Source organism: Scyliorhinus canicula, chromosome 12 (genome assembly GCF_902713615.1).
Source record: "Scyliorhinus canicula chromosome 12, sScyCan1.1, whole genome shotgun sequence".
NCBI classification, from domain to species: domain Eukaryota; kingdom Metazoa; phylum Chordata; class Chondrichthyes; order Carcharhiniformes; family Scyliorhinidae; genus Scyliorhinus; species Scyliorhinus canicula.
Window position 1 is genome coordinate 103911330 of NC_052157.1, and position 144179 is coordinate 104055508.

Sequence of the window (144179 nt, forward strand, 5' to 3'; positions counted from 1 at the left end):
GTCAGATTCACGAAAACCAAAATGATACTGCATGAGAAATGGGTGTTGACAATCCCAGACCAGACCCCAACAGTGGCTTGGATACTGGACAGAAACCCCAATATTTTATTTTAGTTTTGTAAGACTGTGAGGAAAGGATACCTCGCTCCAGGACTGATGTCACGAAGAAATAGGGATATGGTATAATAAAGCAAACTTTATTACCAACACAGTATTAAAATATCTTTAACATCACACCAGAAAATAACTTACGATTACGCTCGAGTTTATGAAGGATGAAAGATAGGGCAGCACGTTGGCGCAGCGGTTAGCATTGCTGCCTCACGGTGCCGAGATCTCAGGTTCGATCCTGGCTCTGGGTCATTGTCCGTGTGGAGTTTGCACATTCTCCCCGTGTTTGTGTGGGTTTCGCCCCCACAACCCAAAAGATGTGCAGGGCAGGTGGATTGGCCATGCTAAATTGTCCCTTAATTGGAAAAGATGAATTGGGTATTCTACATTTATTTTAAAAAATGAAGGGCGAAAGATAATTAGGGGCGGGCAGAGGGGGGATGGAGGGGGGGCGACGGACGGAGGGGGGCGGACGGAGGGGGGGGGTCGGAAGGGGCCGCCGTGGGGGAGGGCGGCCACCGCGCATGCGCTGGTTGGCACCGGCCCAACTGCGCATGCGCGGGACCCGAGTCTCTGGCGCCCCCTAGCACATGGCGCCCCGGGCGACTGCCCGAGTTGCCGGTACCTTGGGCCGGCCCTGCAGACTCCGCACAGACAGTGACCCAGCCGGGAATCGAACCTGGGACCCTGGAGCTGTGAAGCATTTATGCTAACCACCATGCTACCGTGCTGCCCCTAATCTGGTCGTTTAGTCAATTTAGAAGCACTGGCCAAATTGGTGAAGGGGAAGGGACACAAAACTATCTGATCTCCCTTGAGTGAACATGCTATTTTGTTTACTTTGGTCAGGTTTTGTGTAACTTGCGTACCTCTAACTATTCCGGAATTTGAAACAAATAATTTTTAAGCAAACATGACTGTGTTCCCTCTTGCATAACCACCAGGAGGGTCTGTCAATCATTCTCATGATGTTCCTCTTCAGCATCAAGTGCAACCACAGGAAGTCCCACAGCATGCCACAGCCAATGAAATATGTTTTAAGTGCAGTCGACATTGCAATGTAGCAAAACAGGGCAGCCAATTTGCAGATGGCAAGATTCCACAAACAGTTCATAAGGTCATAAGAAACAGGAGTAGGTCATTCAAGCCTGCTCTGTCATCCAATAAGATCATGGTTGATCCTCTACCTTCCGGAGGAAACCCACACAGACACGGGGAGAATGTGCAGACTCAGCACAGAGAGTGACCCAGCAGGGAATCAAACCTGGGACCCTGGCGCTGTGAAGCTACAGTGCTAACCTCTATGTTACCGTGCTGGCCACTGGAATATACACCATGATTGAGCATCCAGTTTCCTGGGATAGAGAATTTTAATTATCCATAACCCAAGAAATGTCCCCTCATCTCGTGAGAGTGACTCATGTGTTTTAGTGATGTTGGCCAACAGATAAATATTGGCCAAGGGACTGGAATGAACTCCCCAGCTCTATTTCAAAATAGTTCCATGAGATCTTTTACAGCCACCTGACAAGGGCTCATCCTTGCCATTCAAAAATGCTTCCCACACTCTAGTTTAAGCCTAGAATTTGTGATTAGTTTTATGCAGTGGAACTTGAACCCAGAACCTGCTGACGCTTCCATTGAGCCATGGATGCCTTGTAACACAAAAAATGGTTTTATTGGGGGGGAAAAACAATTTTATTTCCAGCTCCATTCTTAATGAGTAAATGTACCATTTAGTGCTTTGGTAGGTTGGGGAAGAAGGTGGCATGGTGGCACAGTAGTTGGCACTGCTGCCCCATGATTGTGTGGGTTTCCTCCGGGTGCTCTGATTTCCTCCCACAGTACAAAGATGTGCAGGTACAGTGGATTGGCCATGCTAAATTACCCCTTAGTTTCTAAAGGTTAGGTGACATTATGGGGAATGGGCCAAGGTAGAGTGCCTTTTCAGAGGGTCAGCGCAGACTTTATGGACCAAATGGCCCCCCTCTGCACCGGAGGGATTCCATGATTCGAAGGCTTTATTGATTAGCGCTTCAAAAGTGAAGCTTCCTCATTTGTACAGGATTTTATTTTTAACCTTATGGTATTGTTCTGTAGCAGCAAATAGAAGCTAAAACCAAGATCATAAACCCATGATAACATAGGGGCAGCACGGCAACACCGTGGTTAGCACTGCAGCCTCACGGTGCTGAGGACCCGGGTTCAATCCCAGCTCCGGATCACTGTCCGTGTGGAGTTTGCCCATTCTCCCCATGTCTGCATGGGTTTCACCCTCATAACCCAAAGATGTGCAGGGTAGATGGATTGGCCATGCTAAATTGCCCCTTAATTGGAAAGAAATAATTGGGTACTCTAAATGTATTTTAAAAACGTAAATTGCAATCAGCAGTGATTTCTGCACTGATCCTCACCCTTTGACACTCTCAATAGCTACCCTTTATTCCCACTCTCTGCATTCTCTCCTGAAGCCAGTTAGCAATCCATTGTCACTTGTCCTCTTGACACCATTTTCTAACCTTATTTATTAGTCAATTATGAGGCACCTTATCAAAGGACTTTTAAAAATCCAGATAAATTACATCTATTATTCACACCCATTGTTTATTCTTGGTTACCCCCTCGAAAAGTATTTTATTATTGGATGACAAACGCTGATAAGGCGCTGGGATGGTGTGGGGATCTTGAGGTTGTATGGGTGCACATGGAGTCGGGTTCATGTAGGGGGTCAGAGTTAAGGGATTTGTTGGTGGTCTACTACCTTCTACACCAGGAAAGTACTCAGGGAATCCGGTGGTGGCCTCCACACTTAAGATATGGAGACAATTTTGGCAGCTCTTCATATTGGGGGTGATATCAAAGTTGGTGCCGGTCTGTGTGAATCACATGCTTGAACCGGCGAGGCTGGACGCTAGATTCTGGGGATGGGGGTTGAGGTGTTGAAGGATTTGTTTTTGGAGGGTCGGTTTGCGAGCTTTGCGAGCGGAGAAATTTGGACTTTCATGGGCCGATATATTTCGATATTTGTAGGTGCACGACTTCACGAAGATCTTTCCAATGTTCCCAGTGGTGCTGCCTTCCTCGTTTCCAGAGAGGGTCTTGTCATTGGCGGGGATGGATGAGGGTAGTACTTCGGAGATTTATGGGAGGCTTAGAGTGGAGGAGGCGGTTTCCTTGGAAGGGGTAAAGGCCAAGTGGGAGGAATTGAAGTTCAACCTGGAGGAGGTGGTGTGGTGTGAGATTCTGCAAAGGGTGAACACATCATGATGGGACGTTAGGACTGATACAATTGATGGTAGTGCAAAGGGCCCATATGGCCAAATCCAGAATGAGCAGGTTATTTGTGGGTGTGGAGGATGTGTGAGAGCACTGTGGGTGGGGCCTGGCCAACCACGTAAATATGTTCTGGTTGTGTCCTAAGCTCACAGGGTTCTGGGTCTCCTTCTTTAGCACTGCGTCAGTGATCTTACAAATTGAACTGAAGTCTTGTCCCCTCGGAGCCATATTCGGACCTGCCAGAGCTGCAGAATGGGGCGGGGCTGATGTTTTGGCCTTCACTTTGCTGATTGCTGAAAGGCGGGTGAATGATGGGCTAGAAGTCAGCTTTGCTACCCAGTGCCTCAATATGGCTGGAGGAATCTTTTTTAAAAATAAATTTAGAGTTCCCAGTTTATTCTTTCCAATTAAGGGGCAATTTAGCGTGGCCAATCCACCCACCCTGCACATCTTTGGGTTATGGGGGTAAAACCCACATGGACAGTGACCCAGAGCCGGGGTCGAACTTGGGATCTCGGCGGTGTGAGGCAGCAGTGCTAACCACTGCACCACCATGCTGCCAGATAGCGGAGGGATCTTCTGGAGTTTTTGTATTGCGAGAAATTGAAGTGCACCATAAGGGGCAATCAAAAGGTTTTACTGAAGAAGGCAGTCATTTATTTTGTTCTTTAAAGAACTAGTCAGTTAGTTGCTAGGAAGGGTGGGCACTGGGGATAGTTCTGTTTGGTTTTCCTGCGTGGGGGAAGGTCTGAGTCCATTATTACTTTTATGTATAAAATTGAAGAAGTTGAATAAAACTATTCTTTTTTTAAATTCAATGAGGTTGGTAAAGCAATATATTCCCTTTTGAAATCTATGTTCATTATTGTATTTCTCATTTTGAGAAGCTCTTCTATTCTCTCCTTTAGTAAGGACTGCATTATTGTTTCCTACTACCAATGTTAAGCTGGTCTATAATTCCTGGACATGTTCTGTCCCCCTTCTTAAATACAGATAATATTCAGAACAAAGGTTAGAATCTTGGGGATACCAGAGGCAACAATGTGGGGGTAGGCAGTAAAGGGCAAAAGGCCTTGATCAACAAGTCCACATTCTGTCAAAAAGCAGAAATTTCTCATTCCGGCAAAAAATGGAATAAGGCAAAAGCAGTTCCAACCAGCTGGATGATGGAGAGCTTTTGGAGGAGGATGGTATGGTCAGTGGTGTTGAAGGCTGCAGACAGATTAAGAATGAGGGATACGCTGCCTTTGTCACAGTCATATAGGATATGATGTGACTTTGATAACCATCAGGCAACGTAAGTCAGGTTTGTCGCGTTATCATAGAACATAGAACATAGAACAGTACAGCACAGAACAGGCCCTTCGGCCCTCGATGTTGTGCCGAGCAATGATCACCCTACTTAAACCCACGTAACCCGTATACCCGTAACCCAACAATCCCCCCATTAACCTTACACTATGGGCAATTTAGCATGGCCAATCCACCTAACCCGCACATCTTTGGACTGTGGGAGGAAACCGGAGCACCCGGAGGAAACCCACGCACACACGGGGAGGACGTGCAGACTCCACACAGACAATGACCCAGCCGGGAATCGAACCTGGGACCCTGGAGCTGTGAAGCATTGATGCTAACCACCATGCTACCTTAAAGTCCCAAATTTGCTTGAAAAACTGGAATGTATAAGGATTGCACCAGGGTGTACAGGAAACACTTTAGGAATGTATTACCTACACACCAGGAATGCATCAGTATACCAGGAATGCATTGGGAATGTGTTAGTAACACACTAGGAATACACCAGGAAGGATATCTTTATTATTCTAACAACAGGGTCATCACTTGCAATACCATAATTTGCTTTCTACCCTTATTGACCATGAGAAAGTATCAGTGGCCTTCTTGAACTGCTGCAGTCCAGTATGTCATACAGGGATTTCGACCCAGTGCTGCTAAAACAATGATGATATTTGATCAAATTAAGGCCGAAAAAGGGAACTTGGAGCTAATAGTTTCCAGGAACCTGCTGCATATATTCTTCAAGGTGGAGGGGGTTAGAGTGTGGCAGTGACTGATGGAAGAGCCTTGGAGAGTTGATGCAGTGCATCCTGTAGGTGATAACATACTGCAGCCATGGTACACTACGGATGGATACTTTGTTCAGGTGGATAAAGTACCAAATGCTTAACCCTAGATGATGCAGGGAACTCTCAAGAAAAGCACCAGGAATAAACTATACAAATGTGAATGGAGCAGAGAATTAGACACAGATTCGCCAACCTGTGCCCGAACCCTTGCTTGTACCCTTATTCTTCTAGAAATTCAAATTACATTCATGTAGCCTCCCTCCATAATTTAAATCTGGAAGCATTCTGGTGCATGTGCAGTGCCCAAAAATGAATGTAGTAATCCAGATGGTATTTTTACAATATCTTAATCAATTAATAATTGAATTATAATAATCTAGTTCATTAAATATTTCTGTTTTGCTTTTTAAGGATTGAAAATGTAACACTTTGCTTCTGGACAAAATCTCATTAACAGGAGCACCAATTGGAGAACTGGGCACAGACAGCAGCACCTGACCAGCAAGCCAGAAGTGCCTGATCAAGAGGTAATTATTTTCGGCTTATTAATATCATAAAATTTCCATTGCAGGAAGCCATTCAGCCCATCGAGTCTGCACTGGCCCTTGGAAAGAGCACCCTACCTAAGCCCACACCTCCACCCTATCCCCACAACCCTACCCACCTTTTTTTGGACATGAAGGACAATTTAGCTTGGCCAATGCACGTAACCCGCACATCTTTGAACTGTGGGAGGAAACCAGAGCACCTGGAGGAAACCCATGCAGACACGGGAAGAGCATGCAGATTCCGCACAGACAGTGACCCAAGCCAGGAATCGAATCTGGGACCCTGGAGCTGCAAAGCAACAGTACTAACCACTGTGCTACCGTGCTGTCCAATAAGCAAACATGAGCTAAACCATGGATCAGGGCAATGAATGCCTCACTCAACACTCATTGAGCAAAGTAATTTAAGATGGCAAAATAATTTCTCAAAATTGGATTATTTATTCACCATTACCTGCGAACGCATGCAAACCAGTATCCAGTGACACTAATAGTCAACCAACAGCCAGGCTGAAGTATTGGCAGTTCTACTATGTTATGTGATAATCAGTTATTTCAAAAATGTCACGTTTTATTACCAAAAAAAGGTTGAAAGTTTCCTGTTTAATAGAAGACAAAAGCTGAAATATCACAGAATGTTGTGCATCCATTTTTAGATACCTATTGAAAATAAACTACTTTTCACTTCTTGTGGTGGCACATTCGATAGCTCCCACCTGAAACGGACTTTTGGACCTTTTCCCCCCAGAAATAAATCGGTGGAGGTGGTATCAGTAAGGAGGATTCCCCCCCCCCTCCCCCGGGTGTATAGATAGCTGGACCAGAAGTGGCCGTGTGAAATGAGTTAGTCCCGATACAGGGAAGCGTGTGGAGTTGGTAGTGCAGCGAAGCATGGCAGACGGCAAGGACCAGGAAGCGGCGGCTCACTGGCCGAAGGAGCAATAGATGGACTTTTTCAAGAGTTGAAATGAAATGAAATGAAAATCGCTTATTGTCACGAGTAGGCTTCAAAGAAGTTACTGTGAAAAGCCCCTAGTCGTCACATTCCGGTGCCTGTTCGGGAAGGCTGTTACGGGAATTGAACCGTGCTGCTGGCCTGCCTTGGTTTGCTTTCAAAGCCAGCGATTTAGCCCAGTGTGCTAAACGCTTGACCTGATGAAAGCATCGATCGACCAAATGGTCGTGACTCAGGCGGCCCAGGGGAAAGTGATCCAGGAGGTAGAGTTAAAACTTTCCAACCAAGAGGACAAGATAACTGTACTGGAGTACAAGGCGGAGGTGCCAGAAGACTGCCACAAGAGGATGCAGGAGAAGCTGGAGAGCAGGACCAGTAGGCAAAATTTAAGAATTGTTGGCCTTCCTGAAGGCATTGTGGGACCAGTTGCTCGAGCATATGTGTCAGGTATGCCTGAGTTATTGATGGGAGAGGGGACTTTCCCTCGACCCCTGGAGCTGGACGGAGCGCACAGAGCTCTCGCAAGGAAGACAAGGCGAATGACTCGCCGAGGGCCATGGTGGTTCATGTTCACTGCTTTTCAGATCAGGAGCGCGTCTTGCGGTGGGCCAAGGAGGAACGGAGCAGCAAGTGGGAGAACAGTGAGGTGCGCATCTATCAGGACCTGCGACCCTCTTTAAGGGGGTGAAGTTTGGGGTACTATACCCAGCGGGACTGTGGGTAATGCATGAAGATCGACACTACTATTTTGAGTCGCCAGATGATGTTTGGACATTTATTAAAGAGAAGCTGGACTTGAGTTAAAAGACACTTAAGCTTCGAAGATGGGACGTGGCAGTGGTTTGTAATTGTGCTCTGTTTTAAACAAGATTGTATTTAGTCTTGGGCGAGAGAGTCGGCTGGAGGGATGGTAGGAGGGCACTTTGTTTAGCAGGGAGTTGATACGGGGCTGGGGGAAGAGGGGGCCCCTGAAATTAGCATTATCCTTCGGGAGACTGGGTTTTGTTTGTGTGTCTCTTCTGCTTTATGGTTATGTTAATGTCTTCTTGAGAGCTGTTGTTTACTTACTGGGGAATGTGATCCTGTAAATAGGGTTTTTTTCTATGTGGGGAGAGGGGTTTGAACAATAAGGTGATAGTCTGATCGGCGCCACGGGCGGGAGTTGTCAGGGTCAGCTGACTCTTGGAAGTGTAGTGGGGGGTGAGCTAGTGTTGAGTTGGCGTCTGACTTGGGAGATTAGGTTTCTGGTGCTATGGTGGGGAATAAATGGGAGATCGTGGGCAACTGCTGCTTAAGGGGGTGCTCAGGGAAGCCGGGGGGGGGGGGGGGGGGGTGCAGGCTCAGGGCTGGCCTAAAAAGGGTGATGGCTAGTCGGTGGGTGGTAGCCCCCCTCCCCGTCCAGGCTGATTACATGGAACATGAGAGGTCTGAATGGGCCAGCTAAGAGAGCACACGTGTTCGCACATTTAAAGGGACTAAAGGCAGACGTGGCAATGCTTCAGGAGACACATCTAAAGGTCACAGACCAGATGAGATTAAGGAAGGGTTGGGTTAGTCAGGTGTTCCACTCAGGGCTGGACTCGAAGACCGGGGGGGGGGGGGGGGGGGGGGGGTATTTTGATCAGTAAGCGAGTGGCATTTGAGGCTGGGAGAATTGTGGCTGATAAAGGGGGTAGGTACATAATGGTGAATGGGAAGCTGGAGGGGGGGGTCCGGATGGTGCTCGTGAACGTCTACGCACCAAACTGGACGACATGGACTTTATGAGACGCGTGTTAGGCAAAACCACGGACCGCGAGTCACACAACTTGATCATGGGGGGGGGGGGGCTTCTATACGGTTATTGAACCTGAATTGGATCGCTCAAAATCCAGGACAGGGAAGAGACCAGCAGCGGCAAAGGGCTTTATGGGGCAGGGGGTTCACACGGCTGAGAGTAAAGGAGTTTTCCTTTTTCTCCCATGTCCACAAAGTTTATTCCCGTATTGACTTTTTTGTTCTAGGCAGGGCGCTGATCCCGAAGATGGTGGGGACGGAATACTCGGCGATTAGTCTCGGACCATGCCCCGCACTGGGTGGATTTGCAACCCAGGGAGGAGAGAGGGCAGCGTCCGCTGTGGAGACTGGATGTGGGGTTGTTAGCAGACGAGGTGGTTTGCGGGTGGGTAAATAAGAGTATCCAGAACTACCTGGAAACAAACGACATGGGAGAGGTATCGGCAACGACGGTCTGGGAAGCCCTGAAGGCAGTTGTTAGAGGGGAATTAATATTGATCCGGTCTCGTAGAGAAAAGAGGAAAGGGTTGAGAGGGAGAGATTAGTGGAGCAGATACTTCGGGTGGATAGGAGTTATGCCGAGGCCCCTGAAGGAGCGGCGTAAGCTCCGGACGGAGTTTGAATTGTTGACCACAAGGAAAGCAGTAGAACAGCTGAGAAAGGCTAAGGGGCCGGTCTACGAGTATGGGGAGAAGGCGATCGGGATGGTAGCACACCAGCTTAGGAAGAGAGAGGCGGCTAGGGAGATCGGTGGGGTAAAGAATAAGGAGGGTAACTTGGTCTTGGACCCAGAGGGGGTGAATGAAGTTTTTAAGGAATTCTACAGCAAATTATATGAGTTAGAACCCCGACGGGAGCGGAAGGGATGCGGCAATTTCTGGATCAGTTGAGGTTCCCGAGGGTGGAGGAGGGCCTGGGGTCCCCGATCGAGATAGAAGAAATCATTAAGGGGCAAGTCGGGCAAGGCTCCGGAGCTGGATGGCTATTTTTAAAGAAATGGAATTTTAAAAGAAATTTTCAGAGACATTGTGCCCACTGCTGCTGAGGACCTTTAATGAGGCGAGAGAGAAGGGAATCCTCCTCCCTACAATGTCACCGGCCTCGATCTCACTCATTCTGTAACAGGATAAGGACCCTGAACAGTGTGGGTCTTACAGGCCAATCTCGCTTCTAAATGTGGAAGCCAAGCTATTGGCTAAGATCTTGGCCACAAGGATAGAGGATTGTGCCCCGGGGGTGATAGGGGAAGACTAGACTGGATTTGTTAAGGGCTGGTAACTTAATGTCAATGTGTGGAGGCTTTTAAATATTGTTATGATGCCCTCGGAAAGAGATGATGTGGAGCTCGTGTTTGAAACAAACCTGTTGGACTTTAACCTGGTGTTGTAAGACTTCTTACTCGGAAAAAGAGGAAGCAGAGGTTGTGGCAGCGATGGATGCAGAGAAACTTTTGATCGGGTGGAGTGGGAGTACCTGTGGGAGGCGCTGGGTGGGTTTGGGGAGGACTTTATTCGGTGAGTGAGATTGCTGTACCAGGCGCCTGTGACAAACGTGCGTACAAAAACCGGCTTAGGTCGGGGTATTTTAAATTGCACCGGGGGACGAGGCAAGGGTGTCCCCTCTCCCCGTTATTATTTGCTCTAGTCATCGAGCCACTGGCCATGGCGTCGAGAGCCTCAAGGCAGGGGCTGGTCCGGGGGCGGGGGTGGAGTGGAGCACCGGGTCTCGCTCTATGCAGATTATCTTCTCCTGTATATTTCACACCCACTGGAGAGGATGGGGGAGGTTATGTGGATCTTGATGGAATTTGGCAGTTTTTCGGGGCATAAATTGAACGTGGGGAAAAGCGAGTTGTTTGTGATCCAGGCTAAAGGGCAGGAGAAGAGACCGAGTGAGCTTCTGCTTAGGAGGGAAGAGAAGAGCTTTCGCTACCTGGCAATACAGGTGGCTCGGAAGTGGGATTCGTTGCATAAGCTTAATTTGACCCGGCTGGTGGAACAATGGAAGGGGACCTTAAAAGATGGGACATCCAAGAATCAGGGGGAAATGGTCGGGAGAAGGTAGCGTGGAGGGGAGAGATGAACTGGGAGGGAGGGGAACGGCTAAACCTGAGGAGGGAGGGGCAAACCATGGCGGGGGGGGGGGGGGGAAGACAGCTAAACCTGGGGAGAGGGAGATGGAGTGTGGAGAGACGGGAGAGGAGGGCCGGCAGGGGGCAGGGAAGCGGGTGCCGGAAGGAGGACACGGGATGCCAAAACATGCATGACATCTCCAGGAGCGCGGAACGAGGAAACTGGAGATGGAGGACGGGAGGAGCGGCAGAAGCGGGGGCGAGCGTGGGACGGCAGCGAGACCCGTCCGGGAAGGGCGGGCGACAGCAACACACAAATATCACACTGTGATTTGCTCCCTGGCACCCAAAGGTGTGCTTGCCCCCCCAGTCCCCACCTCACCCCACAGGCAGTCGCCTACTTACGTGGTGTGGGTAATTTTGCCAGATGTAGAGATGCCGCTGTCGAGCTGGTGCACAATACCCCACCAGTTATTCCATTTCATATGTTATTGTATTTTTTTTAATGTTGGGGTGTGCCCTTCTCCTCTAAATGTTTAAATATATATATATATATGTGTTTATTATTCAGTGTACATAACGGTAATTATACCTTGTTCAAGAAAACCCCAATAAAAACATTTATTAAAAAAAAGATGGGACATGCTACCTCTGGCGGGGAGCGTACAGACCGTGAAAATGATGGTCCTCCACAGATTTCTATTTGTATTTCAGTGCCTTCCCATCTTCATCCCTAAGGTCTTTTTCAAGCGGGTGAATAAGACCATCTTGGGATTTGTGGGGGAATAAGACCCCGCGAGTAGAGTGCTGCTGGAACGCAGTTGGGGGGGGGGCTGACCGTGCCGAACTTTTGCAACTACTACTGGGCGGCCAACATAGCCATGATTAGGAAGTGGGTATTGGGGGAGGGGTCGGCGTGGGAGCGATTGGAGGTGGCGTCATGTAAAGGCACCAGCATGGGAGCGCTGGTAACAGAACCTCTGCCGTTCTCTCCGGCCTGTTACTCCACAAATCGGGTGGTGGTGGCGGCACTGAGGATCTGGGGGCAGTGGAGGAGACACAAGAGGGTGGAAGGCGCGTCGGTCTGGACCCCAATATGTAATAACCACAGGTTTCTACCGGGCAGGATGGATGGCGGGTTCCAGAGCTGGCAGAGGGCAGGTATCAAAAGGATAGGTGACCTGTTTATAAATGGGAGCTTTCCCAGCCTGCAGGCACTGGTGGACAAATTTAAACTGCCGCTAGGGAATGGCTTTATTCACAATTGCGGGCCTTCCTGAGGAAACAGGTGGTGGCCTTCCCACTTCTGCCGCCACGGGGGCTACAGGATAGAGTTCCGGTACTTGGGTGGGGGAGGGAAAGGTGTCAGACATCTACCAAGAACTGCTGAAAGCGGAGGAAACCCCAGTGGAGGAACTGAAGGGCAAATGGGAGGAGTTAGGAGGAGAGTTAGAGCCGGGTCTGTGGGCGGAAGCCCGAAGTAGGGTCAATTCCTCCTCATCATGCGCTAGGCTGTTTAATCCAGTTTAAAGTGTGCACCGGGCCCACATAATGGCGGCGAGGATGAGCAAGTTTTTTGGGGTAGAAGACAGATGCGCAAGGTGTGCAGGAAGCACAGTAAACCATGTCCATATGTTTTGGGCATGCCCAAAACTTGGGAGGGTTCTGGCAGGGGTTTGCCAAGGCAATGTCCACGGTGCTAGGTACGCGGATGGTGCCGAGGCCAGTAATAGCGATCTTTGGAGTGTCAGAAGACCCAGGAGTTCAGGGAGTGAAAGAGGCCGTGGTTTTGGCCTTTGCCTCCCTGGTAGCCCGGAGACGGATCCTTGGAAGGACTCAAAGAAAGCCCCCCCGTGTAGAGACTTGGGTCAATGACATGGCTGGGTTTCTCAGCCTCGAGAAAATAAAGTTTGCCTTAAGAGGATCAATGCTAGGGTTCGCCCGAAGGTGGCAATCGTTCGTCGACTTTCTTGGAGAAATTGAAAATGTTGGCAGTAGCAGCTTTCCGGGGTGGGGGGGGGGCTGTTTCATGTTATTTAATGTGGTCTGTGAACATAGAGCCGATTGCGGAAATGTCTATTTTTTGACCATGTTAATGTTTACTGTTCTTTTTCTGTTATAGTTATAAAATTTTACAAATACTTCAATAAAAATATTTTAAAAAAAGAAAAACTACTTTTAAAGAGGTTAAAGTAGCTCTTGTGAACAGTTTTCTTTCCAAAAAGAAAAAAAAAAGAGGAAACCAGTCAAACAAACCGAGGCAAGGATGATGGGATGAGTTTGTGCTCACTGTCCCTCACACAGCAAGTCCTAAATTTCTACCGAACACATTTGCAAAATGTCAGGTTTTTCCCTAAAGACAAGTACAACTGGAGGGCACGACCCAGTGGGTGACTGAAACAAGAACAGCAGGAGGCCCAGGAGTCAGAATTCTTGCCTTTCCTCAGTTAAAGGGACCCAAAAGAAAAAACACAATATTTAACATGCCTGAAAAGAAAATTTACAATGCTTTGCTTCATAAATAAATTCTATTGGCAAAATAAATGGAAATGCTTTTTTTTAAATACAAAGTTTCATTATCCAATGAGACTGTAGCTTGCCCCTGTTGATTGTAGAGCTGAGGTGCATTTCTACAGAGTAATAATGTAGAAGAGAACAAAAATCATTCATTGCCCCACGAGTGTTGCACGTAGAACAACGTCCCAACCTTTTCCATAGTGATGTTTTCTTCTTTTGGGCTATTTTCAACATCCAGAACTCCTCCATTCCAAACACAATTTCTAAATAAATCAATGTAACCATATCTACATTATCAAGTTCCTCTATTCTTGCCCTATCCTCATCAGCAGGTAGAGGAGGCTGTAGGACCACATTATACCTTCAGGTGACTGGGGTCAGTCTTCGTATCAATTTTTTTGGGGCATGATGCCCCCTCCAAACACTTTAGAAGTGGCAGTTTCGTAACATTCTGAAACTGGCACCTCTGACCTGTGTACAAGGGACAACAATGATAAGATTTCTCATCACAGGCACTGATCACCACTGACTGCTAGATGCAGTATAACTTCTGTTGTATCATATGTAAAGGTGGGAATTAACTTCTGTTATACCATATGTAAAGGCTGGAGTTAGAAATTAAAGTAGCAGACAATTTCATTTCACTGCTTCTTGGGAAAAATTGTTTTCAGTCAACAGTTTCAGCTTTATTGTTGGAACAAATTAAGTATAGACTTCAAACCACAAGGATCATATTTTGTCACTGCACGCAATCTGGTTCAGTTCTGTTTGAACGATCCCTTGGTTTTTCTTGTACATACTAATACATATTAGTAACATTCCTTCTCACAGGACTCAGGATTTTTGCTGAGAATTTCATTCCTGTTGTTGATTTAGTTCCTCTGCCTTCCTACATCTTTACAAGGTAGGAGTGGTTCATTTTGTTATTATTGACTGGAGTTTGCTCTTTCAGTAGAGATTGCATTTAAATAGCACCCCAAAAAGCTGGAAATGACTCTTTCCAGATGTGCAGACACCAAGCCAAAGGAAGGAGACCAGGAGAGTTGACACAGTGGGTTATTGAAGGGAATGTTTTCTAGTAAAGCGATGAAATTCCAGACTTTCTGACCTGTATGGTTTAAGGTACTGCTGCCAGTAATGGGGCAAAGAGATTTCAGAAGGAATAAGGCAGCGTTGGGAATTAGTCAGCATTCCTCGAGATTGGCAGGACTTCTGGAGGTTACAGAGATAGGGAGGGGTGAAACTAGTGGATGGATTTGAACACAAGGCTGAGAAGTTCAAATTGAAGGCACGGGGGGGGGGGGGGGGGGGGCAGGGAGCCAAATGTTATGGAGACTGATGAATGGGAGGTTGAACAGAGTTAGAATGGTCGATTCTGGGGGACAAAAGCAGAAATATTAGAGGTTCATCAGGGAAGGAAGAGAAAATATTTGAAGTGAGAGAAAGAAATACATGGCATAATACAGCATATTGGATGGACTTGCTCAACTGGTCAAACTGATTACTCCCGACAGAATGTAAGCAATTCCATTTGAGTGAGCAGCTTTTAAAGTAAATATGTTAGTTTTTGCGATAGAGAATGCAGGATTGTAATCAACTCAGGTGAAACATTGAGCGTGTGAACAGTCTTGTTAAACACGCAACATCTGGGGCAGGCAGCTGAATGTAATACAAATCAGTGAAAACTTGTAGCAGAGGCTGAAGGTGTTGACTTTGGCTGTCCTAATGTTTAAACTGGAAGTGTAGCTCCAGGCCTAGATAATGGTGAACGGAGTCTTGCAATCAGAGAGTGGAATAGCTAATGATGGGGAGATAGGATTGAGCTTCATCATTGTAGATATGGAATCTGAACATCTTCAAATCTTCTACCTGCTGCTGCCCCTTGAGGATGGATTGGGGGGGGGGGGGGGGGGGGGGGGCGTGCAGGGAACGATAGGTGAGCAATTTGGAAAACGGTGGAACCATAAGCCATTACTGGAGATCCATTTCCTCCATAGTTTGTGGATAGCCTCAGTGTAACCGCAAAATCCTGGAAGAAAACCGAGTATATTTACCGAGAAAGCAGCATCCTCAAACAGAATTGCTTAATTTCTGTGCGAGTGATCAGTTGGTTAAATCTATCCAATATTCAGTATTGTACCATGTATTTTTTCCCCCTTTCTAAATGATTTGTCATAGCATAGCTTGAATGTGATGAGCTGGCTGCTGTGTGGCTTAGCTTCTTTCTCTTTGATAAGTATACCAAGATTATCAAGTATCAAGCATTTTGGATTAGATTGCCCATTAACCATTTCAGTTAATTATATACCAAATAAGATAATAGGGAACTGGTGAATTATGCCAGTTACTGGGATCTCCATGACCAGAATAGGAAAGCACCCTTTCAAATGAAGAGTTCAAAGCAAGTCTGGGTTCACTGGGTGTTGGTGGCAATGGTAAACGGCCACATTTCAACACAAAAAATGATGTACTGTAGCACATTTGACACAATGAGAATGCTAAACAAAATGATCAATGTTAATTCATTCAGGTGACATCCCAGCCAAATCATTTTAATTGTGCCAACTGCTGAACTTTTAAAAAATAAATTTAGAGTACCTAATTATTTTTTCCAATTAAGGGGCAATTTAGCATGGCCAATCCACCTAGCCTGCACATCTTTGGGTTGTGGGGCTGAAACCCACGCAGATGCTGGGAGAACATGCAAACTCCACACGGACATTGACCCAGGGCCGGGATTCGAACCCAGGTCCTCTGCACCGTAGGCAGTTCTAACCACTATGCCACGTGCCGCCCCTTACTACTGAACATTAACAAACTAGCTCGTTGTTTCATAAGAAATGAATGGGGTTGCATTAAAATACCAAAGCACTGCATGCAGCTGAGATTATACAAGTGGTAATGTCTCTCGGCCACATCATTAACTTAGCTGATCAGCAATATGATGTGCGTGTGCATAATTTCACTGCAACATGGACATAATTCCACATCATGAATTGATTTGGCAATAACGATTTCTGCAATAATTAAAAAGCAAAGGAATTAGGTTCACACTTCCTCTAAGAAATAACTGATGCAGCAGCAGCATCATGGTGCAACCCTGCTCCACAATCTACATGCTGGCCATTGGGAACGCAAGCCTTATATTTACAGTATCAATAATTCAGTACCTATGTACCATTGGGGACCACCTTCTAATGCAGTTCAAAAGTCTTACCTATATGAGACTGCGTTTTACAAATTTTCTCCCTTCCTTCTGCCACGCCACCCTGCGCTGCCCGCACTAGTGCTCAATTGGAAAAGCTAGTTGATTGCTGAGCCATAAACCACTGGAACCAACTGTCCTGGAATGCAGTCAATAGAGGCTGTCAGAAGAGATCTGGATTATTAGTGGAAGAGAAAAGATTTGCAGGCCAGTTGTGGGAATGGCAAAGTTGCTCTTATGGTGAACCAGCAGGGACACATGTCAAATGGGTGGCCAGTCAATGATTATTTGCTTTGGAAAAACAGCCATGGCAACCCTGCAGCAGTGGAATTGTCTGGAGATCGGATGACAATAGGATTGAACTCAACGAGATTCTCCCAGGATGACTGGCCTGTCATTGTCCAGACTAGCACATGATCAGTTATCAATTGTTGTGTACCAGAGGGCAGCCAGCTTTATATGCAGTACTCAGCAAGGAGTCTCATCTTAAATTATACCTTTCTAAAAATAAATTTAGAGTACCCAATTCTTTTTTCCAATTAAGAGGCAATTTAGTGTGGTCAATCCGCCTATCCTGCACATCTTTGGATTGTGGGGCGAGACCCACGCAGACACTGTGAGAATGTGCAAACTCCACACGGACAGTGATCCAGGGCCGGGATCGAACCTGGATCCTCAGTGCCGTGAGGCAGCAGTGCTAACCATTGCTCCATCGTACTTCCCTACCTTGAAATATACTCATGGATGGATAAAACTCAAGAGCAAGCCACAGACACCGACGACTACAGAGCAAAAGTAACTGCAGTGCCCTGCTCCACTCGAGTAAAGTGAAACTAAACCTCCATATTATCCCTCTTTGAGATGCCTTCTTGCTTAATCACCCCTATTATTTGAGTAGCCCATGCTCCAATTCTGCATAAAGAAATTCCTTCTGAAAGTTTTAAACTTGACAATTGCTAGTCATTTAATAATAATCTTTATTATAATAGTCTTTAGTGTCACAACTAAACTTACATTAACACTGCAATGAAGTTACTGTGAAAATCCCCTAGCATGTTCAGGTACACTGAGGGTGAATTCGGTGGGGGGAGGAGGGAGAAAGAGAGAGAGAGGAGGATGATGAGAGAAGAGCTTAACTGGAAGGTATCAATCCAAGATAGTCACCAGGAAATTAAATACGGAATTCAGAAAAAGCTTTCTCATCTGAAGGGTAACTGAGCGATGAAATTAAGGGTGAAGCTAGAAGTACATTTGAGGGAGAAAGGAATGGATGACTATAATGATAAACTTAGGTGAGAGAAGGCAATTGAAGCATAACCAGCATGGACTGGTTGGGCTGAATAGTCTGTTTTTGCACCATGTATAAACTTCTCCCGACCCCTGCATCATTACCATTTTTCTCCCAAGGGTCTATTCATGGCCCCTCCTTTTACTCATCTAATTCTCAATATGCCCCTCAGCAACATCTTTAGAAATCTGTTTCCACATATTCTCACAAAGAAACACTATATTGAACAATGATTTTCAATCCACTAGTTGGAAACATGAATAGAAATTAAAAATAGACTTTCTAAAAACTGGGACTAAGAGATCTGAACTCGCAGTCTGGATGTCTACCTAATTTGCACTACAGTTCTGAGAATAAGGCAGCAATTCTGCAAACCTGACCAAAGACAACAATTCCCTGGGGAATGTGAAAGGTCTGAAATGTATTTGTTTCAATGCCAGAAGTATAGCAGATAATGCAGATGAACTTAAGAGCACTGATTGGTAATTGGAACTACGGTATTGTGGCTATCACAGAAGCGTGGTTAAAGGAAGGGCAGGATTAGCAGTTGAACGTTGGAGGATATAGATGCTTCAGGAGTGATAGCAGGGGATCATAGAATCATTGAATTTACAGTGCAGAAGGAGGCCATTTGGCCCATCAAGTCTGCGCCAGCCCTTGGAAAGAGCACCCCACTTAAGCCCACTCCATCCCAGTAACCCCACCTAACCTAACCAGAGCACCCGGAGGAAGCCCACGCAGACACGGGGAGAACATGCACACTCCGCACAGACAGTGAACCAAGCCGGGAATCGAACCTGGGACCCTGGAGCTGTGAAGCAACCGTGCTAACCACTGTGCTACCCCAACCAAAGACAACAATTGCAAAAGGGGCGTGGGAGTAGTATTACTGTTAAGGAAAATATAGCCACAGCAGGACCACACCTCTGGGGCTCATACAACGAGGCAATCACAATGTTTATTACAGACCCCCCCAATGTCAGCGAGAGTTAGAGAATAAGATAGGTAGAGAGATTTTGGATACATGCAAAAGTAATAGGGTTGTTATGGTAGGGGATATTAACTTCCCCTATATTGACTGGGACTCACTTAATGCTAGGAGCTTGGATGGGATAAAGTTTGTACAGTGTATCCAGGAAGGCTTCTTGATACAATATGTATAGAGGGAAGGGGTAGTACTGGACCTGGTATAGGGAATGAGCCTGAACAAGTGGTTGAGGTTTCAGTAGGGGAATATTTTGAGAGGAGACCACAATTCCGTAAGTTTTAGGGTACGTTTGGATAGGGATGAGGGTAACCCTCAGGTGCTAACCTGGGGAAAGGCAAAAAGGCAATAATTTTCGACAGGAATTTAAGAATTGGAGAGTAAATCAACATTGGACATGTAGGAGTCTTTCAGGCGACAGTTGATTAGGATTCAGGAAAGTCACATTCCTGAGAGAATATAGGATACGTATGGGGAGTTTAGGGAGCTTTGGACAACGAAGGAGATTATGAACTTCGTCAAAAAGAAAAAGGAGGCTTTTGTACGGTCTAGAAGGGTACAGTTAAAACCCTTGAAGAGTATAAAGAAAGTAGGACAGTACTTAAGCAGGAAATTAGGAGGGCTAGGAGGAGGTCATGAAAAGTCCCTGGCAAGTAGGATTATGGTGAATCTCAAAGCTTTTTATTCATATGTAAAAAATAAGAACGTGGCCAGGGAAAGGATTTGGCCAATTAAGGACAGTGAGGGGAATATATATGTTGAGCCAGAGAAAATGGGCGAGGTACTAAATGAGCACTTTGCATCAGTGTTCACCAAAGAAAAGGACTTTGTGGAAGATGATTCTTGGGTAGGGTGTGAGGATAGTCTGTGTCATGTTGACATCAAAAAGGATGTACTGGGTGTTTTCAAAAACATTTAAGGTGTACAAGTCTCCTGGGCCGGATGGGATTTACGCCAGAATACTGAGAGAAGCAAAGGAGGAAATTGCTGGGGCCTTGACTGTCATCTTTGTATCCTTTTTGGCTACAGGTGAGATCCCAGAGGACTGGAGAATAGCTAATGTGGCACTGCTGTTTAAGAAAGGTAGCAGGGATAATCCAGGAAACTAGGCCGGTGAGCCTCAGGTCAGTAGCAGGTAAATTATTGGAGAATTCTCAGATGGGATTTATACCCATTTGGAAACAAATAGCGAAAGACAGCATGATTTTGTGAAGGGGAGGTTGTGCCTCACTAACTTGACCGAATTTTTTGAGGAAGTGACAAAGATGATTGTTGAGGGGAGGGTGATGGATGTTGTTTACATGGACTTCAGTAAGGCTTTGACAAGTGGCACATGGCAGACTGATACAAAATGTGACGTCACACAGGATCAGAGGTGAGGTGGCAAGATAGAGACAGAACTGGCTCGTTCACAGAAGGTAGTGGATAGAAGTAAAAGGGTGCTTTTTCTGAATGGAAGGTTGTGACTAGTTGAGTTCCACAGGGATCTGTGCTGGAATCTCTGTTGTTTGTAGTATATATAAACGATTTGAAGGAAAATGTAGTTGTTCTGATTAGTAAGTTCACGGATGACACCAAGGTTGTTGGAATGGCAGATAATGTTGAGAATTGTCAGAGGATACAGCAAGACATAGATAGATTGGAGACTTGGGCACCGAAATGGCAAATGGGAGTTTAATCTGGACAAATGTGAGGTAATGCATTTAGGTAGGTCTAACAGAGGGAAATATACAGTAAATGGCAAAACTCTTAGGAATATAGAAAATCAGAGAGATCTAGGCATAAAGGTCCACAGATCTTTGAAAGTGGCAACACAAATGGACAAGGTAGTCAAGGAAACATATAGAATGCTTTCCTTCATTGGATGGGGCATAGAGTATAAAAACCGGCAAGTCATGCTACAGTTGTACAGAAGCTTGGCAAGGCCGCACTTGGGATATTGCGCACAATTCTGGTCATCACACTACCAGAAGGACGTGGAGGCTTTGGAGAGGGTGCGCAGCAGGTTAACCAGGATGTTGCCTGGTCGAGAGTATTAGCTATGCCGAGAGGCTGAATGTACTCGAACTGTTTTCATTAGAACGACGGAGGTTGAGGGGCGATATGTTATAGGTCTACAAGATTATGAGGGGCATGGATAGAGTGGATGGGCATGCACTCTTTCCCAGGGTGTAAGGGTCAGTCACCAGGGGGCACAGATTTAAGGTCCATGTGGCAAAGCTTAGAGGAGATGTGCGAGGCAGTTTGTTTGTTTGTTTTTACACAGAGGGTGGAGTGTGCCTGGAACGCTCTGCCTGGGGAGGTTGTGGAAGCAGATACATTAACGGCGTTCAAAAGACATCTCAAAAAAATACATGGATAGGATGGGTATAGACTGGATACGGCACTAGGAAGTGCGGTGGGTTTTGGCCAAGGATGGTATCATGATCGGTACAGGCTTGGGAAGACCGAAGAGACTTTTCCGTATTGTTCTTTGTACTCCACCTCCGGTTTCATTAGCAGGGTATCTATGGTAATCCCCTGAAGTATTTAACTGTTGGAGACAGAAAATTAAGACTACAATGGGACCCTGAGCTAATCAAGTTACAATTGGAATACATGATCATTTTTGAGCAACTGGTCAGGTGGGAAAGCCAATACATGTCATGCTCTCTCTGCAGAACTGATCAAGCAGCTGAGAGATTCTTCCTCTCTCCCCATCCAACTTGCAAGCTTTTGGGCCCTATCTGCTATTAACTGGCTCTCTTTCCATGTGCAGAGAATCAACTCTACAGTTTCTAGAAGAACAAATTCATCCACCTACAGTTTTAAACCACCTTGCCACAGAAATCAGAAAACCACTGGATTCAGCCTAAAGCCAGCTGAGTCACCAAAGTATAGATTGTATATTTTTTCTTTTTACAGGCTCTAATTTAGCCAACTCATCATTCCCCATTGCGTACACTCAAGAGAGGAGGTTGGTGTCTATATTATTTTCCTTGGGTCGGTTTAAGTATAATAAAGCTAACTTTTGTTAAACCCAAGAATATCTGGCTGAATGGTTCTTTTATGACCACTGCATGTAAACAAGTATAATAAAGCTAACTTTTGTTAAACCCAAGAATATCTGGCTGAATGGTTCTTTTATGACCACTGCATGTAAACAGTTACAGTAAGAAGTCTTACAATACCAGGTTAAAAGTCCAACATGTTTGTTTTAAACACTAGCTTTCGGAGCTAGTGTTTGAAACAAACATGTTGGACTTTAACCTGGTGTTGTAAGACTTCTTACTGTGCTTACCCCAGTCCAACGCCGGCATCTCCACATTATGTAAACAGTTAAGCACTCATTGAATTGCCAAGTATGATCTTTCAAACCAAAACAATTTGCAGTCAAATGAGGGGGACAAGATGGAGCCATTCGGCCCCATCTCACCTGATTATAACAATAGTGACAACACGCAGTTCCACCTCACCTCCAGGGCACTGACAACACCCAGTTCCACCTCAGAGTCCGGTACTATCTCTAAAATATCAAACTGCTTATCCAACAGCCAGGCATGGACGAGAAGAAATTTTCTCAAATTAAATATTGGAAGGCAGAAGCCACTGTCTTTGTTTCCCATCATACGGTTCATTCCCTTGCCATATCAACTGAAACCAGTGTTTGCAACTTTGGTGCTATATTTGATTAATGTGAGCTTCCTATCACATCTGCCTTAGTCTGCCCTTTTCAACATTCGTAGCATTGTCCAACTCAGCACTTTCTACAGCTCATCTGCTGAAAACCTCATACACATTTTGTTATCTCTACTTTATACTATTCAAATGCATTTCTGGCTGATGCCCCAAGATGTATCCTCTGCAATCTTGGAAGTCATTCAAAAACTCTGCTTACCCATCTCTGTGCTTGTTGACCTGCATTGTATCCTGGTTAAGCAATGTTTCCATTTTAAGATTCTTATCCTTGTTTTCAAATCCCTCCCTCCATGCCTTCACCCCTCTATATAGGAACATAAGAGCCAAATGTTCTCCAGCCTTGACCCCCTTCCGTCCCAATGTGTGACTGAACAACAAATTTTGTTTGATAATGCTTCTGAAGTTGTTGATGTGCTGCAAACTGTTTATACCACGGCAACTAGCGAAACAACCTACTATGTCTGGGGTGGCTGATCATTAAGTTGTCAGTCATTGCTGTATGTCCACATTAAGAAGTAACAAAGTTGGCCAACAATATTAGCACAAAAATGCTATTGTGGTTTCTAGAATGGAGTAACGTTACATCTTAGTAAACTTCTTACAATAAAAAAAAGTAAATATCAGCAGTAAATTTTGCAGCAAAAGTTTTTAATATACACTTTCCACAGGCACAGTTGCACTTAACGCATAATGGCTGACAACATAGGAATGGCATATTCCTGGCTCAGATAAGATGTCTTGATGTCTCGGATCACTTGAAACATGCACTTTCATTTCACTAAATATGAAATTATGAATTGGCTCTCAAAGCTACTTCACAAAGTGACGCAATAGCATTGGAAACTGTAGGCCTGATTAGTCGCTATAGTCAGCATTGAGCTACTCATCTTGGAGCTTCAAAACTTGATCTTTAGCAGCAACACGAGCTGCACAGATACAGAACCCAGAAAGATCAGACCATTCAGTGCAAAGAGTTTGTACTATTCGTTCATTAGCAAGGACAACTATCTCGCCACCCATTTTGTGGTTTATTTTTCATATCCCCCAGTATTCCTTTGTCAAACACCTCAGTACATTTTGTGGTTTTTAATTCCCATAGTCTCAGCATCAATTTTTCTTGGGTACAAACTTGTTTAGCTCAAATTATCAGGGTTATTATCCCTATTGTAGATTTCCCAGACAGAAGAGTTAACCTCAATACCATTATTTTGAATCGCTGAAAAAAATCAGTTCACCTCTTAATATCCAAGGGAATAAAACTGATGGTTACCATCCAAAGTTCAATTCTATACCTTAAGGTTTAGTCTTTGCTTTGATAATATTGATGAGTTATGTACATACAGCCCAAAAATCCTTTTCTCCAACCTTGCATTTCATTAGATTATACGCTGTTCATGTATTATCTTTACCTCATTGCATTTGTAATTATTCTGCTCATTTAGGATGATTCTTGAAATTGTGATTTGCAAAATGCCACCTCAGAGCATTCATATGCAAACCGAAAAGCTGCAGTTCTGGCATTCACCCTCAGGGGCACTATAGTCACTGGCTACCAATTCAAGAGTCTCTTAACCCAACACTGTCTCCTACATTCCAGTTTCTAACCAGCCATGCCACAAATGGGAGAATAAAGTCAGTTTAAAAATCCAGTAAATTTTTCTACCAGTTTCAAGAGGCTTTAGCTCAAGTCTGCAGTTTTAGAGCATATTTAATTCAAGGTTATTGTGCATTCCGATATCAGCACTAACAGCCCAGTGCATCTCCATTCGATACTGCACTAGATTCCACAAAACATCTTATCAAGATTATAATTAAGCAATGCAACAAAGAGATGAAGGGGTCCCTAATGAATTGCAAGAATTGACCCCTCCCCATTCCTTCCCCATATACCAATTTATTCTGGCCACTGCACAAAGTTCAAAGAAAATCAGGTTTAAAAATAAAATCAAAATGTGCATCAATGTGTTTAAAAATACTAGTGTTCATGAGAGCTCATCAGTCTTAAGATTGCATTAAGTGCACTGTAAGCAGAACCTACAAAATACTATGGTGAAGATCTAGAGTATAGTTTTTTTGCATAGAGTTTGATCCGTTTGCATCTACATCTTGTGCAGGTGTTCAAATCTCAACAATTTAAGTGCAATTGGGAGGTTTTACACAATTGAAACTGACAACTCATACTGGAAAACAATTATATTTTGGAAGAACTTTCACTACAGGTGACAGAATTCCAAAAATCAAATTACATGAAAATATACATCACCATTTGTCTTTGTACATCAGGCAGAAAATCTGCAGTATAGCTAGAAAGAATAACACACACACACAAAACAGCTTTTTAATATCAAAAGTCCTCAAACTCCCACTTAGAAGGGTGAAAGCCTACACCTAAACACTGTGAAGCCTACTTCAGACACTCCCCACAAAGTCAAGCTCAAGAAAACAATTGCTTCATCAGTTGGGCAGTGAAGACTAATGAGGTCACCGTGGCTAATTTCAAATTCAGGTATAAACTTTAACCCCTTGCTGTAGAACCAAAAGTATGTGCATATTAAATTTGAACATCTGCAAAGTAGTAGCATTTACGCCCAAAATATTTTCGGCCATCGAGTGTTAATGCAGCATCAGAATATCTGGTAAAACATTCTCACTATGGAATCAATCTTAAAAATTAATAAATGCTACTTTTAGTTTTACAGTGCAAGATGACTTGTTTTTTTTTTTAAAAAGAAAATTGAATGCACAAAGCCCCCTTGCTAAAATCTCTCAGAATTTACACGATTCTCTAACTACAAGCAAGCTTTAATTTGGTACAATGCATATTGTGGGTGTCTACAGTATATAGAATATCCAGATAATGTTGTGCTATGTACAGGTCTTTACAATTCCTCCTGAAGATCAAAGCAGTTCACAGGAATCCTGATGCATCATTTTGTTTCCCCCCTCCCCAAGTTGGCACGATAGGCTTTACTCCACAATGAGGATGGCACAATTCACTCACGCTCCATAATGCCAATCCAGGATTACCAACTTGTTACAGTTTGAAGAGGTCCAACAGTTGGTGGGTTGAGTGCAGAAAGTCAACAGTGCCATGTTGGTCTTAATTGGAGACCTGTAACTCAGAAATTTTCCATTAGTTACTGTTACAATTTAATTCAAATACATAAAACCTCCAAAACCTTTTCTGTACACCGTGGCAGAAGGAAAAATAGAAACTGCCCTCTAACCACACCAGGCACAACCAAGCCACATCTCTCACCAAGAAATCTTCACAGAAATTTAGGTCATGGCTATCCATATTCAGATACTTTTTATTGGTAAGGAACAACAAGCCATGAAAATCTGCAATCCCAGTGCAAAAAAAAAATCAATGATTTTGAACATTGGAACTGATGCATGTGATCCAAAGGACTTAAATTTTTGACTCCAAAGAATCCAAGTGGCTCCAACTTTCCTGAATTTCAGACTGACTGGAAAGGCAGAATAAAAAAGGTACCACATTTACTGTTGGGAACTTCAACAGGACAACTTCGAACTTCCATACCCGAACATATTAATGAGGCACTTACCAATGCTTCCCTGATAGAAGATATCCAAACACGTTTTATTCAAATTTGTTCAATTGGCGATCAGGATTACATCCCATCACCAACTCCAAATATTACTCTTCTACCCCTCCCACTGATCATCTAAGCAGCTTTCAATATGATTAAACAGTCGTGCTGGAACAAACATGAAGTCAATGCAGAAAAATGGTCTTAAAAAGCAATTTGGGTTTGAACATTAGTTCATGAACCTTAAACCTTTAACAGAACATTTTGTGGATCGTCTCCCTACTTTCATTGCCCAGTGCCTCCTAGTTATATCACTCTGAAGAACTAAAGAAGCATTCGGGATGTTGCAGTGCCAGAACATGTGCTGCAAACTACTTGGATTAATTCACAGGACTGCGAACTATGGGTGGAAAAGTTAAAGGTGCCTCTAATCGCTTGCTCTCAACATCCAGACATTACACGGGTCAGGTAACTCACATTAGTTTTAAAGAAAAAGTGGCCATTACTTCAATGGTTCTTGCCTTAAATTAGCATTATGGTAACCTAAAAGTGAAACATTAATCAAAAGTTTTTTTGTTTTTTTAAAGATGCCAAAACTAATGTAATGACTATTCACGTTCAACAGGAATTAAGTAAAAAAAAAAAAAGTTAATCCACCAAAAAAGGCCTAGAGTACATTTGAGACCGAATATGCACAAGTCAGAATTCATTCTCTTTTGCTCTTTAAACTCTCCTCCCTTCCAACAAGTCTTGGAAAGTACACATTTCACATGTTGAGATTCCACAGGATTTCGGTCAAGAATAAATGGAAATGTGAAATTTTCAATGTGCACACCACCTGGGAAAAATATCCAGAAGTTGAACCTCAAGACTGTCCTTCCAAATTTGGGCTGTAACTAAAAGATCTTATGCATTATACTAAAATATTAATAGAGTTATACAGAAATGTACCCTACAGTATCACAGTAATGACTTACGTGCTATTTTTTTTTATAGCATACTGATGTCAGTCAGTATGCTGCAAAGATCAGAAGCACAGTAAAGCAAACTTGGTGTTATAATAATAATCTTTATTGTCAAGTAGGCTTACATTAACACTGCAATGAATTTACTGTGAAAAGCCCCTCGTCGCCACATTCCGGCGCCTGTTCGGGTACAGAGGGAGAATTCAAAACGTCCAAATTACCCAACAGCACGTCTTTCTGGACTTGTGGGAGGAAACCGGAGCACCCGGAGGAAACCCACGCAGACACGAGGAGAACGTGCAGACTCCGCACAGACAGTGCCCTAAGCCGGGAATCAAACTTGGGACCCTGGTGCTGTGAAGCCTTGTGCTAACCACTATGCCACCGTGCTGCCCACAATGTTTAATACAGATATAAATAACGACACAGCACTTTGGTTGGCCTGTAGTCTGCAGAAAAGCACTTTTAAAGTTTTACATATAACGTTACAACTATAGGACAAACTTCACGTACTGGAATATATTTCAATCCATGCTAGACCGGGCTACTGTCTCATCCTGCAAATCAATGTTGAATAGAAGTTTAAATATGTTTATATGGTTAAATACCACACCAGCAAATTGTACTTTGACAATCTACTGCTAAAGCCAAAACAAAAGATTAAGTAACAATATTTAATGCGAAGATTCTCTGTTTCATTACCCTTCAACATACTTGCTGTATAACAGAAGGATCGTAACGAGAGGTCAATGAGGGAGGGCTGTCATTCTCGCTCTGCATTTTGCAGCTTATAAATCACTAAAAGAAACTAAAGTAATTTGCAATATCAAGGGACTGTAACTGCTGTTGAACTCACTCCAGTCACTCAACATGACACAAACCAGCCGGCTGATGGTAGAAAGATCCCATTTAATCAACATTGTGCTAGATTTACAGTTTTCTATTGTGCTTACCCAGAAAGTGAAGCTTCCTGGTAAATGAAGTATCACTCGAATGCTGTCTCTTGACTTTTTCTTACACAGCGTGCAACTTTCCTTTTGAATTCACCATTACGGTCTTCCCTCCATTCTTTCTACAAATTGCAAGTCAGAACAAAGTAATGAACAATTCAGCAAATGTGCTTCTGCCTCCAAAATTGAAGCTGGTGAGCTGCTGTATGAAGAATGCAAATCACAAAGCAAAGTAGCAAGATGGCCCTCAGCCTTATCCTTTAACGCTGGAACTTCTATTGATCAATTTCTTTTTTAAAAATAAATTTAGAGTACCCAATTATTTTTTCCAATTAAGGGTCAATTTAACGTGGCCAATCCACCTACCCTGCACATCTTTGGGTTGTGGGGGCGAAACCCACGCAGGCATGGGGAGAATGTGCAAACTCCTCACAGACAGTGACCCAGGGCCGGGATTCGAACCCGGGTCCTCAGCGCCGTAGGCAGCAATGCTAACCACTGTGCCACCATGCTGCCCTTATTGATCAATTTCCATTTGCACGACACGTTTCCAAATACACTTTAAACAGTATTTCATTTTAGCTACAATCAGTGTAGATAAACAATTGATATACAGCAAAGTCCCACAAACTACAGTGAAATGAATGATTAGATAATCAGTGATGCCCTTATCCCGTGTATAAAGTTCAAAGACAGATATTCTAGTGTAGTTTGGTTTTCCTAGGTGTTATTGGTCACAGAGCTGCGTGGGGGACATTAGAGATGTTGCAGCATATGGACCAAGAATTCTCCTATTGTCATTTAGGAAATGTTGGGAGGGTAACTAGGTCATTGGCACGGGCATTCCTAGGTACAAGGGAACTGAGGAACACATAAATTTTACCTTTTGAATGATGGAATAGCTGATTCCTAATCCTGTATTATGTCGTAGCGGATTTGTAGACAGCAATACCCAATAATACCCTATAATAGCTGGCGAAATGGCCATTTAACTTCTTATAATTGTTAACAACCACCTGTGATCTCAAATGATTTTTTATTAAGGGGCAATTTAGCGTGGCCAATCCAGCTACCCTGCACATCTTTGGGTTGTGGAGGTGAGACACATACAGACATGGGGAGAATGTATAAACTCCACACAGACAGTGACCCAGAGCCGGATTGAACCTGCGTCCTCGTACCGTGAGGCAGCAGCGCTAACCATTGCACCACCATGCCACCCTACCCAAGACTTCAATTAAAATATGCCAATTTTAAAACTTCTAAATATCTTGGAAATATTCATGTTTGGAAAAATAGAATTCAACCTTGCTAAATAGTAATGCTGCTAAATGACATTCAAACAAACATTACTCAACCAAGGTGCACAACCATATGCAAAGCAGTTCACTTCAGCCCCCTTATTTTTCATTTCAGGTTTTTAAACTGTTCTTGGTTGATTTTCTCTGGTATTTGAAAATTTAGCCACTTGTTGGTTTATTTTTACATCTAAGTAGGCTCTACTACCAGCAGTCTTGGTTTTGCTGCTACTTATATTTTTTTTCACAAATTTAAAATGACCAATTATTTTTTTTCCAATTAAGTGCCAATTTAACATGGCCAATGCACCTACCCTACACATCTTTGGGTTGTGGGGGTGAGATCCACGTAGACTCGGGGAACATGTGCAAACTCCACACGAGCAGTGACCAGGGGCCAAATCCTCGGTGCCATGAGGCAGCAGTGCTAACCACTGCGCCGCCCGTTGCTGCTACTTTTGGGAAAGCCAACGTTAGCAAATTGCCATTAGACTCAGATTCATTCTTTAGTCTGAAAAGGTTTTTAAAAAAAAAAATCTTAGAAAATGGAAATTAAATTGCTTCTCGTGACCAAATTGCGCAATGGTATGACGTTGGAGCCAAAGTTCTGACTTCAAACAAAAAGTCCTTACCGCTGCATCTACATTGGCCGGTGAGTCTCCATTTGGATCTGCCAACATTGAAATCACACTAATAAGGATAGTTTCTACAGTGTGGATTGGCAGCCAGCGTTCTTCGGGCTTTTCATATCCATATTTATCCTCTCCAGGTTCGTGAAGGATAGAGATGCACACTTCACCATTCTTATCAACTATAACAGAACAAAGACAGTTTCTTAATTCAAGTTAGAGTATTTCATTACTGCCAATTAGATTGGCACACAAAGCATCTTTACTATGTGTTCAAATTAGTCAAATTCAGCCACCCACTAAACCACCAAAATTTCACCAATGCATTTTCCTATTAAACAAACTTTAGAAATAAAGCATGATCTATTAAGGAATCAAAGTAGAAGCAAATAACACTATGAACATACAATCCTTACAGCCAAGTCAGATTATAGTATTGCATTCATAGGCTTTGCTTCATGAACAGCTGAAGAGATACTACTGTGCTGGTCAAATGTATATAGGAAGCAATTCCAGCTATTTTGTGTCGATGGTGAAGGGGTGAGCAATTTAAAAAAATGATCTAACATTTCCATACTGGTTGAGTGTTGAATCAGTGTGCAGTTAGCTCGTCTGGGAGGACAATGAACCAACCCACATGACAACAGTACTCCGGTCACCCAAGTCAATTTGAAAAGCTCTGGTTTGTACAACTTGTTTTTTTGTTTTGTTGCAGGCTTGAGCCAGGGACCCGAATTGACAAGCGCTGTAAATGCTAGTGAGCATTTAGGACAAGCACTCAATATTGCAAATATTGCCATAATCTCCCATCTGGCAGTGAAGTAGTAATACATCAAGATAGATTTCAATTACACAGAAGCAAAGTCTATAATTCCACTCATGCAGTGACAATGTGGCCACTGTGTAGAGCAAACGTGCCAATAGTATTAAACATGTTCACAGCAATATAGAAAACCTGAGCCAGTTGGGCTCGTCTCCAGGAAGAACTGCTCTAAAGGCCAATCAAGTCACCAGTTGCATCATCTTACCAGTTTCACAGTCACAAGAAACAGAGTTGGCTGGGGGAATCAGGAAACAAAAACACAAGGCACACAAAACCAGAAGACCATTGAGACAAGCATTGTGCTCTACTCCATATATGGCCCAAATGGCTTTGCCAATGTAAAACATAGCATTTAAAGCTGGACAATTATTTGAGTATGCTCGTGCCCCGCAATGCAAATTCCCCGGTTTCTTGTGTTCTGGTGCTCAATTACAAACATAGCTACAAAACTGGTCAGATTACATCCAACAGCCACCCAATTTTGCACAGCTCATGTGGATATCTACTATGCAACAGCCTTTAATTCCACTATATTCCTATTCCAGGTTCAAGAGACCGGACAGCCAAATGCAATTGCTGTGCAAACCAAATGAAGGTTATGGCTACCATTACCATTGCAGCATATCTTAACAAGAGAACCCATGAAAACAGCCCTTCATTAACCAAGGACTGGAGGAGCATTTCTGTACAGATGAAACACAATATTAGTTACAATAAATCAATCAACCTGAACTGTTGTGCTGTTATGTGAATTTAAGAAAAAATGTATTTTCTTACAAACATGTATCAAAACAGGTTACAGCAAGTAAACACCCCGAGAAACATACTTCCCAACAATCAACTATACAGTTTGTACAGATTTTTCCCCTTTTTCACACCCCCCACATAACCCACCTCCCCACGATGAATAGCTCCTCAAACACGGTGCCAAACATCCCCCACCTTTTCTCAAACTCCCCTGCTGAGCCCCTTAACTTATACTTTATCTTCTCGAACACAGGAAGTAGCAGAGGTCACTCAACCATGCCACTATCCCCGGTGGCGATGCTGCCCGCCATGCCAGCAAAATTTGCCGCCGTGAAGTCAGAAAGGCAAAAGCCACAACATCGGCCTTCCTCCTCTCCATCAGCTCCAGCTTCTCTCAAACCCCAAATATCGCCACCAATGGGTCAGGTCGATCACCTCCTCCACTACCCTGGCTAAGACCGCGAACACACCCGCCCAGAATCTTCCCAAACTTTCGCAGCCCCGAAACATGTGCACGTGATTCGCTGGCCCACACCCATCTGCTACCCCTTGAAAGAACCCACTCATTTTCGCCCGAGTCATATGCACCCTGTGCACCTTAAACTGCATCAGGCTCATCCTCACACAATAGGAGGTCCTGTTTACCCTTCGCAGTGCCTCACCCCATACTCCCCAATTGATCTCCATTCCCAACTCCGCTTCCCATTTCTCCTTGATGTTCACCACCCGCACGCCTCCCTGCTCCCCCAGCCACTTGTATATATCCCCAATATTTCCCTCCCCTTCCACATTCAGAAGCAGCAGTCGCTCCAGCAGGGTGAATCCCAGCGACCTAGGGAACCTCCTCCAGACCTTTGTGTAAAGTCCCTAACCTGCACATACCTGAACTCACTACCCCTCGGCAGCTCTACTCTCTTCCTTCGCTCCTCTAGACTGGTGAACCCATCCCTCACCTTGACCAGCCCCACTTCTCTCCACCACCTATATACATTATCCATCCATCCACCCCCCCCCCCCCCGGGGCTCAAACCCATGCTTCTCGCACAGTAGCGTTAGCACTGACATCCCTTCCATCGTTAAATGCCTCCTCAGCTCATTCCATGTCTTCACCATGGACTGCAACACTGGGCTCCCTGAATACCTACTCTGAACCATTGGCAATGTTGCTGTCACCATAGCCCTCAAACTAGACCCCTTTCCAGATTCTTCCTAACTCACTCTACCCCTTCTCCTTCCCACCACCGCTGCATCTTGTCCACATTCGCCACCCAATAAGAATGAAGCAAATTTGCAAGATCAACCCCCCCCCCCCCCTGCCTTTCTCTGCCTCTGTAGCAGAGTTCGCCCCACCCTCAGCACCTTTCCTGCCCATACAAAGTCAGAGATGATCATGTCCACTTTCTGAAAAAAGGCTTTGGGTATAAAGATTGGGAGAGACTGAAAGATAAACAAGAACCTCAGCAGAATGTTCATTTTCGCCACTTGGATCCTCCCCGCCAACGTTAAGTGCAGTGTATGCCACCTCTTTCTGGCCTCATCTACCAGCTTTGTTAAGTTCCACTTATGGAGCCCCGTCCATTCCCTTGCTACCCGAATCCCCAAATGCCTAAACCCATCCCTTGCTACCGTAAACGGCATCCCCCCACTAAATTAACCCACTGTGCCAGCTCATTCACCGGGAATACCTCGCCTTTCCCTACATTCAGCTTGTATCCCGAGAACCCTCCAAACCTCCCCAACGTGCCCATAATCTTCCACTAATCCAAAACATACAGTAAGAGATCATCAGTATAGAGCGACACCGGACACTCCCTTTGTCCCCTCATTACTGTTATGTGAAGTTGACATCACATCTCAATATGGGAAGACAATAGACTGTATTGATCTTTATCTTTATTGTTAGTGTCTCAAGTAGGCTTTCATTAACACTGCAATGAAGTTACTGTGAAAATCCCCTAGTCGCCACATTCCGGTGCCTGTTCGGGTACAGAGGGCGAATTCAGAATGTCCAATTCACCTAACAGCACATCGTTTAGGACTTGTGGGAGGAAACCGGAGGACCTGGAGGAAATCCACGCAGACACCGGGAGAATGTGCACACTCCGCACAGACAGTGACCCAAGCCGGGAATCGAACGCGGGTCCCTGGCGCTCTGTTACTGTATATGAATGTGACAGATTTAGGATGTAGGATCAGTAGTCACTGGCTTAGGAAAGTGATTGGTCAAAATTGACCACGATAGGTCAATACCCAAGATAACTGGCAAACCTGGCACCAGGTAGCAATTTAAAAAAAGCAATTGGGCTATGCAATAGCAGACTGTTAAACAGAATCAAAAATCTAAAACAACCTCAATTTTGATATGGATACTAAACATGCAAAAGGGCAAACTCCAAAAGACAATTTCAGTTAAGCCACCTGAGATTTGACTTTGTTGTCCTCAGCAGCTTTTGTGCCCATAATGTCTGGAGGAAATCAATAGCAGGGTAATCAATAATGGAATGGATCTGCCTTTACTCCCCATCAATAAACGACCGTGTTTCCCAGGGTTGGCGGTCCCTGGGGAGCTTGCAATGGTAAAGACTGAAAGAGACGGAGCGAAAGGTGGAAAAGCAATATGTCGCTGCTGCTTGGGGTGAGCTGGTAGGGTAGTCTACGATCAATGTTGACCCGCAGAGTTTACTCAGCCAGTTTTCTTGCTTCCATTCCCATCTGCCTTACTACAACAGCTTTTCACACATCTTTTGCCTGCAAATGTCTTAGCTCAATTATTTTACCGCCCATCATCTCATGCCAGATCTATTCAATCCTTTAACGAACGGTCTCATTCTCCATATAAACATTTCATAGGCCACATTATTTCCTCTTGCATATCCATGCACATTTCACCTATTGTCTGATTGACAGACAGAGGAAGCCTTACTCCTTGCCAAAAATGGAAATGTCTTCCAGAGGGCCAAGTAGAAAGCAGTTATCTTTGCTACAATGGTAGTGAAATGTCCACCTTCAACTCATAAGCTACTAAATATATTCAGAATGGAAATCAGCCATTATCATTTTAAGTTTTGTTTTGTTTCTCCCAGTGCTTCAAGGTAAAAACATTTAAATGAAGGACTTCAAAACTCAAGACTATATTCCACCTCCACCTCCTTTGAGTTAGGAAACAGCAGTGTTAGAGGAGGAAGGAGTTTCATTGGCACCAACATCCAGATCAGACAGCTCAACGTTTGGGACTGAAGATTTATCTGCCCAGGCTTAACAAGGTGTTTGAGGAGTTTTACAGAGACCTGTACAAGTCAGAACCACCAGAGGACAAGCTGGAGATAAGGGAGGTTTTGGGGAGGTTAGAGTGCCCGAAGGTGGATGAAGTAGAGAGGGGGGGGCCTGGAGGAATCGGCGGGGGTAGAAGAGAGGTGAAGGTGGCGACTAGGAAAGACAGCGGGGCCGGATGGTTTCCCAGTGGACTTCTAGAAGAATAATCTGGCAGGGCGGTATGTGGCGCAGTGGATAGCACTGGGACTGCGGGAGTTTGCACATTCTCCCCGTGTCTGTGTGGGTTTCACCCCCACAACCCAAAGATGTGCAGGTTAGGTGGATTGACCACGTGTGTGTGTGTGTGTGTGTGCGTGCGTGCGCGCGCTGGGGTTGCCGAAACGACGGGACAGGTGTCCATCTCGTTGCTGCGAAAAAAGGATAAGGACCCAGTGGAGTGGGAGCGGCAGCACGGTAGCATGGTGGTTAGCATAAATGCTTCACGGCTCCAGGGTCCCAGGTTCGGTTCCCGGCTGGGTCACTGTCTGTGCGGAGTCTGCACGTCCTCCCAGTGTGTGCGTGGGTTTCCTCCGGGTGCTCCGGTTTCCTCCCACAGTCCAAAGATGTGCGGGTTAGGTGGATTGGCCATGCTAAATTGCCCGTAGTGTCCTAAAAGTAAGGTTAAAGGGGAGTTGTTGGGTTACGGGTATAGGGTGGATACGTGGGTTTGAGTAGGGTGATCATTGCTCGGCACAACATCGAGGGCCGAAGGGCCTGTTCTGTGCTGTACTGTTCTATTCTATGTTCTATCTCTACTGAATTTAGACGCTAAGATATCGGCAAAGGTGCTGGCACTAAGTTTGGAGCTGTACCTACTGTGGGTGCTTGGGGAGGATCAGGCGAAGTTCATTAAGGCCAGGCAGCTGTCGTTGAATGTGCAGCGACTGCAGATATTGGTGCTTTCTCCGGCAGAAGGGAGTTGGAGGTGGCGTTGGATGCGGAGAAGGCGTTTGATCGGGTGGAGTGGAGCTATCTTATTAAGGTGTTGGAGCGCAGTTACCTGATTACGGAGAAGTTTGGGATTGCGCCTAAGTTTGTGGCATGGATGAAATTACCGTGTAAGGAACCAATGGCATGTGTGCACACGAATGACATGAATATTTTTTGTTGCATTGGTGGACAAGGCAGGGATGCCCCAAGTCCACCTTCTGTTTGCGTTGCCGATTGAGCCCTTGGGAAGGGGATAGTGGGTGGGGGAGAAGAGGAGCATAGGATGTTCTTGTATGTGGATGATTGGTTTGTTATACTTTTCTGAGCCAGGCTCCTTGATGAGGACATAATGGGTTTGCTTAATAGATTTGGATGTTTCCAGGTTATATGCCGAATTTAGGGAATGAGTATTTTGTGATGTCCGCTCCAGGGGCGGGGGTTGGGAGATTGCCATATTGTGTGGCAGCTTCTCATTTTAGGTATCTGGGGATGCAGGTTTAGGTATCTGGGATTGGGTAGGCCTTCAGAAATGGACTTTTGAGAGCTTGGTGGGGAGGGTGAAATGGATTTATTGAAGCGGGTGGTCTTGCCCTGTCGTTGGCAGGCTGGGTGAAGATGAACAGTTTGCTGTGGTTTTTGTTTCAATGCCTGCCAGTCTCTTTACCATAGACGTTTTCTATGGGAGGTTTCTGAAGGAGGATAAGTTGTTCATGGAGGGGATTACGGCCACGTGGGAAGAGGAGTTGGGGACGGCATTAGAAGAGGGATTGTGGTGTGAGGTGTTGCGGAGGGTGAATGCCTCAACCTTCGGTGTGAGGCTGGAGTTGGTACAGCTGAAGGTGGTGCACAGGGCACATTTGATAAAGTCAAGGATGAGCCGGTTGTTTGAGGGAATAAAGTACAGTAGAAGCTGGAAGGAGGTTTTTTGAGCACCATGTCAGCGGTTTTATATGTGGACATGGACCCAGTCCCTTGGGGGCCATATTCTGGGTGTCTGCCGGATTGCAGACAGGTGCGGGGACGGATGTATTAGCCTTCGCCTCGCTGATTGCTTGCAGGTGGGTTCTGTTGGGATGGTCAGTTTCTCCACCCTGTCCCTCGACATGGCTGGGGGACCTAATGAGAGTTCTCATTGGGGGGGGGGGGGGGGTACAGAGGTCTTGTGGTGGGGGCTTAATATGTTAGGTATGCTATTGTAAAATGTTGACAATTGGAATAAAAATACTGCCCAGGCTCTCTATCTTTATGGTTGCTGGGGAAAAAAGCAGGTATAACGAACATGGACTGTAGCACTGCATGATATCGCCATCGAACACAAAACTAGTTTTGACAGCCACGAGCACTAAATCTCCAGCCAGTGATTAGCTGCAGAAAACAGTGAAGTGCTCCATGATTCTATAAAACAATGGTGAAACACAATGCACTCAAGGGAACCAAAGCCCAGTGGTATGTACAAAATTGCAGCCATCACAGGGAATTTAACAAATAAAGCAAGTCACTAAAGGAGGTTTGCCATTTAACATTTTCTACCTTCCACCCTATTGACAGACCCTTTTGTCCTTCTCATCATGCCACCTTTCCTGCCACTTGCTTAAAATCACTTACATTAAACTTCAAGTCCAGATGAAAGGTTCACCTGAAACATTAACTTTTTCTCCACAGATGCTGCCTGACCTGCTGAGCATTCCCAGTTTCAGAATTCCTGCATCTCCAGAAATTTCCTTTTGTATAATGATGTGCGCATACCACGGAATTGTATGCTTCACTTCAATCTCAGCTTGTTATTTTTCCTGATTTGGGAGCATTTTTTGTTCATTGAACAGTAGTGTGCTGCAGGGCATAACATACCTGACATATTCAACACTGCCAACCTCAACGCAAAGTACAAACATTACAGGAGATTTATACGGGCAGATTTTATCAAAATGCAGGACTATGCTTTCCCCTCGTTCTCCTCCAGTTTCTTTTCCACCTATGCCCCAATCTAAGGCCAAGCATTGCCAACGACTACTTTACTCTCACCATTTGGATGCCAGATTTCGGTGATGAATTTCATCTTGGGCGGCCTGAGGGGATAGTCTTTGGGGAAGGTAAGATGAGCTTTGAACACTCCGCCTTCACTGTGAATAAAGATGCAACAGTTATTTTCCATAGCAATACAACAGTCACATTTACTGAACAGAAAATATATCATTCTGCACAAGTCTGAAATTAAGCAGTGCTGACGGAAAACAGGTCAAACCCATTAACAAAACTTTTCACACAAGTACAAACATAAACCAAGAGCTGAGCAACACAATTTGTGCAACACAACAGGAATTTCACTCCCACACTGTAGAACAACCTCAATACTGATCAGTTGCAGTTTTGGAAATAGTCTACAAACTATGATTCCAAACTTCCATTTTATGGTAGAAACAAAGAAAAGATCAAAATATACAAGCAGCTGAATCAACAGTAAAATATGAGTACATTGTTGGCTAGTCTGTGGTCAGAACAGTGTCGTTTTGGGTGTGTTAATTTGTAAAGCATGTCAAACTCTTTCCACGAGTAGGGAAGAATTTGAGAGACCAAGAACGAGAGGTTTTAGTTAGGAGAGAAGAATAATGAAAAACTGAACCATTTCTTGTCTAGTCGGGACTGCCACGAGTTCAAATTTGAGTGCAAGAGGGTTGCAAAAATAGAAAAAACAGCTTTGATTAGCCAGCCAGCAACTAGAGAGAAAGGATTTGGCTGTGAACTGTGGCTTAGCGGAGGGCAGCACGGTGGTGCAGTGGATTAGCCCTGCTGCCTCACAGCGCCTCGATCCAGGTTCGATCCCGGCTCTGGGTCACTGTGTGTGGAATTTGCACATTCTCCCAGTGTACGTGTGGATTTTGCACTACAACCCAAAGATGTACAAGGTAGGTGAGTTGAACACGCTAAATTGCCCCTTAATTGGAAAAAAATTAATTGGGTACACTAAATTTATATTAAAGAAAAGAATATTGTGGGCTCAACTCAGACGACAGTTATTTATTTAAAAATTTTTTTTTTTTTTTTTTTTTTAAGAGTACCCAATTCATTTTTTCCAATTAAGGGGCAATTTAGCGTATTCAATCCACCTATCCTGCACATCTTTGGGTTGTGGGGGTGAAACCCATGCAAACACGGGGAGAATGTGCAAACTCCACACGGACAGTGACCCAGAGCCGGGATCGAACCTGGGACCTCGGCGCCGTGAGACTGCAGTGGTACCACTGCGCCACCGTGCTGCCGTAGACTACAGTTATGACCACATAACCTATGCAGACATGAATACAGCATTCACTGAAGGTGCGCTTGCATTGTTGAAGATTCTGGGCCAGATTATCCCAACAGGAGTCTAAGTGCTGACACCGGAGTAAAAACCAGAGTGTTTTACTCTGGCGTCAGCACCCGTTCCCAGACCCCCATTCTGGGGCCTCCGTGGGGCTGGCAGGGGCGTGGCGTGATTTGCGGGGGCGGGGTCTCGGCGTACCTCAGAGAATCGCGCGCCGGGGCATCGTGGCGCGGCTGCTCCGATTCTCCGGCGCGGGGCTCGGGGAATCACCCCTTCTATCTTTTGACTAATAAGGTGTTCTGCCTCCAGAGGATGGAAAGATCCCGCAACACCAAGGAGAGCCTCTCCCAATATCCGAGCCATCATCTATTGCTCAACCAACACACCGAGTTCCAAATATTGGACTCCCAAATGTCAACTTTCTCTCTCCACAAATGCTGCCAGACCTGATGAATATTTCCAGCACTTTTGCTTTAAGTTTCAAACCAGACTGTCTGGTCGCAATCCCATTGCTGTGCATAAATTGGCTGTTGCTTTTTCCTTTAGCAGTAGCCACACCTCAAAGTACTTCATGGCAGCAAAGCTATTTGGGAGTTGCAGTTGTGAAAAGGGTGCCATAAATGAAATCTTTAGTTTAAGACCAAAAAAAGAGGGGGAACGAAATATGTTAAATTGCAGTTTAAGTTAGAAACAAAAGAGGATGGGGAAGGGATTATGGTAATTGTTTGAAGAGTTGGTGCAGATGCAGTAGACTGAGTGGCTTGCCTTTAACATCATAAAATTCAACGAGATAGCGAGTTACAAGTTCATGGCATTGGGGTAATATTAAAATGGTTAATTAAGACAAACAGGATAAAAGGGTAATTTTCAGGAAGGCAAGTTGTAACTAGTAGGGAGGCACAAGGTTCAATGCGGAAGCCTCAACTGTTTACAATCTATATTAATAACTTGGATGAAGGGACCAGGTGTACCACAACCAAATTAAAGATAGGTGGAAAGAAGTTATGAGGAGGATACAAAGTCTGCAAAAAAAGACTTAGATAGGTTAAACAAGTGGGTAGACATTTAGTAGATGGGAGTATAACATAGAACATTACAGTGCGGTACAGGCCCTTCGGCCCTCGATGTTGCACCGACCTGTGAAACCCCTCTAACGCCCATCTGCACTATTCCCTTATCGTCCATATGCCTATCCAATGACCATTTGAATGCCCTTAGTGTTGGCAAGTCCACTACTGTTGCAGGCAGGGCATTCCACGCCCTTACTACTCTCTGAGTAAAGAAACTACCTCTGACATCTGTCCTATATCTATCGCCCCTCAATTTAAAGCTATGTCCCCTCATGCTGGACATCACCATCCGAGGTAAAAGGCTCTCAATGTCCACCCTATCTAATCCTCTGATCATCTTGTATGCCTCAATTAAGTCACCTCTTAACCTTCTTCTCTCTAACGAAAACAGCCTCAAGTCCTTCAGCCTTTCCTCGCAAGATCTTCCCTCCATACCAGGCAACATCCTTGTAAATCTGCTCTGTACCCTTTCCAATGCTTCCACATCCTTCCTATAATGTGGTGACCAATACTCCAAATGCGGCCGCACCAGAGTTTTATACAATTGCAACATGACCTCATGGCTCCGAAACTCAATTCCTCTACCAATAAAAGCTAACACACCGTACGCCTTCTTAACAACCCTCTCAACCTGGGTGGCAACTTTCAGGGATCTATGGACATGGACACCGAGATCTCTCTGCTCGTCCACACTACCAAGAATCTTACCATTAGCCCAGTACTCTGTCTTCCTGTTATTCCTTCCAAAATTAATCACCTCACTTTTCTGCATTAAACTCCATTTGCCACCTGTCAGCCCAGCTCTGCAGCTTATCTATGTCCCTCTGTAACTTGTAACATCCTTCTGCAGTGTCCACAACTCCACCGACATTAGTGCCATCCGCAAATTTACTCACCCATCCTTCCACGCCCTCCTCCAGGTCATTTATAAAAACGACAAACAGCAGCGGCCCCAAAACAGATCCTTGTGGTACACCACTAGTAACTGGACACCAGTCTGAACATTTCCCATCAACCACCACCCTTTGTCTTCTATCAGCCAGCCAATTTCTGATCCAAACTGCTAAATCACCCTGAATCCCATGCCTCTGTATTTTCTGCAATAGCCTACCGTGGGGAACCATATCAAACGCTTTACTGAAATCCATATACACCAACTGCTTTACCCTCATCCATCTGTTTGGTCACCTTCTCGAAGAACTCAATAAGGTTGTGAGGCACGACCTACCCTTCACAAAACCATGTTGACTATCTCTAATCAAATTATTCCTTTCCAGATGATTATACATCCTATCTCTTATAAACCTTTCCAAGACTTTTCCCACAACAGAAGTAAGGCTCACTGGTCTATAGTTACTGCGGTTATCTCTACTCCCCTTCTTGAACAAGGGGACAACATTTGCTATCCTCCAGTCTTCTGGCACTATTCCTGTAGACAAAGATGACTTAAAGATCAAAGCCAAAGGTGCAGCAATCTCCTCCCTAGCTTCCCAGAGAATCCTAGGATAAATCCCATCCGGCCCAGGGGACGTATCTATTTTCACACTTATCCAGAATCGCTAACACCTCCTCCTTATGAACCTCAAGCCCTTCTAGTCTAGTAGCCTGTATCTCAGTATTCTGACGAAAAATACTAATTTAGCACCTCTCCTATCTCCTCGGACTCCGCGTACAACTTCCCACTACTGTCCTTGACTGGCCCTACTCTTACCCTAGTCATTCTTTTATTCCTGACATATCTATAGAAAGCTTTAGGGTTATCCTTGATCCTGCCTGCCAAAGACTTCTCATGTCCTCTCCCGGCTCTTCTTAGCTCTCTCTTTAGAGCCTTCCTAGCTAACTTGTAACTCTCAAGCCCCCTAACTGAACCATCACGTCTCATCTTTACATAAGCCTCCTTCTTCCGCTTGACAAGTGTTTCAACTGCTTTAGTAAACCATGGTTCTCTCGCTTGACCACTTCCTCCCTGCCTAACAGGTACCTACTTATCAAGGACACGCAGTAGCTGTTCCTTGAACATGCTCCACATTTCCATTGTGCCCATCCCCTGCAGTTTTCCTCTCCAGCCGATGCATCCCAAGTCTTGCCTCATCGCATCATATAATGCAGATTGTCTGCAATAGCCTACCGTGGGGACCCTTATCAAATGCTTTACTGAAATCCATATACACCACATCAACTGCTTTACCCTCATCCACCTGTTTGGTCACCTTCTCGAATAACTCAATAACGCTTATAATGCGGAAAGATGTACGGTTTTGGTAGGAACAATAGAAAAGCCTCAGAATGCTGCGATACAGGGGTATCCTGATCTGCTTGTTCTGCAGCTAGTAAGTACATCAAGTCTTAGCAAATAGAATATTGGCCTCTAATGCAAGGGGAATGATACATAAAAGTAGGTTGGCATTGTTACAAGGCATTACGAGATCGCACCTGGTGTACTGCATGGTTTGGGTGTGCTCATTTGAGAGATAAACTTGCATTGGACGCATTTCGGAGGAGGTTGGCTATTATTAGATTAATTTTTGGATTGAAAGGGTTGTTGTTGGGCAGTACCGTGATGTAATGGTTAGCACTGCTGCCTCACGGCACCGAGGATCCGGGTTCGATCCCAACCCCGGGTCATGTCCGTGTGGAGTTTGCACATTCTCCCGATGTTTGCGTGGGTCTCACCCCCACAACCCAAAAAGATGTGTAGGGTAGATGAATTGGCCACGCTAAATTGCCCCATAATGGTTAAAAAAAATAATTGGGTACTCTAAATTTATCTTAAAGAAAAGGTTGTTGTTAGAGAGAAGATTGAGCAGATTGGGCCTGTGCCACTGGAGTTAAGAATAAGAGGTGATCTTAGGGCAGCACGGCGGTGCAGTGGTTAGCACTGGCATGACAGCGCTGCGCTACCAGGAGAAGGGTTTTGGAGCTTTAATCACAGGTAGTATCCACCCGTCAAAGTGTGCGCACACAATTTTGCTGATCGTTTACAAATGTTGTCTAGAAATTCAAACTGTTTGAAATACTAACTCTAAGTGGGCTTTCAGAAATAAAATGTTTTACAGTTCATATATTAATTTTATGAATGTACCTCCAACGTCACATTGCCAATAGAAATGGAGTAGGCCATTTGGCCCATCAAATCTATTCTTTAAAAAGATCATGGCTGATCTCAGCCAGCCTTTGCCCCATATTCTCAAATATCTTTGTCTCACACAAATCTATAAATCTCAAAGTTTTGAAATTAACATTCGATCAATTGCTGTTCTCTCGAGGAGTATTCCAACGGTCGGTCCTCTAGTTTTAATTTTTGGGATTAAATGGGCAAACATTTAATGCTCCTCAACTGGAAACAGTTTCCCTTAATAGCTGGAATACTTCAATCAAGCCATTCTATGATCTTCAAAATTCTACAGAATACAACCAGAACTAGTCAACTTCCTCTGGACTCCATGGAAGTCTAAATTTCCTCAAAGGCCAATAGACCATTTTTAAATTGGGGAGCTTAGGAATTCAGACATCTGCAATGTTCGCACCTATAACTTTTAAAACCCTGGGATAGGAACTCTATCCTGGGGATTTGTCACAATGCCATTAATTTTGCCACTACTGTTATCTTACTTTAATTTTGCGCTGTTGCTGTCCCAATAATAGTTTCCTCAAGATAGCTGGCATACTCACCTCAGTATTTACAATGGAGGAAAAGTGAGCCCACTTTGCTTCTGATGATCCTCTTTCTGCTAATCATTGTAAAAGAAGTGTTGATCCACACCTCTTGCATGTTTCTCCTCATTCTCCCTGTTGTAGATCTTACCATGCACTCTGTCACCCTTTCATATTTTTCCTATTGACCAGGATCTCTGCTATTTTTTGGATGATTTTCATATTAATTTCACATTGTCTCTTAGCTCTTATTGTGACTACGTCTTCTGCAAAGTAGAACTAGAACGTTTGTCCTTTAGGGGTATACATTGGTTCTCCATCACATTCATAGAACATTACAGCGCAGTACAGGCCCTTCGGCCCTCAATGTTGTACCAACCTGTGAAACCACTCTAAAGCCCATCTACATTATTTCCCTTATCATCCATATGTTTATCCAATGACCATTTAAATGCCCTTAATGTTGGCGAGTCCACTACTGTTGCAGGCAGGGCATTCCACGCCCTTACTACTCTGAGTAAAGAACATACCTCTGACATCTGTCCTATATCTATCTCCCCTCAATTTAAAGCTATGTCCCCTCGTGCTAGACATCACCATCCGAGGAAAAAGGATCTCACTGTCCACCCTATCTAATCCACTGATCATCTTGTATGCCTCAATTAAGTCACCTCTTAACCTTCTTCTCGCTAACGAAAACAGCCTCTCTTCTCTCTAACGAAAACAGCCTCAAGTCCCTCAGCCTTCCCTCATAAGATCTTCCCTCCATACCAGGCAACATCCTGGTAAATCTCCTCTGCATCCTTTCCAATGCTTCCACATCCTTCCTATATTCCGACCAGAATCCCGGATGCTCCTGGCGTTGAAGTAGACACACTTTAAACCACCTTCCTGCCTGCCGGTACATTCCTGCAACCGTGAAACCTTACTCATGACCTCACTAATCTCAACTTCTTGTGTACTGGAGCTACAATTCAGGTTGCCAATCCCCTGCTGAATTAGTTTAAACCATCCCGAAGAGCATCAGCAAATTTCCCCCCCCAGGATATTGGTACCCCTCTGGTCCAGATGTAGACCATCCCGTTTGTAGCGGTCCCACCTACCCCAGAATGAGCCCCAATTATCCAGGTATCTGAAACCCTCCCTTCTGCACCATCCCTGTACCCACGTGTTCAACTGCTCTCTCTCCCTATTCCTCATCTCGCTAGCACGTGGCACGGGTAACAACCCAGAGATAATAACTCTGTTCTAGCTCTAAGTTTCCACGCTAGCTCCGTGAATTCCTGCCTTACATCCCTATCCCTTTTCCTACCTATGTCGTTGGTGCCTTATGTGGACCACGACTTGGGGCTGCTCCCCCTCCCCCTTAAGGATCCCGAAAACACGATCTGAGACATCACGGACCCTGGCACCTGGGAGGCAATATACCAATCGCAAGTCTCTCTCGTTCCCACAGAATCTCCGATCTATCCCCCTAACTATGGAGTCTCCAATGACTAATGCTCTACTCTCCCCCCTTCCCTTCTGAGCAACAGGGACAGACTCTGTGCCAGAGACCTGTACACTATGGCTTACCCCTGGTAAGTCGTCGTCCCCACCAGTATCCAAAGTGGTATACTTGTTACTAAGGGGAACGACCACAGGGGATTCCTGTACTGACTGCTTCCTCCCAGCCCCTCTCACCAACACCCATCTATCTTCATTCTTCAGAGTAACTACATCCCTAGCTTCTAACTATTCAATTCTTCAAAAGCCACCCACAAGCCCCTTCATATTTTTATCCATTAAATAGATTTGTTCAGTTTACTGTGTACAGTCTGTCTCATCCCATTAAAGTAATCCTTACCCACATCTAGAATCTTAGTACCTTTTCAAATGTTTTTTTCATTTCAAACAGTGCTTTCACTGCAATGATACTATGATTGCTATTAAAAAGGTCATTGCATCATTAGGCTGTTGACTAAATCTGACTCATGCCCTCACAATGCAACTGGCTAAACTGGCATAACACAAATTCTTACAGCGCCAAAACAGCAAATCCCATTTTGCTTCAGAAAGTTAGTTGTTGCATTCCAAATTAGAACACTTTTCCAAGCAGGACTGGTGTCACTGTAGAAAGTATCAGCGATTATATCAGAGTTAAGATTGTGAATGAAACAATCAGATCTCCTGCTCCTTGCTTGACATTCCCATTCCCAAAACACAGTCAGAAGCAAGTAACTTGCCAAACCCCATGCCAGTTCTAAGCTTTTTCTGCAGATATCAGATTACAAAGCAGCAAGACCCGCTGGTTCTCTAAATTGGGAAATGAGTAGGTTGTAACACTTAAATAAAATCCAATTACAGCTTAATTAGAAGAGAACAGCCTTTTAAGCGATTGTCATTGTGGCAGGATGTGACATAATTGCTAAATGGTACCTCAAGGAAAATCAAAAGGGTTTTGGATCTCAAAGCCACGGTTTACCAAGCAACAATCCCCATGTTCCTATATACTTTGAAGGAGATAACCTACAGCAGGCACCTCGGAGAAGTATCACTGGCGAAGCAACTGTTCAGATCTTAGAACTCTTTGTGTTAAGAGATTCCCAAGTGGGAATTCCCAGGCTTTAGGAATGTCCTCAAAAGCATCCCTGAATAGGTCAAACATTCCCACAAACCAATGGGAGTTCCTGGCTTGAGGCTGACCAAAATGGGGACTGCTAATTTAGGAAGGCACCAAACCCATTGATAGACTTCTTTGGGAACACAGAGGAAAGGTTGATGCATGCGCACACCTCCCAGACTCTGCATGAGCACACCTCCTCGACCCTCCAAGAACCACCTGCCTCAGGTGACAGTCTTGGATTTATCAGCCATCTCAGAACCCATTGGTCAGGAGTGGAAGCAAGTCATACTCAATCCCAAGGGACTGCCCAAGAAGAAATGCTACCTACAAAAAGGCAGGCAATCACTCATATTTTTAAAGAATTGAACTAGAAATGAATATAAAGTTTAGAGTATCCAATTTTTTTTCCAATTAAGGGGCAATTTAGTGTAGCAAATCCACCTACGCTACACATCTTTGGGTTGTGGGGGTGAGACCCATGCAGACATGGGGAGAATGTACAAACTCTACACGGACAGTGACCTGGGGCTGGGGTCGAACCTGGATCTGAGGTCGAATCAGGATTCTCAGTGCCATAAGGCAGCAGCGCTAACCACTGTACCACCGTGTTGCCCTCAAGCTCAATTTTTAAACCAAAATCAATGATACCCGAGCAAATCCACCCAAAACAATAAAATTCAGAGAATGGTAATTGCTCAATGCTGAAATGCAGCAAATTGCACAGCACCAACACAGCATTAATCACACAATGCAAGGGTCATCGCCATGCATCATAAGCTTAACACCATGCTTAACTCAAAAATTCCTCTGCTGCACCATCACAAGATATTATAGATATTTCCCTCAAACCCAGCAGTTTGCACATTCTCCCCGTGTCTGCGTGGGTCTCACCCTCACAACCCAAAGATGTGCAGCGTAGGTGGATTCGCCACACTAAATTGCCTGCACCTCTCCAAACAGATTTCCACCCTTGTCAAAGGCCCTAATCAAATAAATGACTGTGATTGATCGAGATGCACTAGCCTTCACCTTTCTTCTCTGCTCTGCAGCTCTCAAAGGAATCACTAACACCTTTCTTCATCAATACATCTCAACGAGTGGGACTGTCCTTATCTGGTTCCTTTCTTACCCATCTAATCACAGTAAGAATATTCCACAATAACTGCTAGTCTCACTCCCTGGCTAAGTCCCAAGACATTTCACACTTGTGCTTATGGCACTCCACTGCAGATCATCAGGGGCTGATTTAGCACAGGGCTAAATCGCTGACTTTGAAAGCAGACCCAGGCAGGCCAGCAGCACGGTTCAATTCCCGTACCAGCCTCCCCGAACAGGCGCCGGAATGTGGCGACTAGGGGCTTTTCACAGTAACTTCATTTGAAGCCTACTTGTGACAAATGATTTTAATTTCATTAACACCTCTCTAAACTCCTTCAATACTACATAAAATAACCACTTCTGGATAAGCCACACTTCCCTGCAACTAAAGAAAACCCAGTGCTCTTGGTTCAGTCAAACGTTGTGCTCGATTTGTGAGGTAATGCATTTTGCAAATTGAGGTAATGCATTTTGGAACACACACACACACACACACAATTAATATAACTTCAGCTTGTATTTCCACTCCTTGGGATTGGAAAAGTTCAACAGTAAGACAGCATTCTATACATATGGCCCATCACTCTGACATAAAGTGCTTCACTGCTAATTAATTATTTTTAAGTGCAACCATGCCTGTTCATAAAAACACAGCAGTGAATGATAAAAGTAATCTGCTTTTGGTGGAGTGTGCCAAGTGACGAGTAATGGTAGGGACACACCATGGCCAACTGGGCTCCTGCAAATTCATGATAGCTGGTTTGTAAACTGCTTAGTCAGTCCCAACGGCTTTATTTTGTCCAATTTGTTGAGCAAGCTCCTTGACTGCAACAATGGAATTCCATATTTATAAAACAATGGAGGCAAGAAGAAATGCTCGGTGTCATTTTCAATATGTATTAATAGACCAATGGCGTTGCTAATAGTGAAGGTTTAGAACACAAGTCACGCAAAATATCAAAGATCTCAGTCGAATTGCACAGCATTTGAGGGATGAACTTTCATACATTCTGCAATTCAGTCAGGGGTTTCAGCAGTGTTCTTTACATGCTCCTTTATCTAGGTGTTCAAATTTTTTCCAACTTTTAAAGCCTTGGTAAGCAAGATGTGCCACCTTAAAATGACATGTTTTTGGAAGTTGTCAGTATGGAAACAAAGAGAAACCGTATCCAAATAAAGTGAGAATCAATAGCAGAAAAGCATGAAGATACATGATGCCAATCGCCTGCAAACAAAAGGGGAAAAATTAAATCAAGCATTTTCCAAAAATAATTTTGGCTGCCATCTTGGTTTCTCCAAACAGTTGTAGTTTAGAATTGACACGTTATGCTGGACAAAAGGCCATCCTTGATAATATTACTTGTGCTTCAAGCATACATTTTCTGTGCCTGCGAGAATCAGCAGAGTGCAAAAACTCTGACGTGCAATAAATAGCAGTGTAATTTTAATCCCTGGACTGGGTGAGGTCACGCGAGAAGTTAAAACCAAAATAAAAAATGTATCTGACCACTTCAGGTTTAAACAGACAGAATGTCAGGCAATCAATCCACACTTGGGAAGTGCAAGCCTAATTTTTACAGGCCTTTTCCTCTATCTCTCAAAATGTATTTTTGCGGAGATTTCCTAGGCCTTGGGAAACGAGACAGGTAAATGGAGGTTAGGATTGATACGCCTTTACAACATGCTTGCCGGTCAGCAGGAATAGCAATGTTTCCTCTAGGTTCAACAAGCTTTCCTCTCTGCACTTTAAAAAAAATAAATTTAGAATATCCAATTCATTTTTTCCAATTAAGGGGCAATTTAACGTGGCCAATCCACCTAACCTGCACATCTTTGGGTTGCGGGGGTGAAACCCACGCAGACACGGGGACAATGTGCAAACTCCTCACAGACAGTGACCCAGGGCCGGGATTCGAACCCGGGTCCTCAGCGCCGTAGGCAGCAATGCTAACCACTGTGCCACCGTGCCGCCCCTTCCTCTCTGCACTGAGCTGATCCCCACAACCACAATCTCCCTCTCGACAATAATACACAACCCCATCCCTGATCTCTTGTTCTCAGTCATATAAATCACAGGAGGTGGCCATTCAGCCATTAATCAAACCATGCTTGCTCTCTGCTGGTCAAATCAGAAGGTCCCATTCCCCTGCTTTCTCACAGTGACCTGGCAAGTTTATTTCCTTCAAGTGCCCTCCAACTTCCTTTTGAAATTATAGACTGCTCTTAAACTGCACCCTTGTCACAAGTTTCCCAACCAGGCAAGAGAAATGCTGGTATTTTCTGATCCATTCCGTCACAGCACAAGTGAACTCTTGAATGATCAGCCTGTGATTACTATTTTGTTTGCTCATTAAGGGTGCAACTGGATCGCAAGCTCAATGTTTGAAGTAATTCCTGGATTCAATCCAACTAGAGAGAAACTGTAGGGAGATGGCAACCTCACCAATCAGGCTCGTCATTCAGTAGAGTGCAAATCCAGTGCAGTATTAAACCTAGTTTCTGAAGTACTCCAAATCTAATGGAGGCTTAATCCCATTTAAGTATAAACTGCATATAAAATGAACATGTTGCCGCAATTTCTGTAAAATGAATGCGTTGCCGCGACTTCTGTTTATTTTTCAATGCCTGCCGATTTTCCTGCCAAAGGCTTTTTTCAGAGAGATTAAGGGAAGGATTACGTTGTTCATATGGGTAGGGAAGGTGGCCAGAGTTAGAAAGGTGCTGCACAGAGGGGAAGGCAGGCAGGGGGTTTGAGTCTTCCGAATCTGGTGTATTACTACTGGGTGGCGTATGTGGAGAAGGTGCGGAGCTGGGTCAGAGGGGTTGATTCCCAGTGGGTCAGAATGGAGGAGAGTTTGTGCAGGGGGGTCGGGATTGAAAGCACTAGCAACAGCGTCACTCCTGATAGCCCCGGGGAAATACTCAGGGAGTCCGGTAATAATAGCTTCATTGAGAATTTGGAGGCAGTTTCGCCAACACATCGGGTTGGGGGCAGGGTCAAGGGAAATGCCGATTCGGGGGATTTGAGCCAGCGAGGTGGGATGGAAATTTTCAGAAATGGGAGGAGAAGGGGATTGAGACACTAAAAGATTTGTTTCTTAGGGGTCGGTTTGCAGGACTGAAGGAGCTGGAAGCAAAGTATGGGCTGGAGCAGGGGGAAATGTTTATATACACGCAGGTTTGAGATTTTGCCAGAAAGGAGATACAGGGCTTCCCGGTGGAGCCAGCCTTCACATTGCTGGAGGAGGTGCTGACGACAGGGGCACTGGAGAAGGGGTTACGGGGCTATTTTGGAAGAGGAGAAGGCACCACTGGAAGGGATCAAAGCAAAGTGGGAGGAAGAGTTGGGAGAGAGTATGGAGGAGGGGGTCTGGTGTGAGGTGCCCCGGAGAGTGAATGCCTCCACCTCGTGCGCAAGGTTGGGGCTGATACAGCTGAAGGTGGTATACAGAGCACACCTCACAAGGGCGAGGATGAGCGGATTCTTTGAAGGAGAAGACGTATGTAAACGTTGCGGGGGGGGGGGGGGGGGGGGGGGGGGGGGGGGGAGGAGGGGGGGGGGGGGGTGTTAATCACGTTCATATGTTTTGGTCCTGTCCAAAGCTAGAGGATTACTGGAAGGAGGTTTTTAGAGTAATTTCTAAAGTGGTGCAGGTGTGTGTTAATGGTGACTATGGGTGATTCCTGATTCCTTTAGGTCATTTGTTTGTGTGAACATGCGGGCTAATGTTTGGTTTTGGTGGGAGGATTGGATCATTGTTGTTGATATGGGCATTGACATGTTTGCTACTGATTAGAACATAGAACAGTACAGCACAGAACAGGCCCTTCGGCCCTCGATGTTGTGCCGAGCAATGATCACCCTACTCAAACCCACGTATCCACCCTATACCCGTAACCCAACAACCCCCCCTTAACCTTACTTATTTTGGACACTACGGGCAATTTAGCGTGCCCAATCCACCTAACCTGCACATCTTTGGACTGTGGGAGGAAACCGGAGCACCCGGAGGAAACCCACGCACACACAGGGAGGACGTGCAGACTCCTGATTATTGTTGGTGGGTGTATATTTGGGAGAAAATGTGAAAAAGGAGAATAAAAATATTTAAAACAAAAAGTATAAACTGCATATACTTGCCCTCATTGTATTTACATTAACTTCTGGGCAACAGTTCTTACATTAAGTGGCTAGGCCTTCGAGCCTTTTTAAAAAAAACAGCCACCAATCAGTCTTCAATATAAAGGCACCGCAAGATAGCAAATATACATAGTAATGCACTACAAAAGTTAAATAGGCTTGCCCCAGAAATCTTACATTCTTAAATCAGGATTTGGTTGGACTTGTCATGGAAACTGACCTCAAGGTGTGTGACCTCAAGGTGCTGCTGAATTCTACAGGCCCCAGTTATAAAAGTCCTTATACTCTCCAGTTTCCAAGAGCTGCGTCTGCAGAGTTTTGGGACTGAGAGACTACAGATCACCTGCCCCTCCACACCGCTCCTTTGTTTTATATTTCTGACCATGAAGGTAGGGTGGACCAATGATAATGCTGCGCATCTTTGCAGCATAGTAGTGATATTTACATCACATTGCATTCAAGTTGCAAAACAAAAAGTAAATTGAAGGATCCAATTAGAATACGCAACTTAAGGCTAGTTTACTGAAACTAAAATATTCGATTTCACTCAATTTCATTGGCTACACGATAATCAGGGACTGGGTTTTTAAAAATTCAGTCTGATGAGGGGAGAACCAAAAAGGGTGAAAACTACCTCCCTTCCCCAAAATGAGCAAGATTAGTAGAAAAAGCCACAAAGCAGAATTTCCTTTGGTGTCACAGCACCAGAGCTGTACGATTCCATTTGAATATAATGCTACTATAATTCTCCTGCAAGATTCATCGAACATAGCAGCACGCCCCCCCCCCCCCCACCCCCCCCCCCCCCCCCCCCCCCCCACAAGAATGAAAAAACAGGTTATCACTATGCCTAGATTTTTCAACCGTTTTAGTTACCATACTGCGGGACTCCTATGATATGAAGCAGAGCATAATCACCCACCCTAAAATTACGTGCAATACTTACTATAGTGTGTCAGGAGGGCCAATGATGAGTACTTCCCATCTGTATAGGTCATTGTCATCGATCAACCCCGCTGAAAAACCATCAACAGGATTCTTGTTCAGCTCTAGAATGAGAAGTAAAATGGTAAAAAGGTAAGTATGGACAAAGGTTACATTTCGAGCAAGTCCTAATACTTAACATAAATTGTGACAGAGCACTGTTCAAAAACAACCCACACGGTAGCATTGTGGATAGCACAATCGCTTCACAGCTCCAGGGTCCCAGGTTCAATTCCGGCTTGGGTCACTGTCTGTGCGGAATCTGCACATCCTCCCCGTGAGTGTGTGGGTTTCCTCCGGGTGCTCCGGTTTCCTCCCACAGTCAAAGATGTGCAGGTTAGGTGGATTGGCCATGATAAATTGCCATTAGTGTCCAAAAATTGCCCTTGGTGTTGGGTGGGGTTATGGGGATAGGGGCGGTGTTGACCTTGGGTAGGGTGCTCTTTCCAAGAGCCGGTGCAGACTAGATGGGCCGAATGGCCTCCTTCTGCACTGTAAATTCTATGATTCTATGATCAGTTACCCTTCAGGTTAGTCCTACAGACACTATAAATCAAGTCAAAGTCTATTTATGAAAACATGTATAATATTGTCCTTTTGAAGTGTTCGTCTGTGGTGTTATTTTTAAATTGCAGTTATGACAATTGTGGCATTGGAAAGAACCAGTCTAATGAATTTAATGTTTAATGGCCTGAATTTGTTTCTCCTATATCCTTAACCCCTTGACAGAAATGAAGACTGCACCCCCAAATGCAACTTACAAAAAAGCATTGGAACAAGCCATTAGCTCCCCACCCCCCTCAGCTTTCTACAATCATTTACACCATCCACTCATCCCTCAGGCATAGATGTCTTAGTAATAAAAAACAGAAAATGCTGGAATGACTCAGCAGGTCTGGCAGCATCTGTGGAAAGAGAAACAGAGTTAACATTTAGAGTCTGTATCTAACGGACTCGAGAGTTATCTCAGTTTCTCTCCCTAGATGCTGCCGAATCTTTGTAGCATTTTCTGCTTTTGCTTTTATTTCAGATTTCCAGCAGCCACAGTATTTTGCTTTTGTAAACTCCTTAGGACGGGCAACTTTTTCAGGCATGTTGCTGACCGAGACAACAATCGATCTAAAGAGAGACTAAGAGCTCAATGTTCCTCATAATCTCAGCTATATAACAATTTATTCTTTAATGAAAATTGCCCTCTTCTCAAAAAAAAAAGTGTCTAATTCTCTGCAGAAAATCCACACCCATTACATTTCAACAGTTTGTTCCAGAGGGAAATTAACTTGGCCCCAAAGTTAAAGATTTTGCTGGGGAAATGCAGACTTTGAGGCTAAAAAAAAAATGGACTGGATACAGTCCCAGCTGGCTGTTAGACATGAGAGAGTGCATGCACAAATCCATCAAAAAGTCAGCATTAGACAAAACCAACACTACTTAGAAATTACACACGATCCCTCCCAACCATACTCTAGTATTAAAACTTCAACCATGTCCATTTCATGCTCACACTTCTCCAAATTAAATCATCAAATCAGCCTTACTGTTGCAGAGGAGTGGGGCCTTTGGTCATCATCCTCGTCACTTCTCTAGAACAGAGACAGCCTTCATTTGCATGAAGCAAAATTAGGCACACTGCTCTAATGCACTGTTGACCAATATGCTCACCACATGTTGCAATTTGATCATAGGCAATTGATACTGTTACATTTTTTAGAGTAGCATAATACTCAGACGGGTCAAACTTGCAATGCTGGGTACAGGTATGAGTGTTTTTCAAGCTCAGGGTCGTGACCCGTGGGTGTGGCGTTCCGGTTACGGGAAGACCACCCCAACAGTCGTGACCAGCTTTTAAGAATACCAGCCGCAGGCAGTCTCTAATAGTTTGCGGCGTTTATGGGAGTGGACTGACGCCATGCACCCTGTACATCTGTGCTTTGGGTGAAAAATCATGAAGGAGAGATTCCTCCATTATGTAGCTGCCAGCAGGCAAGCAAGCAACAGGACTATGCGAAGAACTGAAGATGGGTTATATTGTAATAAGGAAGAGAGGGCCAGAGACACAAACAAGCCAGGATCTGACAATTGAATCTGCTGGCAAAAGCTTCTCAGGAGAGTCCACGACAGGACAAAGCCATGCTGGTGTGAGCTGATGCAGAACTCCAGGGCCTCTGGTGAACAAACAATGAAGAAGAAACTGAAATCAGGAACAAAGTAGTATAGAGATGATTTCTTGAGGTTATGACTTTAATTGTACCACTGCAAATCAAGATGCAAATCCCATGTGTGTTACATGCAGGAAGTACTGACAAATGGAAGTTTAAAAAACCTCAAATCTTCAAAGGCATTTGAAGACTAGGTACGGTCAGTTAGAGGGCAAACCTTTTGATTTTTCTCAAAGGATCAACGAGAACTTAAATCGTCAGCTGAAGTCCTTAGCAGAAATGTAACATTGAATGACGAAGCAAGTGAGCTTGCGAGGACCAAGCAGGCTCACCTGCTGCATTAAAGATAAGCAATAATGGTGGGTTGCTAAGATCGGCGGCATGGGTCGTAAACTATCGCCGGTGTGGATCCCGAAGATCCAGCAGTTGGTAAAAATGGATCCCAGGAAAGAAAGTCTGAAAACACTGCTCGAGACCACTATATGTCATCAATCCTAATTAAGCAAGGAAAATCAATCACATTGCCGTTTGATAAGAATCATACATCAGTCAGACTGTTGCTACATGTATCAGAATATAATTTAGTTGGATTTATTGTGGCTCAGAAGCTGAAGAGTCACATGCTCAATGAAACAAGGAAAATATTCCCCTCGTGTTATCTTCTCCATTCCTGTGTTAAGTGCTTCTAAATCATGCATTTAGATCCTTTGGACTGTTTGGTGAAGTGCTATGAAAGCCAGCATCTGCAAGGACAGCAGTCCGATTGCTTGCAGAATTTTCTTGTGGAATCTAGTGACACAGGATGCTAATTAAAGAACCTGGTTTTGTTTAGATGGTAGTTAAAAGTTTTCACAAAACAGTTGAGGTGTGAGTGTGACGAACATCATTGCATAGATGCCAATTAGTGTGGATGCGTGCCATTATAGCAAGTTGAGGCAATGCAGCAACACCCAAATACATTCAGTCGTCATAATAGGTCTGTCAAGTGACTGAAAAGAATAGGGTGCTTTTGGTGTCAGAGAGATTACAGGAGGTGGTCATGAGCCAGAAGTCTATTAAATATCTAGATGCTGTGTTGGAAATGGCAGGCGAAAGAATTAAGCCATTATGTGAAGATTGGTTAATTCTTTTCCCTCCTGGGCTGCACGGTGGTGTAGTGGTTAGAACAGTTGCCTCACTTCACAGAGGACCCGGGTTCAATCCCGTTCCCGGGTCACTGTCCATACAAAGTTTGCACATTCCCCCCAGTGTCTGCGTGGGTCCTACCCCCACAACCCAAAATGTTGTGCAGGTAGGTAGATTGGTCACACTAAATTGTCCCTTAATTGGAAAAAAGAATTGGTTACTCTAAATTATTTTTTAAAATAGATTTTTCCTCAGAGTCTCCTAATATCATACTGTTAAATGGATTCAGTTAAAAAGGAGTTTACGCCTTCAGATTTGTTTTAAAATTAACTGAAGCGGGCTGTCAGAAACAGAACAGATTGTCACCACCCTTTGAATTGGGTACAGCAGGTTTGCTTTGCTGAACAAAACCCTTTTGAAGCTATTCATCTGGTTCTGACAGTGAATGTATTGGTTTTGATTGCTGGTGGTTTAAAACCTCAACCCTATTTTTAAAATATTGCCTATTTGTTTTCTTAATATTTCAATTTTTTTTAAAATCAAGGGGTGAAGTTTGGTAAGTATCAGAATCCAACAGGACAACACTGCTCGAATGTAAGCATTTAAGTCTTATTTAGACTAGCACTATTGATACAAGACCAGATAGTCCTGGACATGGAAATACAACCCGAAATTCCATTTGCCTTCCCTAGAGTTCTCATATGGTTTGTGCACAATCAAGGTTATCATGACCCTGACAATAATTAGGTGCTACATGTACCTTTTACCAGTCTTCTGCATTAGGCATATTTAAAACAGCCAAGTCTGCTGGTTTAGCATTCAATTACATCCTCCTGTTAATAATACAACTAACAGGAAGAAACCTCTCTAGGATAATTCTCGTCACAATCAGTTCTTCTTTAGCAAAGATCACAAGATCAGAATAAGGAAGAATAATTTTCTTTAAAAATTAATATATGAGATGTGGGCGTGGCTGGTTAGGCAGTATTTACTGCCCATCCCTAGTTGCCCTTCAGACTAGTTGCCTTCTTGAATCGCTGCAGTCCTCGAGGTGTAGGTACACCCACTGTTAGAGAGGGAGTTCCACGATGTTGCCCCACCAACAGTGAAGGAACGGTGATATATTTTCAAGTCAGGGTGGTGGGCGACTTGGAGGGTAACCTCCAGGTGATAGGGTTTTCAGGTATCTGCTGCTCTTGTCCTTCTAGATGGTAGTGGTCGTGGGTTTGGAAGGTGCTATGGAACCTTGGTGAGTTATTGCAGTGCATCTTGTCGATGGCACTGTCCCTGTTCGTCAGTGGTGGAGGGTTTGAATGTTTGTAGAAGGGGGAGCAATCAAGCGGGGTCCCTTGCCGTGGATGGTGTTGAGCTTCATGAATGTTGTTGGAACTGCGCTCATCCGGGCAAGTGGAGAGTATTCCATTGCACCCCTGACTTGTGCCTTGTAGATGGTGGAGAGGCTTGGGGGGGGGGGGGGGGGGTGTCAGGAGGTGAGTTCCTCGCCGTAGGATTCCTAGCCTTTGACCTGCCTGGTAGCCACAGTATTAATATGGCTAGTCCACTTACAATTTCTGATCATTGGTAACCCCCAGGAAGGTGAGTGTAGGGGATTCAGTGATGGTAATTGCCCTTGAATGTCAAAGGGTGGTGCTATTTGTTGGTACTGCAATGGTAGGAGACCATAACCTCGAACAATGCATTCAATATGGTTCGTAAATATTGTTAAATTAGTCAGATACGGTCAACTTAAAAGTTATTGCAAATAATTTTCAAGTTGATAAACTAGTGGTTTTTGCAACAATGCATTATCGCTAGCAACTTAATCTGGCAAGAAATCAACTAGATCTGCAGGATGCATTCATCATCTTCACTGTGAAATTTAGCAGAGTTGGAATTTTGCTATGAGCAACAATGAGATGGTCCGTATAGCCCACAGATAATGTTAGAAACGGAACATTCATCAGGTTGGTGGAAAATTATCATCCTTTAAAAACAATCAGTTAATTTCTGTGACTGATCACCTGACTTACTGCAGAGCTCCACCCAAAACATACTTCTGTCAGGAAATTCAGCCAAGAAAACAAAACTAGGCTATGTGCCTGAAAAAGCTAGCCTTGCATCTGGTTAATGTTATTTTTGGGGGGAAATTCACTCATTCCTATAGCTTTCAGATTTATGATTAAATTCCTTTCGAGAGAGAGAGAGCATGCACACAAAAGAGTGTACAAGCATCCGATTGCCTTACTGCTAAAGAACTTTGCACGAGGGACCTTTGGGAAAAATATTTAAGAGGGGTACACAAGTTTTACAAGTTCTGCTGGCAGGCTAAACTAATTTGAATGTCACAGTTGGCTAGCAATGACATGCTTTTATGCACTATTATCTCAGTCCAACACTGCAGCCAAATTATTTGCTGCATGAACTGAAAGCAGCAAGTTAATTCTACAATCAGGTTAAAAATTTGTTCATTGTTTAAAAATAACATTTTAACCATTGCCAGCCGATTCCAAATATAGTCCAAGGTATTGCACATGTAATTATACAATAACATAATACACAAGTCATATGTCCTCTACATTTCTGATGTCACAAATGTTTACGTAATGCAAATTTCTGTTAATAAACTTTGGAGGGGCGTGGCTTTGGTACATTGCCTTCCTTTGCCTGGCACTTGTGTCACGAATGTAACTTGCCACTTGTCAGTCCAGGACTTGCTGCATGTTGTTGGTCATTCTGGGTGAGTGTGCTTAACACTCAATTTGGCTCTGTTTCTTTACTTAGCTCTGGAGTCGCCAGGTATCGTTAAGATACCGCCACAAGTTCAAGGTGAAGTTCAAAGAAATAAAACCATACACCAATTAGTAAGTTCAAACAACTGAGTTTATTATAATACAATTATAATAACTACCCAGTCACACGCTAAAAGGATTAAGCTATTCCTACCGCTAAATAAACTAATACTTATCTCGAAGGAACTGCCGGGTCAGAGAACAAGGCCTCTTGCTCTGCTCTGGAGACTTCAGGTTGGTATAAGTTAAAAGGGGTCAGGAGTGTCTATCGCTGGTAGCGATCGTTGAGACACTTACTTGCTGGCGGCTGCTGTCCGAACCCTCTCCTCTCTCTCCTTCAGGGTCTTCTTGGCAAAAGCTGGTCGAGGTGTTGGTCCACGGAGGAGTGCTGGTCAAAGAGAGAGGAGGGCTGGACAAGAAGAATGAACCATGTGTGGGACCTGTCTTTTATAGGTCCCAGGGATCCGCGTCCCTTTTGGCAGACTCCCTTACCTGCTTGGAATCGATTGGGTCTCTTCCCAATCGATATGTTTGAATCCCCCCCAATACTGAGGCTGTTCCTTAGCTACTGGGCGGGCTTTCAGGCTCTTTGTTTTCGAACCTTGCTGGTGCCTGAGTGTCTGGTATCCTTTACAATGTTGCAGTTGCTTCCCATTTGTGTCCATTGTCTCTGGAATCGTTCCATTAACATGCTAATTATCCCGGTGATTGCCTCATTAGTATGCGGAATGTTCGTTTCGGTGCTGTCTGCTTTCTTAGCAGACAGAATCCACACCTGCTAGGTGCAGCCTGCTGGCGCTGCAAACATTGTCCATTTTATCCTATATGCTTTGCGTTCCTCCATTTTGTATTCAGGGAAATGGCCAACTTCGGTGGCTACAATGTGGACATGCACTGCTTCATTATCTTGGAGTTGCGAATGGCGCTGAACATTCCCCATTTCTGACCAAATAATGGAAGGGAGGTCATTGACAAAGCAGCTGAAGATGGTTGGGCTGAGGACACTACCCTGAGGAATTCCTGCAGTGATATCCTGGAGCGGAGATGATTGACCTCCAACCTCCACAACCTTTGTGCCAGGTACGACTCCAACCAGAGAGCCCCCCCCCCCCCCCGACTCGTTGATGCCATACTTTGTGCCCCACAAGGGGGAACATTTGATCTACATTTACTTCATCAATCCCTCTTAGTATTTTGTAAACCTCAATCAGATTGCTGCTCATTCTTCGAAACTCCAGTGAGTATAAGCCCAAACTGTTCAATTTCTCCTCACACATCAACCCTTTCATCCCAGGAATCAATCTGGTGAACCTCCTATGAACTACCTCCATTGCCACCACATCCTTCCTCAAATAAGGAGACCAAAACTGGACTCAATACTACAGATGTAGTCTCACCTGTACAATTGTAGGAGATTGTGTTTGACAAACTCTGAAGACACAACTGGTAGGAGAGATAAAGGAGAACCAGTGAATGTAGTATATGTGGATTTTCAAAAAGCAGTCAATAAAGTGCCCCACAAGGCATCACAGTGGTGCAGCGGTCAGCATTGCTGCCTCATGCGCCAAGGTCCCAGGTTCGATCTGGATCACTGTCCGTGTAGAGTTGCACATTCTCGCTGTGTTTGCATGGGTTTCGCCCCCACAACCCAAAGATGTGCAGAATCAGTGGATTGGCCACGCTAAATTGCCCCTTAAATTGGAAATAAATCAATTGGGTCTCTAAATTTTCTTTTTTTTTTAAACAAGGTGCCACACAAGGTTCCAGTTTAGTTCACTTGGCTAGAAAGCTGGTTTGCGATGCAAAGTAAGGCCAGCAGCATGGTTTCAATTACCGTATCAGCTGGGGTTATTCATGAAGGCTCCACCTTCCCAACCTTGCCCGAGGAGTGGTGATCGTCAGGTTAAACCACAACCAGTCAGCCCCCCCCCCCTCTCAAAGGGGAAAGCAGCCCATGGTCATCTGGAACTTCACTTTCACACAAAATTTGGCTTCACAGTAACAAATTTATATCAACCAATCCTCAGTCCATGGCTAACAAAGATTATAGGGAAAACAATGGGTTGGCTGTAACTAGTGAGATACTACAAGGATCAGTCTTGAGCTGCAATTATTTACACTTTATATAATGACTTAAAACAAGAGGAGCAAGAAATATGTATCCAAATTTGCCGGCAAAATAAAGATAGCTCATTTTCCCACCCAAGGAGGATGCAGCAAAGAACTGGTTAAGTGAGTAGACTAGAATGTGGTAAATGGAATAAACTGTGGAATATGAATTTATCCACTTCAGGAAAAGCAATGCTTTTTTAAAAAATGCTGAGAGTCTGAAAGGTTGGTATTTAGAGACCTAGTGGGTCCTTTGTACACAACAGAAAAAGTTAACCAGCAAAACAGTTAGCAGAAATCAAATTATATTTGTTATTACAGCAGGATTGGCAGTAAAATATGGAGTAAATCTTACTACGATTTATGGGATCTTGACAAGACCATACTTAAAGTACTATGTACAATTCTGGTCTCCTACCCAAGGAAGGATATGCTTGTCCCAGAGGGATTGCAGCAGCTTCACTAGATTAGTTCCTGGGATGAAGGAATTGTTTTATGAGGAGACTCCTTCCATTTCTCATACAAGATGTGCAACATTACAGCGAGACTGACAGATCTTAGCTCGTATGCGCAGAGGCACTTGACAATCCAAGTGAAACTACGCGTGAGCCCAGTGCGACCATGTCAATTGAAAACTCATCCACTCGAGCCTCTCCAGAAGAAAATGAAATCTTGAACATTTTGACTCCAGATGAGGAGCATCAAGAAACCAAAAATGATTCAAGAGAACCTGAAATGACTCCGACAGAGGACCATCAAGAAATCAAAGATGATTCAAGTGAACCAGAATGGACTCCAGACGGGGAACATCAACAAGCCAAAGATGATTCAAGTGAACCCTTCATGACTCCAGACAGGGAGCACAGAGGAATCAAAGACGAAACGCACAATGAAACAGCAGATGCCACAAAGGACACTGACATAAGTAAACTTTGTGAAGGACTCAAATTCTCCACTCGGAATGGTCATTGAGCACAACAAACACAACAACAAGAAGCATACCAAAGGCACCAACGTCATCAACAAGCACGACAAAACCGACAACACTGGAACAACGACTGGTACGACATGGTAGAACTCTGCAAATGCAGGACACCGACAGCACAGCTCAAGACAATGGCAAGTGTGCAGGCATACCATGGCATGATAATGCATCTTACAAATTCATGTTTGCTACACGACAAACAAGCAGACCAGCTTTCAAAGCAGCTGACATACGGCATCAATACCGCAAACACAGACACCAGTCCAGATCAGACAGGAAAGATGACATCAAGAATCGCTACCACAAGCATAAAAAAATCCATATCAGACAACCAAGTGATTTGACGATTCGAACACCTCCTGATGACTTCTTGGTTCCTTAAACACAGGGACACTGACGGCATTCACAAGGAAATTACAACATCAACACTTCAATAACAAAACAAGAAAGCCACTCGACCATTTAAATTCATGAACTTTGGACTCATGAATATTATTTGGTATTGTATAATCATCACTATCATCATGACTTGTACGACGTCATCACTTATCTACCTATTTTGTTCAATTTTCTTTAACCAAGTACAGTAAATATGTAACACGAAAAGGGGGATGTGGTGATCTGAATCGCTGTTTATACACAAGGGGTTAATGTAAATACACTACAACTAAGTAACCACTAGAGGGAGCACCAGAGATGTCATGACATGCAGACATACGGCCAATGGATCATCAGAACAGGACACAACCAAGGGGCAATCAGAACACCCAGAGGTGGCATTACCACAAGGGGGCACTTCACAACCCATATAAAAAAGGACAGGGCACACATGCTCTGCCTCTTTCCACAGACAGCCATCTAGAGAGTACATCAGGGTTGGTCAACAGCATCACACCCAGCACGTGGCTTAGAGCAGGCTGGTAAAGATAGGCTGAGTTACTACAGCTAGATTAGCAGAGTCAAACTAATTTGAGAACTGTGTTGATAGTTCAATAAACAAGTTGAACTCCTTTCATAGTCTGGAGCTTCCTTTGTCAAAGCATACTTCAAGGAAGCAGCTTATGCTACACAAAGCAGCATAACACCACAGAGTATTCTAAATTTATATTTAAAAAAAGAAATTTGAAAAAATAAGCCAAAACTGCACAGCATCATATACTAATCCACTGTCACAATAGACTAAGGAGATCTAAATATACAAAAGACAACCTTCAGTAGATCAATCGATCATGTGTTCGTTACCAAGTTATTAACTTAATTGCTGGGGCTCAGTGAAGTAGGATTGCCATTTAACAGTACAAAAAAAATAAAACCCAAAGGAGTGTTACTGGAAGCCAAGAAAATAGTCAGAATTAAGAGCACTGCACTGCTCATCTCAAACACCGTTTTCATCAAAATTTTCAACATTTTATTTCCCTTCACTTTGGAGCTATTGCCCTCCCTCCAGCCAATATGTTCTGCAGACAGATCATCAGAGGTAGAGAAACAAAACTACAGCCTAGTCTCTGCACCATCTCCAGCTGGTGTTCTACATGCCAGAAAGTAACACGAGCAGAAAAATAAAGGCAAAAATCCAAACAGACTGCATGAAAAATTTGCCACATTTAACTTTGCATTCGCAAGAAATTGCATGAGCAAACTAATGCTGGGATCCATGTCTCTTTTCATCATTAACATTTTGATTAAAACCCAGCCCGAAAAATGATTCTGGATCAGCTCCACACGTGATTGCACAGTCAATACATTCATTTCATAGTAGTAATGACTAAACACTCATTACAAGGAATAAATCCAGCACAATGGGGAAACAAACGGCAAAGTAGAGCAATGGCAAGCTCCAGTAACCATTTATCTTCCACCCCTTTTCAAAAGCAAACTGCTCCTCCAAAGATGGTCAAAGTTGCAGCAATTACAATATTTTAGAATACTTCAAATGTGCCAAATGAGTTTATACTTTTGTAGGACTATCTTCTGCAAAAGAGTGTGAATGCTACTTGAAACAAATGTTTCAAATTGTACAAAATATTGTGGGTGAGAAACCTGGCTTGTGGAGAAAGCAGAAGAGCACCATTCTTGACAGACGTTCCCAAATAAAGCAGTGAGTCACTACCAATCTTTGAAATAGGATTATATTTTACAAGGTCAATCCAGGCTATAGAAATAGTAAAAAAGGGATCAGGAGTGGACCATTCAGCCTTTCAAGTATGTTCCCCCATTCATTATAATCATGGCTAACCATCCAATTCAATAATCTGTTCCCGCTTTGGTCCCTTTAGCCCAAGAGTTTTTCTTCTTGAAAACATAACGTTTCGGCCTCAACTGCAAATTCCACAGGCCGACCTCTTCCAGATTCCAAATCTCAGTCCCAAATAGGTTACCCAGTACCCTTGGACAGCGACCCATAGTTATAGACTCCCCCGCTATTGGGAACATCCTTCCTGCATCTACCCTGTATAGTCCTGTTAAATTTTTTTTTTTTTAAATACAGGTTTCCAGGAGATCCCCTCTCATTCTTCTAAACTCCAGCGAATATAATCCTAACCGACTTAATCTCTCCTCAGACGTCAGACCTGCCATCCCAGAGATCAGTCTGGTAAACCTTTGCTGTATTTCCCTCTTGAAGAAATCCCTCCTCATGTGAATATCCTTCCTCAGATAAGGACACCAAAACTGCACACAATATTCCAGATGTGGTCTCACCAAGGCCCTGTATAATTGCAGCATGGCATCCCTGCTCCTGTACTCAAATCTTCCCGCTATGAAGGCCAACATACCATTTGTCTTATTCCCCGCTCTAAATCTATAGCCATTCAGGTAATAATCTGCCTTCCTCATTTTACTACAAAATGAATAACCTCACATTAAGCCAGATTATTCTGCATCTGCAATGCATTTGCCCATTCACAATTTGTCCAAATCAGATTGAAGAATTTCTGCATCCTTCTCACAGCTGACCGTGTCATCTGCAAACTTGGAGCTATTACATTTAGTTCCCTCGTTTAAATCATGGACACATATTGTTAATACTGTAGCTGGAGCCCCAGCATCAATCCCTGCGGTACCACACGAGTCACTACCTGCCATCTCTTTTGTAATGTTCTGTATTTGGTTTCCTTTCATAGCTGTTTTTCCACTTCTAACACTTGAATGTACTACTGTCAAGTTTGCAGGTGACAACAAATAGATGGGAAGGCAAGTGGTGAGGATGTCACCAAGAATCTAGAGGGATTATAGACAAGTTAAGCGAGTGGGCAAAAACTTGGACGGATGGAATATAATGTAGAGGTTATGCATTTTGGTATGGTAGGAAGAATAAAGGAACTGAATATTACTTAAATGGAGAAAGACCGCAGAACTTTGGGCTGGATGTATAATCCTAAATTCAATTCATATTTTGCAGCTCCAGTTGTACAGTCAGAGCAAGTTTATTCTTCCATAATTCATGAATGGTTGGAGGTTTCAATTCAAAAAGTTCATTATTTCATCTAGGATATCTGTTCACCTGTCAGGTAATTCTATGTTAGCAAATAGTGTCAGTGGCTCCAGGTAATGGAGATTTTTATATATTTTTAATAAGTTTAGAGCACCCAATTCATTTTTTTCCCCCCAATGAAGGGGCAATTTAGCGTGTTCAATCCACCTACCTTGCACATCTTTGGGTTGTGGGGGTGAAACCCACACAAACACGGGGAGAATGTGCAAACTCCACACGGATAGTGACCCAGAGCCGGGATCGAACCTGGGACCTCAGTGCCATGAAACTGCAGTGCTACCACTGCGCCACCGTGCTGCCCTAGGTAATGAAGAATTAACATACTTTAAGAAGTTGTCTTGGGAGGTTAGGGACTGCATGCGTATGTAACAATCTGTAAATTGAACGAGTCAGGATTGCGTCCTAAAACCATAAGACATAGGAGCAGAATTAGGCCACTCAGCCCACTGAGTCTGCTCCGCCATTCTATCATGGCTGATATTTTCTCATCTCCATTCTCCTGCCTTCTCCTCTTATTAATCAAGAACCTATCTATCTCTATCTTAAAGACACTCAGTGATCTGATCTCCACACCCTTCTGCAGCAAAGAGTTCCGCAGATTCACCACTCTCTGGCTGAAGAAATTCCTCCTCCCTTTTAAAGGATTGTCCCTTTAGTCTGAGATGGTGTCCTCTGATTCTAGTTTTTCCGGCAAGTGGAAACATCCTCTCCACGTCCACTCTATCTAGGCCTCGCAGTATCTTGTAAATTTCAATAAGATCTCCTCTCATCCTTCTAAACTCCAAAAAGTACAGATCAAGAGTCTTCAACCTCATACGACAAGCTCTTCATTCCAGGGATCATTCTTGTGAACCTCTTCTGGACCCTTTCCAAGGCCAGTACATCGTTCCTTAGATACAGGGCCCAAAACTGCTCACAATACTCCAAACAGGGTCTGACCAGAGCCTTATACAGCCTCAGAAGTACGTCCTCTGTCAAAACGCATGAGAACATTTCTAATATTACTGAGAACGCTTAAGAGAGCTGTCTGAATACAGCCCTAAAGTGGAAGGTATATAGAATTTGATAATGTGTTACTTAAGCACAAGACATTTACTGATTACCATGGTAAAAGTAAGGAAGTATGTTAATTTATCTGCCTTGCTGCAAAGTAGCCAGGTGTAAAGAAGTATAATACTGACTACAAGTAGCCATTTAAGTAAGAACTAAAGTGACAAGAATACAAGATACAAAAAAACAGGAGTCAAATGTTCTCTTTTTTGGCTCCCTCAAGTCCAATTTCAACAGATTATGGTTGCAACCCTACTACATCCAGTGATTAATCGAGGACAACAATTAAACAAAGAGGCAGCTGCGGCTGCCATTCGGCATGGTGCCAGAGCCCAGCACATCAATGCAAGAGACAAGGTATTTGCAGCTATCTTCAGCCAGGAACATGACGTGGATGATCTATCTCTGCCCGAGATCTCCAGCATCACAGATGCAAGTCTTCAACAAATCCAATTCACCCCCACGTGATATCAATGAACAGCTGAAAGCATTGATAAAGCAACGGTCAAGAGCCCATGGCAACATCATAGAAAATCATAGAATGTAAAGTGCAGAAGGAGGCTATTTGGCCCATCGAGTCTGCTCCGGCCCTTGGAAAGAGCACCCTACTTAAGACCACGCCTCCACCCTATCCCTGTAATCCCACCTAATCATTTGGACACCAAGGGCAATTTACCATGGTCAATCCACCTAACCTGCATATCTTTGGCATGTGGGAGCACACGGAGGAAACCCACACAGACACGAGAAGAACGTGCAGACTCCACACAGTGACCCAAGCCGCAAATCGAACCTGGGACCCTGGAGCTGTGAAGCAACTGCTCTAACCACTGTGCTACCAGGCTGCAGTGCTGAATTCCGCTGAATGCAGTAGAGGGAAAATAAGCCACATTCCTCTTTATTCTACAGTAATTATTATTAAGAAGGTATGTTTAGGAGAGTCAGGGAAAAGGTAAATGGGTTCAGGTCTCCATTGCCCAGAGAATATGGGTCAATGACTTTACCGCCCCCCCTCCCCAGAGGATAGATTTGGCGGCGACGAAAACCATCCTCCAGGTGAGTCAAAAACTCTATTCCTGAGATTTCACAAACTTTCTAATTTTATATTGATGTACATCTCCTCCCAGCAAGAAAGTAACCTCTAACTCATGACCAAGTAAAACCATATGAAAACATCTAGCTGTTCAGCGCAGCTCGTCACATCTGCATGTAGCCAAGGATCATGCAAAATTTTATACCAAATCACAATGGAAGTTTCCTTAGCTCTTCAATCTACTAAAACAGAGCTCACCTTGGCTTCCTCAACCTTCACTCAGTTACGTAACTCACCTCTTGAAGAGCAAGTAACAATCTACATACTTTACTAAAGAAATGGCAATTCAAGGACAGACAGGAATCACTAGGTAACCTTAATCTTACATTACGTTCCTCAACTCTAACGTTGCAGATTTGTTTTTGTTTTTTAAAACTTTGTGCTGACTCACAGTATTACTGCAATTGAAGCTGCTCTCAGATCAGTAACACAAAAAAGTCTCAGACCAGAACGAAACAAGGCCTCAAATTAACTGAACAGCTCAGGTTAGATGCAGGGCCGAGTGATAACAGTTGGGATCAAAAACCAATGAACTATCCTTTATGTTTTTATTGAAGTTTTTCCATTTATGACAAATAAATCTCAGACCAATTATACAGTTGTGTCAATCACCACAGAGGTTATAAATAATTTACATCTTGTTATAGATGTGGTCGAAATTTACATTAGTGTTATCAAACGAAAACAGCAAAAGAAAAAACAATACGACAAAAGATAAGTGGTCCATTTACATTGCACTGACCAGCGTTGTATCACAGGTCTTCGAAAAGGCTGGTGAATTAATTAATTCTTTCCACGTGTGGTGGAATCTTTCCTTTGATCCCGATAGCGAATTTTATTTTTTCAGGAACTGCGCTAGATTGGATAGCCAGTCTGAGGCTCTGGATGGCGTTGCTGACCTCCATCCAAGCAGAAGTCTCCGGCAGGCAAGCAGGGAGGCTGCCTGCCCCGCTCCCCACAAAGAGCTCTGGATGCTCGGATACCCCGAAGACCACCCCAAAGGGTATGGTTCCATCTTTTCCTCCACCACTCTGGACATGGCCTCGAAAGCGGTGGTCCAGAATATGAGGGGGTGGGTGGTGGTTTGTGCCCCCCCTCAACACCATATGCACTTATCCTCCACCTCAATGAAGAACCCGCTCATGCATGCCCTGGCTAGATGCGCCCTGTGCACTTATCTTTAGCTATGGTTAGGCTTAGCCCTGCGCATGAGGTGGTGGGAGTTTATACTGTGCAGGGCTTCAATCCAGATTCTTCCCCATATCCCCACGCCCAGTCATCCTCCATCATTCTCGTGTTTAGTCCAGTGGGGGCCTTGCCTCTTCTAATAATCGGCTGTTTTTGTCACCACATTAACCCTAGCAAGACGGCACCAGTCGTCTGTCCAGTATGGTGCCTGGGTATCTGGGGGAACGGTAACAGTCTCCTTGCAGAGGAAGTCTCGCAGCTGCAATTAACAGAATTCATTCCCTTTTGGGAGCCGGAGCCTTGTTAGCTCCCCCAGGTCGCTACTCTACCGTCCATGTCCCTCACCATCAGTACCCCTCCAACCTCACTTTGTGTTTGACAGTAGCCTCTATTTTCGTCGGTATAAATTTATGGTTCTGGATCACTGCCCGTATGGAGTTTGCACATTCTCCTCATGTTTGGGTGGGGTTCGCCCCCACAGCCCCAAAAGACGTTCAGGTTAGGTGGATTGGCCACACTAAATTGCCCCTTAATTGGAAAAAATGAATGAATACACTAAATTTATGGAAAAAAAGAAAGTGGCAATACAGGACAGTGAGGGGGAAGGTGTTCTGACCCTTTACAAAAAAGGAAGCCGCCCAAGAAGCAGCCACATTTATTAAATTTTTTAAAAATAATTTTTATTGGAATTAACAGAAAATATAACAAACAATAAAAAGCAGCAATAAAACACTATAATAACTGTAACACCCCCAAGACCGTATCAACGCATGTATCGCCCCCCCCCCCCCAAACCCAGTAAACAAGAGAACTTAAAAATAAATTAAACTTAAATAAGCAAACATAGTCAACGTCCCCCCCCTCCCCCCGGGTTGCTGCTGCTGCTGACCCAGTACCCTGTCGTTGAGCCAGAAAGTCGAGGAAAGGTTGCCACCGCTTGTACCGATCCTCTCAGGGCAAATTTTACCTTCTCTAGCTTAATAAAACCCGCCATGTAATTGATCCAGATCTCCACGCTTGGGGGCCTCGCATCCTTCCACTGTAGCAAGATCCTCCGCCGGGCTACTAGGGACGCAAAGGCCAGCACATCGGCCTTTTTCGCCTCCTGCACTCCCGGCTCCACCCCAACCCCAAAAATCGCGAGTCCCCAGCCTGGCTTGACCCTGGATCCTACCACCCTCGACACCATCCTCAAAACTCCCTTCCAGAACTCCTCCAGTGCCGGGCATGCCCAGAACATATGGGCATGGTTCGCTGGACTCCCCGAACACCTGGCACACCTGTCTTCGCCCCCAAAGAACTTACTCATCCTAGACCCAGACATGTGGGCCCAGTGCAGCACCTTGAATTGGATGAGGCTAAGCCGCGCACATGAGGAGGAAGAGTTAACCCTCTCCAGGGCATCAGCCCATGTCCCATCTTCGATCTGTTCCCCCAGTTCCCCCTCCCACTTAGCTTTCAGCTCCTCTACTGACGCCTCCTCCACCTTCTGCATTACCTTGTAGATATCAGATATCTTCCCCTCCCCGACCCCCGAAAGCACCCCGTCACTCACCCCCCTTGCGGGAAGCGAAGGGAATCCCTCCACCTGCCAAACGCCTTTACCTGCAGATACCTGAACATGTTCCCCGGGGGGGGGGGGGGGGGGGACCAAATTTCTCCTCCAACTCCCCCAGGCTCGCAAACCTCCCATCAATGAACAGGTCCCTCAGCTGTCTGATGCCCGCTCTGTGCCAACCCTGGAACTCCCCATCAATGTTCCCCGGGACGAACCGATGGTTCCCCCTTAACGGAGCCTCCATCGAGCCCCCCACTTCCCCCCTATGTCGCCTCCACTGCCCCCAAATCTTGAGGGTAGCCGCCACCACCGGACTCGTGGTATACCTCGTAGGAGGGAGCGGCCACAGCGTCGTTACCAGGGCCCCCAGGCTTGTATCTCCACAGGACGCCCTCTCCATCCGTTTCCATGCTGCCCCCTCCATCACCCACTTGCGCACCATCGACACATTGGCCGCCCAATAATACCCCGAGAGATTGGGTAACGCCAGCCCCCCACCATCTCTACCCCCCTCCAAGAAGACACCCTTCACCCTCGGGGTCCCATGCGCCCAAACAAAGCTCATAATGCTGCTAGTCACCCTCCTAAAAAAGGCCCTAGGGATAAATATGGGCAAACACTGAAAAAGAAACAAGAACCTCGGGAGAACCGTCATTTTGACGGACTGCACTCTACCCGCCAGCGATAGCAGCACCATGTCCAACCTTTTGAATTCCTCCTCCATCTGCTCCACAAGCCTGGTAAAATTAAGCTTATGGAGAGTCCCCCAACTCCTGGCCACCTGCACCCCCAGGTATCTGAAACTCTTCACTGCCCTCTTAAACAGGAGCCTCCCAATTCCCTCCTCCTGATCACCCGGGTGTATTACAAATACCTCACTCTTGCCTAGATTTAACTTATAGCCCGAGACCAAACTCAGCCAACAGCTCCATCACCCCCGGCATTCCCCCCTCTGGGTCCGCCACATACAACAGCAGGTCGTCCGCATACAGCGATACCCTATGTTCTTCCCCACCCCGCACCAGGCCCCTCCACCTCCCCGACTCCCTCAGCGCCAAAGCCAAAGGTTCTATCGCCAGTGCAAAAAGCAAGGGGTTCAGGGGGCACCCCTGTCTGGTCCCACGGTAGAGCCTGAAGTACTCTGATCTCCTTCCATTGGTAACTACACTCGCCATCGGGGCCTCATAGAGCAACCTCACCCATTTGATGAACCCCTCCCCGAATCCGAACCGCTCCAGCACCTCCCACAGGTACCCCCACTCAACTCTATCAAAGGCCTTCTCTGCCGCCTCCCCCTCCACTGCCGGCATCATAATAACATTTAACAATCTCCGCACATTCGTGTTGAGCTGCCGTCTCTTGACAAATCCTGTCTGATCCTCATGTATCACCCCTGGCACACAGCCCTCTATCCTGGTGGCCAGGATCTTCGCCAGCAACTTAGCGTCAACATTGAAGAGTGAGATTGGCCTGTATGATCCACACTGCAAGGGGTCCTTATCCCGCTTCAGGATCAGAGAGATCAGCGCCCGTGACATCATCGGGAGCAAAGCCCCCCCCCCCCCCCCCCCCCCATGCCTCATTGAAGGCACGCACCAACAGGGGGCCCACCAGATCCGCATACTTTTTATAAAATTCCACCGGGAACCCATCCGGCCCCGGCGCCTTACCTGACTGCATTTGACCAATCCCCCTGACTAGTTCCTCCAACTCTATCGGCTGGCCCTCCATCAGCTCCTCTTGCACCAAGGGCAGCACGGTGGCCTAGTGGTTAGCACAACCGCCTCACGGCGCTGAGGTCTCAAGTGCGATCCCGGCTCTGGGTCACTGTCCGTGTGGAGTTTGCACGTTCTCCCCGTGTCTGCGTGGGTTTCGTCCCCACAACCCATAAATGTGCAGAGTAGGTGGATTGGCCACGCTAAATTGCCCCTTAATTGGAAAAAATAATTGGCTAATCTAAATTTTAAAAAAAAAGCTCCTCTTGCACCTTTGGGAAACGTAGCTTGTTCATGAAGCTCTCCACCCCCCCCCCCCCCCCCCCCCCCCCAAAATCGGTGGCTCCGACCGGTACAGTTCCTTGTAGAAGTCCCTCAAGACCCCGTTCACCTCTGCCCCCTTCTGCACCGCATTCCCTCCCTTATCCGTCACTCCACCAATTCCCTAGCCGCATCTCGCCTACGGAGCTGATACGCCAACATCCTGCTCGCCTTCTCCCCATACTCATATACCGCGCCTTGCGCCCTCCTCCACTGTGCCTCCGCCTTTCTGGTAGTCAACAAGTCGAACTTGGCCTGCAAACTACACCGTTCTCCCAGCAACCCCTCTTCCGGTGCCTCCGCGTACCTCCTATCCACATCCAGGAGCTCCCCCACCAGTCTCTCCCTCCTTTCTTTATGGGCCCGGATGGAAATCAGCTCCCCCCGGATCACTGCTTTCAGAGCCTCCCAGACCATCCCCACCCGGACCTCCTCCGGGGTGTCGTTGGTCTCAAGATACCCCTCAATACTTCCCCGGACCCTCCTACACACCTCATCATCCAGTATCCCCACATCCAGGCGCCACAGCGGGTGCTGGTCCTGCGCCTCCCCATCTCCAGATCCACCCAGTGCGGAGCATGGTCTGAAATTTCTATGGCCGAATACTCGGCATCCTGCACCGTCGGGATCAATCCCCTGCTCAGGACAAAAAAATCTATTCGGGTGTAAACCCTATGGACATGGGAGAAAAAGGAATACTCTCGCGCCCTCGGCCTCCCAAACCTCCAGGGACCCACCCCTCCCATCTGGTCCATAAACCCCCTCAGCACCTTGGCCGCCGCTGGTCTCCTACCCGTCCTTGAACTGGACCGATCCAGTGGGGGATCTAGCACTGTGTTAAAGTCTCCCCCCATGATCAGGCCCCCTGCCTCCAGGTCCGGAATGCGGCCCAACACGCGCCTCATAAAGCCAGCATCATCCCAGTTCGGGGCATATACATTAACCAGCACCACCTTCTCTCCCTGCAGCCTACCCTTCACCATAATATATCTGCCCTCCTTGTCCGACACCACCTCAGACGCCTCTAACGCCACCCTCTTCCCCACCAGAATCGCCACCCCCCGGTTCTTCACGTCTAATCCGGAGTGGAAAACCTGCCCCACCCACCCCTTCCTCAGACGAACCTGGTCCGCCACCTTCAAGTGGGCCTCCTGGAGCATAGCCATGTCCGCCTTCAGACCCTTTAGATGAGAAAATACCCTAGTTCTCTTAACCGGCCCATTCAGCCCCCTCACGTTCCAGGTGATCAGCCGGTTCAGAGGGCACCCCGCCCCCCCTCCGACTAGCCATAGCTCATCGACTGCTCGCCCCAGGCCAGCACACCCGCCCGACCCGTTCCCCATGACGATAACGCCTCTCCTCTACCCCCCCGGCCCACACCAGCTCCTTCCTGGCCATTCCAGCAGCAACCCGGTATCCCCCCCATCCCCACAGGCTAGGACCCCTCCTAGCCGCGACGCACCGTCCATGGTACTTCCGTGAGTCAGCCGACTTCTGCTGACCCCGGCAACTCCCGCCAAAACCCGGCCCCTCCCGACATGGGGTCATCCCCCCTCCTGCCACACCTCTTTGGCACCGCTTCAGCGCGGGAATAAACCAGTAGAGGCCACGCCCCACCGCCAGCTCCACCCCCCTGCCCCGCAGCGCGGGAAACCAGAGGAAACCCCGCGCTTTCACACTGTCCCACCCTTCTGACGCATCTCCCCAAATTCCAGCTCCACCCCATCCCCCAGCCCCGTACAGAAGAGAAAATTAAAAAAAAACCCAAACCCCCAACATTCCCCACATAACCCAAAACCATACCCAACAGACACACCTGGAAACAGAGCAAAAAACCAGCATAAAAAACACATGTCAAAGTTACAAAAACAGCAACAGCAAAAACAGCAACGACCATAGTGCACCGGACCCCGCAGCCCCCAGACCCTAGTTCAAGTCCAGCTTCTCCGCCTGTACAAAGGCCCACGCCTCCTCCAGGGACTCAAAGTAGTGGTGCCGGTCCTTATATGTCACCCACAGACGCGCAGGCTGCAGCATTCCAAATTTGACCTGCTTGGCATGCAGCACCGCCTTCGTCCGGTTAAACCCGGCCCGCCACTTAGCCACCTCCGCACTCCAGTCCTGGTAGATTCGCACTACCGAATTCTCCCACTTGCTGCTCCTCTCTTTCTTGGCCCAGCGCAGCACACACTCCCGGTCGCTGAATCGATGGAACCGCACCAGCACCGCCCGCGGGGGTTCATTTGTCTTGGGCCTCCTGGCCAGCACTCTGTGGGCTCCCTCAAGCTCCAGGGGCAAAATGGAAGGACCCCGCTCCCATCAACGAGCTAAGCATCGTGGTCACATAAGACGGAAGATCCGACCCCTCCAGCCCCTCCGCCAGGCCCAGGATCCTCAAATTCTTTCGCCTTGTGCGAACGTCCAGCTCCTCCAAGTGGTCTTGCCACTGTTTGTGAAGTGCCTCGTGCAACTCCATTTTCCCCACGAGGACCACGGCCTCCTCCTCCCGCTCAGTGGCCTGCTGCTGCAACTCCCGAATGGCCACCCCCTGGGCCGTCTGGGTCTTAAGCAGCTTGTTGGTAGTCGCATTCAGGGAGTCCAGCAACTCAGCCTTCAGCTCCGCAAAACAGCGCAGAAGAGCAGCTTGCCGCTCCTGCGCCCACTTCCACCAGTCCTCGGGTGCTCCGCCGGCCGCCATTTTGTCCTTCTTCCCCCGCTTTTCTTGGGGAGCTGCTGCAGCCTTTTCCTCTCCGGGTAAGCACCATAAATTTTGGGGAATGTTCCTCCAAACACCTTCCCCCACCGGGAATCGTTGAAACAGCGCCGTTTGGGGCCCTAAAATAGGCCCGAAAGTTCTTTAATAGCGGGAGCTGCCGAACGTGCGGCTTAGCTCCGCATCGCCGCAACCGGAAGTCACCAGAAGCATTTATAAGGTCAGCACGCAGGGGTATGGGTGGTGATTTTTCTGTTTTTTCCCCCTCTCTGTAAAGTTGGTCAGTAAAAGGAAAGTAAAATCGTCATAGTCCCAGATGATCATAGGCTGCCTGGGAGGGTGGGGGGGGGGAAGATAAGAGAGAGAGAGAGAGAGAAAGAGAGTGGGCAGAGTTGACTGATGGTGGTTTAACCTGAGGACCACCACACCTCAGGGGAGGGGCAAGGTTGAGAAGGTGGAGCCTTCATGAATAGCCTCAACCTGTATGGGAATTTGAACCCGCATCGATGGCCTCCCTATTCATCACAAACTAGTTGTCCAGCCAACTGAGCTAAACCTTTACTGAGTCATAGTTACTGAGGAGATATACAAGTACTGCATTAAATGTGTAGCTTTAGTGAGTTCCAAGGGCTGTCTGTGTTGCTTGCCTAGTGCCAGGATTAAGGCCACCACCTCAAGACTGGAGGGGAACTTGGAATGAGATGATTCTAATGGTCCATGTGACTACCAACGACATACATAGGATTAAGAAAAAAGGGTCAACCCAAAGAATATAAACAGATAGGGACGAAATTGCAGAAGCACAAATATGATAATCTCTGGATTACTCCTCGAGCACGAGTGAATTGGATGATTGAACAGTTATCAGAGTTGAATGTGTGACTGAAAGAATGGTGGGCGAGAAATGAATTTTGATTCACAGGGCAGAGGAAAGTGGAAGCTGTACTGTTGGGATAGCCTTCACCCGAATCACACAGGAATCAGAATACTGGCAAATTGTAGGGGGGCTTGAAAACTGAATAGATGGGAGGGGGTAGAAAGAGGATCCATGCAAGAGGAGATTTAGAAAGTTTAATAGATAAGACAGGGCAGTGATAACCAGAGTACGACAGGAAGACACAGAGTTAACACATAACAGTGCACCAGAAATAAGCTCAAGAGCAGGCTAAAAACAATAAATTAAAATTTTATGGGTTTTATCCGATTTGTTAACAAAATGGATGAATTGATAGCAGAACTGGAAACAAAGGAGTATGATATGATAGGTATTAGAGAGATGATTACAAGGTGACCAAGGGTGGGATCTGAATATTCAAGGCTATTTGACAATTTGGGAGGAAAGGAGGTGGGGTCGCCCTGTTAATAAAAGATGAGATCTCTCCTCATGTTTGCGTGGGTTTCACCCCCACAACCCAAAGATGTGCAGGGTAGGTGGATTGACCACACTAAATTGCCCCTTAATTAGAATAAATGAAGAGTAAATTTAGGTACTCTAAATTTATTTAAAGAGATGAAATCAATAGACTGGTGATAATAATCTTGGTTCAGCAGATCAAGATATAGAATCATTTTGGGTGCAGGTTAACAAACAGCAAAAATAATAAATCACTGGTGGAGTAATTTATAGGCCCACTATCATAGCTACACAGTAGGATAGAGTACAAATAAAGAAATAATGGGGAGTTGCAAGAAAGGTGCTCCAATAATCAAGGATGGCTTTAATTTTCACATTGGACAATCAGATTGGCCAAAGTGGCCTTGAGGACAAGTTCAAGAGTGTATTTGGGACAATTTCTTGCACCAAACGTTCAGGAACCATCCAGGGAACAGGCAATTTTGGACATAGTAATGTATCACTGAACAAAATAAACATATTTTGTCAAAACTTTTCATCTTGTACTATCAGACCAACTGTGGAATCGCACCTAGTGTTCAAAAATTTGCTTTGAGTTGAAACAAGTGACAGTCGTTGTTCTTTCTTCAGGGTAATGTCTTGACCAGAGTCAAGCTGCCTGGTTTAAATTTCAAACAATGACTGGGTGCAGTCAGTCACCATCAGCTGGTGCGTTCTCCATGGCAATGCCTCCACCAATCAGAGTCTACCTGCAAATCGATCAGCACTCTCTTCTCACATAATATAAATTTGTTGATTTCCCCAACGTATTCTTGCGAATGTCATGAGCGTGCAAGATAAAAATCTTCGACAAAAAAAAAATCTCTTTTCAGCAATATTCAAGTTCTGTATTACCAAAACTCAGTAAGAAGTTTCGCATTCAGTTGAGTGAGAAATGGGAGTCCATAAATTAAAGCTTAAACAATGGCAATTACAAGGGCATGAAGCCAGGATTAACTAACAAACTGGTTAAGTGGGTGAAAATGGAAGATGGCAGAGAAGCAGTGGCAGAAATCCAAAGAGCCATTTCGTAACTCTCAACGAGTATATATTCCATTGAGAAATAAAGAGAGACTGGAGATTTCACTGAAACCAAAAAAGGAACTGAAAAAGTGACATCACAGGAAGGCTGTGACCTGATTAGTTGAGAATCTGCACTAAATTTGAAAAAGAAAATTGAAAAATGAATTAATTAGAGTAACTAAATTGAGGGTGCAGACTAATCCCAGGTAACGTATAAAATTTAGCGCTGAGCTTTTCGCGGCTAATTTTCCAGTTACAGGATCTATTTGAGAGGAGAGGCTGGGACCGGAACTCGACTGAGGGTGGAGATTAGTGTATTTAGCACTCAATATTTATAGTAGAAATCTAGTGCCAGGGACCATATAGCTAATTGTAACTTAATAAAATATTTATTTTTAAATTAATTAATTGGTGCTAGAAATTTCAATCAGCACAGTAATTGCTTCACCTGTGAGATGTGGGAGATCTGTAACATTTCAAGCGTTCCAGACAACGACATCTACAGGCGTCAACCCAATTGCAGCTCCTCCAAACTGCATGGATCGGGTGAAGCAGCAGTTGGATGCACTTAAGAGCATGCAGCTGGCAGAAAGCATCATGGACAGGAGTTTTAGAGATGTGGTCATGCCCACGGTGCAGGCAGGTAGATGGGTGACCGCCAGAAGTGACACGCAGTCAGTTCAGGAATCCCTGTGACTGGTCCCCTCTCTACCAAGTATGCCATTTTGGATACTGTTGGGGATACAAAATTATGAGTGGCACGGACAAAATGGATTGGCAGATGCATTTTCCTAGCGTGGAAAATTCAATTACTAGCGGGGCATAGCCTTAAGGTGCGAGGGGAAAGTTCATGAGATGTGAGGGGCAAATATTTTACACAGAGGGTGGTGAGTACCTGGAAAAAGCTGCTGGGGGAGGTGGTGAAAGCAGATACAATAGCAACGTTTAAGAGGAATCTTGACGAATACATGAATAGGATGGCACTAGAGGGAAGCGGTTCCCAGAAGTGCAGAAGGTTTTAATTTGGACAAGCATCATGATCAGCACAGGCTTGGAGAGCCGAAGGCCTGTTCCTGTGCTGTACTTTTCTTTGTCAATGCACCACCCATGGCTAACTAAGGAAGTTAAGGATGGTATCAAAATGAAAGAAAAAGGCATAGAGTGGTAGGTCAGAAGAATGCGATAACTTAAAAAAGGGCGGGGAGGGATGGGGAGAGAAATCAGAGGGAGAGAAACTAACAAGAAAAAAAATAAGAGTTTTACTAGTATTAAAAAAGAGCGAGACTGGGAAATTAATGTGAAATGGCTAAGTATTTTGGATCAGCCTTCACAATAGAAGACACAAAACATCTCAAGGATAGTAGAAAATGGGAGGGGCAAAAGGCAAGGAAGCACTTAATGGGCAGCACAAGTAGCTAGCACTGTGGCTTCACAGCACCAGGTCCCAGGTTCGATTCCCCGCTGGGTCACTGTCTGTGTGGAGAATGCACGTTCTCCCCATGTCTGCGTGGGTTTCCTCCAGGTGCTCCGGTTTCCTCCCACAGTCCAAAGATGTGCAGGTTAGGTGGATTGGCCATGCTAAATTGCTATTAGTGTCCAAAAAGGTTAGGGGGGGTTATTGGGTTCCAGAGATAAGGTGAAATCGAAGGCTTAAGTGGGTCGGTGCAGACTTGATGGGCCAAATAGCCTCCTTCTGCACTGCATATTTTATGTTCTAATAACACAATCACTTGAGAAAATAAAAATGGGAATCTAATGGACCTAGATCCTAGAGTCTTCAAAATAAGTGGATGCAGAATTGGTTGTAGGCTTCCAAAATTCCCTTAATCCTGGGAAGGGTCTGGATTGGAAAACACTAACATACGACTATTCTTCAAGAGAAGGAGACAGGGGTCAATGTGTAGTTTGCACATTCTCCCCGTGTCAGCGTGGATTTCACCCCACGACACAGATGTGCAGGTTAGGTGGATTGGCCACATTAAATTGCCCCTTGATTGGAAAAAATGAATTACTTAAGGAGGGATATACCTGCATTAAAGCAGTTGAAGAGAATTCCCAAGGCCAATTCCTGGAATGAAGGGGTTGTTTAATGAGGAACGGTTGGGACTATACTCAGAGTTGGTTTGACAGGGTAGATGCCGACAGGATATTTCCTCTCTAGAATCTAGGACTAGGGGACAAAGTTTCAAAATAAAACATTTCAGACAGATAGAGAGGAATTTCTTTTTTCAGTGGGTTGGCAGCGCTCAGAATTTGCGTCCCCAGCAAGCAGTAGAGGTGGAGTCATTGAATATATTCAGGATGGAGTTAGATTGACAAGGTAGTCAAGGATCATGGGTGGCAGACAAGAGGAAAGTGAAATTAAGTCCCCAATCGTCAGTCATTATCTTATTGAATGACAGAGCAGGCACGGGAGGCTGCAGGTCTACCCCTGCTTTATTTCTGATGTTCTTCAGTATGGAATCTTACTGGCTTTAATAAAGGTTATTATTATAAAGTGAGGAAAACTTTGAAAGTATAAATATTAATATTAGGTGACCACAAACACAATTTAATAGGTTCCATTAGAAATTCAATTATTTGTACACCAATTTTAAGTAATGTTTGAACTGTCCCACACTGCAAACATTTAAGGTACGTTAGTGAGGAATACAACTCTGGTACTGACTTATTTTAAAAGTTGTTTTGTGTACAAGCTTTCAACTTTCCTAAGTTGCTGTGGAATAATTAGGTCAAAGCAGAATTAAATAGCAGTTTCCTCCAACTCTGCATCATACCAGTTTCAGCTTTTGGCAGTTGGACTGGACAGAGGACAAGGTCGGTTAAACTGCAACCGTTCTTAAATCAAAAGTTGAAAAATAAGTGCAGCCTGCTGCAGTATGTAATATAGAATAATTATTTTAAGCTCTTTACTGTCTCTAGACTGCATTATGTATTAATTGTAACACCCTGCTCTCCTCCTGTCATTTCCTCTTCCTATCAAAACCTGGAAATGTACTATTGGCTGGAAATTCCTTCAAACAAATGCTAAATACTAAAGTGAGGGTTATGCAGCCTAAAGTAGTTCAGTTCCATCTCAGTAACTGATTACATTACAAGGTTTAACGTCCATCTTTTACAGCTGTCGTGTTGTGCAACTCAATACTCGGTGATCATTGCTCGGCACAACATCGAGGGCCGAAGGGCCTGTTCTGTGCTGTACTGTTCTATGTTCTATGTTCTAATACAAGCAACTAAAATGGTACTACCAGTATAGCTAGCATACAGATTGTCACTAATATCACTGCCCTCCTGCTACGGTTTAGAAGTCTTGTGCATTTTCTTGAGCAGCGTTGCAGACTAACTGAACCAGAACGAAAAGTACCTTAGCACAGCATGAAATGAAAATGAAATGAAAATCGCTTATTGTCACGAGTAGGCTTCAATGAAGTTACTGTGAAAAGCCCCTAGTCGCCACATTCCGGCGCCTGTTCGGGGAGGCTGGTACGGGAATTGAACCATGCTGCTGACCTGCCTTGGTCTGCTTTAAAAGCCAGCGATTTAGCCCAGTGTGCTAAACCAGCCCCTAGAATAGCCCCATGAATAGAAGAATGTGCAGTTAGCAAATTAACTTGCTACAGGTGGCATTACATTCAATCTTAATCATCAGCAAGAAATTCTCAATGCAACTACACCTTGGTATTCCGTCACATGGAACAAAGGATTTTAACAGATAATTGAGAGAGAAAAAAATTAGAACTTAATTTCACTGAGGTTTGAATGTGGACAGGTGGAGGTCCCAGGGTGAAGAAAAATAGCTGCTCATACAGAAAAGGGTTCAATGTAGAACCAAGAATTGTGTTAGCGAATATTTGAAGCGATGTGAACATGAGATAAATTGAGAATTAAAAACCACTTATTAACAGTTGTGTGCCTTAGCTCACTACTTGCTTTAAAATTAATTTACATTGATAAAACTTGCATTTACTTACTAAACATGAGAATGGTTTCATGTTAAAATTGGAAGTGGGTGCAATATTGATATTCAACAAGAAGGTCACAAAGGCATACCAGGGTCAACCTGCTTCAGCTTTCCTGGCTTAGGACATTCTCCCTGGCCAAATTTTATTCCTCAGCTATCATTTTTTAAAAAAGGTAATCTTATCATTCTTCTAGTTTGTGGAAGCTGTGTGTATTTTTATATAACAAGTAACTATACAATAACTAGTACTTTTTGGGTGGCATGGTGGCTCAGTGGTTATCACTGATGCCTACGATGCTGAGGACCGGGTTCGAATCCCGGCCCTGGGTCACTGTCCGTGTGAAGTCTTCACATTCTCCCAGTGTCTGCGTGGGCTTCATCTCCACAACTCAAAGATGTGTAGGTTAGGTCGATTGGCCATGCTAAAGTGTCCCTTAATTGGAAAAATAAATTGGGTACCCAAATTTTTTTTAAAATAAATAAATATTTAAGTGCTTTGGGAAACTGAGGTTGCGGAAGATGCCATATAAAAATGCAACATCATGCTACAATGATATATAAAGTGATGGAAGGGGATATCAACAGTGCTATCAAGTGGCACTTGCTCAGCAATAATCTGTTCACTGACGCTCAAGTGTGGGATCTGTCAGGGCCACTCAGTCCCTGACTCATTACTGCCTTGGTTCAAACATGGTCAAAAAAAAGATGAACCCCCTTGGAAAGGGGATAAAATTGTTCGCTAATCACCATGCTCTTTGTGGACATCTTAAACTCCCACAATTCCCAATTAGGACAGCATGTGGCACAGCGGTTAGGACCGATGCCTCATAGCGCTAGGGACCCGGGTTTAATTCTGGCCTTAGGTGACTGTGTGGAGTTTGCACTTTCATCCTGAGTCTGCGTGTTTCCTCCGGGTGCTCCGGTTTCCTCCCACGTTCAAAGCTCTGCGGGTTAGGAGGATTGGCCATGTTAAATTTCCCCTCAGTATCCAAAAGTTTAAGTGGTGTTACTGGGATAGGGTGAGGGAGTGGGCCTAGGAAGGGCGCTCTTTTGGAGGGTCAGTGCAGACTCGATGGGGCGAATGGCCTCTTTCTGCACTGTAGTGGTTCTGTAATTCTTATTGGAAATATGGCCTGTATCACCCATCTGATCCCATGCGCTGACTTAGGAGTATAACCCTAAACATTCATAGAATAGAATTTACAGTGCAGGAGGCCATTCGGCACATCGAGTCTGCACCGCCCTTGGAAAGAGCATCCTACTTAATCCAACATGTATTTCCTAGTTAATAAAATTGAGGCTAATATGAGCATAACCCCAAACATGTGGCAGTTAATCAGGAAGATGGGGCGACTTGTACATCGAGTAGAGGCCTAAACATGTATTTTGGCCTCTAAAATCAGAGATTGGCTGACACGCCAGGTGAATCTTTATGCTGCGATCTACGGTATAAGTTTTACCAGTCATGAAGCATCTGCATCCTTGAAGTAGAAACTGGCATAGCATTTCAGATTCCACCAGCCTTCTAGATCAAAGTCCACCACCTGCACCCACATTAACATTGAAATTTACTAACGATTAAGATGGTGTATATTACAAAATACTGCAAAGAAAATCCATTCACATTGACAAGTGATAAGAGCCAAGGACAAGATGTACAAATAGAGTGTCTAATACTTTATTAGGAGTCTAATAGAATCCAAGTTAGTACGGGACGGGGTAAAAAAGAATGTTTAAAATATTAAGTGTGTTCAAGCAGCATAACAGCAGAGGGTGGTGTTGAAAGGAGAATTATAGGGGCCATTGAGGAAAGTTATTACCTTTCACTTCCATGGTCAGAAATTTGGGGTGCAGGGGTGGCACAGTTGCAAGCACTGCTGCCTTACGGCACGGAGGACCCGGGTTCGATCCCAGTCCCGGGTCACTGTCCATGTGGAGCTTGCACATTCTCCCGTGTCTATGTGTGTCTCACCCCCACAACCCAAAGATGTGCAAGGTAGGTGAATTGGACACACTAAATTGACCCTTAATTGGAAAAAAATGAATTAGGTACTCTTAAATTTATATTTTTTTTAAATTGGGGTGCAAGAAATGAGGATAACAGGGGCTGGTTTAGCTCACTCGGCTAAATCGCTGGCTTTTAAAGCAGACCACGCAGGCCAGCAGCATGGTTCGATTCCCGGCCTCCCCGGACAGGCGCTGGAATGTGGCAACTAGGGGCTTTTCACAGTAACTTCATTGAAGCCTACTCGTGACAATAAGTGATTTTCATTTCATTTTCATATCGCTCCAGTTCAGCATGAGCAATTTTAATTCCCCCCCAAAACTACAAGAAGCCCACAGTGGAACAGCTTACAACAAATTATAATATGCTAACAAATGTTAGCAACAAATGACATAATAAATCAAACTATATTCAATAATCAAAACTGTTTAAAGCTCTGGTGGTTTTTGTGCAATTGTCTTTAGGTCTCAATAAATAATTGGGTTTATGATTCTTTATTTAACACTGATTCTTCATTATTTTTGATCTGTGCAGCTTTCATCAATTAGATATTAATTAAAAACATGGCAGGCAAGTGATCATGAACCAACCACCACATTTTACACACGATGATCTGGGAGGCCACACCTCCAGAAGTGACATCAAAGCAACTTGCCAAGCAAGTTTCAGCTGTACAGAGCAGCAATCATAGAACATAGAACATAGAACATAGAACGATACAGCGCAGTACAGGCCCTTCGGCCCTCGATGTTGCACCGACATGGAAAAAAAAAACTAAAGGCCATCTAACCTACACTATGCCCTTATCATCCATATGCTTATCCAATAAATTTTTAAATGCCCTCAATGTTGGCGAGTTCACTACTGTTGCAGGTAGGGCATTCCACGGCCTCACCACTCTTTGCGTAAAAAACCCACCTCTGACCTCTGTCCTATATCTATTACCCCTCAATTTAAGGCTATGTCCCCTCGTGCTAGCCACCTCCATCCGCGGGAGAAGGCTCTCGCTGTCCACCCTATCTAACCCTCTGATCATTTTGTATGCCTCTATTAAGTCACCTCTTAACCTTCTTCTCTCTAACGAAAACAACCTCAAGTCCATCAGCCTTTCCTCATAAGATTTTCCCTCCATACCAGGCAACATCCTGGTAAATCTCCTCTGCACCCGTTCCAAAGCTTCCACGTCCTTCCTATAATGAGGCGACCAGAACTGTACGCAATACTCCAAATGCGGCCGTACCAGAGTTTGGTACAGCTGCATCATGACCTCATGGCTCCGGAACTCAATCCCTCTACCAATAAAGGCCAACACACCATAGGCCTTCTTCACAACCCTATCAACCTGGGTGGCAACTTTCAGGGATCTATGTACATGGACACCGAGATCCCTCTGCTCATCCACACTACCAAGAATTTTACCATTAGCCAAATATTCCGCATTCCTGTTATTCTTTCCAAAGTGAATCACCTCACACTTCTCCACATTAAACTCCATTTGCCACCTCTCAGCCCAGCTCTGCAGCTTATCTATGTCCCTCTGTAACCTGCAACATCCTTCCGCACTGTCTACAACTCCACCGACTTTAGTGTCGTCTGCAAATTTACTCACCCATCCTTCTGCGCCCTCCTCTAGGTCATTTATAAAAATGACAAACAGCAACGGCCCCAGAACAGATCCTTGTGGTACGCCACTCGTAACTGAACTCCATTCTGAACATTTCCCATCAACTACCACTCTCTGTCTTCTTTCAACTAGCCAATTTCTGATCCACATCTCTAAATCACCCTCAATCCCCAGCCTCCGTATTTTCTGCAATAGCCGACCGTGGGGAACCTTATCAAACGCTTTACTGAAATCCATATACACCACATCAACTGCTCTACCCTCGTCTACCTGTTCAGTCACCTTCTCAAAGAACTCGATAAGGTTTGTGAGGCATGACCTACCCTTCACAAAACCATGCTGACTATCCCTAATCATATTATTCCTATCTAGATGATTATAAATCGTATCTTTTATAATCCTCTCCAAGACTTTACCCACCACAGACGTTAGGCTCACCGGCCTATAGTTACCGGGGTTATCTCTACTCCCCTTCTTGAACAAAGGGACCACATTTGCTATCCTCCAGTCCTCTGGCACTATTCCTGTAGCCAATGATGACCTAAAAATCAAAGCCAAAGGCTCAGCAATCTCTTCCCTGGCTTCCCAGAGAATCCTAGGATAAATCCCATCCGGCCCCGGGGACTTATCTATTTTCACCTTGTCCAGAATTGCCAACACTTCTTCCCTACGCACCTCAATGCCATCTATTCTAATAGCCTGGGTCTCAGCATTCTCCTCCTCAATATTATCTTTTTCTTGAGTGAATACTGACGAAAAGTATTCATTTAGTATCTCGCTTATCTCCTCAGCCTCCACACACAACTTCCCACCACTGTCCTTGACTGGCCCTACTCTTACCCTAGTCATTCTTTTATTCCTGACATACCTATAGAAAGCTTTTGGGTTTTCCTTGATCCTACCTGCCAAAGACTTCTCATGTCCCCTCCTTGCTCGTCTCAGCTCTCTCTTTAGATCCTTCCTCGCTTCCTTGTAACTATCAAGCGCCCCAACTGAAACTTCACGCCTCATCTTCACATAGGCCTCCTTCTTCCTCTTAACAAGAGATTCCACTTCTTTGGTAAACCACGGTTCCCTCGCTCGACCCCTTCCTCCCTGCCTGACTGGTACGTACTTATCAAGAACATGTAATAGCTGTTCCTTGAACAAGCTCCACATATCCAGTGTGCCCAACCCTTGCAGCCTACTTCTCCAACCAACACATCCTAAGTCATGTCTAATGGCATCATAATTGCCCTTCCCCCAGCTATAACTCTTGCTCTGCGGGGTATACTTATCCCTTTCCATCACTAATGTAAAGGTCACCGAATTGTGGTCACTGTCTCCAAAGTGTTCACCTACCTCCAGATCTAACACCTGGCCTGGTTCATTACCCAAAACCAAATCCAAAGTGGCCTCACCTCTTGTTGGCCTGTCAACATATTGTGTCAGAAAACCCTCCTGCACACATTGTACAAAGAACGACCCATCCAATGTACTCGAACTATATCTTTTCCAGTCAATATTAGGAAAGTTAAAGTCTCCCATAACAACTACCCTGTTACTTTCGCTCTTTTCCAGAATCATCTTCGCCATCCTTTCCTCTACATCTCTAGAACTATTAGGTGGCCTATAGAAAACTCCCAACAGGGTGACCTCTCCTTTCCTGTTTCTAACCTCAGCCCATACTACCTCGGAAGAAGAGTCCCCATCTTGCATCCTTTCTACCACCGTAATACTGTCCTTGACTAGCAGCGCCACACCTCCCCCTCTTTTGCCCCCTTCTCTGACCTTACTAAAGCACCTAAACCCCGGAACCTGCAACAACCATTCCTGTCCCTGCTCTATCCATGTCTCCGAAATGGCCACAACATCGAAGTCCCAGGTACCAACCCATGCTGCCAGTTCCCCTACCTTATTTCGTATACTCCTGGCATTGAAATAGACACACTTCAAACCACAGACCTGAACACTGCCGCCCTCCTGCGAAGTCAAAACTGTGCTCCTGACCTCTCTACTCTCAATCTCTCGCACCCCAAAACTACAATCCAGGTTCCCATGCCCCTGCTGAATTAGTTTAAAACCCCCCCAAAGAGTACTAACAAATCTCCCCCCCAGGATATTGGTGCCCCTCAGGTTCAGATGTAGACCATCCTGTTTATAGAGGTCCCACCTTCCCCAGAAAGAGCCCCAGTTATCCAGAAATCTGAATCCCTCCCGCCTGCACCATCCCTGTAGCCACGTGTTTAATTGCTCTCTCTCCCTATTCCTCATCTCACTATCACGTGGCACGGGCAACAACCCAGAGATAACAACTCTGTTTGTTCTCGCTCTGAGCTTCCATCCTAGCTCCCTAAAGGCCTGCCTGACATCCTTGTCCCCTTTCCTACCTATGTCGTTAGTGCCAATGTGGACTACGACTTGGGGCTGCTCCCCCTCCCCCTTAAGGACCCGGAAAACACGATCCGAGACATCACGTACCCTTGCACCTGGGAGGCAACATACCAAACGTGAGTCTCTCTCGCTCCCACAAAATCTCCTATCTGTGCCCCTGACTATTGAGTCCCCAATTACTAATGTTCTACTCCTTTCCCCCCTTCCCTTCTGAGCAACAGGGACAGACTCCGTGCCAGAGGCCCGTACCCCATGGCTTACCCCTGGTAAGTCGTCCCCCCCACAAGTATCCAAAACGGTATACTTGTTACTCAGGGGAACGACCGCAGGGGGTCCCTGCACTGACTGCTTCTTCCCAGTCCCTCTTACAGTTACCCATCTATCTCCAGTCTTTGGTGTAACTACTTCCCTGAAGCTCCTATCTATGACCCCCTCTGCCTCCCGAATGATCCGAAGTTCATCCAGCTCAAGCTCCAGATCCCTAACACGGTTTTTGAGGAGCTGGAGTTGGGTGCACTTCCCACAGATGAAATCAGCAGGGACACTGACGGCGTCCCTCACCTCAAACATTCTGCAGGAGGAGCATTGTACTGCCTTCCCTGACATCTCCTCTAGATTAAAAAAAAACAAGAATAAGAAAAAGAAAGGAAGAGCTTACCTGATATTACCTCAAACCCTGATCCCGCTGAAAGGTAAGCAAATTTAAAGGCACTCGCTCACCTTCACGACAGGCCCCTGCTCCCGCTTCCCAACCACCGTGGGGTGGGGGGGTTGGTTAGAGGAGGAGGTAGGGTGGGAAACACTCACTAAGTGTTTCGGGTTTAACTGTCACTTGCCAACAGCCCCTCCACAAACCACCTTCAACTTAGGCTGACCGCACTGCACGTATGCAAATTTCCCCAGAACAGCTGATCAGTAGCTCTGCTCTGCTGCCCTCTGCTGGTTGCTTGCCTTTACTCAAACTCCTTGGGTCTTCTTCGCAGGTTCACCTTCAACTTAGGCTGACCGCACTGCACGTATGCAAATTTCCCCAGAACAGCTGATCAGTAGCTCTGCTCTGCTGCCCTCTGCTGGTTGCTTGCCTTTACTCAAACTCCTTGGGTCTTCTTCGCAGGTTCACCTTCAACTTAGGCTGACCGCACTGCACGTATGCAAATTTCCCCAGAACAGCTGATCAGTAGCTCTGCTCTGCTGCCCTCTGCTGATTAGTCTCCTGATACAAGACTGAGATAAAAATGAAATACACATGTACTTTATATCAAAGACAGTTTAAAAACACGCATTTTTGAAAATATCACATTTGATTAAAGAGAAAATAGTCATTTCCAAAAGACAAATAAATCTTAGAGCAATTAAGAGTTCCAATTTTAGTTTACATGAGAAAATCCTACAAAAATACATGTTACATCTAGTTGTAGTACCCAGATTTAGCACCAACTTGACTGCAGCATAGCCCATTACACATTTTGGTGCCTCCCAGATGAGTCATAACTGTTCACATGCGAAGAATTCATCTGGATTTGTACCTGCTACAGCCACCATCACTGCCAATACAGTGAAGCAGCCTAAGCAACCTGACTTTGGGATTAGCCTTCACAACAGGTTAATCTGCAATCAGAACAGAAAATGCTGGATAAACTCAGCAGGTCGGCAGCATCTGTGGAGGGAAAAGAGTTAATGTTTTAGATCTAAATGATCCTTTGAGAGTTAAGTTTTCTGTTTATTTCAGATTTTCAGCATCTGCAGTATTTTGTTTTTATTAGGTTAATTTGCAAGATGATTTTAATTAATGCCACACCAACTGCACAGAGAACATGGATCATATTGCATAGAATCATAGAATGGTTACAGCACAGAAGGAAGCAATTTGGCCAGCGAGTCCCACGAGAGCTTTTTGCAAGAGCAACTCAGCTGGTCCCATTCAGTGTAGCCACCTGGGGTGGCCACGTCCCGATTCAAAATGGACACTCGCAAGGAGTGCAGGGAAAATCGGACAACACCAGAGAAAACAAGCAGGTGCAAGGTTTCCTGTGTATTAAGATTTGCAGAACCCAGACAGAACTGAAATCAATTAACATATTAATGAGCTATCTCCAGGAACAAAAAGAAACACTGAAACAATCGAGACCAAGACAGACTCCCCGGCGCCAGTGGGAGCTAAAACAAAGGCAGGCCAACGGCCCAACGATCAGGGAATCAGGGATGGAGAAAATCGATAGGAACGATTGGGACCAAGTCCGGGGTCCGCCCAGAAGGGCGCGAAACCCCTGGGGACTAAGATAGCGTCCCCAAGTTCAGTTTGTTCTCTCGGCCATGGCTCTCAGCAAGAGAGACCTGCCGAGCAGCTACACCAACCAATAAGTCTAAGGTCACCGCACGCTAAGAGATAGACGCTCCTAGCTACTATTCCGTACCAGTTCGAAGCCAGCAGTATCAGAACCGGACAACGGCCATTGTTCCTCTGACTGAGTGGGCCACTCGAAGCTAAGTATAGGCTTTTAGTAGCAGTTGTAGTTTAGTGAGTGGAGTTTATGCATGAGTAATAATTGACTGTGTGTAAATAAATGTGTATTGATTTGAAACTTACTAACTGGTGAATTGAGTTATTGATCAGTACTTGGCTTTGAACCCTGTGGTGGTATCAGAAAGATACCTGGCGACTCTAGAGCAAAGGTAATTAAAACAGAGCAAATTAAGGGAAAGCATAACAAGCAACACAACTCAGCGGGTCCCATTCCCCACAGCACTGCAAATTCTCTTTTCAGATGCTTATCCAATTCCCCATTGAAAGCCACAATGAATCTGCCTCCATCAAGGCAGTGCATGCCAGATGCTAATCACTCACTGGATTAAAAATAAAATTCATGCTGCCTTTGTCATTCATCTTATAAATCAATGTCCACTGGTTCTCAAATCTTCCGTCAATGGCAACAGCTTCACTCTACTCTCTCCAAACCCTTCTTGATTTTGAATACTCATCCACATTGCAGAAGTTCCTATACTCTAATCATTCTCATGGACAGTATGGTAGCACAGTGGTTAGCACAGTTGCTTCACAGTTCCACAGTCCCAGGTTCGATTTCTGGCTTGGGCCACTGTCTGTGCAGAGTCTGCACTTTCTCCCTGTGTCTGCGTGCGTTTCCTCTGGGTGCTCCGGTTTCTTCCAACAAGTCCCGAAAGACGTGCTGTTAGGTGAATTGGACATTCTGAAATCTCCCTCAGTGTACCCGAACAGATGCTGGAGTGTGGCGCCGGGGCTTTTCAGTGACTTCATTGTAGTGTTAATACAAGCCTACTTGAGGGGCAGCACGGTGGTGCAGTGGTTAGCACTGCTGCCTCACGGCATGCAAGGCCCAGTTTCGATCCCAGCTCTGGGTCACTGCCCGTATGGAGTTTCCATTCATAGAGAACGTAGAAATACAGCACAGAACAGGCCCTTCAGCCCACGATGTTGTGCCAAACTTTTGTCCTCGGTTAATCATAGATCATAGAATTTTGGACACTAAGGGCAATTTATCATGGCCAATGCACCCAACCTGCACATCTTTGGACTGTGGGAGGAAACCGGAGTACCCGGAGGAAACCCACGCACACACAGGGGGGGGGGGGGATGTGCAGACTCCACACAGACAGTGACCCAAGCCGAAATCGAACCTGGGACCCTAGAGCTGTGAAGCAATTGTGCTATCCACAATGCTACCATGCTGCCCTTAAGAAGAAATTAATCTACACTCCATTATTCTACCATAATCCATGTACCTATCCAATAGCCGCTTGAAGGTCCCTAACGTTTCCGACTCAACTACTTCCACAGGCAGTGCATTCCATGCACCCACTACTCTCTGGGTAAAGAACCTACCTCTGACATCCCCCCTATATCTTCCACCATTTACCTTAAATTTATGTCCCCTTGTAATGGTTTGTTCCACCCGGAGAAAAAGTCTCTGACTGTCTACCCTATCAATTCCCCTGATCATCTTATAAACCTCTATCAAGTCGTCCGTCATCCTTCTCCGTTCTAATGAGAAAAGGCCTAGCACCCTCAACCTTTCCTCATAAGACCTACTCTCCATTCCAGACAACATCCTGGTAAATCTCCTTTGCACCTTTTCCAAAGCTTCAACATCCTTCTTAAAATGAGGTGACCAGAACTGCACACAGTACTCCAAATGTGGCCTTACCAAGCTTTTGTACAGCTGCATCATCACCTCACGGCTCTTAAATTAAATCCCTCTGCTAACGCTAGCACACCATAGGCCTTCTTCACAGCTCTATCCACTTGAGTGGCAACTTTCAAAGATCTATGAACAGACCCCAAGATCTCTCTGCTCCTCTACATTGCCAAGAACCCTACCGTTAACCCTGTATTCCGCATTCATATTTGTCCTTCCAAAATGGACAACGTCACACTTTTCAGGGTTAAACTCCATCTGCCACTTCTCAGCCCAGCTCGGCATCCCATCTATGTCTCTTTGCAGCCGACAACAGCCCTCCTCACTATCCACAACTCCACCAATCTTCGTATCATCTGCAAATTTACTGACCCACCCTTCAACTCCCTCATCCAAGTCATTAATGAAAATCACAGGGCAGCACGGTGGCCAAGTGGTTAGCATAACCGCCTCACGGCGCTGAGGTCCCAGGTTCGATCCCGGCTCTGGGTCACTGTCTGTGTGGAGTTTGCACATTCTCCCCGTGTCTGCGTGGGTTTCGCCCCCACAACCCAAAAATGTGCAGAGTAGGTGGATTGGCCACGCTAAATTGCCCCTTAATTGGAAAATAATTGGGTAATGTAAATTTTAATTAAAAAAAAAAGAAAAATTAATGAAAATCACAAACAGCAGAGGACCCAGAACTGATCCCTGCAGTACGCCACTGGTAACTGGGCTCCAGGCTGAATATTTGCCATCCACCACCACTCTCTGACTTCTATCGGTTAGCCAGTTTGTTATCCAACTGGCCAAATTTCCCACTATCCCATGCCTCCTTACTTTCTGCATAAGCCTACCATGGGGAACCTTATCAAATGCCTTACTAAAATCCATGAACACTACATCTACTGCTTTACCTTCATCCACGTGCTTGGTCACCTCCTCAAAGAAGTCAATAAGACTTGTAAGGCAAGACCTACCCCTCACAAATCCGTGCTGACTATCCCTAATCAAGCAGTGTCTGTCCAGATGCTCAGAAATCCTATCCCTCAGTACCCTTTCCATTACTTTGCCGATCACCGAAGACAGACTAACTGGCCTGTAATTCCCGGGGTTATCCCTATTCCCTTTTTTGAACTGTGTTTGCGTGGGTTTCGCCCCCACAGCCCAAAAGATGTGCAGGGTAGGTGGATTGGCCACGCTAAATTGCCCCTTAATTGAAAAAAAATGAATTTTTAAAAATGTACGTCTACTTGTGACAATAAAGATTATTATTAAAATTAAAGAATCTTTTCTGTATCTTCTCTAATGCCTTAAAGTCCTTCCTAAAGTGTGGATTGCACCAGAATTGGACAATACATCAGCTGGTGCCAAATGAGTGTTTTATAGAAGCTCAGAATCCCAATTGCCTTATTCACCACTTTCTCAACCTGTACTGCCCTTTCAGCAATTTGTGTACAGCTTGGGTACCTCCTCAAACATTATACCCTTTATTTCATATTGTCCTTCTTCCATCTCGCTACCAAAATGTATTACATCACACTTCTCTGCATTAAGTTACATCCACACAGGTCCACTAATTCATCATCAGTCCTAGTTCTTGCATGCTGTCACCATCTTCTTCACAGTTCACAATGCATCTTAGTTTTGTGTCATCTCAAATTTTGAAATTGCACCCTGCACAACCAAGAAGTTATTAATATAGATCAGGAATGGCAATGGTCCTAATACTGAACCCTGGGGAACCCCACAGGATACAACAGTGCTCCAGTCCCAAATCAGTTCAACCCCTCCTCTTACTGTCATTTCAGGATGTATATGCCTACAGATTTTTGTATCCACTTTTATGATAGCTGTCAGTTTCATCATCGTTCAATTCTTTTTTCACTTCCTCTCGCCTTTCTATATTCAGCCTAGTTCTCACTTGTGTTATAACCCTGACATCCAACATATACACCCTTTTTCTAATTCATAACACATCATCTCTTTCATTATATAAAAATTGGAGACTCTGGTTGTCCTACCTTTCCCCTTGAGAATGTGCACTGTAGTCAAACCACCTCATTAAAAGCCCACTGTTCCATTATAGTTTTGCCCAATCTTTGGTTCCAATTTACCTGGGTCAGACATGTTCTTGCTCCACTGAAATTAGTCCTCCTTCAATTAAGTAATTTCAATCTATATGGCTCTTCATTCATTTCCATAACTAACCCAAACTTTGCTATTTAATGATCACCATTCCCTAAATGCTCTCCTGATAATTCATTCCCCAAAACCCTAAGGAGCAATGTTTTAAACCTCTATTTTATCCTCTGAACACACATATCAATCAAGAGCACGCCACTCGAGTCTGCTTCACCATTCAACATCACATTGCTGCCCGCCCTGGTAACCTTTCAACCCACTTGGTTTTCAAGGATCTATCTACTTCTGCCGTAAAGATATTCTGCCTCAACCACCTTTTGAGGGAGAGAATTCCAAAATCTCACACTCGGGAAAAAATTCTCCCTCAACTCAGCCTCGTCGTTTAAAAAAAAAGTGACCTCTAGTTCTAGATTTTTCCAATAGAGGAATCACCCTTTCCACATCCATCCTTAGAGCCTTGAGATTGTGTCCTCTGCTTCTAGATTTTCCTACAAGTGGAATCATCCTCTCCACGTCCACCCTATCCAGGCCTCACAGTATCCTGCACGTTTTGGTCTGTTTAATACTGTGCATAACAAAAGGTTACTTGGACGTCTGGTTGTGATATGTAGGTGGAGGTCACAGGTTTGGTGGATCCTGCCAGAGCGGTCTTTTGTGGCCTTTTTTGCCCAGTTTTTGGTTAAGATTTGTTCATGAGGAACTGCGGCATTTATAGAATGGCAAAAACTGGCAAGAAGAATGGCGTGAGACACCCAGTCAGGTGGGGCCACGCCCCCCCGTGGCGGAGAAGATGACAGAGGTGATGGCTGGGGAGTTTGAACATTTGCTCTCAAAGCATCAGATTATGATTACCTCATCTAAGGCGCAGGTGGGGGAGATCATTGCCCCGGTGAGAGAGCAGTTGGTGAGAATTTTGACGCTGGTGTGGGAGGATGGGGAGAAAATGAAAGGGGATGGAGGAAACCTCGTGACAGCAGTGACCATTGCACCTTGGTGGATGAGGAGCTGCAGAAGGTGGCAGAGATTCACAGAGGACTGAGAGCCAAGTTGGAAGATCTGGAGAACAGGTCACGATGGCATATGCTAAGGATCATGGGTATGTCCGAAGGGTGGAGGGCCAGAGGCCGACAGAATACTTCACCGATATGATGGCAAAGCTGATCGGGGACGGAGAGGAGCTCTTCCAGCAGGAGTTGGACAGGGCCCACTGGTCGAGACAGAGGATGAATGAGCCACCGAGGGCAGTGATCGTCTGTTTCCATAATTTTCAGGTGAAGGAGAGTACTGAGGTGGACGAAGCAGAGGTGCAAGGAGAAGTTGGAATGCAAGGGTATACATATAAACCAGGGAAAAAAATATAGCGTCGGAGTGTGGTGCCTCTCTGCGAGCTCTTTCACACAGATCCTCTTTCTATATCTCTTAAACCGTACTAACTTTTTCCTATGTATTTACATTGTGTACAGTAGTCCCCCTTTATAACGCGGGTGTTGGGGTCCAAGACCCCCACCCGCGTTGTAACCGAGCCGCGGATATCCACGATGGGGGTTTTAAATTTATTTAAAAATCTATGCTAGCGCTTCCCATTGTGAGTCTACGGGGGGCGGGGGAGAGGTCAGACCCCCGTAGACTCACAATGGGAAGCGCTAGCATAGATTTTAAAATAAATTTAAAACCCCCATCGTGGATCCAATTAAAATTTCAGCGGCCGGCTCACTTTGATCCGGAGAGAAGCTGCTCTCAGTGAAATAATCAGCCGGCCGCTGAAATTGACACTGCCCGCTGCTCTCTCCCTCCAATCCAACTTTTAAGTTTTAATGTTTCTGATTGGAGGGAGAGAGCAGCCGGCAGTGTCAATTTCTTTTTTTTTCCCTCCGGCTTGCCCCCTCTCCCCCCACATCCTCCAACTGGACCCCTCTCCCCCCACACCCTCCGGTTCGCCCCCACATCCTACAACTAGACCCCTCTCCCCCCCCCACACCCTCCGGCTCGCCCCCTCTCCCCCAACACCCACTGGGCTCTGTCTCCTCCTCTCCTCCAACACCCACTGGGCTCTGTCTCCTCCTCTCCCCCAACACCCACCGGGCTCTGTCTCCTCCTCTCCCCCCCCCCCCCCCACCCCACCCACCTCACACCCTCCGGCTCGCCCCCTCCCCCCCCCCTCTCCTCCCCCGTCCCCCAACACCCGCAGGGGGGTCTCCCCCACACCCGCAGGGGGGTCCCCCCCACACCCGCAGGGGGGTCCCCCCCACACCCGCAGGGGGGTCCCCCCCACACCCGCCCCCCCTCCTCTCCCCCAACACCCGCCCCCCCTCTTCTCCCCCCTCAACACCCGCCCCCCCTCTTCTCCCCCCTCAACACCCGCCCCCCCTCTTCTCCCCCCCCAACACCCGCCCCCCCTCTTCTCCCCCTCAACACCCGCCCCCCCTCTTCTCCCCCCAACACCCCGCCCCCCCTCTTCTCCCCCCCCAACACCCGCCCCCCCCTCCTCTCCCCCAACACCCGCCCCCCCTCTTCTCCCCCCTCAACACCCGCCCCCCCTCTTCTCCCCCCTCAACAACACCCGCCCCCCCTCTTCTCCCCCCCAACACCCGCCCCCCCTCCTCTCCCCCCCCAACACCCGCCCCCCCTCTTCTCCCCCCCCAACACCCTCCCCCCCCAACACCCGCCCCCCCTCTTCTATCCCCCAACACCCGCCCCCCCCTCTTCTCCCCCCCAACACCCGCCCCCCCTCCTCTCCCCCAACACCCGCCCCCCCTCTTCTCCCCCCTCAACACCCCCCCCCCCCTCTTCTCCCCCCTCAACACCCGCCCCCCCCTCTTCTCCCCCCCAACACCCGCCCCCCCTCCTCTCCCCCCCCAACACCCGCCCCCCCTCTTCTCCCCCCCCAACACCCTCCCCCCCCAACACCCGCCCCCCCTCTTCTATCCCCCAACACCCGCCCCCCCCCTCTTCTCCCCCCAACACCCGCCCCCCCTCTTCTCCCCCCCAACACCCGCCCCCCCCTTCTCCCCCCCAACACCCGCCCCCCCCTCTTCTCCCCCCCAACACCCGCCCCCCCCTCTTCTCTCCCCCCCAACACCCGCCCCCCCTCTTCTCTCCCCCCCAACACCCGCCCCCCCTCTTCTCCCCCCCAACACCCGCCCCCCCTCTTCTCCCCCCCAACACCCGCCCCCCTCTTCTCCCCCCCAACACCCCCCCCCCTTCTCCCCCCCAACACCCGCCCCCCCTCTTCTCCCCCCCAACACCCGCCCCCCCTCTTCTCCCCCCCAACACCCGCCCCCCCCTCTTCTCTCCCCCCCCCCAACACCCGTCCCCCCTCTTCTCCAACACCCGCCCCCCCTCTTCTCCCCCCCCCAACACCCGCCCCCCCCTCTTCTCTCCCCCCCCAACACCCGCCCCCCCCTCTTCTCCCCCCCCAACACCCGCCCCCCCTCTTCTATCCCCCAACACCCGCCCCCCCCTCTTCCCCCCCCCAACACCCGCCCCCCCTCTTCTCCCCCCCAACACCCGCCCCCCCCCCCTTCTCCCCCCCACCCCCCGCCCCCCCCTCTTCTCCCCCCCCCCCACCCCCCGCCCCCCTCTTCTCCCCCCCAACACCCGCCCCCCCTCTTCTCCCCCCCAACACCCGCCCCCCTCTTCTCCCCCCCAACACCCGCCCCCCTCTTCTCCCCCCCAACACCCCCGCCCCCCCCTCTTCTCCCCCCCAACACCCGCCCACCCCCTCTTCTCCCCCCCAACACCCCGCCCCCCCTCTTCTCCCCCCCAACACCCGCCCCCCCTCTTCTCCCCCCCCCCCAACACCCGTCCCCCCTCTTCTCCCCCAACACCCGCCCCCCCTCTTCTCCCCCCCCCCAACACCCGCCCCCCCCTCTTCTCCCCCCCCAACACCCCGCCCCCCCCTCTTCTCCCCCCCAACACCCGCCCCCCCCTCTTCTCCCCCCCAACACCCGCCCCCCCCCTCTTCTCCCCCCCCCAACACCCGCCCCCGCCCCCCCCCTCTTCTCCCCCCCCCAACACCCGCCCCCCCCTCTTCTCCCCCCCCCCCCCCCCCCCCAACACCCGCCCCCCCTCGGCAGTGTCAATTTCAGCGGCCAGCTGATTGTTTCAGTGAGAGAGCAGCTTCCCTCTCTGGATCAAAGTGAGCCGGCCGCTGAAATTGACACTGCCGGCTGCTCTCTCCCTCCAATCAGAAACATTAAAACTTAAAAGTTGGATTGGAGGGAGAGAGCAGCGGGCAGTTTCAATTTCAGCGGCCGGCTGATTATTTCAGTGAGAGCAGCTTCCCTCTCCGGAGCCGGCCGCTGAAATTGACACAACTGACAGTTGGGGTCCATCAGCCCCCCCCCCCCCCCCCGCGGTATATCGCGAACCGCGGTATTGCGGAGCGCGGTATAACGGGGGACTACTGTATTTGTATATGTCCCATGTTTTTTTTCATGTATGATTTGTCTGGACTGTTGGCAGAACAACATTTTTAACTATACCTCGGTACACATGACACTAAAACAAATCCAATCCAACTTGATGAGGGAGCTGGCAAGTAGACAAGCGGCCTTCGGACAGGCTACGGCTACGTTGTACAAGGCAACGTGCGGTTTGGTGTGGTCAACCCCGCAAAGCTGAGAGTCATGTACAACGGCAGAGACTCTTATTTCAAGACACCAGCAGAGATGTTTGTGAAGGTACATGGCCTGGGATTGCACTTAATTTGGTCTTTGATGGTTTTTGACATGAGGTTTTTGTGCTTTTTCTTGTATGGGTGTTCGGGATGGGGCAGAACGGCGGCATAGTGGTTAGCAATGCTGCCTCACAGCGCTGAGATCCGTGCTCAATCCCGGCCCCGGGACACTGACCACGTGCAGTTTGCACAATCTCCGTGTCTGCGTAGGTCTCATCCCCACAACAAAAAGGTTGCTTGGGGCGAGGGGGGGGCAGTGACTAGGGCTAGGACGGGGCTGGAAGGATGGAAATAGTGGGTGGAGGTGGATGAGAGTAGTGGCGTGGAACGTACAAGGATTAGGGGGACCAGTGAAGAGAGCATGTGTTTTCTTGCATCTGAAAGCAGAGGTGGTGCTGTTACAGGATACCTGTCTGGGTAAAGGACCAGATGAGGTTGAGGAATGCCTGGCTGAGTCAGATATTCCATTCTGGCTTCAATAGTAGGACATGAGGAGTGGCTATACTGGTGGGTAAATGGGTGAGGTTCCAAATGGAGATGATGGTGGCGGATCAAGAGGCCAGGTACTTGAAAGTGGCAGGTGCGCTGGACGGGAGGTTGGCGGTGTTGGTCTGTGGGTATGCCCCGAACAAGATGACGCTGGGTTTGTGAGGAGGATGTTAGAAGCCATGAGGTAACTCGATACTCACCAGTATGGGGGAGGGGTAGTCATTCTTCTCCTCAGTGCACAAAGGGAAATTTGGGTTGTTTTTGGGGTATATATTGAATTTAGGGAAAGAGTGAGTGTTTTGTCCTGTCTCCTTCAGGTGGAGGCTTGGGAGTGGAGGGGTTGCCAATTAGGGTGGCAACAATTCACTTTACGACTATGCGTGACTCTGTAAGCTCAATTTCACGAGCCTGATAGGGAAGGCAAAGAGGATCTGAGGAGATGGGATAGTCTCCCTTTGTCGTTGGCTGGCAGCCAAAATAAATATTTTGACACAGTTTCTGTTCCTGTTCTAGAGTCTACTGGTCTTTTTGCCAAAGGCATTTTTTCAAAGGATGACTAGGCTGGTCTCGTTGTGTGGGCAAGGAAGGTGGTACTCCAAAGGGAGGGCAGTCAGGGGGCTTGAATCTTTCAAATCTATTGCATTATTACTGGGCAGCGAATGCGGAGAAAGTGCGGGCTGGAGCAAGAAGTCGGGCGCTTTGTGCGTGTGGATGGAGGCGGGGACCTGTAAGGGGTCGGGGTTGCGGGCGCTGGCAACGGCACTGCTAGCCCCAGGGAAGCATTTTGGGAATCAGGTAGTGGTAGCCACGCTGATGATCGAGGCAATTTTGACAGCACTTCTAAGTTGAGGATGAGGTCAAGGATGATACCAATAAGAGGGAATCGTGGGTTTGAGCTGGGGAGGATGGATGCGAGGTTCCGGGGTGGGAGGAGAAACAGGTGAAAGGGGTGAAGGATCTGTTTCTGGAGGGGAGATTCGCAAGTCTAGAGGAGTTGGGGTGAAGTATGGGCTGCAGCGTGAGGAAGGCTTTAGGTATATGCAGGTGCAGAATTTCACAAGAAAGATTTTTCCGCATTTCCCTGGGGCACCGCCCTCCTCGGCGCTAGAAGAGGTGCTGTCATTGGGAGAGTGAGGTTGCCTCAGCAATTTATGGTTGGATTATGGAGAAGGAAAACTGGTCTCTGAAATGGATTAAGGCTAAATGGGAGGAAGAGTTGGGGTGGGGCTGGAGGAAGGACGTACTAAATTCTAAAAATCAATCTGACAGTAATCATTGTATACTTCTCCCACCATGCTGTTAGTTATTAAAATTATGTTTAATAGCTTTCAAGTGCAAACAACACCAGTTGCAATTTTACTGTGGCCCATTCCACTATGCTGTACGCTGGCTGAGATAACTGCCCAATTGTTCATTGCAGCTGCTTATTCAAGCAGATTAATTCTATCTGGCCTGAGGCCATTCTGCAGCTATAGTACTGTGGCAATAGTCTACCGTACAGCCACTTTCCACAAAGCATTCCTAGAACTGACAATGTCCAAGTAGCCTCGCAAAAATTCAGAAGCTGAATTTATAAACATGACACAGTAGTTGAAGCATCAAAGTGCCCTACCTGAATTACGAGCAGCAGGTTCATAAACAAATTTCCAATGCCAGTCATATCAGTGATTTCCATCAGAAACTATGCTGTATTGCACAGGGCAGAAAGCTAGTTAAGCCAAGTCTTCTATACAGAACAGCTTTGGGATGGACCAACTTTTCTGCTTCAGTCAGTAGAAGAAAGAGAGAGACGGGAAAGAACAGCTTTCTTAAGGTTGCTAATAAAGTGGAACATCCTGTATCTGCCATTATTAGCAAGGCCTTTTTGCAATATCTGGGACATGACAAAAGTTGGCAAAATCAAATCGGATAGGTTACAATATCTGTTGTGTCAAGTATGAACAGACACTTTTCTGCCTCAACAGAGGCAGAAACAAAATAGATGCTTGAGAGGAAATGTGATAGAGATCTTCAAAATGACTAAGGAGTTCAATAGGGTAATGTGGAGGAGATACCTACACTTCCAGGAGAATCCAAAGTTAGCGGCCATAAATATAAGAGTGACCAAAATATAAGAAAGAGTCCAGGAGAAACTTCTTTACTCAGAGTGGCTAGAATGTGGAACCTGGTACATCATGGAGTAAAAAGGTAGAAGTCACCATAATTCCAGATGACCATAGACTGCTTTCCCCTTTGAGGGGGAGAACTGACTGATTGGTGGTGGCTTAACCGGAGGATCACCTCAGGCGAGGGGAAAGGTTGAAAAGGCGGGCCTTCATGAATAACCTCAGCCGGTACGGGAATTGAACTTGCGCTGCTGACATTGCTCTATCTGTCGATCCAGCTGTCTAGGCAACTGAGCTAAATCTTGTAACTCAAATCCCCTAACCTTTGGAAAGTTATGTTTTCTTGGTAAGATTCCACGATCGTAGTTTCAGGTAACACAAACATGTAGATTAAATGGTGTATAAATAGAGTATAACATTTTAGCTGCTGGAGCAGTATTCTGTGCAACGCTATAGAAACATAGAAAATAGAAGCAGAAAGAGGCCGTTCGGCTCTTCGAGCCTGCTCATCCATTCATTATTATGGCTGACCATCAAGTTCAATACCGTGTTCCCGCCTTCCCCTAATATCCCTTGATTCCTTTAGCCCCAAGAGGTACATCTAATTCCTTCTTGAAATTAGACATCGTTTTCTCAACTACTTTCTGTGGTACTGAAGTCCACAGATTCACCACTCTGGATGAAGAAATATCTCCTCACCTCAGTCCTAAAAGGTTTACTCCTTATCCTCAAACTATGACCCCTAGTTCTGGACTCCCCCAACATCGGGAACATTCTTTCTGCATCTACCCAGTCGAATCCTGTTACCTGGCAAACCTTTGCTGCACTCCCTCCATACCATGAACATTCTTCCTCGGATAAGGACACCAAAGCCACACACAATACTCCAGGTATGAGCTCACCAAAGCCCTATACAATCGCAGTAAAACATCTCTATTCCTATACTCAAATCCTCTCCCTATGAAGGCCAACATACCATTTGCCTTCTTTACTGCTTGTACCTGCGTGCTTACTTTCAGTGGCTGATGCACGAGGACACCAAGGTCTTGCTGAGTATTCACCTCTCTCAATTTACACTCATTCAAATAATAATCTGCTTTCCTATTTTTTTTGCTACTAAAGTAGATAACCTCACATTCATCCACATCATACTGCATCTGCCATGCACGTGCCCACTCAGCCTGTCCAAATCCCGCTGAAGCATCTCGCATCCTCCTCACAACTCACCCTCCCACCCAACTTTTAGTTCCCTCATCCAAATCATTGATATATGTGAACAGTTGCGCGGCACTGCCTGCCAATCAGAAAAATACTAATTTAGTCCAAATTTTTGCTTCCTGTCTGCTAACCTGCTTTCTATCCATCGCAAGACACTACCCGCAATCCCACAAGTTTTAATTTTACATATTAATCTGCTATGCGAGACCTTGTCGAAAGCCTAAATAAACCACATCTACCGGTTCTCCCTAGTCAACTCTGCTAGTTACATCTTCAAAGAATTCAAGTAGATTTGTCAAGCATGATTATCCTTTCGTAAATCCTTGCTGACTTTGTCTGATTACACCACTGCCTAATCTTTCTAGACCTCCCTTTCTGCGCAGAGATCAACTCAGTTACATCTCTTTGCAGTATTGTTGATTGGTACTCCAATACAATGTCTCAAGCCCAGCAACTCAAATTGAGCAGCGAATCATCAAGTCGCAACGTTTCTGTATGTCTAATCAAAGATAATCCCAGTTGGATCAGGCAATAAATGGAGCAACAACAAGCCAGGAGAATCTTTGGCAACCTCTTCAGACAGCAATCTAAAAGACAATTTATTGTGTCTTCAGACACTTTTTCTCTTTGGGGGAGGGGGGGGGGGATAGGATGGAAGTGGAAGGACCATTGGGCTGTTTACCAACCTATTTGAATCTCATCATGAACACTGCTTCTGTGGTTAGAGTCCTGAAGTGGAACTTGAACATGGAGCCGTGTGGTTCAGGCAGGGGTGGTATTGACTGAGCCATAGTCCTTCCAACAGTTAAGAAAGCACACAGCAACAGACTACAAACGGTCTTGGGTTACCCATACACTACAACTATGCCATTTCACCGTTCATCTATTCTTCATACCAGAAGGTGGAAACAATATTTAGCAAGTGGTGTGATTGGTATGGTGATAGAATGTAACAAATAAATCTGTGAGGGTTGGGAAATTGACGTTGCCAATTTGCAAAATGGGCAAAAACTCACCATGTAAAAATTCCTCTAGTGCATCAGTTTAAACGGTGTTTATTATGCAACCTTCATAAGCAGGCAAAATGCTAGAAACAATTTGCAATCAATGCAATTTAAAACAAACAATTGCAAATTCTGGACACTTTTCAATGCAGTGGATTCCTGGTACCAAGTTACAGTTTTAGAAAAGCATAATGCATTTTCCAATTCAAGACTAGCATATTTATTTTTGCCATAGATGTTCGGTAAGATTGTGCAAAGCACAACATGCTGGCCAACCATGATATATGTTATAGCATCAAAATTCTAGGCCGTGTTTTTACTTTAGAGCACACAGCTGCAGATATAACTGAACTGTGCCAACTTCCCTCTAATACCCACTCTTGTTACTCATCAACTGTGCATCATTATCTAGCTAGCATATCAAAAGAAAAACTTTGGTTAAAGTTACCCTTAGATTATGCTAAATAAGTTTTTAAAAGTCTTTGTGCTTCTAAGGATAGTCTAGGAATGAGTATTCACTACCAACACTTGGCTCTTTCGAATTTGAACTCCAATACCTCAGCCAAATTACTATTTACACAATTATGGTCCAGGCGGGCAGGCTATTTAGCCTGGTGCTGAATCTCAAAATCCGACTGGTCATTTTGACAGCCACACACTTCTAGTTGGATCACAAGTTAACAAGTGGGATTTCTGGGTGACACCATCCGCCACCACTCAAAAAGCAAACTGTAGCACTCTCACACTGCCCTGGTAAAGATCAGTCCACTCATCTTATACAAACGAGTTCAATGCTCCAAATTCACCAAACATATGGGGTTACGCAGTAGACAGGAGTAAGCCATGCAGCATCTTGAGCCATTCGACCAATTAGATCATGGCTGGTTTGCATCTTACATCCACCATAGCCCACTAGCCCTTAATAACCTATCCCAACAAAAATGGTTCTTGTTCTGAACATCCCCAAAGAGTCAGAATTCAAGTCGAACAGTTAACTGCCCCTTTTCACAGATGCTACCAGGCTTGCTGAATATTTTTAGTAGTACTTCAGATTCCCAGCATTTAGCTTTTACACATTGTTAAAAGAAACAATTGCAGTTTTGAAATTTGCAATTTACCAAGTCTCAACAGCTTTGTTGGGTAATCTTTCTAGATTTCCACTATTCTTCATGTGAAGGTGTATTTACTGACAGCTCTGATCAAAATGTATATTATTCATTCATGAAACGCTAGATCAGCATTTATTGCCCACCCCTAATTACCCATAAGATATTGGAGCAGAATTAGACCACTCAGCTCATCCAGTCTGCTCCGCCATTCAATCATGGCTGATATTTTTCTCATCCCCATTCTCCTGTCTTAATCCCTGATCTAATCAAGAACCTAAACATCTCGGTCTGAAAGACACTCAGTGATTTGGCCCTCACAACCTTCTGCGGCAAAAGGTTCCACAGATTCACCACCCTCTGGCTGAAGAAATTCCTCCTCATTTCTGCTTTAAAAGGATCGTTCTTTTAGTACAGTTAAAAAGTTCCACGATTTTGACCCAACGACAACAAAAGAACAACAATATAGTTTCAAGTCAGGATAGTTTGGGGAACATGCAGGTGGTGATATCCCCATGCATCTGTCACCATTGTTCTTCTGGTTGATCAAGATTGTGGGGTTGGATGGTGCTGTTGAAGGAGCGGCTGAGAAGGGCAACACGGTGGTGCAGTGATTAGCACTGCTGCCTCACAGCGCTGAGGTCCCAGGTTCGATCCCGGCTCTGAGTCACTGTCCGTGTGGAGTTTGCACATTGTCCCTGTGTTTGCGTGGGTTTCACCCCCACAACCCAAAAGATGTGCAGGGTAGGTGGATTGGCCCGATTCCCATTGACTCCAGTTTGTCTAGGGCTCCTTGATGCCACATTTGGCCAAGTGCTGCCTTGATGTCAAGGGCAGTTTCATAAAATTTACAGTGCAGGAGGCCATTCAGCCCATCGAGTCTGCACCGGCTCTTGGAAAGAGTACCCTACCCAAGGTCAACAACTCCACCCTATCCCCATAACCCAGTAACCCCACCCAACACTAAGGGCAATTTTGGACACTAAGGGCAATTTATCATGGCCAATCCACCTAACCTGCACATCTTTGGACTGTGGGAGGAAACCCACGCACACACGGGGAGGATGTGCAGACTCCGCACAGACAGTGACCCAAGTCGGAATCGAACCTGGGACCCTGGAGCTGTGAAGCGATTGTGCACAAATCCACATTTGCACCAAGGCTGTGATGAGGCCAGGAGCTAAATGTCAGAGCCCAAATTGAGCATTAGTGAGCAGGTTATTTCTGCGTTAGTACCAGTTGATAATACTGTTGATGACCCCTTTCATCACTCTGATGCTCAAGAGTACACAGATGGGGCTAATTGGCTGAGTTGAATTTGTACTCCTTTGTGGACAGGATATATCTTAGCAATCTTCCACAGTACCAGGTAGATGCCAGTGTTGTAGTTGTACCAAAACAGCTTTGCTAGGGACGCTTACTATTGCGGAATGCTGTCAGGACCCAGCCTCCTCCCGAGGTCTCCAGCTTCACAGATTGTGCTCAGATTACTCATTCCCCCATGTTTAGACATGGCCAAAGGATCTGAAATTCTCAGTAAGATCACCCCTCATTTTTAATATTTAAAGAAATATAATCCTTTCTTTATTAAATTTAAGAGTACCCAATTCATTTTTTCCAAGGGACAAATTTAGCATGTTCAATCCACCTACCCAGCACATCTTTTGGGTTGTGGGGGAGAAACCCACGCAAACACGAGGAGAATGTGCAATCTCCACACGGACAGTGGCCCAGAGTCGAAGCTGGGACCTCGGCGCCATGAGACTGCAGTGCTACCACTGCACCACCGTGCTGCCCTAAGAAATACAATCCTGATCTAAGCAATCTGTTCTCAATGCAATCTTTTTAACTTATGCTACACCCTCCAAGATCAATCCATCTTTCTTCAGGTGTGGTGCAGTTCTTCATAAGGAGCCTAACTAGAGCACTCTAGAACTGCAACAGGGACAGCACGGTGGAACAGTGCCTCACGGCATTGAGGTCCCAGGTTCGATCCCGGCTCTGGGTCACTGTCCGTGTGGAGTTTGCACATTCTCCCCATGTTTGCTTGGGTTTCACCCCCACAACCCAAGATGTGTAGGGTAGGTGAATTGGCTATGCTAAATTGCCACTTAATTGGAAAAAATGAATTGGGTACTCTAAATTTTTTATTTTTTTTTAAAAGAACGGTAACAGAATCATAGAATTCTTACAGTGCAGAAGGTAGCCATTTGGCCAATCAAGTCTACACAGACCCTCCGAAAGAGCAACCTACTAGCCCTCTTCCCCACCCCATAACCTACACCCTTTTGTATTCCAGTCTTTGAGATAAAGGCCAACATTCTATTAGCCTTTTGATTTATTTGCACATATCCACTAACCACAAGCTGTTTCTGTACTTGGACCCCTACATTTCTCTACTCACCCAGAGTTCCTCCCCATAACATTTACAAAATACTCTAATCCATCTCTGAGGTTCAAGGTAGAGATGCTCTCACTTTCCCCACACCGAACCCCATCTCTTACAGTCTTGCTCATAGAGTCAGAGTTTCAGAAATCAAAAAGAGGCCCTTCAGCCCATCGTGTTTGTGCCGCCACCAAACACCTATCTATGCGAATCCCATTTTCCCAGCACTTGGTCAGTATGCATTTCAGTGCTCACCTAAATTCTTTGTTAATGTTGTGAGGGTTCCCGTCTCTATCACTCTTTCAGTCAGTGAGTACCAAATTCACACCACCCTCTGGGTGAAAATGCTTTTCCTCAAATCTCCTGCCCCTTGCCTTAAATTATATGCCCTCTGGTAATTGAAACCTCCAAAGGGGAAAAGTTCCTTCTTGTCCATGTTCCTCGTAATTTTATACATCTTGATCAGGTCCCTCCTCAGCCTTCTCTGCTCAAAGGAAAATACTCCAGCCTAGCCTGCCTCTTCATAGCTGAAACACCAGGTAACATCCTGGTGAATCTCCTCTTTACCCTCAATCACATCCTCCCTCTAGTGTGGTGACCAGAATTGACCACAGTACTCTAGCAGTAACTTACGACCATTTTATACAGTTCCATCATAACCTCCCTGTGCTTACCCTTATACCTCTTGACCCACCATATCTATCTGCCCTGCTGCCTTAAGGGATCTATGAACAAGCACCCCAAGGTCCTTCTGGTTCTTTGTGCACCCTAGCGTCCTACCATTCAATGTGTAACCCCGTGCCTTGTTAGCCCTCCCAAAATACATACCACCTGCCACCGTTTTGCCCAGCCCGTCTATACTGTCCTGTAATCTAGGCTTTCCTCCTCACTATTTATCACACCACAAATTTTTGTGTCATCTGCGAACTTACCAATCATATCTCCTACTTTACGCTCTGGATCATGATACCCAGCATGGGGATTTATCCACTTCTAAGCCCGCTAACCCTCATCTGTCAAATTATATCATAGTCCCCCTCCCTGATTTCTACACCTACATCCTCCATCTCCATAGTGAGCAGATGCAAAAAAAACTCATTTAACACCTTACCCAAGTCTCCGGCTCCGCGCACACATTGCCACTTTGGGCCCCACACTTTCTCTGGTTACCCTCATGCCCTTAAATATACTTATAAAATACTGTGGGACTTTCCTTTATTTTGCCCCCAGTGCTTTTTCATAACCCCTTGTCGCTCTCCAAATTTCTTCAAGTACCCACTGCACTATACTTCTCTAGGGCTTACGCTGTTTTGAGCCCCCTGTATCTGCTATAAGCCTCCCTTTTTTCCCTGTATCCAATCCTGTATATCCCATGACATCCCAGAGTTCTCCAGACTTGTTGGTCCCATCTTTTTACCCCTACATGTTGGCCCTGTAGACAGTATTTTCTTTATGAATGATTCCCACTGCTCTGATGTGGATTTTCCTACAAGTACCTTTGGCCAGGTACTGCCTTATCATATATATTTTTCAAATTCAGCCTTCCACCAATTCAGAACTTTGATTTCCGTTCCATCTTGGCCCTTTGCCATAACTACTTTAAATCTTACCAAGTTATGGTCATCACCAATATCCTCCCACATCAACACTTCCACCAACTGCCTGGCTTAAATCCCTAAAATTAGGTCTAGTACCACCCTCTCTCTTGTCGGACTTTCTACATACTGGCTCAAAAATGCTCTCCTGGATGCACTTTTAATTCCGGCCCCTCTAAGACTGTCACACTTTGCGTATCTCAATTAATATTGGGGAAAGTTGAAATCCCCAAACATTATTACTCTATAATTTTACACTTCTCTTGAGATTTGTCTACATATTGGCTCTTCTCTCTCTCCCCGACTGGGGACCTATAGTACACTCCAGGCAACGCGACTGTCCCCTTTTTTCAAAAAGAACAAAGGCAGCCAGCATAATTAAGGGCCTCATGCACCCCGGACATACTCTCTTCCACCTTCTTCCATCAGGAAAAAGCTACAAAGGTTTGAGGTCACGTACCAACCGACTCAAGAACAGCTTCTTCCCTGCTGCCATCAGGCTTTTGAACGGACCTACCTCGTATTAAGTCAATCTTTTCTCTAAACCCTAGATGACTGTAACATTACATTCTGCAGTCTCTCCTTCCTTCCCTATGTACGGTATGCGTTGTCTGTATAGCATGCAAGAAACAATACGTGTGGCAATAATAAATCAAATACAGCACAGGAACAGGCCCTTCAAGCCTGTACCGGTCACGATATCAACTTTTGCCAAAACCCTCAGCACTTCCCTGTGCCGTATCCTTCCAATCCCATCCTATCCATGCGTTTTGTTCAGGGGCAGTATGGTGGCACAGTGGTTAGCATCATGCTCCGAGGTCCCAGGTTCGATCCCGGGCGCTGGGTCATTATCCGTGTGGAGTCTGCACATTCTCCCAGTGTTTGCGTGGGGTTCGGCCCCACAACCCAAAGATGTGCAGGGTAGGTGGATTGGCCACGCTAAAATTGCCCCTCAATTGGAAAAAAATTGGGTGCTCTAAATTCATTTTTTAAAAGATGCCTTTTGTTCTAATGTTCTATCTACATGGGCTCAACTGAGGTGCCTGTTAAAAATATAATTCCTCCCCACTGCAGTAATTGACTCTCACTTAATCAATAATGTAACACCCCATAGCTCGCCCGAAGACGCTATAGCCTGGAATATTGAGCTGCTTATCTTGCCTCTCCCTCAACCATGTCCCCGAGAGCAATAATATACACCCATATATTAAGAACACGATCAATTCATCAACCGTACCCATAATATTCCTTGCATTAAAATAAACGCCATTTAGCTTTGCCATATTACATTGTGCCTTAACAGGTCCATCTTCACTCTCCACACTGTATCCCACCCACCCCCCGCCAAATTAAACCTCACCCCCAAACAGCACTAGCAAACTTTGTGATACATCAATGTTTCTTTTCAATTTTCTGCTCCCAACCATACTATTTACTAAGGTGTGGAGATGCTGGCGTTGGACTGGGGTGGGCACAGTAAGAAGTCTTACAACACCAGGTTAAGTCCAACAAGTTTGTTTCAAACACTAGCTTGCGGAGCACTGCTCCTTCCTCATACCTCTTCATTCACCTGAGGAAGGAGCAGTGCTCTGCAAGCTAGTGTTTGAAACAAACCTGTTGGACTTTAACCTGGTGTCATAAGACTTCTTACTATACAATTTACTGTGCCAGTGGGGCACGTCTGGTCACATCCGGTCAATTACGGAACCGTCATTCCCATATCTCGTATCTCCAAGCCAATAGGTTTGCCTGCATTTCCACCTATACTCACTTTTAACTCTGGTTATAAACAAATAACATCCAGGTGCTTCCTTATCTACACCATCAGATATCACATCACAAGTCCAAATAGGTTCATTAGTTATCTCAAATTTTACAAATCAATTCTGGCTCTCTCTGATCAGCAGGGCAGCACAGTGGCGCAGAGGTAGCACTGCAGTCTCATGGCGCCGAGGTCCCAGGTTCGATCCCGACTCTGGGTCACTGCCCGCGTTCCGCCCCCACAACCCAAAAGATGTGCAAGGTAGGTGGATTAAACATGCTAAATTGCCCCCAATTGGAAAAAATGAATTGGGTACTCTAATTTTTTTTAATAAAAGATTTGTCCAAAAGCGCAATCACTCCATCCCGATACATAGATTCAAGGGGCTGGTTTGGCACAGTGGGCTAAAGAGCTGGCTTGTAATGCAGAACAATGTCAGCAGCGTGGGTTCAATTCCCATATCAGCCTCGCCGAACAGGCACCGGAATATGGCGACTAGCGGCTTTTCACAGTAACTTCATTGAAGCCTACTTGTGACAATAAGCGATTATCAGATTCCAGTAACGTCACAGCATCTGATGTGAAACTAAAAAATGGTAGGACTATTAAGCTATCTCTTAGTCTTCTTAAAACAATGGAGTGACATTGGCAGTTTTATAATCCATGGGGACAATTCCTAAATAGGTATGAGTTTTGGAAAGTAGCTACTAACGCATCAAAAATTTTCTAGCATGCTTCCTCTAATACCTTGGGATGGAAACCATTAGATCCTTGAGATTTGTCTATCTGCGACAGCAGTCTCTAGACCAACTGGGGACCGGTTTAGCTCAGTTGGCTGGACAGCTCGTTCGTGATGCAGAAGAGGTGAATAGTGCGGGTTCAATTCCTGTACCAGATGAGGTTATTTATGAAGGCTCTGCCTTCTCAATCGTGTACCTCACCTGAGATGTGGTGGTCATCAGGATGAATCACCACCAGTCAGCTTTTCCCCTTAAAGGGAAAGTAGCCTATGGTCATCTGGGACAATGGCCATTTTACTTTTAAATTCTCGTGAACATCATCTGTTTTAATAAAATTTAGTGAATCAAGTTAGTGCCTGCCCTTGAATTATTTTTCTTCAAAACTCAACTCATCCTCTATGAAGACAGATACAAAGTAGCTATTAGCAAGTCTACAATTTCCTTAATTACCGCCTTTTCTTTAAATATAGTAGAAAATGTGTTGTTTTTAGTGTCCACAAACTTTTTCTCACCTTTCCTCTTGCAGCTCTAACCATCGTTGTTTCTCCTAGTCCATGAATTCTCTACTACTTTTTGCCAGTATACAAGATAAGAGTAAATTTACGGTGCTAACTGAGCATGAACAATATTTCCTGAACCATTTCAGTGCCGCACAGATGGTAAACTTCTGAACTTGAACACGTATTAGTGTATGGAGCAAAGGACCAGAAGTGCATGAAAGGGCAGAAGTTAGCCACGAGCTGCGTTGAAGCTGCAGCGGGAGACAGTATGGCTGAGGACCGGATGCCTGGGGTGCAGCACAGCGACCAACGGACCCGGTGATGCAGGCCTTCCAGGGTGGTTTTGCCAGGCAGAAGCGGGAATGTTTGGACCCGATTAAAGAATCGATCGATCGGCTAGAGAGTAGATTGGACGCCCAGGATCGGGCGATTCAGAAGGTTGAGAAGGCGCTGGCTGAGGAGGGGCATTAAACAGTGGTGGGGCTGGAGATGCTTCGGGAACAGCAGAAAAGGCTCCTGGAGAAGGTGGAGGACCTTGAGAACCGGTCCCGCCGGCAGAACTTAAGAATTGTCGGGCTCCCAGAGGGGGCCGAGGGAGCAGACGTTGGGGCATATGTAGCGGGTATGTTCGAAAAACTGCTGGGGGAGGGGGGAATTCCCCCGACCGTTGGAGGTGGACAGGGAGTGCCGAGCGCTTGCAAGGAAGCCGCGAGTGGGGGACCCTCCAAGGGCAATGGTGGTGAGATTCCATAGGTTCCTGGACAAGGAATGCATTCTTTGGTGGGCCAAGCGAATGAGGAGTTGTAAGTGGGACAACAGTACCCTGCGGGCGTACCAGGACCTGAGTGTGGAGGTGGTGAGGAAGAGGGCAGGCTTTAACCAAGTCAAGTCTATTTTCTTCAAGAAGCAGGTGAAGTTCGGTCTGCTGTATCCGGCGCGTCTTTGGGGTACGCATGAGGACCAGCATCACTATTTTAAGTCGCCCGATAAGGCACTGGACTTTGCTAAAAGAAAAGGACTGGTGGGGGTCTGAGAACTCTCGAACTTTGAGACAACTTGTTGGCCTATATTGGATCCCTTTTTTCTGTTATGTTCCCCTTGGGTTTTTTGGGGGTTTTGTTTTCCTGTTTTTAAATTGGTTATGCCTTCTCTTATTATTTTGCGTCTGTTTTTGTGGCTCTGATTAAGAAAAGGGGGGGGGGGGGGGTCGGTGTTTTGTTTTTGGGCTATTTTTATCGGTGGAGGTCGGCAATGCCCCTTTTGTTTTTATTGATGTGCACTTTTGTGGGACGGAGAGTTTCGGTGGGCGGTGCATTTGTTTTTGTGTTTTCTTGCTGTTGGGTGTTTGGGGATTGTTAGATGAGGGAGTTTGTTTGTATGAGCAGGGAAGGGGAGCGAGGGAATAATAGGTGGGAGACTTCCTTGTGCTGGGGGCCACCAAACTAGCTGGGTGAGCTAGCTCACGGAAGCACCCGGGGGGGGGGGGGGGGGGGGGGGGGGGGGGGGGGGGGGGGGGGGGGGGGGGGGGGGGGGGGGGAGAGACTTAGGTGGAGGGACGCAGAGGGGGTCGGGGCCGCTGTAGGTCGGGGCCGCTGTAGGTCGGGCCACAGGAGGTGCAGCACATGGGCTGGAAACAGGCCCAAGAAAGGGGACGGCTGATTGGCGGGGGGGGGGGGGGGGCACTTTGACCCCCCCCCCCAACTAGGCTGATCACCTGGAATGTTCGGGGGCTAAATGAGCCGAGAAAAGGCTGGATTAGTCAGGTTTTCCATTCAGGGCTGGATACAAAGACTAAAAGGATTGCAATTATGATTACCAAGCGGTGGCATTTAAGGTGGGAAGAATAGTCTCGGATGTAGGAGGTCGATATCTCATGGTTAGCGGCAAGCTGCAGGGGGTGAAGGTAGTGCTGATCAACGTACATGCACCAAATTGGGATGACAGGGATTTTATAAAGAGGGTGCTAGGGATTCCGGACCTGGACTCGCACAAGCTCATTATGGGTGGGGATTTCAATACTGTTATTGATCCAAGCCTGGACCGGTCATGCTCGAGAGCAGGCAAGGTGCCAGCAATGGCAAAGGTTGAAAGGGTTCATGGAGCAGATGAGGGGGTGGATCCATGGAGATTTAGGCAGCCGAGGGCGAAGGAATTTTCTTTTTACTCCCACGTACATAAGGTGTATTCCCGGATCGATTTCTTTGTCTTGGGTAGGTGGACATGGGGTACTCGGCGATTACGATCTCGGACCATGCTCCGCACTGGGTGGACCTGCAGGTTAGTATGGATAGCAAGCAGCCCGCAATGAAGGTTGGATGCAGGGCTATTGGCCGACCAAGTGGTCTGCGAGAGGCTGAGGAAGTGCATGCTGAACTACCTGCAGGTAAATGATACGGGGGAGGTCTCAGCAGCGGTGGTCTGGGAAACGCTGATGGCAGTGGTGAGAGCTGATCTCAATCCGGGCTCACAGGGACAGGACGGATAGGGCAGAAATGGACCGACTGGTAAAAGAGATTCTATGAGTTGATAGGAGATATGCGGAGGCTCCAGAGACAGGGCTTTTAAGGGAACGCCGGAGGCTCCAGGCAGAATTTGGTTTGTTAACCACCAGGGGGGCAGTGGAACAGCTCAGAAAGGCGAAGGGGGTGAGTTACGAGCACGGTGAGAAGGCCAGGAGGATGCTTACACAGCAGCTCAGAAAGAGGGAGGCAGGTAGAGAAATAGGGAAAGTTATTGACGGGGATGGGAACTTAGTTGGGGACTCAGCGTGGGTGAGCAAGGCCTTTCGGGACTTTTATAGCCGGTTGTATAGGTCGGAACCCCTTATGGGGCCAGAGGGGATGAGGCACTTCTTGGATGGGCTGACTTTCCTGAAGGTGGATGGGGAGCTTGTAGAAGGGCTGGGGGTCCTGAACAGGCTGGAGGAGATAGTGGAGGGTCTGAAGGCCATGCAGTCGGGTAAGGCCCCGGGACCGGATGGGTACCCGGCCGAGTTCTATAAAAAGTTCTCCGGAATATTGGGGCCAGAGCTGATGAAGGTCTTTAACGAGGCTAAGGAAAGAGAGGTTCTGCCCCAGACGATGTCACAGGCCATGATCTCGTTCATTCTGAAAAGGGACAAGGACTCGGAGCTATATGTTCTATGTGGGTCTTACAGGCCGATTTCTTTGCTGAACGTATATGCCAAACGTCTGGCCAAAATCTTGCCCTCCAGGATCTGACGGGGTTCGTTAAGGGCAGGCAGCCGGAGGCCAATGTAAGAAGGCTGCTAATTGTGATCATGATGCCCCGGCAGAGTCTCGTTGTATGCGGACGACCTACTGCTGTATGTCTCAGACCTAATGGAGGGGATGGAAGAAATTATGGGAACGTGGTCAGTTTTAGGGGTATAAGCTCAATATGGTGATGGGCGAGATGTTTGTGGTCCAGGCGAGAGGTCAGGAGAGGTGACTGGGGGAACTGCCGTTCAGAGTGGTAGGCGACAGTTTCAGGTACCTGGGCAACTAAGTGGCGAGGGATTGGGACCGGCTACATAATTTGAACTTGGCCCGGCTGGCGGAGCAGATGAAGGAGGATTTCCAGAGATGGGATGCGCTCCCATTGTCTCTGGCAGAGTTCAATCGGTAAAAATTCCTATTCGTTTCTTCTTTCCTCATCTTCATCCATTTTTAAACGGATCAATAAGGTTATTGTGGGCGGCACCTCCGCGGGTGTGAAGAGGACAATGCTTAAGCGGAGTCGGGGGGGGGGGGGGATGGGATGGAGGGCTGACGCTGTCAAATTTCAGCAATTATTACTGGGCGGCTAACATAGGCATGGGGAGGGGGGGGGGGAGCCGGCTTCTTGTAAGGACACAAGTCTGGGGACGTTGGTAACAGCGCCTCTGTCGTTCCCGCCGGCACGGTACTCCACCAGTCCAGTGGTGGAGTCTGAGGGCAGTGAAGGTGACATGTGGGAGCAGAGGGGGCATCGGTGTGGTCCCCAATCTGTGATAATCACCGGTTTGCTCCGGGCAGGATGGACTGGGGGGTCCAAATTTGGCGGAGAGCGGGGATTGAGAGGATGGGGGACTTGTTTATAAAAGGAAGCTTCCCAAGTATGAGCGCGCTGGAGAAGTTTGCATTGGCAGGGGGAAATGCATTTCGATATTTACAGGTGCAGGACTTTCTGCGGAAGCAGGTGCCAACCTTCCTACTCCTGCCACTAAGGGGGATTCAGGATAGGGTGGATATGAGAGGGAAGCGTCTCAGACATATATAAAGAGCTTATGGGTTCGGAGGAGACACAGACCGAGGAGCTGAAGCAAAAGTGGGAGGGCAGTTGGGGGGGGGGGGGGGGGGGGGGGGAGATAGAGGAGGGCCTCTGGGCATTGGGTAGGGTCAACGCGACCGCAACATGTGCCATGCTCAGCCCGACCTAATGTAAGGTTGTTCATCGGGCTCACATGACAGCGGCCGGATTAGCAGATTCTTTGCGGTGGAGGATAGGTGTGTGAAGTGTGTGGAGGGGGGCCAGCAAACCATGTCCATATGTACTGGGCATGTCCAAAATGGAGGGGATTTTGGCAGAGGTTTGCCGACGCCATGTACACGGTATTAAATACGAGGGTGGCAAATGAGTCCAGAGCTGGCAAATTTTGGGATGTCGCAGGATCCGGGAATCCAGGAGAGACAGACAGATGTTCTGGCCTTTGCTTCTCTGGTAGCCCAGAGGCGCATAATACTTGCATGGAGGGACTCAAAGCCCCCGAAATTGGAGATCTGGCTTTCGCACATGGGTAGCTTCCTCTGCCTGGAGAAAATTAAGTTTGCCATGAGAGGATCTGTGTTAGGGTTCAAGCGGAAGTGGCAAACATCTGTCGACTTCCCCGCAGAGAATTAATCATCAGCAGAAGTGGGGGGGGGGTTTAGATTAGGGGGGGTAAGCAATGGTAAGACCTGAGGGAGTGGGAGGTGGTATTTGCACTATGCTAATATTTTCCTTGTTATGTACAATGTTGATTTTGTTGTTGTTACAATGCCTAAAGAATACCTCAATAAAATGTTTATTAAAGAAAGAGGAATACTATACTAATATCGGACAGCATGGTAGCGCAGTTGCATCACAGCTCCAGGGTCCCAGGTTTGAGTCCCGGCTTGGGCCACTGTCTGTGCAGAGTCTGCCCATTTCTGCCCATTCTCGCAGTGTCTGCGTGGGTTTCCTCCGGGTGCGACAGTTTCCTCCCACAGTCCAAAGATGTGCAGGTTAGGTGGATTGGCCATGCTAAACTGCCCTTAGTGCCCAAAAAGGTTAGGTGGGGTTACTGGGATCGGGTGGAGGTATGGGGTTAGGTAGGGTGCTCTTTCCAAGGGCCGGTGCAGATTCGATAGACTGAATGGCCTCCTTCTGCACTGTAAATTCTATGAAATTGATGCAATATTAAAAAGGGAAGCTAGTTTTCTTCGTACTCAACTAACTTTGCCAAAGGAAAAATTAGTTACTCATTAAAATGCTCAATTTGTCCTATCTTGCTGTGTAAATTGGCTACTGCATTTCCCCCATAATACTAACTATACTTAAAATCTACAAAACAGATAGAGACAGTTCCCAGAGCATACACATCAGCGTAGAAGCAGGCCATTTGGCCTATTGTCAGTACCAACACTTAACAAGTTACTTATCTAGTGCCCTTTTGGAAGCCATTCTCCACCACATTCTGATTGCAGTCCAGATCCTAACCACTCAGTGAATAAAAGCTTTTTCTTCATGCCGCAGTCGTTCTTTTGCTAATTTGCATTGTCTGCTTCTCGATCCTTCCGTAAATAACATCTCTCCCTGTCTTCTTAGTCCAGACCCACATTATGTAAATACCAAATCTCTTCTCAATCTTCTCCATCAAACCGAGCTTCTCCAATTAATCCATTCCTGGAACTATTTTTGGGCATCTTTCCTGCACCCTCTCCCATGTCTTTCACGTCCTTCGTAAAGTGTGGTTCACAGAATTGGGTTATCATAACTTCCTTGTTTTTGTGCTCTATGCCTCGGATCCCACAGTCCTCGTCAACCATGCTCAGTCTGTCCTGCCACCTTCAATGATTTACGCATATACACCCAGGTCCTTCTGCTCCTGCATGCCCTTTAGAATTATGCGTTTTATGTTGTCTCTCTGCATTCTTCCTACCAAAATGAATCATTTCACACTTCTCTGCATTAAATTTAACATGATGTGGAGATGCCGGCGTTGGACTGGGGTGAGCACAGTAAGAAGTCTTACAACACCAGGTTAAAATCCAACATGTTTGTTTCAAACACTAGCTTTCGGAGCGCAGCTCCTTCCTCAGGTGAATGAAGAGGTTTGTTCCAGAAACATATATTTGACAAATTCAAAGATGCCAGACAATGCTTAGAATGTGAGCATTTGCAGGTAATTGAATCTTTACAGATCCAGAGATAGGGGTAACCACAGGTTAAAGAGGAGTGAATTGTCTCAAGCCAGGACAGTTGGTAGGATTTCACAAGCCCAGGCCAGATGGTGGGGGATGAATGTAATGCGACATGAATCCCAGATCCCGGTTGAGGCCGTACTCAACCATGCGGAACTTGGCTATAAGTATCTGCTCAGCGATTCTGCCTCTTGTCCTGGCTTGAGACAATTCATACCTCTTTAACCTGTGGTTACCCCAATCTCTGGATCTGTAAAGATTCAATTACCTGCAAATGCTCGCATTCTAAGCATTGTCTGGCATCTTTGACTTTGTCTATATATATATGTTTCTGGAACAAACCTCTTCATTCACCTGAGGAAGGAGCTGCGCTCCGAAAGTGTTTGAAACAAACATGTTGGGACTTTAATCTGATTAAATTTAACACCCATTCCATCAACTTGTGTACTTTAAGGTTCTCCACTTCATGATCCCTATTTTACAGCATTCAGTTTTGAAACTGTACCCTGTACACCAAGGTCAATATATATTATATATCAGGGAGAGCGGGGTCCTAACATCAAACTCCATTACAAACCTCATCAGAAAAGGATAGAAGGTAACAGACACATCACACTAGGTAATGACTCCTTTTGATTTCAACGCTTTTGCTGTTTTCACTTCACTTTGGAACTTAGAATTCAATCCATCCTTATCAGATGGGTTTCTATTTAAAAGTACTGAAAGGGTTGGCAGGGCTCTATCACTTTATTGTGACACTGGCAACATCCTCCATTTGGTGAAGACAGATGTAAAACACTCATGCCTCTATGAGATAATATCGATTTGGTTCATAACCAGCCCCCATTCTTCTTTTGATTCTCTTGTTACTATGTATATGACATATCTGGAATGTCACTTCCAGCCTATTCCATGTCTTGAGTAGTTTCCAGCACAACACTGAGGAAATGCTACATTGCCATCTATCAGACGAGACCAAAAGATTCAACCACCTAGTCAGGCACTATTTAAAGATCAGATCCTGACCAACATTCTGTGCCAGAATCCCAGGACAGATCCCATATATTCAACAACAAGCAGAGGACTCCACCATACCAAGGATAAAGCAATGTTCTAATAATCCAAAGCCAGACATTTGTATCATTTACCATGAACACGAAATGTACCCACTCAGGAGTGATATTTGGCATGCAGGGGGAGAATACTAAATACAAATTAAAACTCCCATTAAGGAAAGAGACATCGAGCCAATCCGTCTCGTATGTGAATGTAATACTAGCAAAAATAGTTTGAGCCGGTGCGAATTGATAACGAACAAATTCTTAAAAGATCAGTCCCGGCATTTTACATACGGATAGGTGTAAAAAAAACTGGTGCATCACTGCGCCGATGTATTTTGGGAATAGGGGGACGCTGGAGAGGAAAGAAATGGGGACGGTGGGGGAAGAGAAAGGAACTGGGGGCAACAATAGAGGCGCAGAGCTCAGGACAGCACTGCCGGGAGCTGACATGTTGGGCGCCATGCTGGGCGCCGGTCCATTTGGGGGGGGGGGGGGGGGAGAGACGCGAGAGACGACACAGGAATCGTAACCGGACAAAGAAACCGGGCCTGTGTCTTCAAACAGGCGGCGGGAGCTAAAGAACCCCGGGAGAGTCGCCGCTTAAAGCGGGCCTAGAATAAACCGTCGGATGGAGCGGGGGGGGGGGGGGGCAGAATTGCTGAGGCGCCGATTGTGCAGCGACCGACCGACCGCCGCCATCGGGGGGGGGGGGGGGGAGGGATCCCGGTGACGGCTAACCGGGGGGGGGGGGGGGAAGGGGCCTTCCCCTCCCGATCGCGTCTCTTTCCCTTTTTACCTGCCAGCTGCCTTCGGAGTAAGAGTGCCGACTGCGGCTCTGTCATGTTCAGCGGGCCGTGAAGCGCACAAAGGCCGTCGTTGTTTGTTTGTCTCCCTCTCTGTCTGTCTGGGTCTGTGGCGATCTGCGCCGACACGCACCAGCTCCCGCCGCTTCGCTTTCTCCTCAACTTTCAGCTGGGCCGGCCTGCCGCGCCGCGCAACCGAACCTGATGGCAAGCGGAGGGGAGGAGACAAGCCCCGCCTCCTGCCCCATCCTCCTCCCGATTGGTGGGCTCGCCGAACCCCGCCTCCCTCCCCGCCTGATTGGTGCGCCGGGGGCCCGCGGTTGGCGGAGCCGCGTGTCAGTCACCCGGGCTGCTCTCCCGCTCCCCGCCCGGGCCTTGCGCGTCAAGTGCGGTTGAGGCGGGCTCCTCCCCCCCTTCCAAATTTGGTCGGGAACGCTCAGAGCTCTGCAGATTGGTAGCGCAAATTTGTTTCCTAAATTAATTGCCAAGTGCAGCAGCGAGTCCCCCCCCCCTTGCACCGTTGCTGACGAAATATGACCTGGCCTCCGATTAAGATGCATTATGAAGCGCTTGGATGTTAACATCTGGCTGATTTATTCAGCGTTAACCGCTGGAAATCTTTCCACGTGCCTGCTACAGAAAGCAGTGACATCTTTGTTGGTGAACAGTCCAACGAAGGGGCAGTGTTTACTTCTGGTTCATGCATTTTATCCCTTGTCTTTCAAACAGGGGAAGCAATTGATTAGGGGCTTGGCATCTTACCCAGTGAGGGCTTCAAACCCATGCCCCCCCAAAAAAAATCACACATTTCCTGTTCTGATGGAAGGTCTTGAGACATTAACTCTCTCCACCTATGCTGTCTGGCCTGCTGAGTATTCCCACCAATTCTTTTGTGAGTGAAAGGAGTGGCCAGAGTCCCAGATGGCCACAGGCTGCTTTTCCCTTTCAGGGGAAGAGCTAACTTAGAACATAGAACAGTACAGCACAGAACAGGCCCTTCGGCCCTTGATGTGCCGAGCCATGATCACCCTACTCAGACCCACGTATCCACCCTATACCCGTAACCCAACAACCCCCCCCCCCTTAACCTTACTTTTTAGGACACTACGGGCAATTTAGCATGGCCAATCCACCTAACCCGCACATCCTTGGACTGTGGGAGGAAACCGGAGCACCCGGAGGAAACCCACGCACACACGGGGAGGACGTGCAGACTCCGCACAGACAGTGACCCAGCCGGGAATCGAACCTGGGACCCTGGAGCTGTGAAGCATTTATGCTAACCACCATGCTACCGTGCTGCCTGATCACCACTTGTGGTGATTTAACCTAGGATCACCACAACTCAGGCAATGGTGAGAAGGCAGGGTCTTCATGAGTAACCTTAGCCAATATGGGAATTGAACCCGCACTGTTGGCCTCGCTCTGCATCATAGACCAGCTGTCCAGCTGACTGAAGTAAATACATTGCTGGACAATGGCCCCTTCAAGCCCACAGTGCTGAATAATAATCAGCTTACATTAACACTGCAATGAAGTTACTGTGAAAACCCCCTAGTCGCCACATTCTGGCGCCTGTTCAGGTACCTCAGCTGGTACAGGAATTGAACCCACACTGCTGGCCTTGTTCTGCATCACAGACCAGCTGAGCTAAACCGGCCTACCTATGCCAGTGCTTATGTCAGTGCTTGCAACTGTAATGTTTGGGGTGGCGTTACTGGAACCTGCAGGAATTAATCTACAGGACAGCATTGCATTCGACCTGGGAGATCATTTATAAGCTGATAAAGAAGCCTTTGAACTCTTTAATTTACAGACGCTGAGATGGCAAAAAAGGCTATTTAGCTCAAAGCCACCACAAGAAACATGCGATCAGATGATGAAGAGTTTGTTTGCTTTCCAATCGGCAAGATGATGTGTGATATGAGCACTCAAGTTGGTGACCCATGTCTAGTTTGGGGATGGTTGAAATGAAATGAAAATCACTTATTGTCACGAGTAGGCTGAAGTTACTGTGAAAAGTTCCTAGTCGCCACATTCAGGCGCCTGTTCGGGGAGGCTGGTACGGGAATTGAACCATGCTGCTGGCCTGTCTTGGTCTGCTTTAAAAGCCAGCAATTTAGCCCAGTGTGCTAAACCAGCCAGGTTCTTGTGATGAAATTTCCTCCGATACACCCAAACAATGTTGGCAACACTAGATGGCATGAATCTTTTACAGCTTGTTCCAAACAGTTAGTCCAGATTGATGCATCAACAAGGGAAAGGAAAGCGACTTCTACACCTTCTACTATGCTCAGTCGTTAGAATTAAATTAATAAAGATTTAGAAATGTGTTTCCTGCTTATTCTCCTTCCTAAGAATTAACAGGATTCAAAATAAGCCTGTAGCATATTTATAATATGAGACCAGCAAAGGACATCTTAAAGTGCATCAGGTATAATGAATTATTTTTGGAGTGCAGATATTGCAAGCAAAAAGGGCAGTAAGTTTGCAAAAGGGAAGTTTTCACTTTAACTGTTTAATAGAGATGCAACATTGGGCAGAGGTCTTAGTGCCCTGTCTAACCACTAGAATAGATCCATTGATCATAGAAGTCAGGCACAAGGCACTCACACTCCGCCTCTTTCCACTGATGAACATCTAGAAAGTCAGTCAAGGGTGTTGTTACAATCTCACACCTCCAACACGTGGCTAAGAGCTAGTCTGGTTCAGTCAGACAGAGTAACCACACTTAAATTAGCAGAGAGTCGAACTCACAGAGAACTGTGCTAACTGTGCTATTAGTTCAATGAACCTGACTGAACTAACTTCAAGATCTGGAGTATCTTTCTGATCTAAACTGCATCCAGTTGCAGCCAGTGTTAGACCAGTGTACCTAACACAACACAGCTGGCTTGTAATGCAGAACAAGGCAGCAGCGCGGGTTCAATTCCTGTACCTGCCTCCCCAAACAGGCGCCGGAATGTGGCGACTAGGGGCTTTTCACAGTAACTTCATTGAACCTACTTGTGACAATAAGTGATTATTATTATTAAAGTGTGATGTACAGAACTGGAAAGTGCAGTCGGTCTGAGCCAATGTTTCATACAAGTCCAACATAAACTTCTTGCTCTTATATTCCATTTCCTTATTAATAGAGCCTGTGATACTGTATGCTTTAATAACCATGTTCTCAACCTGTCCTGCCACCACCAATGATTTATGTACACATTCACCCAGGTCCCGCTACTCCTGCACCTCCTTTAGAATTGTATATTTTCTCTCCTTGTTCTACCTACCAAACAACACTTTCCTACATTGAACTTCACCTACTACTTATCAATCAATTCCAGCTTGTCTCTATCCTTTTGAAGTTGCACACTATCCTCTTCACAGCTCATGCTTCTAAGTTTCATATAATCTACAAAGTTTGAAATCATGTCCCGTACAGTTTAAGTCATTATTATATATCAGAGGGGTGGCATGGTGGCGCAGTGGTTAGCACTGCTGCCTACAGCGCTGAGGATCTGGGTTCGATCCTCCGGGACACTGTGTGGAGTTTGCACTTTTTCCCTGTGTCTGCGTGGGTTTCACCCCCACAACCCAAAGCTGGGCAGGTTAGGTGGATTGACCACACTAAATTGATCCTTAATTGGAAAAAAAGAAATTGAGTACTCTAAATTTAAAAAAATATATATATATTAGGAAGAGTAATTGTCCCAACATTGACCTCTGGGAACTCCACTACAAACCTCCCTCCAGGGTGAATAATATCCATTAACCATTCTGTCATTCTGCCAATTTGTATCCATGTTCTTACTGTCCTTTTTATTCCATGAGCAATAAATCTTGCTGTGCAGCACTGTATCAAATATCTCTTGGAAGTCCATGTATATCAGATCAACAGCATTACCGTCATCAAACCTCGCTGTTACTTCTTAAATAAAAAACTCCATCAAATTAGTTAAACACCATGGATGGGATTTACCGATCACTCCGCTGCATGCTTTTCGGCAGTGGAGGTGGCCCGCCAGCGGAATCTACCAATCCCACCGTTGTCAACGGGATTTCCCGTTGACAGCATCCCTCGGCACCGGGAAACCCGTGCGCCAGCGTGGGACTAGAATTACCCACTGGCATGAACAACCGGTAAATCCTGCTCTTAATTCCTTTAACAAATACATGCTGGTTTCCCTTAATTAATCAGAATTTGTCTGAGTGACTATCAATATTGGCCCGACTTATTGCTTCAATTGATTCCCACCAGCAATTGAATATTTAACACAAGGGTGAAATCTTTAACGATGCAGTAATACTATACTGGAAAGTGAAACCATATTTAAATCCTGGAGGCTTCTTCCCCAAAATCCTCTGACCCAAAAGCAAGAGTAACTGCCCTTGACAACAAGGTAATTTTTTTTTTTACATTTAGAGTACCCAATTATTTTTTTATCCAATGAAGGGACAATTTAGCGTTGTCAATCCACCTAACCTGCACATCTTTGGGTTGTGGAGGTAAAACCCACTCAGACATGAGGAGAATGTGCAAACTCCATACGGACAGTGAGCCAGGGCCAGGATTCGAACCCAGTTCCTCCGCCCTGCAGTCCCAATGCTAACCACTGCACCACATGCCGCCCCGACAACAAGGTAATATTTGATGGAGTGTGGCATCAAGGAGCTCTAGTAAAATTATAAAGTCAATGGGAATTGGGTGGAAGTTCGTCACTTGTTGAAACCATACCGATCACAAAGACGCGTGTGGCTTTTGGAGACCAATCATCTCAGCTCCAAAGTACAACTGCAAGAGTTCCTCAGGGTAGTGTTCTGGGCCCAACTATTTTCAGTTGCTACATCAATGACTTTCCCTCCATCATAAACTCAGAATTGGGGATGTTTCCTGATGATTACGCAGTACCATTCACAACTCCTCAGGTATTGAAATAATCAGTGCCCACATTCAGCAAGTCTTGGACAACATTCAGGCTTGGGCTGGTTGTGGCAAGTAACATTCACATCACAAGTGCGAAGAGAATCTAATCATTTCCGCTTGTGATTACAATTGGTGAACCTCCCACCATCAACATCCTGTAATTTGACCAGAATATTAATTAGTGACCTTCTAGGTGATAGAGGTTGAGAGTTTGGAAGGCACTGCCGAAGGATCTTGGTGAGTTTCTGCAGTGTATCTTGTAGGTAGTATACACTGCTGCCACTGAGAATCAGTAGTGGACGAAATGAACCTTTAAGTGGCTGAAAGGGATTCCAAACAAGCGGTCTGCTCTGTCATGGATGGTGTCAAGCTTCCTGAGTGTTGTTGGGGAGACAGACGGTGGTGTAGTGTTTATGCTTACTGAATCCACAGAGATATTTTTATTAGGTAATGGGAAAATGAAAGACAGTTTATGGCGGCATCATAGTACAGTGGTTGGCATTGATGCTTCGCAGCTCCAGGGACCCGGGTTCGATTTCCGGCTTGGGTCGCTCTCTGTGTGGAGTTTGCGCGTTCTCCCTAGTCTGCGAGGGTTTCCTTCGGATGCTCCGGTTTCCTCCCACAGTACAAAGATGTGCAGGTTAGGTGGATTGGCCGTACTAAATTCCCTTTCATGTCCAAGAAAGGCTAGGTGGGGTTACTGGATTACGCAGATAGGGTGAAGGTGTGGGCTTAGGTGGGGTGCTCTTTCTAGGAGCTGGTGCAGACTCGATGGGCCAAATAGCCTCCTTCTGTACTGTTAATTCAATGATTCTATGGTTCTATGATTAGTTGACCATATCAATGGAGCACAAGGGCGAAATTCTCCGACCCCCGCAGGGTCGGAGAATCGCCCGGGGCCACTGAAAATCCCGCCCCCCGCCGTGGCAGAAATTCTCCGCCACCCGGGAATTGGCGGGGGCGGGAAACACCACCCGCCGATCGGCGAGCCCCCTGCGGCGATTCTCCAGCCGCGATGGGCCAAAGACCCGCCGCTGGGAGGTCTCTCCTGCCGCCGTGGTTTGAACCACCTCTGGTGGCGGCGGGATCGGCGGCGCGAGCAGGCCCCCGGGGTCCTGGGGTGGCGCGGGGTGATCAGACCCAGGGGGGTGCCCCCACGGTGGCCAGGCCCGCGATCGGGGCCCAACGATCGGCTGGCAGGCCAGTGCTGTGGGGGCACTCGTTTTCTTCCGCCGCTGCCACGGCCTCCACCATGGCAGAGACAGAAGAGAATCTCCCAACGCGCATGTGCCGGTGGTGATGTCAGCGGCAGCTGACGCACCTGTGCATGCGCGAACCGGCGAAGGCCTTTCGGCCAGCCCCGGCGCTGGGCGGCGGGCGTCAAAGGCCGCTGGAGCCGGTTTGGGCGCCAGTCGGTGTGGTGCCAACCGCTCCGGCGCGGGCCTAGCCCCTCAATGTGAGGGCTTGGCCCCTAAAGGTGCGGAGAATTCCGCACCTTTGGGGAGGCCCGATGCCGGAGTGGTTGGCGCCACTCCGCTACGCCGGGACCCCCCGCCCCGCCGGGTAGGGGAGAATCCCACCCTAGAGCTCCATTCTATCATGTCTGATTTCAAGCAATGTAGTCCATCAAACCTGGACATTCAAGTGACTGATATTTTTTAAATGCTGTAACGGTGCTCAGATACAATAATTCAGGCTGGTTCCTCCCTACATTTGCTGCTGGTGGCTCAATAATGATCCTACCGGCAGCAAATCAGAGAGACACCAGCCTGTCATTAGACGAGCAGGAAAGAGTTGGAAGGTAAGTGTCATGATATGCAGACATGCAGATAATGATATACAGACAGGCACAGACAGGCAGCTAATGAACACAGAGAACAGGACATGACCAATGAGCAGGCAGGACACTCAGGGGTGGTATCTCACTATAAAAGGCACGAGGCATTCACACTCCGCCTCTTTCCAGTGATGAACATCTACAGAATGAGTCAGGGTGTATGTACAGTATCACACCTCCAGCACGTGGCTAAGAGCTAGTCTGGTTCAGTCAGAGAGAGTAACCACACTTAGGTTAGCAGAGAGTCGAACACATAGAGAACTGTGCTAACTATGCGACTGGTTCAATAAATCAGATTGAACTAACTTCAAGGTCTGGAGTATCTGTTGGTTAAATCTGCATCCAGTTGCAGCCTGTGTTATCCCAGAGTACCTAACACAACAGCAAGTATTGAAGGAAAGTTTTAGGGCCCCAGGCAAGTTAGCTGGAGCACGTTGCAGGCCGAGGCGAGGCAGCCAGAGTGGCTGTGAGGGGCCGGAAGAGGAAACAGAGTGGCGGTACGAATCGCAGGCGAGGGAGCCAGAACAGTGGTGAGGGAAGAGAGAGTGGGAGGGAAAAAGTGTGTCATGGGTGTAGAGAGAGTAGTGGGAGAGAGTGAGGTTGGGGAGAGAGCATGAGACATATTAATTTTTTGGCTGTGATAGCTTGAGGATGTGAGACACAGTATACAGTTTGCATTCCCTTCTGGTAGGGTGACGCAGTGGTTAGCACCGCTGCCTACGGCGCTCAGGACCCGGGTTCAATTCCGGCCCCTGGGTCACTGTCTGTGTGGAGTTTGCACATTTTCCCCTTGTCTGCATGGATCTCATCCCCACAATCCAAAGATGTGCAGGGTAGGTGAATTGGCCACGCTAAACTGCCCCCTAATTGGAAAAGAATAATTGAGTACTCTAAATTTATTTTTAAAAATATATTCCCCGCTGGCAGTTTTACATGAAATTTACAACACAGAAACAGGCCGTTTGGCCTATATAATCTATGTTGGTGTATTTGTTCCAAACAAGTCCCACCCACCCATCTTGATCACACTATCATGATAACCTTCAGCTTCTTGCTTCTTCCTATATTCACTCCCTGAATGTCTCTGTAGCAGAATTAGGATGGCATTTTCCGGCCTTTCCTGCCAGTGGGATCTTCCGGTCCCGGAAGATCTTGCCGGTGGCCAGAACCTACAGGTTCAATCCCGGCTCTGGGTCACTGTCAATGTGAAATGTGCACATTCTACCCGTAACCTTATCTGATCTTTAGCTCGCAAACGGGTCTCCTGCACTCCCCATGTCTTCATGCCCAACCCCGAGTGAAGAACCTGTCCAACCCACCCATTCCTCAACCTAGTCTGGTCCCCACTCTTCAAATGCGTTTCCTGTAGAAATGTCACATCCGCCTTGAAGCTCCTCAAATGCACGAATACGCGCGACCATTTCACTGGCCCATTCAGCCCTCTCACATTCCATGTGACCAGCCTGCTCAGGGAGGCACCCTGCCCCCCTCCCCTGCTGATTAACCATAACCCTTCTTGGGCCAGCCCCCGGCCTGCGTCTCTCGCAACCCACGACAACTGCCTTCCCTTTAACAAACCCCGTCTGCTCCTCCGATATGACCCCTGGGAGGCAGGTTTCCATGTGCCTAGCCAAGACCTTTGCCAACAACCTTGCATCCGCGTTCAATAATGAAATGGGTTGGTACGACCGACACTCTGTCAGATCCTTACCCTTCTATAAGATCAAGGAGATCTGCGCCAATGTGGCTGGCAACATGCCCCGAGTCGTAGAATTCTCAAACTCATTCTCCCCGTGTTTGCGTGGGTTTCGCCCCCACAACCCAAAGATGTGCAGGGTAGGTGGATTGGCCTCACTAAATTGCCCCTTAATTGAAATAAAATGAATTGGGTACTCAAAATTAAAAGAAAAAGAATTCTCAAATACCTCAAATATCTCATGGGCCTCACGGTAGCATGGTGGTTAGCATCAATGCTTCACAGCTCCAGGGTCCCAGGTTCGATTCCCGGCTGGGTCACTGTCTGTGTGGAGTCTGCACGTCCTCCCCGTGTGTGTGTGGGTTTCCTCCGGGTGCTCCGGTTTCCTCCCACAGTCCAAAGATGTGCGGGTTAGGTGGATTGGCCGTGCTAAATTGCCCGTAGTGTAAGGTTAATGGGGGGGATTGTTGGGTTACGGGTATACGGGTTACGTGGGTTTAAGTAGGGTGATCATTGCTCGGCACAACATCGAGGGCTGAAGGACCTGTTCTGTGCTGTACTGTTCTATTCTATTCTATTCTATTCTCAAGCAGCATTGGGGCGAGCAATCGGCGAACTTCTTCCAAAATTTAATCTGGAACCCATCCAGCCCCGGTGCCTTCCCTGACTGCCTCAGACCCATACCCTCCATAACCTCCTCCAAAGTCAGAGCAGCCTCCAATTCCTCCCTTTTCTCCGGTTCCACCAGCAGAATAGCCAAACTTTCCAAAAAACTCTACTGACAACCCATCCTCCAGGGGCTCGGACGCATAAAGGTTCTGATAAAATGTCTCAAACGCCTCATTAACTTTCGCCGGGCGGAGGCCACTCTACCCCCCCCCCCCCCCCCCCCCCCCCAATACCTAACCTGCACAATTTCTCCCCCCCCCATACCTAACCTGCACAATTTCTCCCCCCCCATACCTAACCTGCACAATTTCTCCCCCCCCCCCCCCATACCTAACAAGCACAATTTCTCGAGAGCCCCCTATTGTCTTCTCCTTGTGCGCCTTAAAAGAGATGATCTTCCCTCTAAAAGCCACTTTCAATGCCTCCCACAATGTGAAGGTGAGCCCTTATCCGCCAACAGCGATGCATCAAATCTCCATGGGGGTTGCCGAGCGGGGCCCGACCCAGCCACCATGCCCACATAATGCAGAGCACGGTCAGAGAGCACTATCGCAAAGTGCCCTGCACCCACGACCCTCGGCAGCAGGGACCTACCTACCATAAAGAGATCAATCCTGGAATAAACCTGGTGAACCCAAGAGAAGAATGAAAAATCCTTCTCCCCTGGGTGTAGATATCTCCAGGGACCTGCTCCTCCAATCTACATCATAAAGGCCAACAGTGCCTTTGCCATCCCAGAAGGCTTCAACGCCTTAGGCCTCGTCTTATCCAGTTGGACGCGAGGTTCTGGGGGTGACAGTAGGCGGGGATCTACCGGTTTAGGGATCTATTTGTGGGGGGCAGCTTCTTGAACCTAGAGGAACTGGAAGAGGAGCATGTGCTGCCCAGTGGGAATGGGTTCCAGTACTTGCAGGTACAGGATTATGTTAAGAAGTAGGTACCGTCCTTTCCCGACCTGCTGCCCCGGGACTGCAGGACAAAGTGGTGTCGAAAACAGGAATTGGCAAGGGTAGGGTTTCGTAGATTTATAAGGAATTAATGGACTGGGAGGGCGCCCCGATAGAAGTCAAACGGAAGTGGGAGAAAGCTGGGGAGAGTGGTGGAGGCTGGGTCATGGGAGGAGGCTCTGAAGAGAGGGAATGCATCCTTCTCGTGTTATTCAATTCAAAGTGGCTCAGAGGGCGCATATGATGGTGGCCAGAATGAGCCGATCCTTTGAGAAGGTGGAGGATAGGTGTGGGCGGTGATCAGGGAGGCCTACAAACTAAATCCACATGTTTTGGGGTTGTCAGAAGCTGGAGGAATTCTGACGGAGATTCGCTGACGTTATATCTGAGGTACTGAAAGTTGTCCTGAGTCCAGAAATGGTGATTTTCGGAGTGTCGGAAGACCCGGGAGTCCAGGGGCGAGAGAGGCCGACGTTTTGGCCTTTGCCTCCCTGGTAGCCCGGAGATGAATCTTGTTGGAATGGAGGGACAGGGGGCCGCTGAAACCTGGGGTGTGGGTAAGTGACCTCGCGGAATTCCTGAAGCTGGAAAAAATCAAGTTCGCCGTGGGAGGATCTGTGTGGGGGGTGTTTAAAGGGGATAGAAATGAGGGTGGCAGGGTGGAGGGGAATGGCAGGGAGGGTGGGGTGTTATTTATTGGTCATGAGACTTCCTGGGCTGGATTCTCCGCAGGTGAGATTCACCGTTGCACTGGCAGTGCACCCACTCCCAGGGATTTCCCGACGGCATGCGGCTGCACACAATGGGAAATCCCATTGGCTGGCTGGCAAGATGGAGAATCCTGCTGCCAGCGGGGGCACACTGCACCAGAAAACTGTTGTGCTAGGGCGGAGAATCCCACCCCCTGTTCTTAAAATATTTTTTAAAGAAGGGAAGGCAGTTGGCGATTGTCGGCCAATGCTAGGCGGCAGCTTAATGTTGCTTTGTCCCCCACTCCAGCCTCTCACTCAGAGGTGATTATCTCGTTAGTTGTGGAAAAAATGTTTGATGGGATGGAGTGGGGCTACTTGTTTGAGATCACGGGGAGGTTTGGCCTAGATTTATATCTTGGATCTGGCTCTTGTACAGAGCCCCCACTGCGAGTGTTCATACCAACACTTTAAGTTTGAATTACTTCTAACTGAGGAGAGGCACGAGACAGGGGTGTCCCCGCTATTGTTTGCCTTGGCAATTGAGACTCTGGTCATAGCATTGAGGCCATCCATGAAATGGAGGCAGATAGAGAGAGGGGGGAGATACATTTATAACAATGCGATTGCGGAGTCAGGGAGCGGAGAATCCAGCCTAATGTTTTGGAGACTGGTGTAAAGTAACTCATGTTCCAAAATATGATACCACATCCACTGAATTAATTATCTGAACCATCACAAGTAGGAAGTGTGTTATAACCTGCATGGGTTTTACGGGGTAGGGATGATCCAATACCCCGTGGAGCTTGCAGAATACGAGCTCCTCCGATAAGGGGGTGGGGGAACTATTAACTAAGGCAATGTGCCTTTCTATAAATAGTCGGCCACCGACTAGAGAAGACCCATAAGACCATAAGGCATAGGAGCAGAATTAGGCCACTTGGCCCATCGAATCTGTTCCACAATTCAATCATGGCTAATATTTTTCTCATCCCCATTCTCCTGCCTTCTCTTCATAATTCCTGATCCCCTTATTAATCAGGAGGGAACTACTGGAGCTCTGCATAATAGTTAATATGTTAAATAAAACTAAGTTTGTTTTTCCCTACAACTCGTTGTGGACTCCTTTCGTTGCCCCTTACAAAAAAAAGTGAAAGTTGGATAATGAACTACCCTAAGCGGTTCTTATCTAACTTCTTGTAGCTACTTATGATGGGGCATTGACAGCTAAGACTTGTGTAGCATCTCTCCGTAACCTTTCAGCTTCAGAATGTGGCACAGCGCAAGGAGACCAAAAAAACAGAAAAGGTGAAGATGATCTTGACCGTGTTTGAGGAGTTGTTTGGGGGGGGGAAAGAGGTGTGTGTGCAAAAGGGGAAACAGTTGATCATGGTAAGGCCAGATATAAAAGTGCCTCGTTTCATTTACATATAATTCTGATCAGAAAGTAGGAAACCTCTCATCACTGAATTAGTCCCGATTTCCACCATCACTTTCACAGCCAGTGCTTGAGAACAATCCTGCCACTAAATTTAAATCCCTATTTTGTGATCAAGATTTATGCTCCCTCTACTTCTGAAACCGGGTCATGCAAATAGTCCACTCCAAGCCAACCACAAAGAAAGACAAAGATAGAATTGGGCTTTCTTTATTTTTCCCTGAAGAGTAACTTTATCGTTAACCTTTCTTTTCAGCTTATTTCTCAGAGGTGAGCTGGCATGATGCTCCTCTCCGCTCCCCATTCACAAGTATATTATAAAATCTTACCTTTTTGGTAGCGGTGCACTGGAAGAGCCAATGATAAGTTCCCACTGCCCAGAAATGCCTGTCTGGTTCTGGACAGGCGGTTTCATTGTACTATTGTGACAACTTTTGGAAGCGGTCTGCATCAGTCCCTTTAAGGATTCCCTGTTAGACGACATGTAAATCATAAAATACAATCAGCTTGGCAATGCTGATTTGTCAAAGCTCCACCAACAGCACCGAGCCTCGCTCTACAGGCTATCAATTTCAGGCTGTGCAGAACACGCCTTATTATACCTCCAAACTCAATTCTAAAAAATAAATTTAGAGTACCAATTCAGTTTTTAAATCAACGCACAATTTAGCGTAGCCAATCCACCTAGCCTGCCCATCTTTGGATTGTGGGAGCGAAACCCACGCAAACACGGGGAGAATGTTCAAACTCCACACGGACAATGACCCAGAGTCGGGATCGAACCTGGGATCTCGGCGCTGTGAGGCAACATGGCTAACCTACTGAGCCAGCGTGCTGCCCTTCTAATCTCATATTTGATAGCGGCCTCCTCTTCTAAAATGCTTGTTATAACCTGCCTGCTTACCATTGGCTGGGGACTAATGACAATCCCACAATCCTGTGGGAGAATGAGCTTCCCCAATGAGGGGGACGGAGAAACCATTAGCAGATTCCCTGCAAAAATAGAGCTGGCCAGTTTGGAACCAGAGAGAGAGGAGTGAGCAGCAAGGGATGTTGCTGCTGCTGTTGTATATATATGTTATTGTAAATAAATGTTATTTCTTTGTATCCTGAAAACTCGTGCTGGATTCTTCGTGGCCCTCACAAAACTGGCGACGAGGGTTAAAGTGAATAGGTGTCTACATTGCTGAAGCCACCTCCCTGGATTTTTGTTGGATACAGGTTGGAAGTTGTTTTCTATTACATCATGCCTCTGATGGACGTTTGGATGTTTTTGATGCTGCGCTGGAAAGCTGGAACCAGTACACACAACGGATGCGTTACTAATTCCGGGCAAACAACCATCACCGAAAACGAGCGCCAGGTGGTCATTTTGCTCACCGCCTGCGGCCCGCATACGTTTGGGGTGATTAGGAGCCTTACGTACCCAGCTGCGCTGGACACCAAAACGTTTGATGAACTTGTGAACTTAGTGGGGCAACATTTTAACCCAACCCCATCCACGATAGTCCAACGTTACCGGTTTAATACCACTGAGAGGACCCCAGGGCAATCCCTTGCCGACTTTCTATCCAGGCTACGCAGGATTGCGGAGTACTGTGACTATGGTGAGACCTTGTCAGAAATGTTACGCGACCGTTTGGTTTGCGGTATTAACAATGCGACCACACAGAGAAAGTTGTTAGCCGAGCCAACATTGACTTTTCAACAGGCCATTCAAATAGTATTGTCCCGAGAGATCGCAGAACGAGGAGTGCAGGAGCTACAGGGAATGGAGGTGCATGCCTTGGGGCGCAACCCCTTCCGTCAGAAAGCATCCTCACGCACCCCTGCGGTACCTTGAGAGAGGCGACGTCCGGATCGACGCCAGTGGCCGTCGGACATTCCTCCCCGAAGGGAGCCTTCTCCATAACCAATGGATGAGGAGCCATGTCCGTGTCAGACTTGTAGGCGCCGACCCCGTCACGGACGCCGGTCCTGGGGGCGCCAGAGGTGCCATCGTTCCGACCGAAACGGGCCAGCCCAGGGGCCGTACCTTCCATTTGGATGAACCAGCGGTGACTACTCCAGAGGACGTGGAGACGGAGGATGACTGACTGCAGCTGCATTGTGTGGCAGCTTCCCGTGTGGCCCCCATTAAAGTGACAGTACGGATCAATGGTCACCCGCTTGAGATGGAGTTGGACACTGGCGCAGCGGTCTCTGTAATCGCCCAGAGGACATTCGACCGCATCAAGCAGGGTATACAGACCCTTACATTAACCGACACACAGGCCAGGTTGGCCACCCACACGGGGGAACCATTGGACATTGCAGGAACTACGATGACCCCTGTTGTTTATGGATGCCAGGAGGGGCATTTCCCACTTATCGTGGTGCGCGGCCATGGGCCCAGCCTGTTGGGTCGGGACTGGTTGCACCATTTACGGCTGCAGTGGCAGCACATCCTCCAAACAGTTTCTGGTGGGTTGACTGAGGTGCTAGGACGGTACCCAGATGTATTCCAGCCCGGTTTGGGGAAAATAAAAGGGGCTGTAGCCCGTATCCAAGTCAAACCAGGAGCCATGCCGCGCTATTTCCGGGCGCACCCGGTGCCTTACGCCTTGCTCGAGAAGGTAGAAGGGGAGCTCACTCATTTGGAGACTTTGGGTATTATCAGGCCCGTCCGTTTCGCTGACTGGGCAGCACCAATTGTACCTGTAATGAAGCCAGATGCCACAGTTCGCTTGTGCGGCGACTATAAACTTACAATGAATACGGCTTCCCGACTCGACCGATACCCAATGCCTCGCATAGAGGATCTCTACGCGAAGCTTGCAGGCGGACTCTCGTTCACAAAATTAGATATGAGTCACATCTATCTTCAGTTGGAGCTGGACCCTGCCTCCCGGCCATATGTAACGATTAACACACACCGGGGCCTGTATGAATATACACGTTTGCCCTTTGGAGTATCCTCTGCCTGCGCTATTTTTCAACGCGTTATGGAGGGCATTTTGAGAGGTTTACCGCATGTTGCTGTCTACTTAGATGACGTTTTGATCACAGGGACGTCAGAGCAGGAACATTTGGAAAATTTGGAGGCTGTCCTTAGACGCTTCTCGGAGGCTGGAGTCTGTTTACGTCGCACAAAGTGCGTCTTTCAGGCGAAGGAAGTAGTCTACCTGGGTTATCGGGTGGACCGCGAAGGTTTGCACCCCGTCGCAGAGAAGGTGCGCGCGATTCAATAGGCCCCCTCCCCGACTGACATTTTGCATCTTCGTTCGTTTCTCGGCCTCGTAAACTATTACGGAAAGTTCCTCCCCAATATGCCAACTACGCTGGCCCTGTTGCACCTCCTGCTAAAGAAGAATCACACCTGGGTTTGGGGTCAGCCGCATAAACCGCTTTGCGGCGGGTAAAACACCAATTGTCGTCGTCTGGGTTACTAACCCACTATGATCCTGGAAAGCCTTTGCTCGTCACATGTGATGCATCCCCGTATGGTATTGGGGCCGTCCTGTCCCACAAGATGGAGAATTGGGCCGATCGGCCGATAGCTTTCATCTCCCGCACATTGACTGCAGCGGAAAAAAAGTACGCGTAGATCGAGAAGGAGGGCCTGGCAGTGGTCTTTGCGGTGAAACGTTTTCACCAGTACGTATATGGCCGCCACTTCACTATCGTGACTGATCATAAGCCTCTGCTGGGACTTTTCAGAGAGGATAAGCCATTACCACCTATTGCTTCCGCACAGATCCAGCGCTGGGCTTTGTTGCTCGCTGCATACGAGTATTCTCTGGAGCACAAACCAGGAATCCAGATAGGGAATGCTGACGCACTGAGCCGATTGCCTTTATCGACCGGCCCCATGTCGACCCCCGCGACCGGTGAGGTGGTTTCAACCCTAAATTTTATGGACACCTTGCCTGTCACGGCATCACAGATCCGTGAGTGGACCCAGACGGAGCCAGTCCTGTCAAAGGTTCGGCACATAGTGCTGTATGGTGGGCAGCATAGACGGCTCCCAGGAGAGTTGCGGGCATTTTCCTCCAAGCTGTCCGAATTCAGCATGGAAGACTGCATCCTTTTGTGGGGGACACGTGTGATTGTCCCAGAAAAAGGACAGGAGCTGATACTGAGACACTTGCACAATGGGCATCCAGGTGTGACCAAAATGAAAATGTTGGCCCGGAGTTCTGTCTGGTGGCCAGGCCTCGACACCGACATTGAGAAGTTGGCCCAAAACTGCTCCATTTGCCAGGAGCATCAGAAGCTTCCGCCAGCTGCGCCCCTACTTCACTGGGAATGGCCAGGGCGCCCTTGGGCGCGCTTGCATGCGGATTTCGCCAGCCCTTTTCAAGGATCCATGTTCCTGCTATTAATCGACGCCGAGTCTAAATGGCTAGAGGTGCGTAAGATGGGAGGCACAACGTCCTGCGCAACAATCGAGAAGATGCGTTTGTCTTTCAGTACGCATGGCCTCCCCGAGGTGCTGGTCACGGACAATGGCACCCTGTTCACAAGTGAGGAGTTTGCGAGGTTCATGGAGATGAACGGCATACGCCATATCCGCACTGCCCCTTACCACCCGGCTTCAAATGGGTTGGCGGAGCGCGCAGTGCAGACATTCAAATGAGGCCTAAAGAAGCAGTCTTCCGGGTCGATGGACACGAGACTGGCTTGGTTTTTGTTTTCATAGAGGACCACCCCCATGCGGTGACTGGGGTAGCTCCCACAGAACACCTACTGGGCCGGAGACTTCGCACCCGCCTTAGCATGGTTTTCTCGGACATTGGCGCAAAAGTACGCCGCACACAATAACGGCAGGGACATGGTTTTTCTCGACATCGGCCGATTCGGTAGTTTACGCCCGGTGACCCAGTGTTCGTTCGGAATTTTGCTGGTGGTGCCCAGTGGGTCCCAGGCGTAATCTTTCGCCAAATGGGCCCTATCTCTTACCAGGTACAAGCCCAGGGACGTCTCCAGCGGTAAAATGTAGACCATGTTCGATCCAGAAGACTGATCATAGACTTCAGGAAGCATGGCACGACACACACTCCCGTCTGCATCAATGGCTCCAAAGTGGAGATGGTCGATAGCTTTAAGTCCCTGGGAGTCACTATCACCAACAGTCTGCCCTGGTCCACTCACGTTGATGCAACAGTCAAGAAAGGCAAACAACGTCTTTGCTTTCTACGGAAGCTAAAGAAATTTGGCAAGACTGCATCGACTCTCACAAACTTCTACAGATGTGCGATAGCTTCCTATCCGGCTGCATCACAGCTTGGTATGGCAACTGCTCAGTCCAAGATCGCAAGAAACTGCAGAGTGTGGTGAACTCAGCCCAACGCATCAAACAAGCTTGCCACCCTCACATTGATTCTGTTTACACCTCCCGCTGCCTCAGGAAGGCAGACAGCCTTGTCAGAGACCTCTCCCACCCAGGCATTGCCTTCTTCCAGACCCTTCCATCAGGCAGAAGGTACAGAAGTCTGAAGACTCGCACATCCAGAAATAGGAACAGCTTCTTCCCCACAGCTACAAGACTCCTCAACGACTCCCCCTCAGATTGATCTGTTCCCTGTAAGAACACTATTGACGATGCTCCGCCCCCTGTTCTTGCTCACGTATTTGCTATGTTTGGCCCCTTGTTCCGCACTGTAACCAATCACTGTTTTGTCGATGTACCATTTGTCAGTGTTCTCAGTTGATTTATTCTTTTGTCTACTAAGTACGTACTGTGTACGTTCCCTCGGCCGCAGAAAAATACTTTTCACTGTACTTCGGTACATGTGACAATAAACCAAATCAAATCAAAATCAAAATCAAAGTACCAGCGCCAACGGAGAATCCGCAGGTGGATTCATAACTGAAAATCAGCATGAACCTCTCATCGATTCCTGTACCAGTGAAAGGTTAGCTGTGGAACACCCGCAGATCGTGCGGAAAACAACCGGAGAATCGCTGGGTCCCGGGCTGCGCATGCGCAGGGCTGGCGAGATGCACCGGTCACGCTGGAAAACATGGCGCCAGCTGTGCTGGAACCCTAACCTTTTTTTTCTTTATTTTTAAAAATAAATTTCGAGTACCCAATTCATTTTTTTTTCAATTAAGGGGCAATTTAGTGTGGCCAATCCATCTACCCTGCACATCTTTGGGTTGTGGGGGCGAAACCCAGGCAAACATGGGGAGAATGTGCAAACTCCACACGGACAGTGACCCTGGGCCGGGATCGCACCTGGGACCTCGGAGCCGTGAGGTAGCAGTGCTACCACTGTGCCACCATGCTGCCCTGTGCTGGAGCCCTAACCTGCCCACCTTGACCCCACAGCCTGTTCCCTGGATATCCTCCACCACTCCCTCCAGCCCTAGCAGCAGCCCCTCGGTCAGCGACATGGATCCCGGACAAATGTGACCACGCTGGACACTTTCCGCAGCTGGCACGCCAGATTCCCACACGTGGCCCACGCTGTCGGGAACTCGGCCCATTGGGGGCGGAGCATCGTGGGTGAGCTGGCTGATGACGCGCCAACGGCCCTGCGACTGCATGCGGTACGCATCCCGATGACGCTGATTTGGAGGGGGCGGTGCATTGCAAACTGGTGTCAATCCGGCGCCTGCCCCGAATCCGGCACCAGAAGCCATTCTCCACCTCTTGTGTGTTATGTACACGAGCAGATATACAATGGAACCCACATGTACAGAGCCTTAGGGTAGAATTGGACAACTCCTGGGCAGGCATACACCCAACCAGGCAGTAGTGCTATCAACTGCGCCACCATCTAAGGGCCTCAAGGGGCTGGAAGGGGCCGGTCCTGGGGGGGGGGGGGGGGGGGGGTTTGGAGCACAGGGTCTCGCTGTATGCGGATGACCTGCTGTTGTATGTCACAGACCCAATGGAGGGGATGGAAGAAATTATGGGAATTTTAGGGGAATTAGGCCGGTTTTCGGGGTATAAGCCCAATATGGTGAAGGGCGAGATGTTTGTGGTCCAGGCGAGCGGTCAGGAGAGGCGACTGGGGGAACTGCCGTTTAGTGTGGTAGGGGACAGTTTCAGGTACCTGGGTATCCAAGTGGTGAGGAATTGGGACAGGCTACATGAATTGAACTTGGCCAGGCTGGTGGAGCAGATGAAGGAGGATTTCCGGAGATGGGATGCGCTCCCATTGTCTCTGGCGGGCAGAGTTCAATCGGTAAAAATTACGATCCTCCCAAGATTCCTATTCATTTTCCAATGCATCCCCATCTTCTTCCCGCGGTACTTTTTTAATTGGATCAATAAAATGATTGTGGGCTTTGTGTGGGGGGTCAAGTCCCCGTGAGTGAAGAGGGCAATGCTCGAGTGGAGTCGGGGGAATGGTGGGCTGGCGCTGTCGAATTTCAGCAATTATTACTGGGCGGCTAATATAGCCATGGTGAGGAGGTGGCTGGTGGGGGGAGCTGGCGTGGGTGTGCATGGAGGCGGCTTCTTGTAAGGGCACAAGTCTGGGGGTGCTGGTAACAATGCCTCTGCTGTTCCCGCCGGCGCGATACTCTACCAGTCCAGTGGTGGTGGCGGCCCTGAGAGTCTGGGGGCAGTGGAGGAGACATGTGGGAGCAGAGGGGGCATCGGTCTATTCTCCAATCTGCGATAATCACCGGTTTGCCCCGGGAAGGGTGAACGGGGGGTTCCGAATTTGGTGGAGAGCGGGGATTGAGAGGATGGGGGACTTGTTTATAGAAGGAAGCTTCCCGAGTATGTGGGCGCTGGAGGAGAAGTTCGCATTGGCGGGGGGGAAATGCATTTCGATATTTACAGGTGCGGGACTTTTTGCGGAGGCAGCTGCCAACCTTCCCACTCCTGCCGCTAAGGGGGATTCAGGATAGGGTGGTTTCTAGAGGATGGATAGGAGAGGGGAGTGTCTCGGACATATACAAAGAGCTTATGGGTTCGGAGGAGACGCAGACCGAGGAGCTGAAGCAAAAGTGGGAGGGGAGCTGGGGGGAGAGATAGAGGAGGGCCTCTGGGCATTGGATAGGGTCAATTCAACCGCAACATGTGCCAGGCTCAGCCCGACCTAATGTTAGGTTGTTCATCGGGCTCACATGACAGCGGCCGGATTAGCAGATTCTTTGCGGTGGAGGATAGGTGTGTGAAGTGTGCGAGGGGACCAGCGAGCCATGTCCACATGTTCTGGGCATGTCCAAAGCTGAGGGGATTTTGGCAGGGGTTTGGTAGGCTAGCGTAGATTAGGGGGGGGGGGGGGGGGGTAAGTAATGTTGGGACCTGTGGGAGAGGGAGGCGGTATTTGCACTATGTTAATATTTTCCGTGTTATGTACATTGTTGATTTTGTTGCTGTTACAATGCCAAATAAATACCTCAATAAAATGTTTATTAAAAAAAAACTGCGCCACCATGCCGCTTTCAAAATTTTACTTTAACAGGATAGTGCAATATTGTTAATTTGACAGGGAAATATCCCATAAGTTGTTTTTAACACTGTGCAGACAATAAAACAGATTTCAGTGACTGCCTCAGCCCTCATTAACCTGTTCTGCACAAATTCATAGAAAACACCAAGAGAGTGGTTAAGTAGACAAAAGGACAAGGTTGAAGTTAATGATAACAGTGATAGTAAATTCATATTTGGGGGAAAGAGTCAATACCTGAAATTAGATAAACAGCATAAGATCTTTCCCATTCTGTTGAAGTAGAGAAGGCTTTCTTCTGCCTGGTGCATGATATTCCATGTAATTATTTCATATAATGGGTGTAATTAGTACTATTTTATCATCAATCTCAGATCAAATGACTTCTGAGCACTAAAGTAGAATTATTGAACAACATAGGTCTTCACTGTCAGTGAGAAGCTTTGGAGCCCTCAGGTGTCTCTGTGCAACACAACATTTAGGAGGCCAGAGGACAAAGGCTGAATGGTTTATTGATCAGCAAGTTTGAAGACTGCTCATTGTTGCTTTTCACTGCAATATTTTTGAAGTAAGAAGCTACAATGTAACACAACTTTATCATGATATTTCAATACCTCAAAAGATTAATAAAAAGCCCCAAGATAAAGTGGGATAGTAGGTAAGTAGACAAAAGGGACACAACTGAAGTGAATGGAAAAGACTCTTGAGAATGTTGTGCAGTGTAAAATGGGTTACTGATTCACTGTGGGCCCCTTATGCACACCTAGCCTGGCAACCTCAGCCCACAAAGCCCACTCACAGTAAATTTCCAACAGCAACAAAACAAACAGAACTCCAGCCATGATTCCACCCTCTATTTGCAGGATAATTATAGGTGACAAAGGCCTCCTTGCCCAGCTCATCTCGTCCATCCCAGAATGAATTACGACCATAGATAACATTCGGCCCCTATCTAGTGACCTCTTGCTTCTATGGCCTGGTCCCCTGGCAAACTAACATAGCTGGAGAAGGGATGGGGTGTTCTCTCTTCTTCTTCCACTGTGCCCCGTGTTGCCGTGACTTTTTCTGGTGGTCTGTGCTGCTCACGTACTCTAACAGACATGCACATGCAGTCACTTATGCATGTACTCTTTATGCACGCACATTCTGACCGATATGCATGCACTGATGTTCACACACATACTTCCCCGTATAGGCATTGGGCGCTATCCAACGACGTAGGTCTGCTACGGGAGGCAGGGGTACACTGCCTTGGCAGCTGGTGGCGCTGTTCCTTTGTTTTCTGCTTTGTTTTTTGTCCTTGGTGTATGGCTGGTGACTTTGTTGTCTTCCTACCTGTTTTGTGTTCTCCTTCGGCGGTTGCTCTGTAAGTGTGTGGGGGTGTGTGTTCTCGGTACCGAGTATTCTGTGTTTTGAAACTGTCAAAAAACTAAAATATTTGTAGGTTATGTTTGCTGCTGCTGCTTGTGACTGCAAATTCCTGGAGGCTGCTGTTGCTCTTTCTTTTCTGTAGCCGGAGGGAAGGACAATTTTTTTTCGAAAAATTGGGCTCTGAGGGACGTATGAGAGAGGAAGGCAATCAGGTTTGAAGCAAGAAGACACTGTGGGACGTGGTGTGCGACGTTGATCCAAATAAGCAACTTGCTGCAGACGTTGAAGAAATGTTCTCGCAGACTGCTAATGCTTTTGCTGCTGGTGTGGTGCGCGCTGCTTGTAACTAGCAAGTTATCGCGGGGCAAACACGCTGGAAATCGAAGATGTTCAACTGCACCTTGAGCGCCAGTGGAATATGTGGATGTCAGGATTTGGTTCTCATAGATTCATAGAATTTACTGTGCAGAAGGAGGCCATTCAGCCCATTGAGTCTACACCGGCCCCTGAAAGAGCACCCTACCTAAGCCCAGACCTCCACCCTGTCCCCGTAACCCAGCAACCCCAACTAACTTTTGGACACTATGGGGCAATTTAGCGTGACCAATCCACCTAACCCGCACATCTTTGGACTGTGGGAGGAAACCGGAGCATATGGAGGAAACCCACGCAGACACGGGGAGAACGTGCAGACTCCACATAGACAGTGAACCAAGCAGGGAATCGAACCCAGGTCCCTGGTGCTGTGAAGCAACAGTGCTGACCACTGTGCTACCAAGCCGTCTGTTGAGATTGGGCTGTGCTAAGAATGCCACTGATACATGGAACAACCAACAAGTAAACGCATTGATAGACAGATTATCTTTACGGCAAAGTTCTGGACATGATATAGCATTGTCAGGTTTGTCCTCCGAGGACAGCACGGTGGCACAGTGGTTAGCACTGCTGCCGCACGGCTCCAAGGTCCCATGTTCGATCCCGGCTCTGGGTCACTGTCCGTGTGGAGTTTGCACCTTCTCCCTGTGTTTGCATGGGTTTCGCCCCTGCAACCCAAAGATGTGCAGGGTAGGTGGATTGGCCACGCTAAATAGCCCCTTAATTGGAAAAAATGAATTGGGTACTCTAAATTTATAAAACAAAAGAAAGTTTGTCCTCCATTTCGAAGGGCGATGCCATGTGTTTGGCTCCTTTTGTGAAAATGAGCTGATATAGCTTTGTATTGGTACCAATACAGAATTGTGATGTTTCCTTGTTCTTTAATGGTTAGTGTGATATATGGAATGTTACGTAGTTGATTTACAAATCTTTGTTATGTTCTTTTAATATAAATTTAGAGTACCCAATTATTTGTTTTCCCCAATTAAGGGGCAATTTAGCATGTCCAATCCACCTAACCACCACATCTTTGGGTTGTGGGGGTGAAATCCACGCAGACATGGGTAGAATGTGCAAACCACATGAACAGTGACCCAGGGCCGGGATTCGAACCCAGGTCCCAGTACTACCCACTGTGCCACATGCCACAGTGACCCAGGGCCGGGATTCAAACCCAGGTCCCAGTACTACCCACTGTGCCACATGCCACAGTGACCCAGGGCCGGGATTCGAACCCAGGTCCCAGTACTACCCACTGTGCCACATGCCACAGTGACCCAGGGCCGGGATTCAAACCCAGGTCCCAGTACTACCCACTGTGCCACATGCCACAGTGACCCAGGGCCGGGATTCAAACCCAGGTCCCAGTACTACCCACTGTGCCACATGCCACAGTGACCCAGGGCCGGGATTCGAACCCAGGTCCCAGTACTACCCACTGTGCCACATGCCACCCTCAAGTCTTTGTTAATGTTGATGGTTTTTGCCAATAAAATATTCTTAACTGGCGAGTGCCTACTCTGAAACACGTGCCATGTTTCAGAGGATGATTAATGCCCAGCATCTCAAGGAGACTTTGATGCCTGAACTGTAGGCGCGTCATCATCATAGGAGCACTACCAGCAATCAAACACTAAAGAGCAAACCTTCAGCACTGGATATCCTCTCATGACCAAAGCGGAAGTGTGTGGATTTGGGGAGGGCACCAGAGCCTGGCCTCCCTAATGTTCCCGGCAGATGTCTGGAGTCTAGGGACTCTTAATATGGCTGGGGGGTGAGTGTGCAGAGCAAGGTTTGCCAGCACGACTCGCTCGCTCAATGGCACTCTGAGAGAAGGCGAGGGAGTCATGTTCAGGGTGGGGGGTGCGGGAGGGGCTTGTGGGATTTGAGGATCCTGGGATGGAAGTCCTAATGGATTGTTGGTCTCTCTCCTTCCCCAATTCCTTCCAGATTAAAAAATGTTCGCTGGTGTGGATCCCAGAGGCTGCCTTGTGATGCCGGAGGAGGAGGCAGCAACGACGACGGAGGCTGGAGGTAGTACACCATGTGCAGGGGGCCACTGCACTCTCAGAAGATCCGGCCACTCATTAGGCTGAGGAGGAACTCACAGGGGGAGGCCAGCGACGGCCCAAGGGTGTACAGGCGTTGTTGATCTTTTGATGAGATGACGGACACCATGTGCCACAGGAGACTCCGTCTCAACAGAGAGACAGTGCTGCACCTGTCCACGTCCTCGGAGGCATGGCACCCCATTGAGGACGAGGACACCCGTTCCTGGTGGCCATGACGATCATCGCAGCCCTGTACCTTTATGCAAATGAGCAATTCCAGGGCTCAAGTGGGGACCTATGCGGCATTTCTCAAGCTACAGCCTACAGGTGGATCCGGTAGGTAACGGATGCACTGTATGCCCCGGCATCCAACTGCGTCACCTTCAACCTGACCAAGC

General features: G+C 46.7%; 1 protein-coding gene across 1 annotated transcript; it reads right to left on the reverse strand.

Annotated features, from left to right (window-relative positions):
* Positions 1-23131: 23131 nt before the first annotated feature.
* On the reverse strand, positions 23132-119631 carry ube2g1a (ubiquitin-conjugating enzyme E2G 1a (UBC7 homolog, yeast)). The gene is made up of 6 exons (XM_038813634.1): positions 119397-119631; positions 52524-52626; positions 37731-37828; positions 29900-30078; positions 27973-28091; positions 23132-25612 (listed from the first exon to the last, which is right to left on the reverse strand). Exons 1-5 carry the CDS (start codon positions 119440-119442, stop codon positions 28005-28007), a joined length of 513 nt encoding a protein of 170 aa, XP_038669562.1. The 5' UTR covers positions 119443-119631; the 3' UTR covers positions 23132-25612; positions 27973-28004.
* Positions 119632-144179: the final 24548 nt, after the last annotated feature.

What these genes read in the sequence shown, in the direction of transcription:
- ube2g1a (XM_038813634.1), bottom strand. Translation starts at nt 119,442, where the DNA reads ATGACAGAGCCGCAGTCGGCACTCTTACTCCGAAGGCAGCTGGCAG. An exon ending in ACTCCGAAGGCAGCTGGCAG is followed by an intron (nt 52,627 to 119,396) that starts GTAAAAAGGGAA and finishes TTCTCATTCTAG; the next exon opens with AGCTGAACAAGAATCCTGTT. An exon ending in CGAAATCTGGCATCCAAATG is followed by an intron (nt 30,079 to 37,730) that starts GTGAGAGTAAAG and finishes GTTCTGTTATAG; the next exon opens with TTGATAAGAATGGTGAAGTG.